At 41.6% G+C, this 125449-nt stretch overlaps 7 protein-coding genes and 1 non-coding gene across 14 annotated transcripts in view; 4 read left to right on the forward strand and 4 right to left on the reverse strand.

The window, feature by feature from the left end:
- The window catches only part of LOC128491267 (tetratricopeptide repeat protein 41-like), a 16665-nt gene extending 4971 nt beyond the window's left edge, over window positions 1–11694 (reverse strand). The window contains exons 1-11 of the mRNA XM_053463549.1: window positions 10856–11694; window positions 9474–9678; window positions 7899–8116; window positions 7493–7656; window positions 6739–7186; window positions 5746–5994; window positions 5037–5235; window positions 4313–4449; window positions 2522–2655; window positions 1949–2129; window positions 530–680 (exon numbers count right to left, since the gene is read on the reverse strand). Coding sequence (XP_053319524.1) covers window positions 530–680; window positions 1949–2129; window positions 2522–2655; window positions 4313–4449; window positions 5037–5235; window positions 5746–5994; window positions 6739–7186; window positions 7493–7656; window positions 7899–8116; window positions 9474–9678; window positions 10856–11663 — 2894 coding nt within the window. The 5' untranslated portion in view covers window positions 11664–11694. The remainder of the gene's footprint in view (window positions 1–529; window positions 681–1948; window positions 2130–2521; window positions 2656–4312; window positions 4450–5036; window positions 5236–5745; window positions 5995–6738; window positions 7187–7492; window positions 7657–7898; window positions 8117–9473; window positions 9679–10855) is intronic.
- Window positions 11695–17126: 5432 nt separating this feature from the next.
- HSP90B1 (heat shock protein 90 beta family member 1) lies at window positions 17127–24953 on the forward strand. Its single transcript, XM_053463550.1, has 18 exons — window positions 17127–17293; window positions 18643–18745; window positions 18877–19018; window positions 19108–19224; window positions 19674–20005; window positions 20222–20333; window positions 20871–20987; window positions 21130–21246; window positions 21434–21571; window positions 21662–21739; window positions 21981–22046; window positions 22240–22509; window positions 22590–22835; window positions 22940–23076; window positions 23259–23337; window positions 23453–23608; window positions 23837–23965; window positions 24392–24953. The coding sequence occupies exons 1-18, from the start codon at window positions 17245–17247 to the stop codon at window positions 24419–24421; spliced, it is 2418 nt and encodes an 805-aa protein (XP_053319525.1). The 5' UTR covers window positions 17127–17244; the 3' UTR covers window positions 24422–24953.
- A 1084-nt stretch (window positions 24954–26037) lies between these two features.
- LOC128491274 (protein brawnin) lies at window positions 26038–29047 on the reverse strand. 2 transcript variants are annotated; one of them, XM_053463564.1, is made up of 3 exons: window positions 28934–29047; window positions 26651–26769; window positions 26038–26190 (listed from the first exon to the last, which is right to left on the reverse strand). In XM_053463564.1, exons 2-3 carry the CDS (start codon window positions 26756–26758, stop codon window positions 26101–26103), a joined length of 198 nt encoding a protein of 65 aa, XP_053319539.1. In that variant the 5' UTR covers window positions 26759–26769; window positions 28934–29047; the 3' UTR covers window positions 26038–26100. The 2 variants fall into 2 exon arrangements, with proteins under 2 accessions (XP_053319539.1, XP_053319538.1); XM_053463563.1 differs by having other exon boundaries at window positions 28850–29008.
- Window positions 29048–29887: 840 nt separating this feature from the next.
- Window positions 29888–30002, forward strand: LOC128492938 (U5 spliceosomal RNA). Its single transcript, XR_008354149.1, has one exon. It is a non-coding gene; the product is annotated as a U5 spliceosomal RNA (small nuclear RNA).
- Window positions 30003–32092: 2090 nt separating this feature from the next.
- On the forward strand, window positions 32093–38451 carry TDG (thymine DNA glycosylase). 3 transcript variants are annotated; one of them, XM_053463556.1, is made up of 10 exons: window positions 32093–32171; window positions 34280–34545; window positions 35663–35892; window positions 35979–36048; window positions 36294–36429; window positions 36536–36618; window positions 36709–36803; window positions 37096–37267; window positions 37443–37571; window positions 38112–38451. In XM_053463556.1, the coding sequence occupies exons 2-10, from the start codon at window positions 34332–34334 to the stop codon at window positions 38234–38236; spliced, it is 1254 nt and encodes a 417-aa protein (XP_053319531.1). In that variant the 5' UTR covers window positions 32093–32171; window positions 34280–34331; the 3' UTR covers window positions 38237–38451. The 3 variants fall into 3 exon arrangements, with proteins under 3 accessions (XP_053319531.1, XP_053319529.1, XP_053319530.1); XM_053463554.1 differs by lacking the exon at window positions 32093–32171 and adding an exon at window positions 32942–33086; XM_053463555.1 differs by lacking the exon at window positions 32093–32171 and adding an exon at window positions 32942–33086 and having other exon boundaries at window positions 37443–37565.
- GLT8D2 (glycosyltransferase 8 domain containing 2) lies at window positions 34438–54108 on the reverse strand. 3 transcript variants are annotated; one of them, XM_053463560.1, is made up of 13 exons: window positions 53919–54108; window positions 50908–50997; window positions 49920–50115; window positions 48610–48651; window positions 48095–48187; window positions 47374–47542; window positions 46809–46926; window positions 46122–46206; window positions 45068–45180; window positions 44150–44316; window positions 43815–43927; window positions 42280–42458; window positions 34438–34577 (listed from the first exon to the last, which is right to left on the reverse strand). In XM_053463560.1, exons 4-12 carry the CDS (start codon window positions 48626–48628, stop codon window positions 42292–42294), a joined length of 1044 nt encoding a protein of 347 aa, XP_053319535.1. In that variant the 5' UTR covers window positions 48629–48651; window positions 49920–50115; window positions 50908–50997; window positions 53919–54108; the 3' UTR covers window positions 34438–34577; window positions 42280–42291. The 3 variants fall into 3 exon arrangements, with proteins under 3 accessions (XP_053319535.1, XP_053319533.1, XP_053319534.1); XM_053463558.1 differs by lacking the exon at window positions 34438–34577 and having other exon boundaries at window positions 41804–42458; XM_053463559.1 differs by lacking the exons at window positions 34438–34577; window positions 50908–50997; window positions 53919–54108 and having other exon boundaries at window positions 41804–42458; window positions 49920–50151.
- Window positions 54075–66215, forward strand: HCFC2 (host cell factor C2). Of its 2 annotated transcripts, XM_053463551.1 has the most exons (17): window positions 54075–54302; window positions 55963–56111; window positions 56838–56998; window positions 57366–57574; window positions 57920–58004; window positions 58913–59007; window positions 59314–59499; window positions 60083–60313; window positions 60581–60673; window positions 61166–61273; window positions 61705–61875; window positions 62684–62727; window positions 63378–63509; window positions 63909–64094; window positions 64524–64809; window positions 65210–65273; window positions 65681–66215. In XM_053463551.1, the coding sequence occupies exons 1-17, from the start codon at window positions 54134–54136 to the stop codon at window positions 65715–65717; spliced, it is 2406 nt and encodes an 801-aa protein (XP_053319526.1). In that variant the 5' UTR covers window positions 54075–54133; the 3' UTR covers window positions 65718–66215. The 2 variants fall into 2 exon arrangements, with proteins under 2 accessions (XP_053319526.1, XP_053319527.1); XM_053463552.1 differs by lacking the exon at window positions 61705–61875 and having other exon boundaries at window positions 54076–54302.
- Window positions 66216–74494: 8279 nt separating this feature from the next.
- NFYB (nuclear transcription factor Y subunit beta) lies at window positions 74495–81636 on the reverse strand. Its single transcript, XM_053464299.1, has 7 exons — window positions 81497–81636; window positions 77854–77947; window positions 77320–77453; window positions 76667–76864; window positions 76302–76383; window positions 75489–75568; window positions 74495–74913 (listed from the first exon to the last, which is right to left on the reverse strand). The coding sequence occupies exons 2-7, from the start codon at window positions 77945–77947 to the stop codon at window positions 74881–74883; spliced, it is 621 nt and encodes a 206-aa protein (XP_053320274.1). The 5' UTR covers window positions 81497–81636; the 3' UTR covers window positions 74495–74880.
- Window positions 81637–125449: the final 43813 nt, after the last annotated feature.

Below are 125449 nucleotides of genomic sequence, written 5' to 3' on the forward strand. Positions count from 1 at the left end.
CATTTGAATAATTACAGAACCTTCAGTGCTGGGTGAGGTCTATTATTCCTGTTATTCATGGCTTTTTTTAAGCTTATTATAGTTTGTTTCCAAGGTGCTAGTGACGTGACATCTCTTGGTAGCATAATGGATGACAGTCACAAAAAAAGAGAGATAAGTAGTATTAATTCTTAAAGGGTCCATCATGCAAAATTGCTTTTATTGCAGGGATCAGAGAAGCAAACGGAATATTCCGGCCTTATCCCTGTTTCAGTGAGACCCATCCCTTTCAGAAAAAACTACCTTTCTACTATCGCTAACAGATATCATCCGTGCGTATGCACACACATATTTACCCTATCCCCATATTTTCACCCCATAGCTGCTGGGTCCACATAGAAACACTCTACAGAGCACAGGGCAAAACAAGGAACAGACCTTGATAAGTTCCTTTTATAGATCTCCATAGCTAATTTTGATTATCATATGTGTTGTACGGAAATTTCACATTAAAACAGGCATCTATTTCAAATTAACACAGAAAACCTACTTGTAGAGACCTTGGCAGAGTTGCAGTACCGCTTGCTCATAAGGATCAGGAGAAAACAGTTGGAAATGGCTGATGGCATCTTCAAGAGCTTGCCGGAGTTGCCCTGAGAACTGTATGGCATTTGAAAGAGCTAAATGACACTTCAACCTACCTGTTGATAAATACATGAGCTGCATGAGTTAATTTTTTTTAATTTATTTTATTCCAATAAGATCTTTGATTTGTTGGAGTATTCCTAATTCACGGGCATTAAATAAGGACCATCTGGTGATAGCTTTCTACTACTCCTAGGCACTGAGTAAGAACAGGCTGTGCAGAAGGGTCAGAGATAGACTGCTATAATAAAATCTACATTTCAAGTCACTACTGATTATTCTATTCCCAGGCCAAGAACAATATTCTATTGTATCACAGTAAAAAAATGAACTATATAACAAGCACTCATGTTGGAGATTGGATAGCGTTTACACAATGAAATATATTAGGGCGTAACTTAAGTTAATGCACACAAGACAAGCCAACAGTTTTAATTCAGTTACTTCTTTATTATGTGCAAGTTGGAGAATGAATAACCTACCTTCATTGGTGGGGCGTATGCATATGACTGAAGTGATATGACAGAAATTGTTGACAGATTTATGTGTAGCCAATAGAAGATGTGATCTGTGCCCTTTATAGTTCCCATTTGCTGCTTACGGTGTTTAAATTTAGAACTCTGACACACAGATCTATGATGTGGGATATATAAACCTACCGACTGCCTCCGGGTTATGATAGATCACACAAATGTCACTGGCTTACACGTGGCTGTCGGTTCAGGAAACTGCTCAGCGCAGTTTCCTCTATTCCTGTTGTGTGTTTATTAAGGTTCTCGGCATTTTGCTTAATTCTTATTATTATTTATTGTTTTATATAGGGCCATCATATTCCACAGTCTGTACAATGGGTAAACAGGACATAACAAGTAGTTTGTAACATAACAATTTGACTTACAGAAACAAGAGGTAGGGAGGACAGTGCGCACACGATCGTAAAATCTAGGATGCTTTAAAAGTAAAGTGTACAGTGGCCATGAGAGGTGACCATAGATCCAAATACTAGAGATACTCTACTTACTTACTGGCCTGTGGGGTTTAATTAAGTCTTTGTATACATTATGCATTAAACAAATATTTAACAGATAATATCTATGCAAAAGCCCTGGTCCATAGTAGCCATGAAATGTTTATGTCTACAAAGCAAGGGCTTTGTTTATGGGGAGTTGTTTCCCTCAGAAAGGCAGGGAATTCTTGTGGTATTCACACCTAGGGATACCTTGGATGTAAAGCCGCCTTGAAGTTATCCCTTTGATCTCATCTTCTTTAATGTTTTTATGACCAGAACGTATTAATTGCATTAGATGCATATGATATTGAATACCTTGCAGTTTTAGTAGCTGCTCATTATTTTCTAAGTCCTCCGGAGTGAAACCTTGAAATCCCTGCAAAGCCTTCTGATAGTACATAGATGCTTTTGGCCATGATCCACTGTCTCGATATAGGTCTGCAATAGACTTCTGTGTCCGCATGAGAACCTCTGTACTTTTCTTATCCAATGTACACTAAAGAAATGTGATAATACATAGGAAAACACATTCTGAGCATTTTACTGAAAACATGGTAAACGCAAACCCAAGAATATTTACAGTGTTTTCTCTTATTCTGATTATAGCATTATAATATATATCAATGCTTTAATGCTGTCTGTGCAGACACAGGTTACATGCTCTACTTAATGATGTCTTTGTGTGTTTCACTGCCGGAATTGTAATATTTTAATCTGGCAGATTCCTGTGGGACATAATTATTCAATTACATGTTCTTCTGATGTAACTGTTACACGATGCTGATGTCACTGTTTCATTATGGATATTGGCAGGTGGCAAAGAAGCATGTTATTTGACAAACTTACAATCAAAATGTTTTTGCGGACACATTCCACGGTTTAACTTACTTTTTCCAGGTGACTTTCAAGAAATGACAGTATTTCCTCTGCTTGATTAGTCTTTCCAATATCCTTAAGGCACTGGGCAGCAAAGCAGATGACACTACCATATTCCGCCATCTCACTAATATCTTCATTCATAGCTGCTGGAAAATGGGGTTGGGAAAAAAAAATAGGTTAACATAGGCAACAGAAATAAATAAAGATTTGCTAATTTTGGAGAACAGACTAAATGCTATTTTTTAATCATTTAAATATATGTGTTAAATACTTTATAAATGTTTTGTACAAGGTGTGTGGCCTGAGAAATGCATTGAATGAGTAAAACCCAACAGACTGCACATTGATTACTATTACATAGGAAATAACGGATGAATTCCATGAAACATCACTACACACGCATAATGATATGTATGGTATGTAAAGAACCTGTGTCTATTATAGAGTATCCCTGTTTTCTTTTTACTTGAGGCATTCATGGAAGGTATACTGGAGGTCTACATTAAGAGTGCCTCTGCTCGGCAAGATGCTTTTTTTGTAAGCGTTACCATTTCTTGTCAAAGTTGGAGCCTTGCGACAAGTTACACCTGTCAGAGCCGCCTAAACTTTTTAGTTCACTTGCAACATAATGCCATCTGCTGGATTTTCACTTCTACTGCACTTCTTCTTTAAAGTGTTGGAGGTTACTTGGTAATTATTTTACCTGACGGTTACTAGACCACATTGTCTAAAGCCATATAAAGTTTTAAACATAACTGATTCTTTGAATAAGGACCTATGGGTGCAGATTAATAGAAACTGATTCAATATGCGCCTCTTAGAAATGAGTCTAGTGTAATGTTAGTGATATTTTGGCACACACTGAAAACTAATAATAATGGTCATTCCCAGACACTAACATAAATATGTGGTATACCTTCATTTTATTATGTAGTGACCCTTTCTGAGATGTGAGTGGGGCATAGGGACCGGTACAAAGCAACAGCAAAAGAACTGACAATCAAAAGATTGGAAAATGGGGTAGGGAACTGCTGGGTAGTTAAAACTAGGCCTTAGCATGCATTTACGAATGGTGTAGGATGTTGCACCATGGGAAAGTCATGGTCTCATTCTTAGGACCCATGTCTGGATTGCAAGAATAAAATATAGACTATGGAATAGAATAGAATATGGGATAGAAGTGCGCTAATGAAACAGAAAAGCCAGATCTGTGCAACTAGAGCCATGTGAAGTACGGCATCACATGCTAGACCTACAGACTAACCCATGGATCCACCATCCTTATATACAATAGTACTTGAAGGTGAGGAAGGTAGTGAATATACATAAGATGGTGTGGGACTAATCTCAAGTAACTCCAGTGATGATGGTCAGCAATCAGAGGAATTGCTTTGTTCCCGTTTTAATGCCACCTTGTATTACCACAAACCTCTTTGGAAGATAGTTCAGCCACAATCAATTTCTAGAGTTGGTCCAACTTTCCAACAATATGCTCTGGGTTCAACTTAATGGTTTTGTACTTTTAACCAGGGCCGAGTTTATGTTTAATAAAGCAGCCTATATCATCCTAGAAACCACTCTAAGCTCTAATCGTTCATGGAAATATCTTACATGTGAAAATGCATTGATATGTCTAGCTAAAGCCTGAAAAGTCCATTTCAATGTAATCCTCGTGTCATATCAAGACAAAAAACATAGCATAGCATCATATATTCAGTCCTCTGAATTACAGTCATTAATCCTCACCTTTATCCCAATCCCCGGAGAAAACAGTAATTAACAACCACTAACCGATCTTACCTCTCCTGCTGTCCATCATCTTTTCACATTCCACAGCTGGGTCATTCCCAGATGCAAGGAGAAACTTCCAGGAACGAATAAGGTCCATCTTCATCTCGTAACCAACCCTTGTGCTTCTGTACACTAAATCTAAAGTTCTGTAATGGAAAATGATCAGCTGGGTTTGGTCTTATGTGTCCTTAGAATTGGCACACTGTTCTAGTTATGAAATCTGTACGTGGTCAAAGATCTCACATGAAATAGAGCTGTGGCGTTATATTTTACATTTTATTGAAATGCACATGTGATTTAAAACAAAGTTCTTGAAATCATGGTTCTTAGAAATATAGAATTTCATGCCAGAACCACCGTTTTTTAACATAACCGTAGGAGAGGCAGGTAGAAGTCCCAGACCATGGGTAATTTATGGAGCAGAGACTTGCTTCAGCTAATGTACACTGAAGTGTTGTAGAAATTTCATTTATTTGAAGAATAGAACTAAGGCAGTTCCTGTTAAAACCTCGAGTGAGCCCCAAAGTACCTCCTGAAAAGCATTTATTAATTAAAAAAGTAGATTTTGGTATTTCTATCATTAAAGTATTACTATACATAATGTAAAGAAACATATGGATGAAAACAATAATATTGAATATGAAATAAAAGCTATAAGTTTCTATATTTAGCCTCCACGGCTTCAAAACATATATAAATCATGTTGGTGTGCATTTAAACAATGATGGAATACCTTGCGTTTGTAAGAAATCTATACATCTCACTTAGGTTGCCAATCATCTTTAGGTGCCAAGAAACTTCTTCAAAAACCCGTCTTGATAAATCCATCTGCTGGAAGTACTTAATAAGAAGTTGGTGATAACGTTTTCTCTTATGGTTCATGGTATTCTGGAAATAATTATCCAGGCTATAGCTAACTGGCATAGTTATACCTATAAAAAGACATGATATTAAAATACACATCCTTTGCAACATAAGTATAAATTCCGGTACTTGAACTTTTAAGATGAAGGCGTAGGATAGTGTTTTAAACGTGCATGGGGTTGGCATTCAGCTACTTTGAACATATGACAAGACTAATGACTAATGACCGACCAAATGGGACCAAAGGTTCTAATCTGCCATCAAAACTCTGTGTAGGACAACTAGACAGCACAACTTTCCATTAACCCCTTAATGACAAAGCCTGTACATGTACGGGCTCAAAATGCATTGTTTTCAATGGGTTTAGGGACCACCCAGGGGTTAAGAGGTTACGCAGTATTTTGGACAGGATCTTGTGTTAGATAGATCTTGCTGACATGAACATAACCCCCTTAGGATTTTTTTTTGTTTCTGTATTATTATTGTTTTATATAACGCCATCGTAGTCCGCAGCGCTGTACAATGGATGCATAGATTTATATGAAAAAACAAAGGGAACGTTTGTTCATGGTTCTTACCAAGAAATAAGTGATCAACAGCATAACGACAAGATTGATGACAGAAGTGCAGCAATCCATCGGGTTTCTCCTCGATCCATTTAGAAGCTGCTGAACGAAAGGCAGCCCAGTGTATTGAAGTGACTTCAAAATGATCTTGGTATCCCATGTTTTTCAAAAGCTGAAGGATATCGTCATCACCCAGACCACACCGTGAGATACTCAGCAAACACAAGACATCTACCACCCAGCCTTTCATTTCTGCCAATGCTGCAAGATGTAGAGAAAGGTCTGTCATTAAAATACCTTTACATTAGCTGGTATTAATGTGTTAATTATGGCTTAATTTTATATACAATATGCATGATTACAACATATTTCTTGTTATACTGTCACTAAAAGTCATTTAACAACCATATGTAAAATACTATCTAGGAACGAGTGCCCAGCAGCACATGTGATGTGCTACATGGTTTTTGACAATCATATGCATGGGGATACTTCCCCTACTTAAAACTGTTGTAAACATTTGATCATATGTGATTATTTTTATCATAGACCTGAAAGGTTTTGTGAAAAGGATCTTAAATCCCAAATCAGAATCCATGCATACTTGCCAGAGAGAACTACTTAGGAAAAGCTAGTCAAGCTGAACTCATTGTACCTTTAGTTAATCAATGGCCAATGTGGGAATTACCAGCAAAATCTCTCTTTTTCTCTTACTAGATCATTGTGGTTTTGCAAGCATCATTGTTCACAACTCGGTAACACTTCTGCCTGCCTATAACTTCACGTTGACAATCAACTCAAGCATGTGAGACTTTGCTTGCCTATCACCGCATGGACCCTGATTTGTGTGAAATTGCCTGCTTATGAATATACCTTTAATTATTTCCCACATATTGGAAACTGAACATTCCTCAATTTATTTCATGTCTGCTCTAGTCCTTTTACTTTTCTTGTTGGATTCTCTGGGCTCCTGAAGACACTCTAAGTAACATCAATGTTAGTTACCTGTATTCGCTAAAATTTGATTAGCTTTTTTCTTCTTTTTGGGTTTTTCATATGTCCAGCTGTAGTCTTTGACCCACCGCTCTATCAGAAAAGACCACATCTGTTCTGTGGTGAGAGCATCGAGGTAATCATCAACCGAACTGGATTCAAACATGTATTGCGAGTACAGGCAAAGCTCACTTGCCAGGACTGCAAGTTGGAGAGGAGTTATTTTTCCTTTCTTGTTAACAATGCTTTCCAGCTGATCCGGGGCAATTTGTTTATCTGATATCGCTAACTGCTTCTTAATGATCTCTAGTCCAACGTCACCGCTCAGTGCCTCCAGCTCAATCATCTGCACATCTATACGTTCCTTCATATATTTGTAGGACAGGTGGGATTTGTTGGTAGTCATAATGATTTTGCAATGTCGAGGAAGGTTCACTGGTAGCCATGTGAAACCTTTTGCCTATTTATGAAAAAGACAGGGCCTGAGCTTCCACCTCGTCCTGAAAAGCCATGTTCACCATATACAATATCAACAAGAACTCTGGTAGCCATAATATTTAGTATTCATACGTTTAAAACGCTACAGAGAACAAATTTTTCCTAAATTAATATTCAGATTTTGGGGGGTCGTCTTATAATCGGGGTCGTCTTATAATCAAGCAAATACGGTAATAGTAATGCATACTAACAGCGACAACTGAAATGTAGAAACCATCAAACTAAGGTACACTGCGTTTCTGCGTTACATTTTGTGAACGTTTTTTACTTGCTCTGCCGCTAACCCACGAATTCCAGAAAGTTCATCGATTCCATCCAAAAGTAGCACACATGGTTTCAGCGCAATGGACGCCAGAAAAGCCTCTACAACCAGCGGGAACTCAAACCCATCAGTAATATTCTCGCCAGAACAAGCATCTTGACTGTCAGTACCTAGAACACAAAGCAAATACAATGCAAACTGCATTATTACCAGGCAACAAAGTATGTTAAAATGCATTCTTTGTGGGTTAGACTGCAAAGGACACTAAAATACTCCTCTTTAATGCAGTTACATACCCAGTATCTTGCCAGCAGGTTCCCTGCCACAGTTCCTTACACTACAGAATATTGTTGATGCTAATGCTCTATGAATGTTTTAGATCATCCAGCATAAACGTTTCCGATATACTTACCAAAGTATTCACCCTGAAGCTGTGTAATGCAATGCCGCATAAAAGAGATGATGTCATTCCTCCTTCCATTACTTCCAGCAAAGTAAGGGATTACCGTTACGTCCGGATCATACTTCCTAAACAAGCAGAGCCATTTAGCAACCAGAGTCGACTTTCCGCAGCCTCGAACGCCTTGAAGCAAAAGAATGGACTTCTTCAGTTCTGCTGCTGATGGTGATCTGTCAGCAAGAAAAGCACATGTTACAAAGTTCTGCACGTTCTTGCTATAGTGCATTTCAATTATAGTGAGTTATTTAATATCAGGGGCACCTATATTTTACAAGGGCAGGTTCTGGGCCTCATATGGATTCTATTATACCTGCTAATGACTACTGTTGAATTATTTGAAATTATGTGCCCACACATAAATGTTTTATTCTATACAGTGTGCAAAATTAGCATCTTGCTATTATTACATAATATGTATGTGCATAAGCAAGTGCACAATGACATGTTCCGCAAGGCATTTGCATTAACATCTGTTAGGGTACAAAAAAATGGACATTATACAACTGGACTGTGCAGTGGTTGACCTGCGATACGGTTCCTGCCCCACCTTCCCTGGACTTATTCCACAAAAGTTTCTAGTATTTGTCCACGTTCATTTTGAAAAAGAGCCCCTGTAGCTTGTTGCCAAATTGGCCTTAAAGACAGGCCAATGTTATATTAAGACCTACATATCTAGCTTGCACTTTGGAAAAATACTGATTGTGTTTAAGACACACTCTTACTCCAGGGAAATGGGAAAAGTGGGGACAATAGGATACCATTATAGGGACCCACACTGGTTTGTTCTTCTGCCCTGATTGTTGTATGTGACATGTTTTCTGTATACATACATTATATATATATATATATATATATATATATATACATACATACACACAAAAATAATATTAGTACCATAACTGCAACCTGCATAGCAGCATTAACAGTCCATAAAAGAATCTTCAATTCATTAGTTATGCAATGGAAAAATCTGTTGCAGACCGTGGTTGCCTATTCAGTCCTCGCCAAATCTGCTACATGTTGTCAACTAAGTAGAGCAACCCCGTATCCACCAATATTTTTAATGTGTCCTTAGGGGGCGTGGTTGGAGGCGGGGCTGGGACCTACCTTGCGTTACATTGAGGCAGAAGACTGAGACATGACATCATAGCTTGGTGCACAACTTCAATGTGCTCCAAGGAGGCCATATGGGGGCTGTGAAGCTACATGCATTCCTCTAGTGACAACCACAAGGTTAAATCTGCATTAAATCTGGATTAACAATCTTTGCTTTTCCTATCATTCACGTAAAAAAATCCCTTCATCCTATCCTATCCTATGTCCTGTTTTTACGGGGGAAAGCTCTGCAGGGCTGCTTGAACCCTTCCTTGCCCATTGTCTAACTATCTAGTCTGTTCAGTAGGGTTCAGTCCTAAAAATCAGCTGTTTTAAGCATGCAAAAATAATAACACTAAAAAATGTAGCAGGCATGGGAACCAATTACGGTATATTACAGGAACATTTATTCTTCGAAGTGGCATCCTGTACCTTGATGAAGCACCGTTGAAAAAGCGAACATCAGAGATATCCTCAGATGTGATCAAATAAGGAGACTGTTCCTTTCTCAGAGCACTGAAAGCAAACGTATCCAGAATTGTAAGCAGTTTTGTCAGTTGTTCATTGGACACAAAACCTTTACAAAGACCTTCGGCAAAAGCTTCGTGGTAAGCTTGAGCAAGACTGTATTCATGACCTTTACAAAAAGAAACAAGAGTAAGTGGTTTTTATCACAGGCGAAGACAAACAGCCACAATCAAAAATGGAAGGTGCTATATGCCAGTATACACATTAGGAATTTCACTTACTTGCGCATATATTTGCTTTAAATGAAAGATAAACTGTGTGGAGCAGTATGAAACTTTTATGTATGTTAATGGAAATTTACTGTCACAAAAGAAGAGAGTGTTGTATTGTGTAGTTCCTCCTAACATCAAAGTCTAAGTCATTACAACAAACAGCCAGGCCTATTAACACTGAATTCCAGCAGAGAAACAGGCAATAACACCCCATTTCAAACATGTTTAGCACAGACAAATATAGTACAAAATGTTCTATTTTGTTCCGTTTTATATAAATGCAGAAATATGGATGCTGATAATCCTTTGGTATTTTCCCAGTAAATCAAACCATGCCACCCAATTTGTTGGATTGCTACACACAATAAAAATATTTATCTTCGATGTTGCCCTAGGCCTGACCCAGGGCAGCTCCCCCAGCTCCCACCTCTGGGGCCACCATCCTTACTGCTGTGATATCCCAGCGCTTGGTCTATCGGGGAGATACAGTGCATGGGAACAGCGTGCTATACATGGTGCATCAGGTATGCACTGCCCTCCATAGCGTAAATGGGCCGGTTGGGTTGATCAGACATATCCCTTATAACTAGCCCATTGGACAAGGGTGTATCAGGCAACCTGATCTCATTAGGCCAACCAAACATCATCTCACTAACTGGTCTGTGCAATAAGCAGGGTCGGCTCAGCCCTTCTCATAGAACAACATGCCAGGGTTGGCCTTAATGCAAGATGAAGTCAGTGTGTTAAAACTGAAACACTCCTGTAAATTCATGGGTTAATAAATAAAACCTTTTTTTGCTCACTGTCCCTTGAATAAGTGGCACACGAGAATATAAAGAGACAAGCACGAAGTGCAGTAAAGCCATACCTTTTACAAGGTTCATAGCATTCTAGACCAAATGTGAATGGAAAATTAAATTATAAGTGAACAACAACTGAATTTTGTTAAAGAGATATGTATTTTGAAATATATTCAAATATATTCACATATACCATCCTGAGGGTCCGTCCATCGCGGAAATCTGTTCAGATATGTCATGTATCATTTTTGTCTCTCTAAAGAATATAACTCACCTAGGTTAGCAGGAACGGCACTGAGAGGATACACTTTTTCTATTACATCACACCAATCTTTAAGCACCAATTGCCCCAGTTCCTCTTTTGTTTTAAAGAACTTTACAGGTAACCCTCTGTCCACAATTCTTGTTTTCAGTTCCCATATTTTTGTTTCTTCGTGCTCATTTGCAGCTGTGCATGTAGACATGGAGGCTTTCTTCTCATTCCCATTGGCTTTTTGTAGTTCTTGGTCAATAAAATTATAATCTCTGAAGTAGAAGTAATGAAATTTTGTATCTTGTAAGAATACAGCTTGGATGATTTCCAACTCTGTCAAACTACGGTGACTGTGATCTTCTTCTAGAACCCAGCGGTAACCATTCTTTGCTGCCACAATGAGATTTTGCTCTACTCTTGATAACGATCTAAAATCTGGGACATCAGAAACAACAGCTAGACGGCCATTTTCAGTCTCTGGAACATATTCCCCATAGGTATGGCCAAGTAGGCATATAAAGAAAGGCGATGAACTGTTAATGTAATCAAGACGAAGTTTCAGCTGCATAGAAGACACTAAGTGAGACTGCTCGAGGACAGCAGACTTAACATCTGTGCTTTCTTCTAATGTCCACCTCATGTCAATTGGTTTGAAGGACGTCCCTCGAGATACAGAGAAATTATTGAGCTGAGGGAATACATGATGTGCCAAATAGTTTCTTTCTTCTTGGAAATCTTTTACTGTTGAACATACATAAGGTCGAATATGTGGCCTATGGGTAAAATAATAATAGCTGTCTTTTTGCTCCTCAATGAACACCTGCGTCATGATGAGAGTATGAGTCCTTCTAGAGTTGCAAGCCTAATTCTCCAGCATTCTAAACAAGGTTTATTGGTTCATTTCAAATTACCACAGTGTGTTAACACCATAAATCCAAGCTGATTCCATTATATCTGCAACACAAATAAAACAAAATAAATATACCAACAACGCCTGAACCTTCTACTGATTGTATAATGCTTGTTTTTCTAGATTTCACCAAAAATCCCAGGTTCCCTGAGGTGATCTAGTCTCCAAAATAATTACACTGATTACAACACACAACTCAAGCTATTGGCGGTTTAGATAAACACATTTACTTCTGCTGTGATATACTAATAATGCGAATCCTCTCTACATCTGGCTAAAGTAGCTGGGAAAAAATTATCGAATACCCAGTGTGCATTCTGTAAGTCACCATAATATCCTCTTTGCACATAGAGATAGGTTTTATTGTATATGCAGACACGTTTCTAGAGTGAAACAACTTCTAGACTTTTTAAATCAGTATCTGAAAGTAACAGCTGCCAAGGCAATTAGGTCGACTCACAAGGGCAGGTTTATGAAGCAGTGAATCAACCACTCCGAATTCTGCATTATTTTTAATGGAGAATTCAGTCCATACCCAGTGAATACCAATAAAAAAACACCTATGTGTTTTCTTACTTTGTTTTGTGTACTTATTGGTCATTATTATTCTAGTAGCAACCCAGGAATCTGAATGTTTATGCTTTTTTTGCTTTTTAGGTTGTGTGCTCCCCTTTCTGTATATTATTTTTAATGGCCAATTTACCAAACAGCTCATTTAAATAAACAAATAGCTGAAACCACTAAATCTTACATCCATACATTCAAATAGCCTTTTTTTAAGTCAATTGCAGCCTTGATTTCCCAGTTTGAGTTTTCAATATGTTCCCTTAGAAAGGGTTCCGCTACCTTTGGGGGTAAACCAGAAGTAATTCCTACTTGTAGATGATATTCTTTTGACATTCACCAACCCCCTTGTACCCCCCTTCTTAATCTACTCAATTTTTTAAACAATGACATCCAAGATTCCCACCATAACATTAACTTTTCCTAAATCCTAAATTATGAATCTAGGTTAAAAAAATTACTCGCTCTCCATACAAATAGAGAAAAGGGATAATAGACTCCTTACTAGCTGAGAATATAAGAAGAATTTGGATGGTGATTAAGAAAGATTTAGAGCGATGGAACTCCTATAAAATGTCATGCATTGGCAGAAGAGTTTTGATAGAAATGAATGCACTACCCAGGCTACTCTATATATTCCATACAATTCCTCTACCCCCTGCCTTTGAAAATGTCCAGGATATAAGCACACAAGAATGTAAATGGAGACATAAATGAGCAAGGGTTCCTAGGAAAATTCTCCAACTGCAAAAGCCTATAGGACGTCTGAGAGTGGCAGACATTTCCCTGTATAATGAGGCCTCCACTGCATCACATTTGGATGGCTCATGCAAACCCAGGGAACCTGACAGGGTGAGATCAAGAGTAGACTTTCAAGTAGCCCTTCTCTTCCTACGGGTTTACCTACTACAGAAGCTCTGATAAGAATGTTGGATAAATGCAGGAAGTCTATATTATAATTCCTAAGTATGCCTATAGTGACACCTATGTGTGTGCTGCTGGTCATCATGCCCGATATAAGACATACCGCATGGATAAAGAAATGGATTCTTACACTGAGTAATTTCCCCCAGGGAGAAGAAAAATGAAGACCTAAAGGAGTTTGATCTACAAGATGTTTATTATGTGTACCTCCAAGTTGTTTGCATTATTAGGTTGTAGTAGGCTAAATATCATATTTGGATACCATATCTCAATAATGTCAGATGGCATCTAAACTAAAGGTCCCTGATGCCATTCTACAAGAATGTGACCATTCAGGACAGGGGGTTTTCATATCCAATACTAGAGCGTTTTTTCATAATTCTTACCATTTGTTAAACCCTGATTTGCTTTTTCCATATCTGATGTACCCACACACATTAGATATTATTTTGTTCAGAAGAAGGGCCTTCTTTTACAATAATAGAAGTACATAAAACATAATAACTATTAGTGCTAATATGTAAAACAAACTATACTCAAACACATTTCTTGCAATTCCACATATGGTTTCTTCTACACAGTAGGTGCTGCTACTGAACAATCACCCAATTTATGTTCAGCAACATTACTTGGTTACAGTAATACCCTACATACACCACTTTTTATGTTCTAGAGGGCCACGTCCATTCCTTACACATTACCGTTTATTTTATTTTTTTATTACTACTGCATTAAGGGGTTTGGGAGCAGTGAAGGTTTTTTATTTTTTCATTTATTGTTTATTTATTATGTTTTTTCTCCTTCTTTTCCCTCTGACCTCTCCTGTGCTGATCACACTCCATAGCCCTACATTGCTGATCTCGATGGCTGTGATCAGACAGCAGGGGGTGCAGTCATAGATCCCAGCAGGGTCTTGACAGATCCTTCCAGTAAGTGTCAGCACATACAAATACCAGAAGGGGGGATGTACCTGTAAAGCTCATAATTGACACAGAAGAAGCTGCCCTTCTCCTCTGTGGTCTGGCTTTTCCTGTGACCCTTTTGTCTGAATGAATCACTCCGTGGCAGGACAGTGCACCCATTAAAAGCCTGCAGGTTTCACTGAGAAAGCACTGCAAAGGACTAGAGCTGAGTGTATCGCGTGCAGGGAGACATGTTCAGCGATCACATCTCCTGCATGGCATTTAGCTGGGGGGGGGGGTGAAAGTGGCAAATGCATTTGGGCGATTCTGCAGAATGTCTCATGCATTTGCAAAATGGGCCACACTAAAATTTCAAGGGACCTCACAGTTATCATATGCATTTATGTGCATTTGACGGCTGGAGTGTGCCTTTAATACCAGGCCAACGTGCTGTGGGAGAAGGGCGGTGATGTTTTGTCACAAAAGTAGCAGAGCAGTTTGCCCCACATGCAAGCAGGAGGCAAGTCAGGCCTCAGACAAGGTAAGCGTATATGTAAGTTTTTGGTGTGTTAACGGGGAGGGGGCAAGAAGGGGCACTGCAACTGCCATGATGTTAAGCAGCAGCATTGCTAGTTGATTATTATGGGGAAAGTAGCCGGTAACTGTAGATTGGGCTTTGGGACGGGGAGGCACACTGTAAGTCTTTTCTGCATCTACTATAATATTCAGCAGTCATTTTGCTGGCCGAAATTCATGGAAATTATACTTATAGACTACACACTAAGTTTCTTTGTTAACTGCAGCTCCCATGATATATCCTCTACCCAACTATTGTAAACTAAAGTTCTCGTGTTGCACAGGTACATGCTGGTATGTAGCTACTACTACCGTGATCATATAATTTTGCTTCCCACCAGGAAACCCATCACCTGAGCCAATAAAGGTAGGCAATGGGCAGGAGGTAAGACGCATTGGGGTAGGAGAGGGGAAAAGTGGGACGAATATTTTGCCCCCTGGAAAAAAAATCCAGGACACCTATGGCCCAGTATTTACATTAATCCATCACGGGCCCTGCTGACACCACAAAATTAGAATGTAAAATGGAGAAATTGGAAAGATGGAGGAAAAAAAAGAAAATCATCAGAATTAACCCTTTAATTACAAAAGGATAATGTTGCACTGTTCTCTGATAGCAGTGCAAAAATGTTGGGGGGGAAAAGGGAACATTCCCAAAGACAATGTACAACTCCCACTAGCAATGTAAAATAAACGTGACTAACTTTAAAGGATATAACCATGAAACAAGTGCTGGTGCAGCAGGATCACACTATGGGTTGCTATGGTAATGACACCACATTTACCACTATGCATCATTGTTTTCTTTATAAATAACCCACATTCCCTCTCCTACCCTGATGTGGTCATTTTGTAAAGTAACACTGTAAGAGCTACATTGTGTAAATCACTGAACTTTCTTTTATTCCAGGTAACATGTTGGCCCCGTCAGCGGGAGCTGGTGACTGGAAATTTTACAACGCCACATTGTATGCACCGTAACAATAAAAATAAACCTGGGCCGTCAAGGAAATCCTAGTTACTTGTTTATCTTTACACCTCCCGTCTGTTAACCTCTCCAGTACAGGATTTTACTAGGATATCCCATTGATTCTACAAAGCAGAGAGCTGTAAGCGCTTGATTGCTCCCCAATTCAACTTTTATTATTATATCATATTCCGCAGACATGGAAAGAAATGTAAATACTTATATGAAAGCAGTATGCCATATACTTTTTCAAATAATTAAACAATTTTTAGTGTAACTAAATTCACTGTAGATTTTTTGTTCTCAGATGATGTCACTGAAGCCCATGGCATTTGCCTCTGCTGCAGGTCCATAGGTGACATGGATCCAAATCTATCCAAAATTATGTTTTTAGTCTAATTAAGTAATAATATAAGGTGGGGGAGGGCAAAGGAATGGTTCTTTTGAAGCAGGTTGTCATGCGCCATCACTATGAAAATGTATGGAAATTTCCCACCATTCTAGAATGCAGTTCCATTTATGTGTAACTTTGATGTAACTATATAATGACCAGTTGCTAATTGCATTAAAACATTTCTCAAACCTGCACAGGTTTACTTCATTGTATTGTGACTTGGTGCATAGATAAAACACACAGCAGTCTACATCCCTTCAGGTGCTGATTCCTCTGTTCCCCTTAGGAACATGTCATGTAAATTATTAATCAGGAATCATACAGGCCCTGCTTTTGTGTGTGGTGTGCACCACTTTATAGGAAGCGGACTTCCGGTGTAAGCATCACAGTATCCTTGCTAAAGTCAAATACAATATTGAGACACCTGACTTAAATAAACACCTGATAGAGCTCACGTTACTCTGACAGAATAATTACCATTTACTGTCACTTCTTAATGGACTCTCGTGTTCTTGCCCGCTACATTTAAGTGCATTTCGAAGAGATTCCCGCATTTATCCATCGCGGTTGTGCCCCCTCTAGGTCCTGAGGTACAAAAGCTAGCACTATGTCCTCTGTACAAGTTGTTCCAGTCTTCAAGTTCCCATAACAACATACACAGTTTTGTGTTGCCAAGGAAGACACCCCGGATACCTCACCCGGAAGCATTTTCTTCTACTGACCCCACATATTTTATTTTCTCTGTTCATAATAATAATATTTATCAGTGCGAATTCCGTGTCCTCGCGGTCTGGATCTCCTCTCCTCATCCCATCATGATGAAAAATGTTAAAATATGTGACGCCGGGTGACAGGGCATCCCGATTCCATGCCCACTAAGAAACAGCCAATCAGAGCGAGCCACGCTCCTACCGCTAGAAACTGTACATGGAAGGCAGTTATTGGCCTTCGGCAACAGAGCAGAGAGATCGAGGAAAGCATTGATTGGATAGATGGTTTGCGTGGTGCGCTACAATTGGCGGTTGTTAAATGTCCGCCCACCGGCTGGTGCAGGGAGATATTAAAGGTTTTGTGGTAGTGCAGGCGGGCACATTAGTTGGATTGGGGTAACGGGGCCAGTGCTGTGTTTCCGAGTGTAAAGCGGTGTCCGGCCACGTTTGTGGACATTTCACCATGAGGAAGCTGTGGGCTGTCGGCCTGTGCTGCCTTATACTGGCGTTTGGTGAGTGTGCTGGGGACTGAAGGGAAAACAGTGGCTGAGCGGCTGTGGTGCGGGCTTCTAGAAGCTTCCTGCCCACTCCCTCCCTACATAGAAAGAGAGGGGGGGATTGTTTCCTCAGAAAGCTCTAGAAACTAATGACTCTCAGTACTTACCATCACGGACAGTAATAATACCGAGCTGTAAGCGCCTTCATAGAGACGCGTCACACGGCTTGTGCTGCTCTCCGGTGTTTGACGTATTTTTTGCACAATGTCCCTGACATATGACACTGACACCTAGCTTGCGCTGGCTGTGTTCTAAGGAAACCCTCCTGTGTTTTGTCTACAATGAGTGCTCGTTTTCTTCTGTATAAATAAAGCTTAAACTGTGGTAGAACATTTGATTTCCAGATCTGACGCTTCTTGGCTAATCTCAGGCCCTTTTTTGCTCGTTATGTGTTTGCCAGACAGGCTTCCTCTTAGTTGTTCAGTGTAGCGCCTGGTAAAGATGTCTTACAGCATCCTTGTCCATGCCGTTTAGGGGTTTAGCTTGTATCTGTTTGTGCTGCATGCTTCTGGCCCCTTTTACGTCCAGCTTTTCTACTATTCTAGAATAGTTATCTAGCGTTGTATGGATGCAGGTAGAAGTGCATTTAATATGCTCATTTCCCCACAGGTTAGCAGATTTTTTTTAATTTTTTTTTTATAATTGCCAATAGAGTACCCAGTGCTTTTTACAGTACATTGAAACTGATTGAAAGAATAAACTGAACCTATGCAAGCTTATGATCTAGAGGGTATGAGGTGTAGGTAAGTGGTATGGTGAAGAGAGGATACTTTCTGTTAGACTACAGGAATGTGAGAGTTGTGGACTGAAACAATGGCTCCTGTTTTAATAGTACAGTGAAAATATTCTGTAAGCAAATTATTTCAAGAACAGGTCGCGCTGGCAATATAGGGGCCAATAGATGGGGTCTGCTGATCTTGGATTTACAGAGGATGCTCTTGGTGGCTATTTCTTTGGTAGCCTTCACCATGTATTGTACTAGAGCAGGCTGTTTCGAATATGGGAAATTCATGCTTTCTGTCATCTGAAACCACACCTGTGCAGGGTTAATTATTGGATTAATCCAAAATGCAGCAAAGAAAACATGTCATGTTCGATTATTTAAATCATTAGTGATGCCATCTAACTTAAAGCAAATCTCTAGAAAAGTTATTGATTAATAACTTTAACTGTTACTGATTTCTAACTTGTCATGAAATACAAGCTTGAGACATTCCAGATGTATAGAATTATTTCCTATGCTGTAGACAAATAGTACTCTACATGAAATTTTTCAAATTAGCTAACACATTCATCTCGTGTAGCGTCGGTGAGAGCGGAAGATGAAGTTGATGTGGACGCGACAGTTGAGGATGATCTTGGAAAGAGCAGGGAAGGATCTCGGACGGACGATGAAGTCATAAGCAGGTCAGTAACCGTCTTCTGAAATGTTTGTGATCAAGGTGTAGTTGTACTAATTGTCAGACATGGCAATTGTTTCCTTTAATTCTGTGTTTCTCCATCTGTTCATCTGCTTATATATGTTGTACATTGTATAGGGAGGAGGAGGCAATTCAGATTGATGGACTCAACACTGCTCAGATTAAGGAACTACGTGACAAATCGGAGAAGTTTGCCTTCCAGGCTGAGGTTAACAGAATGATGAAGCTGATTATCAACTCGCTTTATAAAAACAAAGAAGTGAGTAACTCTACTTTCCTGTTAATCCATCATGCTGTCATGTATCTGTACACATTTTGATAATTAATGCACTTTTACTTTTCTTTCAGATATTCCTTAGGGAACTGATTTCAAATGCTTCTGATGCTCTTGACAAGATCAGGTTAACTTCTTTGACGGATGAAACTGCCCTTGCTGCAAACGAGGAACTAACAATAAAAATCAAGGTGAGCTTTGCAATGGAGTAATCATGTTAAAACTTAAAGGACACTCCAGTGTCCTGTGCAGTCTCTCAAACAAAATACATATTAAAGTACTCTAAGGCATACTTCAGGCTGTAATCTGCAGTGCACTACCCCCTCCTTGTCCTATTGGCTGCTTGCTGTTAGGCCCTGTCTCTCTCTTGTGGGAGAAGGTACTGGAGCTGACTGGCAGTGAATATAGTACACGTGTGCTTTAGCTGGTAGGAAAGGTGTTTAGCTCCATGGATTTTCAATATGGTCTTAGTGAGACCATTGAGCTATCATGTGCATGAACGTGCATATGATGGCTGGTGTGTCCCTTTAACCTGTGAACATGATATAATTTAGGCACGTTATTGCCATTACGTGCAAGCCTTACTTTCTGCTGGATGCGGTGAAGCTCCAATTTTTTTCATTGCGTTTTTTTAATATAGTGTGACAAGGAAAAGAACATGCTTCATATAACAGACACTGGCATTGGCATGACCAAGGATGAACTAGTGAAGAACTTGGGAACCATTGCCAAATCTGGGACGAGTGAATTTCTGAACAAGCTTACAGATGCCCAGGAAGATGGCCAGTCTACCTCTGAGCTAATCGGCCAGTTTGGCGTTGGTTTCTATTCTGCCTTCCTTGTTGCCGACAGGGTGATCGTGACCTCAAAGCACAACAATGACACTCAGCATATTTGGGAATCAGATTCTAATGAATTCTTTGTGACAGATGATCCCCGTGGTGACACTCTTGGCCGTGGAACAACCATAACGTAAGTTTGTCAAGTTAAATGAGCAACTAAAATTATCTTTCTGCACCACATCCCCTTGTTTGTGGGGAAAGCTGTTATAAAAGTTGCGTGTTTTGTTGTTTTTCCTCCTTTTGAGGTTTGAATCTTATTCCTAAATGCATCTGATACCAGTGTTGGTGTTACAGTAATATGTGAAACTGATATTGCAATTAACGAACATTACTGACTTTTTCACAGCCTGGTACTTAAAGAAGAAGCAACAGATTATCTTGAGCTGGACACTATCAAAAACCTTGTAAGGAAATACTCGCAGTTCATAAACTTTCCCATCTACGTTTGGAGCAGCAAGGCAAGTAAATTATTTGAAGTGCTTATTTTATTACATTCTACACAAGAAATGTCTGTTTGTCATCTTAAAATGTATCACAATCAGAAGTGTTCAGGCTCTGCATAAAAAGCACTGGGTAACTCACCCTGTCACAGCCAATTGTGTTAATCCTCCAAGGTTCCCTACAGCCTCTTCTCCAGAGTTTCCCTTTCTTTACAAAATAGCCCACCTATCGCACCAATGTTTCAAGTCCCTCTAAGGTAGGTTTATGGTGTAAGCAGACTCTTGCTGAATTGTGGGGGCTGCCAAACTCCCCCCACCCACCCCCATGGCAGCCTAGAGTGTATCTTTTGAGCCTTAAGGAAAGTGCAAAACCTTTAGCAGTGTAAGGTATAGTATATTAGGTCTTGTGATGTGGTCATATGACCACTTATCAAACCTTGTCCCCAAGAAATGCCTTGCATAGTAAATCATTGCTTCCATTACTTCTGTATATAGTGTTTGGCATATCTCATTTGAGACAATAGCTAACTAATGTTATCAAATGGCTTTTCATAGACTGAAACCGTAGAGGAGCCTCTTGATGAAGATGAAGCTAAAGAGAAAGACGAGGAGACTGATGAAGAAGCTGCTGTAGAGGAGGAAGATGAAGAAAAGAAGCCCAAAACTAAAAAGGTAATGATTGAGAGCCAACGTTATACTTGAGCTCTTGGCTAGATACATGTTGAAGCTATTTAACTAAGTGAAACTTTCAATAGCAACATAAAAGAAAATTCCGATTGGTACATATTGTACTAACTTAAAACACTTTACATAGGTAGAGAAGACTGTCTGGGATTGGGAGCTCATGAATGACATCAAGCCCATCTGGCAGAGACCATCCAAAGAAGTTGAAGAAGACGAATATAAAGCTTTCTACAAATCTTTCTCGAAGGTAAATTTACAGTTCTAGTTTTGAATCTATGTATTGTAAGAGCTGTGTGAACTGCTGGTGTTATATAAAAATAAGTACACAATTTCTGAAATGACAAACTGCATTAACACATTTTGAAATGTTTGATACACGGCTGGTCCCGGTCACAACTGGCTGTTTAATCCATTGCATTTTTTTTCCTTTTCAGGAAAGTGACGACCCCTTGGCCTACATCCATTTTACTGCTGAAGGGGAGGTCACCTTCAAGTCAATCTTATTTATCCCAACCTCTGCTCCAAGAGGTCTGTTTGATGAATATGGTTCCAAGAAGAGTGACTTTATCAAGGTATGCATTAGGGTTTTGTCTGTAAATGAGTATTTTGTAATACTCTGTAATGAGTATTTCCTGTATTTACTTAATTTATTTTTTTTACAGCTCTTTGTACGCAGAGTATTTATTACTGATGACTTCCATGACATGATGCCTAAATACTTGAACTTTGTTAAGGGAGTGGTAAGTAGATTAGTTTACATATACTAATGCATGGGTTTTTGTTTCCATTTTTAATAATGGGTGTGGAAGGAAGGGGCCACAATGTTATAAAGGAGTAATTAGACCACTTGCAATGGGTGATGGCAAAGAGCTAAACTCTTAGAATACTTCTAAAAAAAAAAAATCACCTCCATTGTGTATTAAATGCTTTGTAGTATCCTGAGTTTTATGATGTTTTTGTCCTTTCTTTTGTAACTTGTAGGTTGACTCAGATGATCTACCCCTTAATGTTTCCAGAGAAACACTACAGCAGCACAAATTATTAAAGGTAAGTCTCTACTTGGCTGAACAAGATAGAAACCAGCCACAAGGTGGTGTACTTGTGAAGAACAAGCACTCTTCCAAAATGAGCTATGTCAGTCATGTCATGTTAGATACAACTGAGGATGTAGTGTTTAAGTGAGCAGGTGCGGTTTCTGCCATGTACAATTAACACGATTCCTTTTTGTTTTCTGTTTCAGGTTATCAGAAAAAAACTTGTCCGCAAGACCCTGGATATGATTAAGAAAATTGCAGAAGACCAATACAATGACAAATTCTGGAAGGAGTTTGGCACTAATGTAAAACTTGGTGTGATTGAAGACCACTCAAACCGCACTCGCTTGGCCAAGCTGCTTCGATTCCAGTCTTCTAATCACAAGACTGAATTGACGAGCTTGGAGCAGTATGTGGAAAGAATGAAGGAAAAACAGGACAAGATCTATTTCATGGCTGGATCTAGCAGAAAGGAAGTATGTATCTCTTTATTTGGGGGGGGGCCCTGCAATTTTCACTCTTTACATGAGCTAAAATCTGTCGCTTACTTTTAAAGGTTGATTCGTCTCCATTTGTTGAGCGGCTACTAAAGAAGGGCTATGAAGTACTGTTCTTAATTGAGCCTGTGGATGAGTACTGCGTTCAGGCTTTGCCAGAATTTGATGGCAAGAGGTTCCAGAATGTTGCCAAGGAAGGACTCAAGTTTGATGAAAGTGAGAAGGCAAAGGAGGCACGTGAGGCCATGGAGAAGGATTATGAACCACTGCTAACTTGGATGAAAGAGAAGGCACTGAAAGAACAGGTATGCATTGTATGGTTTCCCCACTGTCCACCTCAGTACCTTCTCTCTTTATGGCGTTATTTTTTTATTCATATATACAATATATATATTTTTTTTTTATATAGATTGAAAAAGCAATATTATCTCAGCGTTTAACTCAGTCACCTTGTGCACTTGTGGCCAGTCAGTATGGATGGTCTGGCAATATGGAGAGAATCATGAAGGCTCAGGCATACCAGACAGGGAAGGATATTTCCACAAAGTAAGTACCAATATTTTAAAGTTTTTGTAGCTTAAAAATCATAACTATAGTTTTGTGTAACATTAAGTCTTGTAACCCTGTCATAGACTCTTGGGTTGGTATTCCTAAGGCTTGTGGTCAGGTATGCTTTTAAAGGACCTGAGCATTCTTGTTCGTTTACCTAATCTATTCATTTATTTCAGTTACTATTCAAGCCAAAAGAAGACCCTTGAAATTAACCCAAGACATCCATTGATCAAGGATATGTTAAGACGAGTAAAGGTAAGAACAGTGTTTGGCGTGCAGAATGCCTGCATGTTACTCTTACTATTTTTCCAGACAAGTAGAATAAGCAGGATGCAAACGTCTTTCTAAACCTCACCCCATTTTCAACCAGGAAAACGAAGATGATCAGACCGTGGCAGACCTCGCAGTTGTGCTGTTAGAGACTGCGACATTACGGTCAGGCTATCAGCTGCCAGATACAAAAGGCTACAGCGAGAGAATAGAAAGAATGCTTCGCTTAAGCTTGGACATTGACCTTAACGCAAAGGTAAAAAAATATATGTATATAATTATAAACCTGTATAGATAATACACTTTTTTTCAGGTCTGAATTAGTATCAGATTAGTTACCTGAAGTAAATGCATGCAAACATTCTTGTATTCTGCACACTACTGCAGTCAACTCAGTACTGTAGAAGCAAATGTTTAAATACAGAAGCCTGAAATGTTACTCTCCCTGCTTGCTACAGAAAGTTAAATTGTTTTTGTCCCATAGGTGGAGGAAGAGCCGGAAGAGGAAGAAGTTGCTGCAGAAGAAGCTGAGCAGGACGATTCTGAAGATGTTGAGGAAGTTGATGCAGAAGATGAGGAAAAACCCACAACAGAAGAGCAAGTCGACACACAGGTCAGTGATTTAAAAACGAGCACACTGGTCCAGTTAGGATTTTCACCTCTCTTGCGGCACCTACATAAATACTCCAACGATGCTGTTGGTTTGCAGTGTGTGTGAAGTAATTTGGTGGATGGGGGGGCACGGGGATCACACCCATCTTCGGAAGCCTCTAGCGGCCCTTGTATGTGCAAATGCCTCAAGCTGGCTATCCAGCCACATATAACCAGTCTGGTGCCTTGCTGCATTGTACAGTTGATATATTTGGGATTTCCGACGCGTTTATACAGTTGGATATTGCATGTGCTCTGCAGTATTGGTGTCATGCTGGCTGTGAGGGGGGGTAAAAGTTGTTTGAATATGCTTTTTAGTTAAACAAATAATGCTAATAGTTGTGTGACGGTTCACCATGTAAACTAAAACTGACTTTTTGTTTTGCAGGAATCCACAGATGTAAAAGATGAATTGTAATCGGCACTTCAACCTGGTTAATCGGCAGGGGGGAGGGATTGAGGTTTATTTTTGTGTTGGGGTGGGTTTTTTAGTTATTTTTTTTTTTTTAATAAAACATTCCTCACAAATGTAAATTTGTACTATTTATGAGTATATTGATGTAAAACCTGTTCCACTGAGTATGAATGTTCCAAAATGCCATACCACCTTCACCGTCCGGCTGCACGGCCCCCTGCAGGATGTATCGCAGCACTGCAAGCTAACCAACATTACTGCAACAAGTACAACTGTACAAAGCTGTGTCTAGAAGGAAGATCCCCTGCAGACGTCACTAATCCACCATCATGTTAGCTGTCAAACTAGCACTTCAACAATCTATCTTCTGAAATGTGAAGTTGAAAAGTTATTTTGTAAATAACTAATATTTGTGGAAAACATGCACTGTTATGGAACCGATTACATTGTGGCATTTTGTAACATTTCCCTGTTACTGTTGTCAACTTCCACAACAATCCTTTCAACAATAAAGTTGTGGTGACTTTGTATCAAAGCTGAAGATATTGTGCTATTTTGTTGTGGCAGTGTTATAGTATGACACACAAGATACCTTTTCTTTAATAACTGAACTGCCAAGAACCCAACACCCTTTACGGCTGTATGCCAACCTGTATAAAGCCTAGTAATTCCTCTTATATGCTTTAGGCATTGTGCCTGTTGTGGTACCTCTTTGTAAAATCCCCTCATCCTTACTGATTTATGCACATCTGCTCCATGTGCGATCAGCCGAGGCGTTCTGTAAGGAGGAGCTCTGTAATGCACTGTTTGGGATATCTAAGGTTAGATATTAACAAGATCTTGTGTGTATATTTTCCTTACTGCAAATCAAAATCTGTATGTCTTCATTTCATCTGTTATAGGATGTAATGTAGAAGTGGAGTGTACTAAAAAGGGGGTGTTTACAGGAGTGCTGAATATACTTGACAGTTTAACGTGTACAGAACGGCTGTAGGTGACGCATCCCGGTCTAGGCCGGCTCTGGGAAGGTTAGAGATCTCCACCAACCAGCTCGTTTACACTATGAATGCGGTGTGATGCAGAGTGTTGGGCTATGATGTCATACAGCTAATCGATGTTGAATCATTGATGTGCACATTTGTTTTAATAAGTACAAAGTTCGATAAGCATTCCTTTTAACAGGTAATTTGTTGTATAATGCCTTTGACGTTCTTGTAGTTCAAGAACATTCTTGTGTTAACCCCTTAAATGCATATTCACTGAAACCCAGAGCTTTTACATCTTTTTCTCTATTCTATTTAAGTTTCACCCTGACATTTTTAGTGTACCCCCCCAAAGATTATACAAATTATTTTTTATAGGACCAACAAACCATGCATTACCTGAGGAACAAATAAGAAAAACAGTCAACCTATAAGACTGCACATGAAATCCTCATCTGTGGTAGTACACAACACACCGCTGGTGTGCTGGTCAGGCATAAATCAGGGTTAAACTACACTGAGAATGATTGTGCGATATTAAGGTCTTCAGTTTCTTTAATGACGATGGGATCCATCCACCCTCCTGACGTAATAGCACTATGGAATCTGCTGCCGCTATAAATAAGCTGTAACGTCATTTTATGAAATTTTATTAGTCAAAAATAGGCATATGTAACATAAATAATGCAGTTTCAGGCGCTAGCTTCTTTCACGTTCGTTCTCTCGTGATTTCAGTCCAAGCAGTTCTGTTTTAAGTTCACCTGGCTTGGGGGGGACTTCCGGCACACTCTGAATAAAAAAAAAAAAAAGAAATGGAACGTCATTTTATTTTCTGGAAACGCATTGGAAGATCCCCCCCCCATCTATTCTGAAGCCCTAGTGATGTTTTCTATATATTTCCTGATGACGGAGGACAGATCTCGGTTATAACAATACATAGCAGTAGCGGGTATTTATATTATGTTCTACTGCTTAGATGTTAGCTTGAATTTTGCCTGATTTAAGGTAAAAGCAGCTTCAATTTCTTCTCAATAGTAATTTCACAATCTTCATTAAATCTTCCTCCTCCGTCACCCTTGTAATCACTGGATTTCATGTATAAACAGATCATTCCAGATTAATCATGCGGTCTCAGCAACAGGTGATGTGAAATATGGTGCTACATCTACCTGGCTGACTGATTTTATTCCTATGTTGTTTTTATATATACAAATATCTCACTTATATATACAGTAACAGTAATTCTTACAAGGTCCGGTCTGTAATATCTGTGCACGAGCTCTGCACCCGCAAACATGGAGAGAGCGCTCGCTCCAAGCATCTTCAGATAGCGAGACCACGACACGCCAGCAGGCATCGCAGCGACAGCTGGGCAGCAGGGGAGAAAAAAAGAACACTAAGTTTACAATACAGTTTTGGGATTCATTTTGGAACATAAATAGTTGAAGTGTGACAATTCATTATTATTTACTGTTTTATATAGCACCATCAAATTCTGTAGCGCTGTACAATGGGTAGACAGGACAAAACAAGTAGTATGTAACATAAATTGACTTACAGAAACCACAGGTGATGAGGGCCCGGCTCAAACTTACATAATAGAAGCCAAGCTTTGCTATGAATTCAGTTTCACCGGACCGCTGGCTTGCAGCCTCTACAGTTTATCTACTAAAGGGAAAGATTTCAAGAGAGCTTGGCTTCAACTCCCTCACTTGGCTATTCCTTTAGAAGGGTCAACACTGGCAAGTTTCCCTGGCAAGAAGGGCTGGCCCTTCATAATGAACACCGAAGAATGTTAAAAGCACAACAATCCTGCCAACTATCCCTTTTTGTGAGCTCCCAGCCGAAGAAAGTTACAGGAAGCCCAGTAATGATGTGCGGTATCTGTATATAAACATAGCATTTGGTGTGGAGAAAGAAGCCAAATGTCATATTCCTGACACTTAGAGGGGTTTTTTTTAACCTTAGCGGCAGCGGCAGCAGCATTTCCAAATCCCCCGTGTGTTGCCTTGCATCATTTTCATACTATGCTTTGCAATAACAAGACACGTCTAATGCAATCACAGCAACCCTGCAACATAAAGCATAGAGACGAGGCACGCGTAGCGGGGACGTGGATCCCGTGGATACCGTTACCATGCACGGCCACACACGAGGGACAAAGGTAAAAAGGCTGAAACCATCCAACTTGCGAAAGCTGCACCGAATCAAGCAGTAAGCTGCAGTCACCACCTCATTCTTACTGTGAAAATAATGCTTCTTTGGTGTGAACCGTCACTCCTCTAATCCTAACAAGCGGCCTCCTGTTTTCTGCGCCGTCCATCATGTCAAGGTTCCCCGTTCAAGGGAATCATATGGACTTTCAGGCTAGGTGCGCGGGAAGTTTTATCACAACAGTATTTTTTGTATTGACATAATCGTGATCAGGAGACAGACACGGACAGAAATAGTTTTATCTGAACTTTTGAAACACCAAAAAGGCCATGGTGGAACTGGGTCCCCTAGGGGTCCCAGTTTTTCAGGGGGGGAAGTTAGGTAGCCCTTATGGGTCGCACCTCACTCTATTGATGGTCCCTCGATGTGGGGGGAAGGACCAAGAAGATCCAGCCTTTCCAAGGCCGCCTGGCCAAAGCGGGAGGGAAGGGACACATATACCTTCGGGGAATGCAGCTCCCAAAGAAAAGAAGAAGGGGGATCTGGTTCCACTGTGGCCCTTAAACAGGACATGCTTTGGATGCTTGGGCACTTTCTTCACGGCAGAGCACCTCCACCTCTGGACTTCCAAAAACCTGTATATTAATAGCTTGATGTGTTCTAGCTGTTACCGTAGCCCAGTCTACTAGATAAACACGGCGACCGCTTATCATAGCGCCTTATGGCAGATGACTTTACCGGTGATTAAATGATCATTATGTAATGATTGATATAGCGCCATCATATCCCGCAGCGCTGTAAATCGGAAAGGTTACCGGTGCTATTGTGAGATTATTAAACCCTATGCCAACGGCATAACTAATGAGTCAGAATTAAAATCCTACTTTTTTCCCCAGACCCAAATCTGTACCTACTCAACAAATCGCAGGATTCAGGCAGCAGGGGACTCGTGTGTTAAACACCCTTTGCCAGGTTTCAGGGCTTAAGCCATACTGATATTGGGGTTTATTTATTAAGGGAGAGCTGTGTTTCAACTCCTTGACTGCACCTTCTTAATGTATCATTAAGTCCCCTCACCGATTGATTTATGCATTATACAGGGCTACCTACACGTTTCATGTTAGAGAAAATTGTCAGCGTTCACCCTTCACAATAAATCTAGGAGCGAGGGAGTTCAAACCACGACTCTGCCTTTAGGGAATAAAGCCGATGGTGGGTGCCATAACGAAATAAACACTCCCCTCCGAATCTCCTTCAAGGAAAGCACCGAGCCAACTACCGATTCGCCTCTCACCTTGTCAGGAAAAATGAAGCAAAGCAACCGCAGGGTAAGGGCAAGTGACGTCATGAGCCTTGTAAAGCTTGCTTCCGCCCTTACCCCACAAATGCAGTTTTAAGCAAATGTCCTCTAAACGTAAATCTACAATAACCCGACTCCGCGAGCGAGTAAAATGAAATTCTAATGCTTTAGCACAGCCCCGATAACAGCACGATAGTGAATGTAAAACTCACTCTTCAGCCACTATAAGGACCATAGGTACAGGAAGTACGTCACCGAGCTCTAGGCGATAGAGTACTGTGCATGTGCTGTGTTTTGAACTATGCTTTTTTTTAACCAACTTTAATAAGTGTTAATACGTTTTCGAGACAGTTCGTTTTTTGTTTAGGTATATATTTGCATTACAGATGCATTTTTTAGTTAATGATTAATATATGTTTCACTAGTACATTTGCTTCGTATATAGAACTAAAATACCTTCCATTACTCGTCGCTTACAAATGAACAATGGGCATGGGACATATATAGTTAAAAAATGATGTTGGCGCCAAAATAAGCTTTTGCACTTTATGGTTAACAGAACTCTAGCTAGCTCGGAAGCAGGTCTGGACACTAGTGGATCAGTACTGAAAATACATACTAAATAAAAATCAGTATAGAGCTCATACAGAACGCACTAAAGTATGAACACTGTCCTAGCGAAGATGCATGTTGCGCAAACAAAGCGTGTATAAAGACAATGGACGATACACAACAGCGCCCCCTGGTGACTGTAATCTGTATGCTTGCTACCAGCTCCAATGCATGAAGGTTTTAAACGGTTAGCAGCCTGCTTCATTTGAATACCCACGATGCCTTGCGATCACGTTCTGCTCGATGTTTAATTGCCTATAAAGTAAGAAAAAAAAACATTTTTAATGGAGAATTGATTATATTCTTACATAATTATGATTATATTTATAAAAGTGAAATAATAACTGGGTTTAGTTTACTCACCATATTATTAACAAGTATTGCCTTCCGTCCGGTTGTTAGGGAACGGCGTTACAAGGCATACTCTGGTTTCTCTTCAGATCGAATAAATCTTTCGCCTTTTACTAAAGATTTCCGTGGAGAGGAACAACCATGAGTTTCACTCAATTTTTTGAGGCCCAGCTTCGGCTGGGCTACCTTTATGTGTATTAAAAATAGAACTTGTGCTATGCTGCTGTTGCAAAAGATAGCTTGTAATGTTAATGCTTAATTACTATAGTATCGTTTACCTTGTTCTTTAATAAAGAGATACCTGGTGGGTGGAAGTAAGGCAGGATTCTAAAGTTGTAAGAACAGATCCCTTTTCTCATGCCGAGATTGCAGTTTTTTTTGTGAGTTCTGAGATTCCATGCTTGGCTATAAAGAAAGAAAGTAGTTGCCATGTTTTTGTCTTCACCGGTCGAGTTCTCCGATTAGATATGTGACAACTTCCTTCACCCTCGGCCGGAAGGCCTGACCACTGGAATCAATGTATGAGAGAGGGGTAGCCCTGAGGCTACCGCAGCTCCCTCACAATGCGGCAATTACAAATTCAAATAGAAACATGCCCAGAATACATTGTTGCTAATCAAGACCCCAGCCTTCTTAGGCTAGGTGTCATAAACATTCCTATACCTACATAGCCCAAGAACGCTGGGGCTAGTAATACCCCATGTGCACAATGTTTTATGTTTGGTCACTCACTTACATAGAACCCTATTTTGAATTTTTTATATTTCAGGGTTTGGAGGCGACAAAGGGATGGTTCTTGTAATTTTCTACTTCTTGTACTTTATTTGATAGAGATACACAGTATAGGGGCACATTTTTTATATATCTTTATTTTATTTATCAGGACAAGTAGAAAGCATTTTTTTGCAATTTTACTTCGTATTGAAAATGCATATTTTTTGGGGGGAATTTTTACTTAGAATTGAAAAACAGCAAAAGTATTTCTAAAAGTTTCTATGGAGGGGTACAAGGGGTTTTTAAAACCTCTTTGGGTCTTTATAAACCTCAGGGATGAGTCTTGTAACCAACACGATGACATCACATATAATAAAAAAAAACTTTTTAATGGAAGAGAGAAACACTTGTGTGTGCTATCAGCCAGCTGGGTCTGGACTCTACACCTCTCCTGTTTTCGGCGATATCAGCACTCATACTGCCTGAGAAAGTCCAGGCAGAGTGCATTCACTCAAGCAGGGTGCAATATTGGTTCCTGTACATGATGATCTGCCTTTTGGCTGAGATCAAGTGAGTACTCGTGAGAGAGGGGAAAGCTTGGCCTTCTCGCCTTAAGGCCAAGTGGGCTTCCTAAAGCCTAGGGTATGATTTCCAGAGCCCCCTGTTTTTTTTTCAGAATTTACATGGTTTTCATAAAACATTAAGTGGTAGAAATCGCTAACAGTGCAGGATGTAGAAAGTGCCACCCGCTTTCATATCAGTGTCTGATCAAATCTGCATGGTGTAATTCCATGTCAATTCTTCCCTTCTGCTGTCACAGAGGTGGAACCTCTTCTCACAGCATATCACTGGCAGCAACATAATGACCACTGGGCATATGGCCACCATGGGCCAGGGGGTCACCCATAGAGGCTTTACTGAAGAAACACAAGGTCAGATCCAGGTCTGCAGTCCATCGCTGAACCGATTGATGCTTTTAAGGCGTTGACATCAGTGTTACAGATACAGAGCCCTGGCACAGCTTTTATATAAATAAATATAAAAATATATGTTAAATAGTAACATGGTCATTTAGGTTGAACAATTACACAAGTCTATGAAGTCCGACCTTGCTCTTGATCCAGATGAGGGCAAAAACTCCACAACGAAACAATTTCCACCTGTGATGGGGACAAATTCCTTCTTGACTCCAAAATGGCTTTCTCACTGGATCAGTAAGATGTAACTACCAATTGTAGCCCATATATAAAGGTATATATTTATTGAATTTGATAGTACAATGTCTGTGGGTAGTGAATTCCATATGTATTTATTGTTCTTACTGTAAGGAACCCTTTTGTTGCTGTAGATTCAAATTCATTTCAATCTACATCTTGTTCTTTGTACAGTCCTATTCATGAACAGCCCACCAGAAAGTGGTTTGTATTGTCCTCGTATATTACTTTAAAACGTGTCTGGTTAGTAAAAGCAGCAAACACAGACAAGTTAATATCTAAAATGGATCCACCCTCATTAAAAAGAAGTGCTCCCCACCCACAGCCATTCTTCTTCTGTGACAACCGACAAGTACAGGCAGAAGCCTTCTCTCTTCTACACAACAGAGCGGCTGACATAAGTAGCGTCCTGCTGGAGTGTTAAAGTAAGGATTGCATGGATAGTCTGGTTTCAAATGTCATTTAGCGGATTTTATCTAGGAAGATCTATGTCAACTTTGTAAAAGCGGTGTTCATTTTATTAAATGTTCTAATGTTTGAATTATACAGTGCTTTTTGGATAGTTGCATATTAGTCATTTAATGACTCATTCTTGGGTGTTATTCCTGCTTCAAAGCTCCTATTTCTGTACCCCTGGAACTGTTACATATTGGTTTTTTATTGTATGATGTGATTTCTGTCACTTCTCTGAATTTTGCATGGCTTTTGCTTTCAGGTGTGCTGCTGGTTTTTGACAGCGTACGGATGTTAAGCTGTTGATGTTTGTGTTCTGCGTTGTGTTGCAGTATGTAATGTTTGCTCAGTTCAGTGACTGGCTGTCGGTAGGCTGTGTGTTTTCCATAATCAGTAACATGCTGCCATTACCAATGATCAGTGGGATCCTCCTCACGTTTGCTTTTTGTAAGTCCATTGTGTGTATATATATATATATATATCTCTCATCCTGGAACAATGCCTTTGTATTCCATTGTAAGAACATTTATGTTACGGGTAGACACGTTATTCAGCCGGTCCCCAAACCCAGAAAGACTTTACTAACAAGTTACACTACTACCACTCTCTTCCGCCCACGTATGTCCCCTCAAAACCCCCACGCTAGTGGTATAGTCCCCACTGGCACCAAAACAGTTAAATGGTGTCGCCGGCATGCAGTCACGTGCTCTGCGAACCCTCGTGTGATTGGTCGATGGGACTGGTGACGTGTGTGCTTCTGCTGTTCGATTGCTGGCTGGAGAGCTGATCGGTCCCGGGGCTTCAGTGTTATTACGGTTTGCGAGCTCGGTGGGTCTAGACTCTCCGCTGATTACCTGATTGGAAATGGAGGCGCAGGACCCCGGAAGGTGAGGCCGTAGTTGTTTCCCGAGGGCCCGCTTGCTAGTGTTCTTTGTGTTTAAAGGGAAAGGCCCAAGCTTTGCGCAAGGGGTCAGAACGCATGCGCAGAATGGAGGGCAACTCCGGCCATTGTGTAGAATGGAGGGAAGAGTGGACTTGAAATACACATTTCCTGCCGGTTGCCATGAGTGGCTATAAATAAAACCCGAGCTCCCACACAGGCATCCCTGCAGTTCCGCGTTATTAATGGCTGTTTGTCGCGGTGGAAATGCATCTTTTATTATGTATACTGTCCCTGCTTTGTGTCTGATGCAAATAAGGGCTAATGGTAACCACGAAAAGAGGCTTTTCATTATAATTGCTAATTAAGGGCCTGCTTAAGCTTTATGTACCTTAATAATAATTAATGATAATGGAAGCATCTATATTGGTCTGCTTCCAGTGATTTAGTTGTGGGGTCTTATTTTGAAACTTGTTAATAAATATATATATTATTTCAGCATGATTTAGTCTGTCCCTAGAGGAAAACTCCCTCCATTCAATGAGAATGTCACTACACCAGTTAACTGCAAATACATTGTAATGGAGCGCATGTTAGTATTATGTATATTTTGAAAGGCTGTATCCCCACGTGTGACCTATAAAAACCCCACAATGCCACGATACAGACGCCATACAATATGTATAAAGCAGACATGAGGTATCATTTAAACATTCACGCCCTTTCCTGTTCTAGTTTTGATGCCTTATGGAGGGCAAACCCCAGTCTCTTCTCCTTCAAGAATAATGTATAATACTCCACTAAATCAGTGGGGAAAGCACATTACCTATGCATTGTGCAGGGTTCACTAAGACCATCTTGCTCACTTGGGTTCGCCCTTGCTAACGTATAATGATATTGACTGGGATTTTCATCTCAAATGAGGTTCTTTTAATGAAGCAAATGCTTAAATTTGTGCAGACTGTTCAAAAACACACACGATAAATTGTGGCCACCTGAGAATTCTAGTTTAATAATTCTGTTCCTTGCAGTTATTTTTAAGATGCCAGGTGTTTTTTTTTTTTTTTTTTTTTTTTTATTACACTAACCAACCCGATGTGGCTTAAAGAAAATACTTCTAAAAATATAAATATAAAGGTATAGCCGTTTGTTTTTTTTCTGGTGTTACATTGTATATAATTTTATTCTTCTTCTTTACAGCTATTATAACCTTCAGCAGGCCCAGGCGTTTTACGCTTATCCCTTTCATCAAATGATGAACGGGCCTCCGAACATGGATCTGGGGAATGAGCAAAGGACTCTGCATACTCTAACGGGGGTCCCGGCCCATGAGCTCCAGGCCTTCTCGGGGATGCCTGCAAATGAGCCCCAGATGTTCCACAGTCTGAACGGAGTGCCGCCACAAGAGCCGGTTCACATGCAGATGCCAACCGAGGCCCCAGACGCTGCTCAGGATGCCATGCAAGGTAATTTCAGAGTATGCTTGGGATATATGCATCTGTTAAAAATAAAAACATGGATTTAATGTTATAGAATAACGGAAAGAATCATCTAATAGCTATTGGGTTGATCTATGATTTCAGTATGGTGGTTATCCAATGTCTATAATAACTAAGAATAAAAGTGAAATGATCAAATCTGGGAACAATTACAATCTTGTAATGATGATTTTGGTTTAGAGAGCACGTCACTCCGTTTACATCCCATCAAACTAATTCAGTTCTCAGCTATCTCAACATATTACCAGCGTAACATGGAATGATCATTGAGGGTTGAATTTTATTTTGTAGGCATATTATTTAAGTGTTTTTCAGTGTTATATTTGTTTTTTTCCCCTCATATGAAAAGGAAGAATGCCAGGTAGGTGAAGTCTCTAGATTGTGGGCTTGCTTGAGCAGGGTCCTCATCACCTGTTTCTGTAAGTTAGATTGTAATATACTACTTATATCCTGTCTACCAGTCGTACAGCGCTATGGAATATGATGGCACTATATAAAACAATCAATAATAGTCATCTTTTGTGCTTGCAGTGGGTCAAAGGAGCCAGCTCCCAGTGCATTGTTCCATGTTTGATTTATTGGCTTTTTTTTTTGTTTTGTTTTTTTTTTTATTATTATTATTGATCATGGACGCACCATTTTTTGTTTTGTTTTTCTTCAGGTAATTTGATGGTCTTGTATTAATAAGTAACTGTCGGCTAAATAATATCACTTTTACATTAGTTTATTAAAATCTACTGGCTCTTCAAATGTCCTCATGGATGCAGGGATTAGATGAAAAAGTGTCATTGCTAATTTCTTGCCCTGAACTATTCTCCCTCCATCTCAATACATACATACATACATACAAAAAAAAATCCACTCCCAAATATTGGGTGAATATATTATAATGTGTTCTATAAAATAGAGCGCTTGTGGAGTAACTATAACCAGTCGCAAAGTGCTTATTTTTATACATTTGAAATACTCTCAACGTCCCTTTTGGTATGACGTCCATATACCCATCATCTATAAAAATAAGCGATGTTCAGATGCAACTAAATTAGACTTTGAGAGAAATGACATATTCTGCCCTCTCCTGTAGAACCTACCAAGGGCAAGAGGAAGAGAGGAAAAGCAGCTACTCCTGCAGAGCCAAAGCCAAAGAAACCGTCTGCCAAGAGCGCAAAAGCCAAATCAACGGGAAAGCAAGAAAAGATCACCGATACCTTTAAGGTGAAAAGAAAAGTTGATCGATTTAATGGAGTATCCGAGGCGGAGCTCATGACCAAGACCTTGCCGGACATTCTGACTTTCAATCTGGACATAGTAATTGTAAGTATACAGCTTCCCAAAAAGGGCATTTTGGTGCCACAGCTTCAGTTTGTGTCAGCAAATTCAAAATATTTTTAAACTTACAGATTGGAATCAACCCAGGACTTATGGCGGCGTATAAAGGCCATCATTACCCAGGACCAGGAAATCACTTTTGTAAGTTCTGTTGACACAAGCAGTGCTTTAAAATGACCTTTTTTGATGGGAAAAAAAGTGTATGTCATATGGGAGGAGTAATTCTTTTCCATTTAGTTGGCCTATTAACCTAAAATAACTTGGCACACATCTTAGTATGGTGGGGACTATGAGTTTGTGGATTGCATAAGCAGTAGGACACTTTATTTTGCGATACAACATATATTTTAAAATGGCTTTACTTTTTTTTGTCTTTGCGTATTCAGGGAAGTGCCTCTTCCTATCAGGATTGAGTGATAAACAGCTCAACCACTTGGATGACCATGACCTACCAGAGAAATATGGGATAGGCTTTACCAACATGGTGGAGAGGACTACTCCAGGCAGTAAAGACCTGTCAAGGTGCTGAAGCTTTGTTCTGTTACAGGATTTTTGTATGCCTGTTTCTCTCGCTGATGTAGATATTTGCCTTGCTCTGCTGTTGATGTTCCATATTGTCTTCCTCCAGCAAAGAATTCCGGGAAGGAGGTAGAATCCTTCTACAGAAGCTGCAAAAATACAAGCCTCGCATTGCAGCTTTTAATGGCAAATGTAAGCAGCCTCTCAGTCTCCTGGTGTTGATAGTTTCAAGGGCTAAAATGGCGTGGTGTGAATAAAGTATTATTTTGTACTACTTTGCAGGTATCTATGAAATTTTTAGTAAAGAAGTGTTTGGAGTGAAGATTAAAAAGTTTGAATTTGGAATCCAGCCACACAGGATCCCAGAAGCAGACACAGTAAGTTGAATTGCTTGTTTTTAGTAGGTATTGAAGCTGACACGTTAATAAAAGATTCTTGAACAGGGGGGCTAAAAAGTATACAACCAGGCTGTTCGCTTTTAAGCACGAATATTCTGGAGAATAAAGATTAAAAAAAAGTGACATGAAGACTAGCAAGTCTATGTAGGCCATTGTGCCGCAACCCAAAAAAATTAGAGCTGCTTTGTTACACCCTTGAACCCGATGTTTTGTCGATTTACCATTGTCTTCCTTTTTCTCTTTTCTTTTTGTCCTGCCTCCTCTTAATTAGTTGTGCTACGTCATGCCTTCATCCAGCGCCCGATGTGCACAGTTTCCCAGAGCTCAGGACAAAGTCCATCATTATATCAAGCTAAAGGATTTACGAGACCATCTGAAGGGCATAGAAAGCACCAGGGAAGTGCAGGAAGTACAGTACACGTTCGACTTGCAGTTAGCACAAAGTAAGATTTCTTGTTACCACATTTATTGTCTCTGCATACCGTTCAGAAACGTTTTCTGTGACGGGTATTCCCTGAATAAGCTGTGTTTGGCCCTCGTTCTAATAACTTGACATTAGCTAGTATTAACAGGATTTCGCCACCACTTTTGATTTGTGCACTTCACTCTGTTTTTCAGTCGATGCAAAGAAGCAGGCGGTTAAGGAAGAAAAGTACGATCCTGGTTACGATGCCGCAGCTGGAGCTGATGTAAATGGGCAGACTTCTGCTGAAAGTGGATCATGCAACATGTCATCGGAAGGTGCTGGTTAGTGGATTCTTTTCATTTCGGTATAACCTTGCAGCATGTCTAGTACTGCCAAAGTACTTCAACCAAATCATTTTAAGCCTCAGTCCTGCATAACTAAAAGGTCAGCTTAATTCCCTGTGCCCCACCAATGAAAAATGTATGAGGAAGTACATTAATGTGTGTAGGACTTCCTCAAAAAGTGTTAGGCGACATGTTAATTAGTAGCCACTGTGTCTGTGGATGTTTTACTATATGCATACATACATACATACATATCTGAGGGAAGAACAGGTATCTGTAGACGTGGAGGTCACCATGGCGCCTACATGTGCGTTCCACGTACATTAATCCAGTTGGGAAAACTATCTGTTTTGAAACCGTAAATGCTTATTTTTTAGCTATTTAAGTGATTTAGTGGTAAATCACACAAAGTATTCTTCATTAGGGAATGTGGGAAGTAGTGTAAAATGTGAGTGAAATGCTCACACTGGCTAAATTGAAATCATTGAAATACAATGGTCTGTGGATGGCTTGCTGATTTGTTCGTTTTTGTTTTAGCACCCTGTAATCCAGAGTTCGGTGACCAAACTCAAAATGGACAGTGGATGTCTCCACCGTTTGTTGAGCAGATGTCTACTTACAACCACAGTGACGACCAACAGCCGGAAGAAGGACGTGCCTGAGACTGCTCTCCATTCCCAGCTATGCAATCAGACTGCAGTTTTATTGCAGTCACAAGGAACCGTACCTCAGTTACACAACTGACGCTTTTTTATTTAGCATTTTACCTCTTTTTATTATAGTGCATTTTATTGTAGTGCTAGATTACCTTACATTAGGTAGTTTTAATGAAATATTTAAACTTTTTAGAAAAAAAAAAGTTGTCTTTGCTTTTGTTTTTATTGGGTTTTTTTTTTTTTTTATATATATAATTAGCTGTATGATGCAGCTGTTCAAACTGCATGCCCCATTCATTTTGGGAAATTGTTACCCGTGATTCCACTCAAACATTCATGTTCACAATATTGATTAAAGTGTGGCATTTTCATCACATGGGAACGTACAATTGGCATACGTTGTTTAGAATTTTTGTAATTTTATTTTACATTTTTTGGGGGGTTAGCAAAGCCAATTCAGCCACTGGCAGTTCCCTGACATGCGTAATGAATTCTGCATGGGAGGGAATAAGCTGCTTTAGTACAATGCATACTTTGTTACATCTGGAATACTTGAGTTGTTTTATAAACAGGACCTACTTACAGTGCGTGTCTGTGTAATTTAAAACAAATACTTGTATTTATGTCTATCCGGTGTCGGCTTTTATTTATTTCTGGCTGTGTGTTTTTATGTTATATCATTGCACTGTGTGATGGATGACTGCAGTGTGTATGTAAGATTTTTTTTGTTTTTGTGCAAAGGATTATGGGAGTGGTAGTTCAGAGCCCCATTACCTTTCCCAGGCATGAAAATGTCACTGTTGCTCTATGAAATAACTTGTCTTTCTGTTTTGTTGCTGTACTACTAAACATATGCCATTTTTAGCAATTCACTTCAGTGTCTATTGTCTTTGAACACATTAATCGTGTAAATAGAAGCCCGGTGGAAACTGGGACATGAAATATTTTCTGTATTGACTGTATAGCATGAAGAACTGTCACATTCAACACTATCCTTAATCCCAGTTACAATCCCTTCAGAAAATATTACTTATCTTTTTTATTTCAAGTGGTTTTTTTCTCTGTTATGTTTTAAACTGCTGCTCTGCACTCAGGTACTAGGTCTAGTGGTAGAGGTGCAAGTGGTAAAACATCTATGTGGTATAGGATTTATACACTGATTCCAATAGAAAAAGGTAACACACACACACACACAATAGATGGCTTTTGGTGTTACAATCTAGACTATGACAGTTTCCCTACAAGGGTATTTTCCTATACTAAAGTAGTGAAGCCCAAGAGTTTTTGTACAACTGTTCGTTGACTAAATCATGGTGTACTTGTTTCACGCTTAAACAGCCCTTACTTAATGTAAATAGAACCACACTTTATGGCAAACATGTTTCTTTGTATATTTAAAACGGCAATGTCTGTATAATCTGTTGGCCAATGACTTTAACATGGAGAGATTAACTGTAGGTGAATCCTTTATTTTCAATTATATTTCTGTAATTGTCTGGTGTGATATGACAAGATACATTATGGTTTCCAGTCTTGAATTTTACTAGGGAATAAAGTGTTTACACATGAAAACTTCTGCCTGTAGCTATCAAAAGCCTATGTTTGCAATAATATTCACATTTAGGTATTTTCTCCGATTTCTACATGTCAGTCATATTCTAGTCTCAATAAGAGCTCAACAGGTTATTCTGAAGCACTGCCTGACTGCTTCCTGATGGGGTTAATTGGAAATGATGTGAGCGTTTAACACAAGTACTGTAGCATATATGTTGTTTATCATGGATGTTTCCACCATTTACTTAGAAAGTACCTCCAGATTCCTCTGTATATTTGTATTTTGAAAAACACTTTGTTTTAACTATTTGCAATATGGCTTTAAATGGAGCCCGTTGACCAACATATGTAAAAGGTGAATAAAACATTGTATTGTTTAAATTGTGTCACTAGTTTTGATTTAAAAAAAAAAAAAAAAAAATAATCTTAGACTTGCTTAGCAAAGACTGTGTGTTTGGAATAAGGAGTATACAACAAGAGTTTAATACATCAGCTGTGTAACACAAGTCTAGGTTGAAGGAGGAAAGATTTACATCTTTTAGCCTAACTGAAATACTATAAATCTGTTTTTTTGTTGTTTTTTTTTAAACTGACATACTGTATTTAGTTACATCAAGGCTAGACTATCTTAACCTAATTCATTTTTTTTTAGTTCTCATTCTTTTTGCCCCCTCTTTACAGCAAATCTAATGACCAGAAAGAGAGAACTTTCTGTTCTCAGGCTCTCCTCGTTTAAGTTATATTTCTTAATGTTTAAATGCCGTTATATTTTAGTGTATGGAATTGTAAACGTGACAGACCTGCTTTAATACCTTTTTTATACTTACTGGGGACGCTGTAATGAGCATGGCAGTCTATATAGTACAGTGCACACTTTAAACAGTATCATTTAACAAAGCACCAGCAATAAATTGGATAGAAAAGAGTTTGTATTAGCAGCCCCACTATGCTACAGAAAAAAAAATTGGTTAGAGTGCTGCTGTGCATGAGATCCAAGATCTATTATGTAGCTGGCACTCGAGCAGTTGTTAAGACAATCTGATATAATGGTAACAATGCACAAAAATGTGAAATGCTGTTGCCCCCTTAGTAAATTAATCCAATGTCTGTAGTGATATATATATCTATATATAGTGATCAGCCACAACACTATGACCACCTGCCTAATATTTTATAGGTCCTCCTTTTGAGCCAAAACAGCCCTGACCCGTTGAGACGTCTGAAGGTGTGCTGTGGTATCTGGCACCAAGCAGCAGATCCCTTAAGTCCTGTTAGTTGCAAGGTGGGGCATCCATGGGTGCATCCTGGTTGCATGTGTTCTCCAGGTAAGTGATGCACCTGCACCCAGCCACCCACGTGATGTAAAAGAAAATGTGATTCATCAGACCAGGCCACCTTCTTCCATTGCTCTGTGGTCAAGTTCTTATGCTCACGTCCATTGCAGGGGCTTTCGGCAGTGGACAGGGGTCAGCATGGGCACCCTGACTGCGGCTATGCAACAAACTGATGCACTGTGTGTTCTGACACCTTTCTACCAGAACCAGCATTAACTTTCTCAGCAATTTGAGCTACAGTAGCTTGTCTTTTGGATTTGACCACACGAGCCAGCCTTTGTCGACATATGCATCGATAAGCCTTGACAGCCAATTACCCTGTTGCCGGTTTACTGCTTTTTCCCTTCCTTGGACGACATTCGATAGGTGCTGACCCGGAACATCCCGCAAGAGCCCCCGATCGTCTAGCCATCACAATTTGCTCCTTGTTAAAGTCTCTCAAATCCTTACGCTTGCACATTTTTCCTGCTTCTAACACATCAACTTTGAGCGCAAAATGTTCACTCGCTGCTCAATATATCCCATCCAGTGACCGGTGCCATGATAACAAGAATATCAGTGTTATTCAGGTCACCTGTCGGCGGTCAAAATGTTATGGCTGATCAAATCAATGTATCATTTCTGTTTTAACAAGCGAGGCATGGCACCTCAAAAAAGGACATCTAAGAACGACCAATTGTCACAATGCAGTCACTCTCATTTACTTTTTGAAGTGATAATCATTGAAAGCACCAGCAAAAGATAAGAAGAGAACCACTTATGAGATAGATGATTGCAATCCTGGGTGTACTTTAAACACATTTGGAGTGATTTACAAAGGTAGGTGAATAAGAACGTACATATCTGTGGAAGCACAAGGTGCATAATCATGTCATAATGTGTTGGTAAAGTGGCACTATCATATCTGCAATAGAGATATGCATAAAGAAATTCAGTTCTTACAAACTATACACTTGTGGCACCTTTATGAATCACAAACAGTACTCCATGTAAAACGTAATTCTGCTGTGTTATCAAAGTATGTTTGCATGTTACATCTGTTTACTTATTTGCCATGGGCAGTTAAGGTAGGGATATGGAAGGATAAGGTAGTGTGGGGGGCCCATAAAGCTGTACTGGCCCCCTGGTTGGCAGCTCTAATTCAAGAACGTAATTACATACTTTGGAGCGGTGTTAGCGATTGTGTAGCTGGAATCTGCCAGTGGGGTCCGGAATATACCATTTCTCCCACAGCTTCTTGTGTGCACTTGTGGCCTGCCAAGGTTTATATCTTCCGTTCCAGTGAAGAAGCTTTGCATCCTGAAGAACGCTTTCCAAAAGCTGCTCATCCGGGCTCCATCCTTTGAAATTAAATTTCAGCATCAAATGATTACAATTTCTGATGCATAACATAGCAAACCGCTGTGCCCAACCAGTGTTTATAATAGTAGTGAACCAGCTCATAACATAGGTTTCCTTGAAAAGCAACCCAAATTTATTTTTCATGAGGTTTACACATTTCATCCCAATAAACACACATAGGTGTTTATTCAGTAGAATATATCGATATATACGATATATATTATGGTGGGCCAACCCCCTTACTGCTAGAAGAGCTGAGTTGCCCCTACATAAAGCATTGTTCACAAATGACTAAAGAAATCTCACAGATTTATTGATGCATTATGAAAGATCAACCCCAATGGGTTTCTCCTGACATCAAGTCTAACCTTCAATCATTCAAATCTCCAAGTCTTCCTTAAATACCAATATGATTTATACATTAAAGATGAAATAGCTAATATATAAAAAACTTGTCAGTCACACTGGGCGGGGCTTAAAGTAAGGTCCAGTCAGAGTGCACATGCTGTACTCGGGTTAGTCGCTGTCCTACCCAGCGTTTTAATTCTCACAAGTGTCCTTTGTTGCCCTACCGGTCTGTCTGCTGCCCACTGCTCCCTGAAGCCTCTCCTCAGTCCCTCCAGCTTCCTTCTGCTCTAACCTGCCCCCTCTGCTTTGGCCCACCCCCTCCCCCCTGCTCCTTTTCAGCACCCTCTTCTGTGACCCATCTCCTCCTTCATCTGCTCTGGCCTGCCCCTTCCCGCCACCTCTGCTCTGAAGCACCACCTCTTGCCCCTATAGTTCCTCTCTGCTCCTCCCAGATCCTTCCTGGCCCCTCTACTCTGACCTGCACTCTCCAGCTCCCCTGTGCTCTGATTTCCCCCTCCAGCTCTCCTTTTCTATGACCGAATACCCAACAGGGTCAGTAGTAGGACAGCAGACATGTGGCAGTGTGTATGTATATGTAAGTATATGGTTTTAGAGTGTGTGTTACTGCGTGGCGTCAGAGAGCATTTGTAAGTGTACAGTGTTAGCATGAGTGTGTGTGTCACTGTATGGCAGTATAGTGTGTGTGTGTGGTGTTAGTATGTCTGTGTATGTGTAAGTGTACGATGTAAGCATGCGTGGGTGCTAGAACGAGTTTGCATATTAGTATGTGTGTTTGTGTATTTTAGTTGCGGGGGACAAAAATATCAATCATAGTTTTTATTAAATATGAAAAAATTGTTTACATGTGAATTAATATTTACTAGTAAAACTTTTTTCCTATAGGGTAGTCTTATATTCAGGCTTTTTCTTTTTTCCTAAATTAATATTCAAATATTGGGGGGTTGTCTTATAGTCGAGCAAATAGGTTAGATTTAGGTCATACTCACCAAGATGTCGAATGTGCCAGTAAGGTGTGATTGGGGAGTATTTTTCATGAAACACTATAAGCATGGGAGGGGTGGCCACACCACCCCCAACGGTGCTGCTGTACAGATTCTCCCTGCAGAAAAGACAAGACATCACATATATTTCAATGAATTATACAGAGCATGTTCATTCTCAACTCATCTTCTACTTGGCCAATTGCTTATTAACAGTTATTGAGTATACTTAATTGAGTGATATAACTATCCTTATTTATTAATATTGCCATCATGTGAGTCCTATAATTTACTGGGTAGGATATGAGTTACATATTTACTATCCATGAAATCATACATACTCAACATTTTTCTTCATCCATTTTTCCAATTTCTTGGTAATGTGCTGTTGTCTCCACTCAGTCATATTAGCTACAAAGACTCCCGGGTTAAAGGAACAAGTACTTGGGCTGATTCCAAGTTTTTGAATGGTTTTCTTTCGGTAGTCGAGAAAACCCATGTAGGTGTTCTACAAAAGAAGAATGCATCATGTGCCATTTTGAGCAGCTACATGTTAAAAGGCAAATGTAAATTAAAAAAAAACTTTATTTGAAGTAACCATGTACCAAACAATCTATGATCTCACATCATATATAGCAATGGTTAAAAAAAAAGTAACGCTGTCTTGTGACACCTTAATGTCCCAGGCAGATGTTTTGTTTTAGTGGAAATCATGTGCAAATCTTGTGTATGGGTCCCTGGGGTGGGGCATTTGGAGAGCTAGGTGGGCCAATGCTCCATCCCACCTCACAGTGAAAAGCCCCTGCCAGATTCTGCAAGAGACTGGATGGTTGCAGGATCTAGTCTGAGATTCTAATGTATCAGGTGCTGGACATTTAAAACCTCTGAAGCCTCACAATCAGGGAGACTGTGGATGGGGAGGCTGAGAAGTCCCCCTGTGCTCCAAGTGAGGCCCTGAAGATCCCTGACCCAAGGGTGCCTGGACCTGAGTTTTTTGTCTGGGGAAGTTTTCCAGAGCCTGGCTTGGTCGGGTCTGTCAGGGTGGTTGAAGGTATTGGGTGTTTAGGATGGTCAGTCTGGACAAGCAAAGTATAGCCAGAGACAATTTGGTACCTAAGTTTTATTTTTAAGATTTTGTTTTGGGTGTTTTTCATGTCTCAAAAAGTGACATTTACAACCCTCAGCTGAAAGGGTTTTGTTACAGTCTAATTTTCCTTCCAACACAGAAATAAACGGTTCTTACATCTTAAGATTCTCACCTGTATTCCTACTTTATTGACTACTTCTTGTATTGATGGCAAATCACAGTCTTCAGAAAAAGCAGCAACGTGTCCCTTTGATATCTTTGTGTCATATAATTCCTGAATATCACCTGAGAGACAATCAATAGTGCAAAAAGTTAATTCAAAAAAGAGCTGAAATGTAGCATTGAAACTTCATGAAGATGGGTGATAGAAATATCAATAAATGCGGGTGTTTGCCACTGGAGGTAAAGGGAACAATAAGCTTAGGCTGAGTATATTCTGCAGATTTTTTTTACGAAGAAAGTTTACATGCAACAATAGATTCGATCACTTTTGAAAAGTACCTTAATACATTTATGTAATTACTTTGTTAAGAAACTGTGTAGAAACATATGAAGAGTGATTTATGTAGGGAAATATAAAGACTTTCTGGCATTCAATGGTCATTCGGCTTCCCCTGGCACCTAGTTCACTTTCTTTAATCCAAGGAAATTTTGTATTTCATAAAGAGGCATTTCATATTCTATCCCTCACCCTCTCTCACAGGCAACACTTATGAAGCTAGATTTGGTGTAGGCAAAAGGCTGAATTTAATCACTTGAAGTGATACTTTTATATAGGACTCCTAATAGAGTCCTAGAGAATGGCCCTCTTCTCCTTCATTACCGGTAGTGTGTGTGTACATATATATTTATATATATATATATATATATATATATATATATATATATATATATATATGTCATGTTATTGTTAATTTTAGTTGTCCCCTATTTTAATAGCTCTATGGAATCCTGCATGATAAATAAATGTAATATAATAGGTCATTTTTTCAGCACTTTTTCACTGAATCTCAGGATGGAAGAGTTTACTGCATAGCTGATTCAGTTTACAATTTAGCATCGCTTGAACGTTATTAGATTCTTTTATAATTGCCAGGGCCGAACTGAGGATGACTAAATGACACACATGCAGCCACCAGCTGTTTTTATACTCACACAAAAGAAGATGGGGAGCTATTGGTCAGTGGCCCACTGGGGCTAAAAATAAAGTAGAAGTAAAAACCTACCTAAAACAATAATGTCGTCGTCCAAATAAATTACTTTTTCATGTTCCATAGTAAGCAGTGGAAGGTAAAAACGAACAAAGTTTAGCTTAAAAAAAGAAAGACACAAATAAGGTAACATACAGAATGACTGTATTGCATGCTCATAAATTTTTATTTATAACTTACTAGTATATATATAGTAAGTCAGGCTTACTGAGAATGTAATTATCAACTCCAATCAACTGCTGGTCTACTGAATTGTCCAAATTCACTGCTACTAGGGCAGTGGTGAGTCTTTCCATAGAACCACAACTATAAATTAGATTGTAGCCTGCTCAAAGTAAACCATGAGATATTAGACACATTTCAAATTCTGGTATTTTTTTACACCATTTCACTAAAAGGACAGAGAGCAAATTGAGAATTGGTGGACCAGGGCACTTGTCCCTTTTTCTTTGTGGGCAAGCATGACTCTGGCTCATTGAGGCGAGTATCAGCCTGAGTTGGACTAGCTATGCTTTCCTCTTGTAATTGCATGAGTAGGATTCAAATGGGTCAATTCTTTTTTTTTTAGCATACAATTAAAGTTATGGAAAATAACCTGATTTTTATGATAAGATCATACATTTCTCATGAATGATAGCTTATGGAAAAACGACTTGATGTATATGTCACAAAGCAGATTTACTTTGTGCAATTGTTACTTACTGGTTGCAGAAGCTCAGGAAAGGCTACACCAGGATGAATTTTCCCTTTAAGTACCATTGGATTAAATTCCACAATCTTAAAATTTATGTCTGCCAGCTGAGTGCCTTCAATCCATTTTCTAAAATTGAAGCAAAATCTTACTTATGCAATACGGACACATATATTGCAGTGCCACGTATGGCTGTAAGGTCATTATTTGCCCTCTAGATTGTAAGCTCATTTGAGCAGGGCTCTCCTCACCTGTTGTCTCTGTAAGTCAATTTGTTATGTTACATGCTACTTGTTATGTCCTGTCTACCCATTGTACAGCGCTACGGAATTTGATGGCGCTATATAAAACAATAAATAATGATAATACACTTCCTTTTCTTAATCCTAAAATTTGAAAATGTGTATATCTACCCACCATGCAGGGTTGCATCTAAATGTCAAATATGTTAGTGAAAGACAGTTGAATGCTACAAAGAATTATGTGTGGTTTGTGCCTAATAAACTAGCATTTAGAAAACATCTTCTGATGGGAAACAGGAGATATTTAGTACACATTGTGGAAAAGATTAATCACCTTATATGATTTAAAGTGTTCCTCAGTCCAACTATATAAAACAGAACATTGGCATTGGTGTGCCTATAGATGCTGTTGATTGCAGCCATAGTACCTCCCATTCTTCCTGAGGGGGCACAGATGACAACAGGAATGACATCTTCATCCATTTCATCAACTGGATCCATGTCTAGGGGGAGCACATGACATGTTGTGTGTTTAAAATATGCATTATATGTAAAAGTGTTGTAAGAGTCTGATAATAATTTATGATGCTATGCTTCCCCTAAAGGTCACTGGGTGTCCCAGTCAGCTGGAATTAGCACTGTAAGCCATACCCCCAACATTTTAGGTGTCCAAACCAGGACCCCTATTGCTGGAGTTATGGTTGGAAGTAGAGATGGACAAAGCTATCACTGCTCACCTACCTTATCAGAAGAGCCACATCAGCTTCACAAGGTCATGTGGTGGCCAAGTAGCTCGGCGGGAGAGTGCCGAAAATTGCAGAGAACAGGACAATTGGGGTTATACTGAAAGCTATCTATCTCTTGTATTATTATTATTATTTGTTCCATTTTACATTTTCACATTTATATTCCCCAACTCAGGTATCACATGTGCCTCTACCAAAAGCACAGGAAACGTGCCACAAGCAAATCCTCCTTAATTTGCCATGAAACCTCCCGAAGACAGCAAATCTTTTAGCTGTTAAAACCATTTTAACTTTTAGTCTTTTTCTTACCTTCATCTTCTTTGGGTGTGGGTGCCTTGTAGAAATTACTATACCATATCACACAAAAGGTCAGGACAAGCAAAAACAGTAGAATATGGTTCACTGTAATGAAAGAATAAAAAAAGAATATTACTTACAAATGGAAGCTGGATGCTGGAACGTCTGCAGTATACTTTAAAATGGCATATCAACCCACAGGGAATGAAGTAACCTGCTGTATTGCACATGTTTTAAACACATGGTAGGTTTACTAAGAGGTGAAACTGCATCATTGTTCGATGGAGCCTGACATCCAGGGTTGAATTCCCCATAAGGCAGTTGTGAAGACTGTCCTTTATGGGATAACCTGTAGCTCAGTGCAAACTAGCTGAGAAATAATGCTCAGAGACTGACCCAAATTACGTTGTAATCAGTATACTGTATAGAATATGTAGTCCAGACAGAGCTGCACAGGAAAAGTAGAATAATTACTGCAAAAACAAATCGTAAAAGAGACCTTTTTTATACGTTTTCTCTGTACTTACGTTTCCTCAAAATAGCCATAAGGTAGTTTTCAATATTATTACCTGTAAACAGAAACAGACTTCAATGTTTCTTATGGATAAAAGGCCAACTCTTAAAATCCCTTTTTTAAACATCAGGGCACAAAGATGTCCTTTCAACTTTTACGTTCCCTGCCAAGCGAGAGTTAACAACTATAATATATATATTTGTCAGACAATATGTTCCATGCGCTAAATGCAACTGCATTGTGCAAATGCCACCAATATCCCCAGTTACTCTACTCACACCTGTGGCTCTGTGAAGAAGTTCAATATAAAATACACAAAAAAAAGATTTTAGTATCTGCCAAAATTCAGCAAACCAGAGCAACCCAATGAGCTGCCCCATTGCCAAGCCTCCCCTGCTCTCCTCCCTCCTCACAACTAAGTCTCCTATAACTATGACTTTGTTAGGGATGAAATACTAAGCTTTCTCCCTTGAAATATGTTTTCTTGTATCATTTATGGTTCATTGCTAATGCTTTGCTCCAGAGGGTTAACCATTTATAATCTCTCTCTATATATATATATATCTCGACAAAGATCAGGTGGGACGACAGAAACGTTGATGGTTCTGTGAATAAACTACCTATTTATTTGCAAAGTCATGTGAGTGCATGAATACTTTGGACTGATATATATATATATATATATATATATATATATATATATATATACAGACACTAAAATCTTGTAGAAGTTATGTAGGAAAGAGAGTATTCACCATTGTATGAATTTTATGCAACCCTTTCCATGTTAAATGTATCTTGTTTCCTAGTTCCAAGAGTGATTGAAACTAAAATAATTCATGTTTTTTTTAAATAAAAACAATGGGAGACAAGCAAATACAACAATGTAATATTAAGAGAGCATATATTAACTGATTTACTACATTTCTCAAGATACATCTTCTGAGTAACGTGTGCTGTGTAGGCCTTTGTGGAAAAGCAAGATTAAATGAGCTCGGATGGGGAGCCAAAAAAATGAGTATAATTATTTCCTGTCTGACGAAAATCAGACTTATATACAATATATTTCCTGGACTGAGTCAATGTTTTTACTGAAAATTCTTACTGTGAACGCTTACTTTTTTTTTGGTTAAATGTGGAAAAATGTGCTTACATCTGCAAAATAAAAAATACATAAACGAGACATGGCTAAGCTATTAAAACTTGCAATTTAGAGTTCTGGGTGTGAATAATAGAAGGCAGATTTTCTAGTGTCGTTATTGCATGGTTTCTGAAAAAGCCTTGTTTTGTTTCTCAGCGTTTAGCTGTTTTATTTATACATACCAGGAATGTGGTAGCTCAGGCCAAGCTATCTTTTATCGGACATTTCTTGCAGGGTAGTGTAGAGTTAACGTCCACGCCAGCCTCTTCTTTTACCTTTGGAGGTTTATCGGTATTGAGCCAGGTTTATTTCTAATTAATTTGTCTTCGTCTTTTTGCAGGTTGACGGGCAGCGCTGTAATGCGATATGTTGCATTTGCTAACAAAGACAGAGAAAGAAATGAATTCCAGATGCAAAACGTTCCAACATCTGCAACTCTGAATAATGATCTGCATACAGATTTCAGTCTTCCTGATGGGGGGGGGGGGGTTAAAATAAAACTGCTGTTTAGGTGAAACTACCAAACTTTGGGTAAACTTTGTTTAAACAAGAAAACCAGATTTTCAATGAACAATAATAAGTAAACTATTCTAGATTTTTAATGCATTCTTATCGGGAATGACAGGTTCCCATTGCAAGTCTTATATCCCTAGGCAGTTAAATATTGAGACGTGTCAGATTTCTTTTAAAATTCTTATCCTACTGGGGATGTGTATCATGTCCTGATTTGCACAATTATTCCTAATCCATTAATTTACTCCCGCCAAGTGATAAAAGATGATATTCTTCAAAAGATTAGAAGGCGAAAGAAGAGCTCATGATACGTGCATGAATACATGTGAAAAAACATTGAGAGGTACAGGAACAAAAAGCAAAACTCGACTAGATAGGTAAAATAATCCTTTAATAGTAGCTCTGATATCTTCAAAACTATTACAATGACAGAGACATAAACATTTTAAAATATATAAAAATTACAAACTAATTAAAATCTTTGAAAGTAGTTTTGTTATATGCATCTCATGTGTGAGTTCAGAGTTAATCATCAAGGAACAACTGAAAAACGTCCTTAAATACATATAGACGATGTGCAGGGGAGAGAAAGTGTCCAAGACATTGATGCATAAGAAGTATTTTGTCACGGTCATCACAAAGCCTGTTAATGTTTACCTCTGTGGCAGCTCTCTACTGCCAGCCAGCTGCTTCTAAAGACCTGCTTTGCCATGTGGGCTCCTCGTTTTCGCTCTGCGCATCTTCTTTCTGCAGGGTGACAAGATATGAAGTCACATCCTAGTGCTCTGCCTGAGAGGACTGCACTATATGACTGATACTGTGGAGGACTGTGCCTACTTCATAAGAGAGATGTCGTGCCCCTGGACCCAGCGATGTATTTACCGTCCGCGGCCCAGCAGTGGTCGGCGTGTTCACTGCATTAAAGGGTATTCCGTGACCTCATATCCTGGCAGTCTGTAGCTTAAACACTCGGAGCACCTTCTAATGCAGTCTATGGCAGCTGTCCCTTACAACTGACCCGCTAAGCAGAGAGAACTGGGCGATCTGCCCCCTGGTTTTGCAGCAGGGGGACTGCCTTGGCCAGGATATATCACTGCCTGGACTTGTTTTATTAACATTTAGCTTTTTGCACTTTTGTGCCATAATGCATTGCAATAATTTAGTCAATTCCTTGCGCAACTGCAGAAAGCCACAATTTTTTCAACAACATGCCCTGAATAAAACCAGTGTATGTCCCACATGCATAAGTTATGTCTTTTCGTGAGGTTACAGGGTTGAATTAGGATCTTGCGCACTTCGGTTTTCAAACTTGGAAAAAAATCACAGTAAGTCAATGACCTGTTAGAAGTAGTGTGTCAGTCCTGTATATTAAATTAATCCTAAAAAAAATCTATATATTTTCATAAAATAGATAACCCAGGGTATTTTCCCAGCGTTTACTTATTTCCTCACCTGGTAAATAGAAAAGGTTGTGGTGGCATTCTGCCAACGCTGAGCTGGTGGCACTACTGGACATCTTCCAATTGCGAAGGGAAGCATGATGTGTCTTTCAGCTGCTGCACTCCTTGGCCGATCACCGTCTATGGTCCACAACATTGTCCGTTTCTTTGTGCTTCTTTAAAAGGACGCCTAAAAAACCCTATCTGCTATGAAATGTCTGTGTGGGTGAGACTTTGCTGATGCAGGATAACTACCCTGTGTCTTGTTGCTGTGCTCAATCTTGTCATGGTGTAAGCCTTTTGACATTAAACTGTCTTCTGCCACCTCGCCCAGTTTTATTCCTCCTACATAGGTTTTTGTGTTTCAGTTAATGATTTATGTGAAGTTAATGCACTTTAATCTACGTACTAAATTGATGATCATTGGCACCTGTTTGGTATAATTGTTTTATCTTACACCGAACTATATGCCAACAAAATGTCTGACTTTGTGGAAGTCTACCTAGAAGAATTGATGCTGTTTTGATGGCAAAGGGTGGTAACACCAAATAATGATTTGATTTAGATTTTCCTTCTGTTCACTCACTGTGCATTTTGTTAAACGATAAAATTAAACTATTAACATATTTTTAAAAGCATTGCTACTTTGCAGAATGCCTGCCTAAAACAGAACAGTACTGCCAATATAAATATATGCATTTTTTTTGCATACACTGCAATGCTCTTTTACAGTAGGGCCATCCAAACTTATTCACAAACGGTGGTCCAATCTGGAATGGGCCGGTCCGGGCTAGACAGGCTCAGAGGCTGGAATTCAACGCAATGCTACATGACCCCGCATTAAAAGCAAGGCTGCCTGCACTTCGTGCGAGTGGCCATAAAACAAAGTGCGAGTCAGGTAAGGGGGTGAGTCAGAAGGTAATGTATGCATGTTAGATTGAGAGAGTGTATAAGTTTGTATTAGCATGAATGCCTATGTGTGTGTTAGTATGAATGTGTGTGTTACTGTAAGTATGTGTTTTAGGGTGAGAGTGTGTATGTAAATCTGTGCATATGTGAGTTAACAGGGGTGGCAAGTGGTCAATGGTGCCACTTGTCTTCAACCTTGCACCAGGCAGAAGATGCCAGCCCTCCCAAGTTGCAGCATTGCAACGGTTATCTTAAATATACCCAATGGAGACAGGAAAGACCAGACAAGTTGTATCATCATTAGTGGGAAAACTCTCTCCTTTTAAGTTTGTTTCAAAGCTCCAAACTGTGTAATAACATGATTCTGTGAAAAAAGTCCATTCAATATATTTTAACAGTGCACGATTAAAACGGAATGCCACGCTTTTACTATTAAAACCGGAACCTATTAAGGTTGTTTGCCGGCATGGTAACTGATGAATCGCTGGTAAATTATGCAAACTATCGTTATGTGATGCACGGTGTACTCTAAACTTGGTATCTATGAATAGTATGTCCTAAAGAAAAAAAAAATATATATATATATATATATATATATATGAGACACTGTACAGAATATAGTGATTTAAAGTTTAACCCTTGTACTGCTGGTGATTATTAAATCTAACCAAGGGGCTAAATTGTCTGTGTGAGCATGTGATCTCTCTTTGTTTTACCTGTTCACAATCCTTAACTTAGTTTAGACCTGTCTAAAAATTTGTAGACCTAGTTTTTTTGTCTAGAAAATCTGACTAAATACTATTAACTTCTTCTTATATAAGTTCTTAGATTTTGCATACAACATTGTATCTGCCAGGTGAGGTTTTAATTTTTTTGTCAATTGATCTCTGTGTAACTTTTTTTAACCCTCACAGTGTTACTTTTTACCTATTGTATAATAACTCCCTCAATATTGTAAGCTCGTTTGAGCCGGGCCCTCCTCACCCGTTGTTTCTGTAAGTCAATTTGTTATGTTACACACTACTTGTTGTGTCCTGTCTACCCATTGTACAGCTCTACAGAATATTGATGGCGCTATATAAAATAATAATAATAATAACCTGAATTGAGACATGTAAATTAATTAAAAACCCTACATTTTACCATCCTTAACATTAATGAATTGAATCTGGCCCTGTGTTCTCATGTAGCAGAGGTTTCCGGCCATCTGGTTGCTCGGCAACCTGTTTCGCGCGGTTTTTCTCCCCGCCCTAGTCCAGAAGGTATTTGTAGGAGTGATATCGCGCTGTTTCGCAGTCCAGTGGCATAATAATAAACCACTTTTGTATGCATTGACGGTGAATGGCTTTTTATTCCGCGTCAATTAGGTGCTATCCTAGTCCCGGTACAGTGTCAGCGTCCGGCTGTTGGGAAGGCTCAGCAGCCGCTGCTCGTGACAGGCCTGTCCCCGCCTCCCCCGCCGCTGCTCGCCCTGGCGTTGACCCTGCCGCCCCGCTGCATTGTGGGATGGCACATCGGAGGCGGCGGGGGATCTGATGGCTACGGCGGCTCCCGTACAGTTGAATTGGAGGCGGGTGTCTTCCTATACGGGCCCGGTGCCTCGCTCCCGCCACGGGCACCGCGCGGTGGCCATTAGGGAGCTTATGATCATTTTTGGGGGCGGTAACGAGGGGATCGCGGAGGAGCTTCACGTTTATAACACGGGTGAGATGAGGCGCTGGGTTTGCCGGGGAGACTTGTCCCCGGGGTAGGCAGTATGGACCGCTGGGCCATCTGTGTACAGGCAACCGGGAGGGGGACATACAGACAGGCAGAGAGGGTTGGCGTCTCTGAGTATGTGCCTGTTGATTAATATGTATGTGTTGATATGTACGTGTTTATAGTTTAGACTGTATACCCGTATGGAAAGGCGTGTAAACGTGTGAGAGAATGCGGTGCACCTGCGCGGTGAGCGTTCAGTCAGCGCCGTTTCTGCACGGTTTACACCCGGTGCAGCTGCTAAGTCCGCAGGAAATGACAGAGCAGAGTTTGACAGCCTCCATCACTGTGTACAATGTATCAGCACACCCAGCTGCCACTCAGCCCACACTATCCCTAGTGTTCCCTTGAAATAGTATTTGCATTTTAGCCTAAATTGCTGTCAGGTTCACATACTTTGCTGAGAGGGTGGTAGATTCATGGAACAGCCTCCCAGCAGAAGTGCTAGACAGCGAGGGAATTTAAACATATATGGGATAGGCATATGGCTATTCTGAAACCAACGAGTTGTAAGTTTCTGTACTACTTGAACAACCGGTAGTGCTTTTAGCGCACGCTGTCTGTCGGAATGAACCGAATTGGCAGCTGAATAATACATGTTTTCCGTGGTATCGTTTCTTTGTTATTCATGTGTCTGGTGTTTGATGAAAATGTTTACTTCTTCGTGGAATACATTGTATTCTAGAATCTGGAGCGTTCGCAGTGCTGAGCTGTCTGCTGCCGAGAAGCAACAAAAGTATGATAGCTTTATATTAAACGTTTGTAGGAAAGGTATTTAGAAAACTGCACATATAAGTGTCAAAGGATTTAGTAGCGTGTGTACATATATATATATATATATATATATATATATATATATATATATAACAATTATAATAATGATCAGGCGCTAAATATCATACAATATAGATAATGCTGCAAACACTTGAAGTATAGCCCCAAAATACCACCAATAATCATAAAAGATTGAAAAGTGTTGCGCCGAAGAAAATAATAATAATAATAATATTTTCTTCGGTGCAACACTTTTCTATCTTTTACACATATATACAATACAGGCCTTGGAAACAAAGTCTGAAACAAATATACTCAATTACAAAACACACAATCTTGTAATCAAGCAACACTAAGTCTATTCACTAAAAAAAAAATCGAGTTAAGGGTATACCCAAATGACAGGGTTCACCTGAGGTTGCGTTTGAAAAACAGCTTGCAGAAGCACTAATTTGTGAGGCAACTTAAGTTTTGCCTTTACATTTTGCGAGTTACAGGTAAGGGCATGCGGATTCCACGAGACGATGGGCCTGGTTCCTAACAGTACAGAACAATCATGCTTATTCAGGCCCAGATTGGCCATCTGACATGCAGGGTAAATGCCCAGTTTGCCGCTGACCATTGGTCCCATACAGATAGATTTTCCTTTTCCTATTTTCTGTCGCTTTATAAATTATAGAAAGCAAAAAAATATATTGTGAAAACCACTAATCAGTGAAATAATGGTATAATAGATGGGACATGTTACTGCCTTTAGTACATGTGCCCTTAAAATTCGAGATGTTATTCTAATGTCAAGTGTATTCATGAATGAAAATGTCTTCTCTTACAGTAACAAACCAGTGGTTTCTCCCGGCTGTAAGAGGAGATATTCCCCCGGGTTGTGCTGCTCATGGATTCGTGTGTGACGGGACAAGGATCTTAGTCTTTGGAGGAATGGTAGAATATGGCAGGTACAGCAATGAGCTGTATGAGTTACAGGTAGAGTGCGCTGTGAAGTTGATACATTTTGTTTTTCATATTTGTATTGGTAACTTAATGTATGCAAACTGGATACTTTATAGATTCTACTAACCACACACTAGTGTGCGTCTCGGAATCAATGTATAATTGTAATAATGCCAAAACAGTTTAAGATATTATATAGACAAACCAGCATAGCTTAATCTTCAATTTACTAGAAGTACATTAAATCCTGAGTCCACAAACAGATAACCACTGGGTGAAATCCATATAAATCATAACCACTGGCTGCTACTGTCCTAGACTCCAGATCTCCCGACAGCCCCATCCTTTCTGTGTACAATAAACAGTGAGATTGTGACTATGGGTAAGTTTGGTAGGGTTAGCGTGTGTGTTGGTGTTATCTATGAGGTTATGAACTCTTACTAAGTGTATCGCAAAGCTTTGGTCAGTATGGGCTCTGCTAGGCTGCACTTCCTACAGCCTTTGTGTATTTGCTGAGCTGTTACTGCTCAATTTTGTTTCAGACCAACATAAAATTGGTTTCTGGAAACTATCTTGGGCCTTAACAAATAGACACTCAGACTGCTAACTTATTAGATCATATTTAGTATTAAGAACATTCACTGTTAGGTGTTTAGAGAATGTACAGGAGTTTTTAACATTGTTGATGCTGAGCCTATATGGCAATTTATATTGAAAAGCATTAAAATGTGCTAAGACGGGTATGACTTCCCTATCCAGGCAAGCCGCTGGTTATGGAAGAAACTGAAGCCTCAGGCGCCATCCAATGGATCCCCACCTTGTCCTCGGCTTGGCCACAGCTTTTCTCTCCACGGCAATAAATGTTATTTATTTGGTGGACTGGCCAATGAAAGTGAAGACACCAACAATAATATTCCCAGGTATAACATCAAACATCTGGTGAAAAGAAGACATTTGAAATATGTTTTAGATCATAGTACATTATATCTCTAAAAATGTGTTTTTTTTTTTAATCTGTTAACTACGCTAAAGTGCAATATACATTTAGTAGCTTGATCACTTGTATAACAATAGATACAATAGGCAGAGGAGCAGATTCCCATGCAAACAATACACATATACAGAATTTGGTAGAAGCACACAATTATGACATAAGGACACGGGCATGCAGTAAATAAAACTTTGGTGGGATTTTAAAGACAAGGTTAGCTAACTTAAATACCTTGTTTTGTTTATTTCACCAATAGCATTGCTTGTTTCTGATATACATTATGTTTAATACGGCAGGTATCTAAATGATTTTTATGAGCTTGAGTTACGACCAGGAACTGGAGTTGTTGGCTGGAATGTCCCATTTATGAAGGGGACCCCTCCGTCTCCAAGGGAGTCTCATTCTGCAGTTGTATACAACAGAAAAGATATTGGGAAGTCAAAGCTTTACATTTTTGGTGGGATGTCTGGGTGTAGGCTTTGCGATCTTTGGGAACTTGACATCGGTGAGTTCTTCTTGTCATCATAAAATTCTTGTCATCCTGTGATTTTTAATAAGGAACTTCAGATATTTTCTACGATTATATAAAGTTTCTATCTGACTGCTTTGAAATTCATTGATTAGGAAATTTGTTGGATCTGGATTTGTTGCATTTGGTGCATCTACACGGTCTGTTTGAGTAGACTGAATTTTGAAAAGGTTTAATACTAGATTAAGCTATTTTGTCTTCCACCCTTTTAATATTTAGTATTTCGATTTCTTACAGCTGAGCTCTTTATTAGCTGTGTTAATTTTCATATATTTATTTAGTGTTTTTTCATCATTTTGATGTATGTCCATTTATTTCTAGAAACAATGACATGGATGAGTCCAGAAACAAAGGGTCCAGTGCCTTTGCCCAGAAGCCTTCACACAGCAAATATTATAGGAAACAGGTAGGGTTTTTGTACTTAAGGTGAGGTCCCAGGAAAAAAAAATCCTTAAGCAGAAGATACAGTGCTATACACAGCAATGTAGATTAATATGAGCTTCTATATCATAAATGACTTTTATCTGCAGACTTGGAGGATGTCATTGTTGTCAGTCGTGATATTTTGGATGATCTTCTCTCCTGAAACACCACACTGAAATGATTGTTTCCGACAATGTCTGTTCTTCCATAGATTTTCATTAGTTGGAGTGTCCATCTGGGTAATCGACCATTGTAATGTTTACCACGGATAGCATGATAAGGAGTCAAGGTGTCTGTCTAGTAGATTGGGCTAAGGTAGCAGAGCTAGAACACATATGGATGACAGATTTACAGCTGCCTGAACACATTACCGTATTTACCCATGTATTGTCAGTGTGACTGCAGGGAGGGACTGGGAAGTAGTAACTGCAATCTACAACCACTGTATAAGATCTAGTTTTTAGATCCCAAATTTTTTCGAAAAAAAGGTGCGTCTTATACATGGGGAAATACGGTATGCAAAAACAAAACTCTTTTTTTATTAAAAAAAAAAACTAATTTTTGAAAACCCATTTTTAATCTGATGTCCAAAATTAAAAAATGGGGGTTCTCTTTTAGAGAGTAATCTAGTGGATCTCACATACGTTTAGCTCTGCCCAAGTTAAAGATTGGTAGCTTTAAATGAAGGGTTTCTTTTCAGTGAATGTAAAGAGGCTGCATCATTGTGTTTGTGTTTTGAGTATATGATGTCTGCATCTTGAGGTACAATGCAGATAAATATACGTTCATTTGTTAGTAGAAGCAGTAAAGCAATAATAAAATATTTAAAAATATTAAGATTAGAAAAGCTTGTAATCAAATATTTACAACATGTTACTGGTTATCTAATAGGATGTATGTTTTTGGTGGCTGGATTCCACAAGATGATACGTCTCCTCAAGATAGCCAATGGAAGTGCACAAACTCCTTCTCATACCTGGATCTGGGTTTGTGATATTCTTTTTTGGGCGCTTTTATTACTATAAATTCTGCTGTAAATGAACTGGGAACAGGATAACATTTTTGTATGGTTCTAGGTCCCTGGGAATAGGTTTAACGTTACTAAGTATATCTGCCGTACATATGGAACAATCTGCATGTCATTCTTCCACATCAAAGCACCTATTTGTTTTTTCCTATTTGTAAGCACATTACTAAAAGTTTTATTACTTTATTAAATTACTTTAGATGTTCTATTGGAATTAGCATATAGGTTTCCACATAACTTTGAAATTTTAATATTTATTCAACAGACACCAGGGAGTGGACAATTTTAATGTCAGACTGTCTAGAAGACAAGAAGAATTGGCCAAGGCCAAGAGCTGGCCACTGTGCTGTGACAATTGGGAAACGCCTGTATATCTGGAGTGGGAGAGATGGTTACAGGAAAGCATGGAATTATCAAGTTTGCTGTAAAGACCTGTGGTATATTGACCTGGGTATGTTTGCTGATATGTTGTACATGTTACTTTTCCAATATATACTTTTTCTTACCGTTAATATTCACTATTTATTGAAATTGCGTCTGGCTCAGTCACCGTCTGGCTCATAGAGTTTAACAGAGTTTCAGCGTCAACAGCTTGACCTTAGTAAATATCCAAGTTACACGCCTTCAGTAAATCAACCCCAAGGAATCTGAAAAATACGTTTCTTTGAGCAATTATTATCTCAATCTCAAAGTGTCATTTACTAAGGTTGAGGATGACACAGTGATTATTTACATGTAGAAATTCAAGATCATAAATGATATCGGCAAAAACAACCAAATTCTGCCATTAAAAATATATTATTTTTCTGACTTTAGATGTTTCAGGGTAATGTGTGTAGATACACAGTCCAGATTGCATGTTTCCTTTGGATGGCCGGCTCACACCTTTCCCAAAAATGTCTAGGGTTATTTTCACTATATAGTAGAACTAAATGTAAAGCGGCTTTGATGCCTTCTCTTTATTCTATTATATTAGTTTCTGGAAACTTACTTAAATCTACATATTACTCAAATTTGAACACTTATTTTATCAGAAAAGCCGCCAGCGCCTTCCCAAGTCCAGCTGATCCGTGCCACCACCAACTCATTTCATCTGAAATGGAATGAAATCCCAACTGTTGAAGGTTATCTACTGCAGTTAAATCCAGAGTCTTCATCTTTATCAAATCCAGGAACACCTGCTCCTATCAGTGAAATTTCAGCACTGAACTCTCAAGGCAACATCGCTCCTGTTGTACATACCTCTCCCCTTCATGTGCTTCAGAGTAAGCTTTACTTTGCATGGATTATAAAAGAAGAGAAAACCAGAGTGTTTAAAAATGTTTCTTTACACTGATACAGATTCATCCCTCAGTGTTATTAAAACATTACAAATGAATCTATGCAGTCACTCTATATTCAGAAATGTTTTTTAACTGGTATTTTTAATTCGAATATGTAGCATGTATATAAAAATGAGATTGAAATCAAATCAAATGCTGTGATAACCATTGTGTTCGAGTAACTTCTGATTTTTGTTATCTGTGAATCAGACAATGACAGTCGTGACTCTCCTGGTTTCGGAGTGGATCATTCTGATCTAAAGAGCAACAGTGGTCAAGCTAATCAAGTAAGAATTTATTCTCGTTACAAATATATTATATACACATACATATTTGGGTCACAGAAGGTATTAGCCTAGAAGCAACGTACTGTTTTTTGGGTTACAATCGTAAAACTAGATAGATGAGTACAGAGTTAACAGCCGCAATCAAGGTGTCAGGAATGTTTGTGATGAGAACCTTGTTTGAGCAATGAGACCAGGAACGTTTTGGATGTGTGGATAGCTGAGTGTGAAGTATTAAGGTCTGAGTCTTTAAATCAGGAAAAAAAAGGGCAGACTAAATGGGCAGAACGGATCTCATCTGCCTTAAAATTCTGTGTTTCTATCAGTCCAAAATGCATGTTCATCTCACATTTTATACAAAGTGCTGGTCTACGTGGATTATGTTACACTTATGCTATAGGTAATGAAAGATTTTTCTTCTAGGGGATGCAGTAATTACTTTTCTAATTAGTTCTGGTTTGCCAGGTAGAGAACCCAACAGCTAGTTGTATATTACAACATGCGACCACAGATCAAGAAGTAGATACGAAGATTACGGTGTCAGAGAATCATGCTCTCTCAGGGGCAACAGAGGAGATACATGGCAAATCACAAACTTCACCGGAGACTAAACTCATTGGTAAGGGAGACGGCAAATCAAAGCAAATGTATGAAGCACCACACAGAAATAATGATGAATCTTGCACTGTTTGATTTCTAGGTTGAAATAAATTGTCAAAAGAACTGTGAGTTCAAAGATGGGCTTGGGGAAGACACATATGCAACCATTGCAGAATGTGTGCTGGCAAATTGTTTAATTGCTAAACGCAGGAAATGTACAAATTACAAGCAGACATCTCTGTGTACCCAACTGCATCGAACCTGTGCACTGCTTCTTTACTGCTGTCTTTGAATTAACATTATAAAAAATATGCAGAAATACAAAAAAAGAATTAGATGTGGTAAATGAGATGATGCATTTATTTAATGAAGAATGCCCTTTAGTTGCTATTTAATATATTCAGAGTAGACAAAGGAATGTAATGGGCTGTTATTTACTTTGTACCATAGGTCCTCATACATCATCAAATTTGAATGATGTGGATGACATGGATATAGGAAATGTAACTCCTGCCGTTTCTGCTTCCGGCATTGTCTCCAGTGCACACACTATGGTAACCCAGCAGACCAATCTTATTAAAGATGGCACCTCAATAACAACATGCAGTACAAAATACGAAGGTTTGAAATACGTTTCACATACTGTATTTTGAGCCGTTTGTTTGTACTACAATGTTTTATAGGCTGGATGTGACCTGTAGATATTTTTATTGAGTATGTTGAAAATAAATGTATAGTGCAAAACTAATGCATTTTTCATGGAAACTTGTCATATTTTCAAATCCAGCAATCCATCTGCAGAGACTGTAACTGTAAACACATTTACTGCTTTTTACTGAATCTGTACAGTTATCCATCTCAATTTTGGGGTCATGAAAGTATTGGGTACAAAGGATTTTCAATATATGTCAGAGGTCTAGGCTCTGCTGTCACATAAGAGTCCAAGTTTCATTATATTTCAATAAATTATGGTTTTTTTCCCCATCCCCTCCACCTCAGAAAACCTTAATCCAGAACCTATCATATGACTCTGTTCTGCCAGGTTTATGCACACGCACAAGGAGCAAAACTATGTAGCTTTAAAAGGGGGTAATAGGGATCTAACCCTAAGTTATATTGAGTACTAACAAGATGTTTGCATCGTGTGTTCCGTGGACATTGGTGGAAATTTAAATTAGCAGAAGTCTGGGAAAGTCAATGTACCTCGCTCTTTTCCTGAACTTAATCCCAAACTTGGTCCTAAATCATTATGGTCCTTTCAGCAAAGCTGGGTTTACATATGCCTCTGGAGTCTAGTACACATTTGTTTGTTTTTTGTTGCGTCTCTCTGGTATATAAACTGCTTATTTTTTCTATAGTAGCTTTTCAACCAAGTTTGCTAGAATTTATATTTTTTTTTTTCATTATACGTTTGTTTTTACCTTTCTAGAAAAATGCACACCTCCGTCAAAGCCTCCACTTCCTCTTTCCACAGTAAGTCAATAGATATTATAACATTGAAAATGTCTGCTGCTCTCCTATGAGTGATTCAGTTCTGACAGCTAGCTAAGGACTAAACTAGTTGGTATTTACCTAATCACCATAACTTGCACCGTTTGTTTACTAGTCGGTCTTGTTTGTGATTTATAAATAATAACCAAGAACACTTGGGGATCCAGTAAACAAACTCCCACAGCAGTCAAGTTACACGCTTACACCCTAAACGGCAGCAAACGGGTTACTAATAAACACATACCCTGAACAATAAAATCTACACGTGGGTATTTAATGCATAGCCCCTACATTACATTTATTTATGGATCATCAGCAGGTTCTGTAGCACAGTATATAATAGGGGGCAGTGAAGATTAGCAATAGCATTATAGCATGACCACCTGCTCCTTGTCATTGAAGCTATGTAACATTAAGAAACGTTGCCTGCTTCTGGGATTGTTTCACTGGATTTTCTTTATGATTGAGACATAATGGCGCCGAGGCAGGAGAAGGCCCTGCTCATGTGAGCTTACACAAACCCAAGAGCTTTCATCATCTAGTGACATTAGCTTAGAATGTGTTGCAGCTGTTAGCAGACTCGTACATGTCATCCTAACACGAGGCACAAAACGTTTTCTTTTTCCTCGCAGACTAGTCACCTAAAAGCTACGGCTAAAAATGGGAACAAACTGTGGTGCGATGTTGGGATTTTTCAGACAAACACTGCGGCCGTGACTCATTTCTTCTTGCTTTCTGAGGGCAAACAGGCCACATCTAATAAGGTATACCTTCATGGGCTCTTTATACCTACCTGAACAGATAAATGCATTGCATGTGGGTTTTTTGTATGGTGAGGAAGAAATATACTTAGGGATGCAAGGTGTCCACATTTTCAGTGAAGGTAAGTAGAGTACCTCCTGGGGCTACTGACTTTTGCACTGGCTGCTATGGGACGAGGAATACTTTTCAGACTTTTTATACATACAAGTTCTAAATTAGAATGCTTTGTACAGCCATAGGTTTGATTTCCTACTGATAGCACATGTTCTCCTATACTCATTTCTCTTGTGTGCATTTGGAAGTTTATTGATTTCTGAATATGTAATGCATATTAAGGTAGTATCGAATACATACTTTTTGCAGACTGTAATATTTATATACGTTTCCTGATGCGTTTTTAGGACTGCGACCAAGATATCTCCGATGTTACGTTATTGAAAAAGCATGATTTATTGCCCGGAAGTGCCTATAGATTCAGAGTAGCAGCAATTAATGGCCTTGGAATAGGGCCTTTCAGTAAAATCAGTGAGTTTAAGACATGCATTCCTGGCTTTCCTGGAGCACCTTCATCTGTAAAAGTAACAAAGGTAAGGTTATCTTGGAACAGGCTAAATATACAGCAGTAGGAGACAAGTCCAATTTATAGAGGAAACAGGGCTTCTTGGCGGGAAAAGTTCTACTGATTTGGAAGATTACTGTTACTGAAATAAAGTTATTTGCATTGTATAGGATAATGCTACTTGTTCCTTACTACTTATAATTGTAGCTTACTTTGCATGGACCCCATTGCGTTTTTTTTATTTTTATTTTTTTCTGGAGCTAGACAATTAGATGTAAGTCCTGTTTTCTTCCTTCCTTCCTTTCTGATTCAAAGTATACTTAAGAATGCTGCCCGTGCATGTGTAGATGTATGGTTTGAAATGATTTGGTTTGAAAAGTATGGTTTGAAATGATTGAAAGTTCAATTTAGTCTTGCTAGCGACTGATTCATGTCATTACCCTTCATTTCTCCACAGACAGCAGATTGTATCCACCTTTCCTGGGAGACGCCTTCCTCACCCACTGGCAATATTTTAGAATACTCTGCCTACTTAGCCATACGCACCACACAGCTGCCAGAGGCCCTGAATCAGCTTGTGTTCATGAAGATCTACTGCGGCCTCCAGACAGCCTGCACTGTGACAGCCGCCCAGCTGGCAAATGCCCACGTTGACTGCACCTCCAGGCCTGCTGTCGTGTTTAGGATCTCTGCAAAGAATGAAAAAGGTTATGGACCAGCTACACAAGTTAGATGGCTTCAAGGTATGCCATACACTACCCAAAGCTCAGTTACTTTTAATTTCTGTGCGCTTGTTGTCTCTAACCTGGCTGCTGTAGCAGTGGTTGGACACCAGATAAAAATCATGCAGCTATACATTTTAATTGAGCATAGGAGTCCAGGCATTGACTCTTTACAGAAGAGTCTCCCAAACTGGTACAGTTTGTCTACCACTTTTAGTTATACTGTAGCTATAGACCCTTAGAGGTAGATATTTCTGAAAAATGTAGATGTTCTGCAATGTTTTATCTGTCTTTGTCTCCCCAGAATGTACTAGACTCAAATGTATAAGGCCCAATCCAGAACATATGCATTTTCCCATAAAATCTTAGGCAAATTTGGTATTGTAAATAATATGTAATGTCATTTTACTTCAAATTTTAGATTCCTCCAAAAATAAAAAAGAAACGAAGAATACAGAGAAACAAAGTGTGACAACATCACAAAGGTAATGTCTCATACGCAATGAGTGTTTTATTAATATCACATACACAGCCTTAATGAGGCTGGCCAATATATTAACTGAGATCACATTCACAAGCAGTAGAAGCAATCAGAACATAACCACTAGGCTTCTAAAATACATAGCAGGACAGTGTATGCACAGTTATAACAATTAAACAAAGATTTCATAAAGCGTTCATCCAGGGTTAAAAAAAAACGGGTTGGAAGAGGCTTTCTTTAAACATTAGGGAATAAATAAAGTGCAGTAATGGTAATTTAGTAGACAGAAGAATCAGTGGAACAATACATTTAACAGTAAGCTGGCTGTCACTTGATATATGGTAACAATTTGTTTAATATAGATTTGTGGAACGTAGATATATTTTCTTATAAAAATGTCATGTTTTGCAGCAGAGAAAACATGAGGTTGAAAATGGAGAATCCCTAACTGGATCCAAAAGCAAAGTCGTGTAGATGTTTAACATCACAACTGCAAAGAATATGTCTATTTTAAATGTTGCCCCCTTTGGCAATAGAGCTATATGTTTCACTTTTGTTTTTTTTGTAATATTTTGTAAATCTAAAAAAAAAATGTTTTTATTTTTTACATTATGCTTCTTATATGTCTTATTGTATAGGTATATAAGTATATACATTTTTTGTTGACAATTAAGTGTTAGTTAAATGTACTCAGGTGGGATTACATGGTTCAGTTTCTGTTTAGGAGAAACGGACTTTTGCTTCCATATTTTTTACCACTTTCCTATACTTGTGGGTATCTGTTATAAAGCAATAAAATGGTGCAAAGGGACAGGAGGAATGTGAAACTAGTGCAATACACAAGGCACGCTGCACTTCCTAGTATTAGGGTCTTGTGCCAGTCATTCACGATATGATTACAGGGGTAAATTATGATAGAAAGTAAATTAAATATTTTCAATGTGTACTTTTGTAGAAGAGATTGATCTAACGTGTAGAGGTTTTAAAATGACTTTTTTTGTTTTTAGAATAATAGCGAAACTATTCCTTTTAAGTCGATATGCAATAGAGGCAGCAGGAAGGGGTGTCTTCTGTAATTGTCTGGGCACAAGCAGTTTACAGAAACTTGGCAAAATGCTTCAAAACATGCACCACCTTTTGTCTTGCATGTGCAATATGATGGCACTCGGTTGGTTTACTTGTAAGAAGCGTCATTTGCAGGCATTTGCTTCTCCAGCTGTATTGTGATAATGTCACATAAGTACCTTGTAGAGTGATTGTTGGGTTGCTACTTTTACCTAGCCATATTACTTATGTATTGTGTGACTGAGTGTTATTCTGCATGCGTATTTATTATTGGGGGGGGGACCGTAATATATATATATATATATATTTTTAATCATAGTAAAGGTTAAAAAGTGATTCATATGAGAATCCAAATGTTTGGCATTCCGTAAGTGTAGTAGTTTTGACCTAAATCCCCCTTTATGCCGAAAGCTTTTATTTTTGTTTCTTTGTACAATCCCGGTGTATAAATTCCTGCATATGTGTAATAATATGTATCCTGATCGTGACCTGAGGCCTGAAATGTTATTTCGGTAGCAACCATGCTTCCTCTTGGTAAAAAAAAAAAAAAAAAGCACAATTTATGCGTGTTTGTCTCCTGAGAACTCTTGCATAAAATTATTGGAGGATAACTTAATTTTGGGTTAGTTCCGTGCATCTCTGCTAATAACTGGTTGTCTTAAGCTGCACCAATACACTAATGATAGCAAATTACTGTATGAATAAGACAAAGGTGTGTTGCCCATGGTCTGGACTGTTAAAGTCAAGGACCACAGACATACCCTCTTGCTAGGATCTGCAGACAGTGGCGTCTCTTGGTTATACAGGGGCCCTAAGCAGTAGCTTAATCTTTTTATATGGTAGCAGCACCCCATCTGCAGAGCAGAGCTGCCCATAAAGTATTATTGCTTGCATAGAGTGTGTAAGATGCAATTGGAAGACAACAGGGCTCTAAAATCATGTCAGTAAGTGGTGATTGAAGAGAAACAAAACCATTGTGTTCCATAATTCTGCACCTTTATATGAATCACAGATGTCGTCTTTGACCTTTTTAAGGCTGATGTAGTGTAACCTCTGTTCAGACAATTCTTTTCATTGTAAGCAGCTGTACACTACTGTACACACTACTGGTAACCATTAACTATATGACTAAAGTAAAAGCCAGCACTCCATTCCTCATGATGCTCAGATTAGCAATTCTCAATGGCAGCTGGATACATTGGCTTTGTATATTTATTTATGTCCAATCGTTGTCTCACTAACTCTGTGATGGAGCTATATGTAAGATCAAAGAAACCTAGTGTGATGTCGATTAGGGTATCAAACATTAATTATGTTAAAGCTGCTATTTGGTGGCTGCATAGCACTATGCGATAACACATACCGGTAATTGCTTCCCTTTGGCTTTGGCTTCCAAGATCCAAAACATTCCTAACGGGGAGCCCAAGGAATGGAATATAATCTTTATAGAATCACAGAGAGCCGTCATATTAGTCTGACTAATAGATTTGTCTTCCTGGTATCTCTTGGGTGTTTTTCATTTAGGTGTTAAGGGGATTTCCATTCTATATTTCTTCTTAATATTGGGAATATTCTATAAATCTATGTTTTCCATAAATTCTTATATATAGTGTACATTTAGTGCAAATTATTTTAATACTGAATAATATCTGCCTTTTTAAAGAGAGATGGGAATCTTCAAGGAGTTATTTTTGCAGCAATTTGTTCAGAAGATTTAAATATATTTAAAAGCACGAACGCCTCCTTTGTAGAACAACCTGCTTCTGCTTGGTGGCTTATATTTATAGATGTGTGCTTCAACATTGATAGAATAGATTTTTGGCATTTCGTGTTTTTTTTAAATAGGAAAATAGCAACATTATGCAATAACCATCTAGAATTGGTTCTCGGTGGCAGCTGTATACAAAAAAAGTATACAAAATTGACATAAGGGAGAGTTACCATATGAAAGAGGAGCCCTAGGCCTCTGCTGGCAATGTCTTTGGTAATTGTCTTGTACATGCTTGGTAATGATGTTTGTCAACACATGCCCTGGCTTACATTGGGTAAGTTTGCTAAACTGACAACTTTCACTTAAAAGGTACAGTAATTGTTAAATGTACATATACACAGAAACATGTTCCAGTGAGCAGCCGAGAGGCCGTCGACAAGGTTTGTTGGGGAAACAAATGGCTTTCTGTGTAGTTTGCTACTGTTCAATATTGACATTTGATGGTGAATTTAAAATCAAGAGACCTGTTTCAATAGTGCTACCCATTGATTTACAATATTGTAAGAGTAAAATGCTTTTGATAGATTGAGCTGATGTTTTCTCCTTAACTGGACCGGGGTTTTATGTCTGCGTCATCTTAGTGGCTGCTCTGGTAACTCAGTCACCAGTTTTGAAGCAGCTGCACCTTTAGAAAGCTGCTTGATTTATTGCGGTTAGGAATTTTGACATTAGCTCTTAAAATGAGTCATTATTGGAATATTCAAGGCAGAGTATATGCACAGGAAATGTTTTTTTATTATTATTATTCATTTTGTACCAGAGCACTGGGTGCATTGCCAAGAGGTGTTGTTTTTTTGGCTACTAAAAGACAATTTTCATTTGTTATGCATTGTTAATATTTGCAGCATTTATACAAAATGTGCTGTGCAGAATGTCTGTTGGTCCATAGCTATAGAAGTTCTCTTATAGAGATTTCTAATTCCGGAGTGCAGGCAACAGGCGTAATTTAGGATTCCCATCAAAGTGCCCAGTTTGGGAAGTCCTAAGCCTCTAGCAGGATTGCTGCTGTTGGTGACAGATTTGGATACCAGCTAATTCGTTGGATGGAAATATCCATGTTGCTGCACTACCACCAGTGCTCCAGCAATAATAACTTTTTTTTTTTTTTTTTAGATTATCTTGATGTTGTAGCTTCTGCGTAAGAATGCATTTTGGCCTCTTCTTGGCAGGACTAGAGAGTTTGACTAAGCTCATCTTGTGCAAGGAAGGCAAAAATCTTTGTTGTGCCTCTATGACTGTGCGGTTCTGTCTAATCTTTCCTATTTTATATATAGAAATCTTTGTGTTTGTAAGCTGTACCCTTTTGGTGTTTACACTAGCCTTAATCACTTGTGCAGTGAATATACCCCTTTACTTTTTTTGTTCATGCTTGCTTTGCACTACTATCAATGTAAATGACTTCATGCATGCGGAGTTTATGATGCAGCACCTTACAAACCAGATACCATGCTTCTGCGTTATAACCGGTATAACTGGCGGACTGACCTATACAGAGGACCGTATGTCAAATATATGTAAAGAAAATAAGTATTTTAGTGTCGAAATGTTTATTTTTGTTGTTGTAGCATTTTATGTGCCAGGAGAATGAGCATTTTTGCCAAAATCTATTTGATGGTCCACATCTTAATTGTAAATTTATTTTAAAAAAACTTGTGCATTGTTTTTTTTAAAAAAAATAAGCTCTTTGCATGTATGATATTACAACTTATATGTCAATTGTATATACTGCCCAGGCGGTTATCTTACACCAGAGCTGGACAAATCAATAGTATTTAGGACGAAGGCAGAGATTGTTAAGAGAAGCAGATGTATGTGTGGAAATATAAAATAGGACAAAACTGATTTGTCTAGCCCTGTGTCTTACAGCTTCTTAACGGGGATCTCCCACTTTTTGTCCCCCTCTGTCATTATATTGTCAGCATTGTTGTGCTAAGTAGGTTTTAGTTACTTGAACCAGAAGAGCGAAAAAACTTCCATAAGATTTTGCATCTGTGTTTTTTAGTTTCTGTTTTTCAAGCGTGTATTACAGGCAGTAAATCCATATCTGTGTGTCGCCTTTCCTAGCCGGACTTCGAACACTAAGGTGCAGCACCAGCCTGAGCTGACGTCAGACGCACCAAAGGTGAAGACAGATTACTGTCACAAATACAGACACTATATATATATATATGTGTGTGTATATATATATAAACTTTCTATTTCCTCTGCTTTTTGTGACAAATATTATGTATATTCCTTATAACCATAATAACAAAATGATATAAAGGTATGGTGAGAGTTCCCCTTTAACATGATTCATAATATTTTTTGCTTCTTACATACTCCCTTCGCACGGCTGCATTTCAGTCACTTAGTATTGATTCGTGGAGGTGTACAATTCTTCCAAACACACACAGCCGCTATTCACAACAAAGGTAAACATTTCATTGACAACAGCCATTCTGAATAAAGTTTTTTGTTTTCAGAGAAGGCACTTTTGAAGATCCATACCTTTTTTAATAAAAAAAAACAAAACAACATTTTTTTTCCCCCTAGAATATATCAGCAGCATATCTCTAAAATATTGTATATTGTCGTATTTGGTTTACAGTCTGTACAACATTGTCTATATGACCAAATTGCATTATTTTGTCTTGGTTCTTTTATTTGCAATGTTGTGACAATAATGCATTAAATGTGTTTCAGGTGACTATTTGAATTGCTTTCAGATAAATTTTGCACATCTTTTGTAATACCTTTGACATATTAAATGTGATTTTTTTTTTAATTTAAAAAAAAAAAACAGGACTGTTTGTACAAGCATTTATGCCAAATCTAAAACCATTGTTGAGCTCTTTATTTCTTAAAAAACAGATTAGTAATCGATACATTTGTATTAGTTAAGCTAAAGCCCTGTGACTTGCATGAGATACAGTGAGACTCATTGTGTTGGTTTTAATGGTGTCTTGCAGGGTACCAGATATATATATTATATATTATAATATACAATATATATATTAGTATCAGATACCAGAAATGCTCTACTATGTAATGATTTGTGGCTGAGTACATAAAAAGGGTAGCGATGAAAAGAAATGAAACATATTTACTCACATGTTGCCAACAAGTTAAAATAATGAATAGTTGGCCTATTATCCAGGTATTCCTTTGTATAGGGAATAGGTTTAGGTTTGATGAGAGAGCCAGCAAGCTTCAGGGGTCAATTTTTTAAGTTCTAGAGAGAGATAGTGCAGGAGAGGATATGCCACTGATTGTTATATAAAGTAGACACCTCCATTGATACAGCATACAAGATTCTTAAGATATTTTCTGATAATAAGACTTATTTTGCTCACTAATGCGGACTACACACTGAGGCGGTTACATATAATCACGTGAAAAAGAAAGTACACCCACTTTGAATTCAATGGTTTTACATATCTTGACAGAATAACAATCATCTGTTCCTAAACAGGTCTAAAAATTAGGCAAATATAACCTCAGGTGAACAATAACATATTACACCGTGATTTAAAATAAAGCCAACAGGGAGAAGCCAATGTGTGAAAAACTAAGTACACCCTTACTGCTAAGCAGCATCTTGCCCTTGATTATTATTTAGCAGCTCACTGGGCTGAAGGGAAGACTTCAACAATGATCTTAGAGATAATCTGGAAGGGGTTATAAGGCCATTTCCAAACAATTTAAAGTCCATCATTCAACAGTGAGTGGACGTCCCAGCAAATTCACCACAAGCTCAGAAAAATTGCAAAAAATCCAGTAGTTACATTTCAGACTCTACACGCCTCAGCATGATAAATGTTAAAGTTCATGACAGTACAATTAGAAAAAGACTGAACAAGTTTGGTTTGTTTGGAAGGGTTGCCAGAAAAAAGCCTCTTCTTACAAAAAAAAAAAAGGCAGCGTGGCTTAGGTTTGCAAATTTGCATCTGAACAAACCACAAGACTTCTGGAACAATCTCCTTTGGACAGAATAGACCAAAGTGGAGATGTTTGGCCATAAAACACAGCATATCAGCACAAACACCTCATACCAACTGCCAAGCACAATTGTGGAGGGCTGATTATTTGGGCTTGTTTTGAAGCCACAGGAGCTTGGAACCTTGCAGCCATTGAGTCGACCATGAACTCATCTGTATACAAAAGTATTCTAGAGTCCATCTGCCCAACAGCTAAAGCTTTTCCGAAATTGGGTTACTCAACAGGACAAAGATCTCAACACACCAGCAAATCTACAACAGAATGGCTGAAAAAGAAAAGAATCAAGGTGTTGCAATGGCCACAGCCCATACCGCAACCCGATTGAAATGCTGTGACGGGACCTAAAGAGAGCTGTGCATAAACAAATGCCTGCAAACTCCAAGGAACTAAAGCAACTTTGTTAAGACGAGTGGGCCAAAATTCCTCCACAGTGATTTCAGAGACTGATAAAGCTATACAGAAAACGATTATTGCTGCTTAAGGTGGTTTTACAAGCTATTGAATCAAAAGGTGTACTTAGTTTTTCACATACGACTTCTCCATTTTGGCCTTATTGAATAAATCATGACAAAGTGTAATATGTGATGTGTTGTTGTTCATCTGAGATTCTAATCACCTAATGTTTTAGCTCTGCTAAGGAACAGATGATTGTTATTATGTCCTGATATGTAAACCCATAGAATTCAAAGAGTGTGCTTTCCTTTTCATAGGACTGTATGTGCGAAAAAATTAACAAAAACACATAATGGACTCAATTCAGTGATCAGTCTTAAACGTAGACTCCCAGAGCACATATGTAACAAGCAATAACTGCTTAAGTCCATGTTTAAATCTTGGGCTCTGTCTGGGCCAGTCAATAGTTCTTCCACACCAAACTCACCCATTTTAAATGGACCTTGCTTTGAGCAGTGGGAAACAGTCATGCTGGAATAGAAAAGGGAATTCCCAAAACTGTTCCCACAAAGTTGTAAGCATAGCATTGTCAAAAAAAGTCTTGGTATGCTGAAGATTTCCCTTGACTGGAAGGAAGGGGCCTAGCCCAACCCCCATCCACCAAACTTTACAGTTGGCACACGCCAGTGGTGATGTGCTTTACACCACGTGATCCGATGCTTGGCGTTATACGCTCGAGGCTTGCAAGCAGCTGCTCAGCCATGGAAACCCATTCCGTGAAGCTCCTGTCGCAGAGTGTTTGTGCTGATGTTGGTGCCAGTGGAAATGTGGAACTCTTTAGCTATAAATTCAGCTCAGTCCTTAAGGAGTTAATAGATTTTAGAATGAGGAGACTACAGAAGACACCTGACTCTTACTGCCATTGGCTTAAACATACTGAAATATCCAAAACCTCCAATAAAGAAAAAGAAAAACTCAGCGCCTCATAACTAAAGGAGTCGTTTCACCTGGTGATATTCCACTTCTTGATATTTTACTACATGATGCAGCACTTATCTATGATTTTATTTTACTCTTTTAATGGCCCATCACTTCAAAACTGTGTTAAAGTTTATTGAATAGCCACAGTTGCCTTGAAACAGTCATGCCCTCCTTTATAAATTATGTCACAGCACTGACTGCCTGTATCCACCCCCTGCCATTTCATGCTCATGAAACAGCAAAGCTCTTTTTGTCTACCACTAGGAAGACGTGCGAAACGGGCACCAGGCCTGCACTGATGTTAATGTGTGCTAATGGCAGACTTACTTTACCTGGTTACAAGCAGCACACACGCAGACAGGGAGCCATCAGTAAGGGGGCAGGGCACACGTTAACTTCTTTGGTGTGGGGGCTGCTGTCTGCCCCCCACTTCTCCTGCTGCAGACCTGGCATCTATTGGGATTTATCATTACTAAGCATTACAACAAACCACACAAAATAGTTGTTAAGTAGAGTTGGACAGGGGTTCTGTAATTAGTAAAAACAGAGATGGGCAGATTAAACCGATTAACCTTATTGGAGCTGTGTTCCTCTACACCAAGGGTGCACGACTCCAGTCCTAGAGGGACTTAAACAAGCCACAATCTATTGGATAACCAAGCTTGAGAGCAGACATCTAAACTAGAAACTAGACTATTTGTGATCTGGCAAGGACACAGAATTCCTGTCTTGCTTGCTGCACTGGAGTACTGGAGGTGTGCAGCCCTGCTTTACACTGACTTGAACTCGCACAGAAACTAGAAGACATTCGAGTATATGCCCCTTCTGCGATGTCAGCCAGAGCAATGCAGAGAGAAGTAGCCTAGCCAAAGCATTTGACAAAAAGACAAAACAGTACATTATTTTAAAACAGGAACAAGTTAACTTACGATATATACAGCAGTAGTACGTATTTAGGAAAGTTGGGAAATAAAACGTAATTGGAACAGCACCTTTAAGACTTTTGGTTTTAATTGCAAGAAATAAAAAACATCACAACTCAAGTCCTTTTTTATTTGATTTACAAAAGAAGGTACATGATTCAATATGAAAATAAGAAACTGTCTACAAATTTCAGACAGCAATAAACAATTAATTTACAATGCATACAGGAGTCAGAAGAATAACTCTTGTACAAAAAACAGAACTAAGGTTTTTAAAATCCAATTCTTAAAAACACATGGGGAAAAATGAGGGGTTCCGCCCTTGTGACACGCCAGAGGAAGCTACGTTACAGCAACTTAATATACAAAAAAAAAAAAAAAACATTAAATAGAACGTAGAAGAAAAACATTCACGCAACTGCAATCAAATATTGCCATCAAATATGTATAAGCTCTCTTCCTGACTCTTGTTTGCAGACATTACATTCTCTTCTAGATCAGGAGAACTGGATTTGTTGAACTCCAGATATCTGTGGATAGAGATCACAAATGTAAGAGATGATGATATGTTAAGTCTGGTTAAAAATAACACTGGATTTATTTTCTTTACAGCTCCAGCGCTTACATAATTATTTCTTTCCGGCCGCTGCATAGCCTTTTGTATGTGTTCTAGCTCTATTATCTTAGACCAATCTACTTAACAAAGACTTCTTATCATACTGCCTTGTGGTAAACAATAGCATTGCTCTGTCTTAATCACTCATCTGGACACTGACTAATGTAAGTCTGTGGAGGAACTAGAAAGAATGAGCTCAGTGTGGTGATTAAGCAGGAAAAGTCACCAAAAATATTACGAGTGACATTGACAGTCTCCAGACCTGCAGGTAAACAAAGTTTATTGGAACAAAAAAGGAGGTAAAGCCAGGATTTAGCCAACGTTAAACAGCATACCTTATACAGTATTCAAGACATTACAATTAAGTCAATACAGAAAGAAAATAAATAATGCCATGGCTGCTTTCCAGTATATACAAACACACTATACATACACAGTTCTGCAGAACTGGCCAGCTCTGCCAATCCGCAACTAGTGAGTTATTTTTACCTGTTGATAAGATGTTGTATAAACCATAACATTTTGCTGTTGGCCATCTGTAGTTATTAATCCCGCTGGTAATTGGCTGGCTGTAAATATAAAACACAAAAAGCATCTTGGATTAAGACAATGTGTCTGAATCATGCAGAAAAGGACCATAAATCTAGGCTGATAATTCGATTGTGGACTTTGGATTCTAGCACACAAACAGCAGTTAAACAAAAAACCGTTCATCCCGTTTAATCCGCCCACTTTTTTTTTTTTTTATCTACAGTAAAAGCATCAAACCCATGTTTACATCCCCTCCCTATATTAACCTTTACCACTCCTTCTGGGAGGCTCTTCCCCTTTATCTACCAGCCACTCAGGAAAATGAAACTTCCCTACATCACATGTATGCTTTTGACCCCTTAGTTTTAAACTATGACGTTCTCTCCTCTTTTGTACATTATTGATTCCCATTGTTTTTGTGATTCTGTAACATTCCTGTGCTCTCCTCTATACTCTGCTTATTGAGATACCTTAGTCTCTCCTGCTTTTTGTATCGTGCAAACCATTCACAATTTAGTTGTTTTTCCTCCGAGCTCTTTGTAGAATACCTGTAGCTACACTCTTTCAGACGATTCCAACAACTGACTCATTTTATAGTGATCTGAAACGAACAGTTCTCAGCTTCTTCTCTCTGGTGTTTTATCAGTAATGCACCAGTTATTTTGTATTCCATCTCTGGATCATCATGAATCCTGATGCAATGCTATATATTCCCACGGCTCTGTTTAGCGTATGGAACCATGTATATGTCCCCGCTGTAAATATACTTACTGAATGCTTCCTCTGTGAGCTCCTCACCAAGGCCATCTCCTGCTGTAACAGCACCACCAATCCCCTTCTCACCTTTCATTGCCTTTAATAGAGAAACAGAAAACAGATTGGCATGGCACAGGCATAAAGCTATCCTGAACATAGCACCTGTAGTAAAATTATTTTCTATGAAAACCCTGCACCAAGAACCCCAAAAAGATGGATGGGTTTTTGACTCCATAATTATAGTCTCATATAAAACGTATTCTTAATCTGAAAAAATTCCTTCCCAAGTAAGACACAATTTTTTCAAAAAATTTAAGGATTATGTACAGAATTGAAAATGATAGAGGAAGCAGCAAAATAGCGATGAGAGCAATACCAACCTCTCTGAATTTCTGGAGATAGAGTTTCAGCGGCTCCACGTAGCTATCAAACCCTAAAGTGGACATGGCAAATAAGATGTCTTCTCCGTTGATAGTCTTTCGCTTCTCTTGATGACACCTCTCGCTAGCTTCGGATGTTATAAAGCTTATAAATTCACTTACACATTCCTGAACACATTCCTTGGCATCTTTAGCGATCTGTAACAAATATGTAAATCAAGCCGATTAGGGAGGCTAACATTTGGTATTGTTCATAACATCAAAAACGTCTTTAAACAAAATCCCACCTAGACATTTGCATAGGCATGTCATGGAGGTCACATTTTGACATATAATGAAAGTGAAGTCTTGTAGGCTCCTCGCTTACACAGTAAACACTGGTCAACTATCTCGTATCAATGGAACGGATGGATGTATTTTACTTTATTCTCACTGCGTTATCACAGAATTTAGCATTTAAACACAAACATACAGGGATGGGGGAATTTGTGCAGATAAACAGATGCATGACTAGAATAATTGGTGAGTGGGTTCTGGCTGACTTCTAGGTTCCGTTCACAAATATGACAGGCTAAATCTCCGCACCTCCTCCTATGACGTATTGGCTGAAGGGGCAAAATGAAGCTAAGAAAAGTGCAATCTGTAGACATTACTTTTCCTGTCTGCGGTATGGCATTTTTCATTATCCTGGCCACATTGGCGATGGGAAGGTAAATATCTTGCTCTCTGAAACTCTCCTTCGATCCGTTTGTCTCATCTGGATCATTTAAACTGTCTTCTGTGTCTCCTGAAACACAATTACAGTTGCACAGAAAAGTTAAATCAGTATTACACAGTATAAATAAGCGTACAGATATCTCAGTGCCCAAGATTCGAGATTGGTATATGAAATTCTCAGGCTACGCCATGGATTGGCACTTTAAATATAAGCATTTGTGCGGTATATCCCTCTACTATATTTCAAAATCAAAACATTGTTAACGAGCTCTTCCGTTTGTAAACAATGAGACGACATATCGAGTTACTCAGTTACCCAAATCCGTCATTAGAGAGACAACACACGGCTTCAAATGAGCCGCACGCAACCAAGAACATCAAATATTCCTGGCATTTACAAGCCTGGCTTTAACCGGGCAGCCAGTCTAAAAATAAGCGTCACGCCATACTTTGTTTAGCGCTGCACTTACCATCGTGGGGTTGTATTACGTAATGGCTGCCGCTAATGTAGTCCCCGGAGATGCCTAACTGGGAAGGATCTGTGGTTGCGTTATCCCCGTCCATCTAGAAATACAAAGTGAAAAGATATGGGGCAACTATTTTCAAGAGCGATAAAATACCTACCACTTCACTTTCTACACAAGGCACCTTATCGTGTGTTATCAGGGGTTAATCCCGCAGACCACACTTTTCTCTCTGAAGACAATCTCTAGAATACTATGCAAACAGGTAGTCAAAAGAATGTCGCTGCACCAATGGAGGCTGAATTTAAACATAAAAGTGTGAATTAACTAAAACGATCATAGAACAGCCTCACAGCAGAAGTGGTAGAGGCAAATCTAGTGAGGGAATTTAAGCATACATGGGATATTCAGAAAGCTTATTTGGTAAAAATAATACAACCAGAATCCTAGACCAGTGCAGTATATATCACAAATAAGTAAAGGGAATCTACTTTGAACTTGGGTTGAACTTGATGGACTTTCAACCTTATGAACTATGTAACTATGTACTTCATTCTCCATCTGCTTTTGCCCCTTTCCACCCCTCAGCTCCTGGGCATGGGTACACATGGTAAACTCACCACCAAGCTCCAATGCTGGCTTGGCAAGGGTTCTAGGGGGTCTTCTAATGACAGAAGGCACTTCTATTAATTGTCCGGGGAGTGCTTAGCTGCCACCGATTGGCTAGTTTAAACAGCCAATTAGTGGTGTAAAAACCACTAGAGGGGACCATAGAGGGTGGGGGGTGTGGTACTCCAGCTCAGGAGCTGCAGCTTCTTCTTCTAAAAAAAAAATGTGTTCTTTATTTTTTTAATATGCATTTAGCTTTGGCTAGAGTGCATGGGTCACCAAGGTATGTTTTTAGGCAAATAGATCTCCCTAGATCTGTCATTTTATTTTTAAAGCTAAAGGTTTAATCACATAAACTGTTTGAATTCTTATGGCACCAACATATGATGTTTCACACGAAACATGAAGACAAGGACATTTTAAACGATTATAGCATTATTTTTGGAAGGGACTTGGCATTCGAGTGCCAGGGATTGTTTCTAATGAAGGTGGAACAGCATCTTCACACAACTGCGGGAAACAAACATTTCACATTGACAATATGTGTGGACGACTATGGTGAGCACTGGCCAAATACTGCCGCTTCAACACAAGGAAATACATATCATTAATATATTATACATGGAACAAGCCGGCTGTGGGGAACGCTTGTAAGCGATGCAGGATATTGCTTATTCGCAGTAATATACCAGGGAGCTACGTCCATGCAGATACATAACAGAACATTTATTCAGCTTCCTTGTGTAGAATGCGTGAACTGTATTCCTTACGGCGAAATCGTAAAAGCTGCTAAATCAAACACTAATTCAAGGGAGAATATAGGGTTAAGTAACTCAGCATCTATATTTTGTTATGATTGTGTTCATTCACAAGTGACTTTGCTGGAGAGTTGCGTTTCGGCTTGTTTAATTCACTATACGTTATGAAGCTCCATGTCCAGTGGGCTTCTGCTCCAGGAAGAGCTTGGTTGGCCCGGTATAATGTATAGTTAAATCACCCATTGAATTATATGCATGGCCAGCTCGGCCCTTCTTGCCGGGGAAACCTGCCACTTTTGGCCCTTCATAATGAATAGGTGACCGAGGAAGTTGAATTTGTAACGCTCCTTTTTGTGAATAAGTCAATATAACATCAGCGCATTAGAGTGTTTTCCATACAGCAGGTAGGTGCATTATGCCGTGATACATGCTATAGTGTAAGAAACAGTGAAACTCTGCGCACCAAATATTGCTCTGTTTAACAAGCTCTTTGTTTAAAGGATGCCAGTAGCGAGCAGTGGTCCTTACGATGCCGTCTTTATGTGCGGGGATCGGCACAATCCTAGTGCTCCAGGGCTGGATGTTAAAGCTGCAGTCAGTGCCCACACGTCAAAACAAGCAAACGTTAAGAAGCAGAAATACCGATGAGCTGACATAGCAGTCAGCGACGATACAGTCTACATCCACCAACACACAACATGTTATCAACCAGACACCATCGAGGCTCTACACTGGTAAAAACAAACGTCAGGGACGATATTTTTGCACGACATAAATGCGTGATTATTATACATGCGGGCTTTTATAGTGAGACAGGACTACTTTTATTGAAGGGCTCTGGGATTGCTATAGCACCTTTCAGGTCCAAGTATTGACAACATAAACACCACTTTAAAATCCCACGGATTTCCAGGTATGCAAAGAGAAATGGAAAGTAAAGTAGAACGCGTGATCGTGAACTGCTACAGGGCCAGACATATTGCTTCCTCTTTAAAGTGAGAAATCTAAAACGTATCCTTCCTACGAAAATATTTTCCAAATAAACAGTGTCCCGCGGTGATAAATGCGTGTGAACGCAACAGCTGTAGCCGACAAGCTCGTAGAGATTAAGGGTTTGGAGAAGAGAGCCACTAAGTCCCAGTATAGTTATTCTCTCTGACATTTCTTAACACTAGAAGAAGCTGCCCTGCAAAAGCTAAGAACATTATAAAAACCGGACAACCAGTGCCACGAATATGATTTCTCTGCGCATTATTTATCGCCAAGCCACGAATCATTCTGCAATTAAAGTTTATTCTTGGCAAATATAAAAATGTATACACAAGGATCACGTGACCAGCGAGCCCTATTACTGCACAGCCCAGTGTGTATATTAGTGTAGTTTTACTATGCGGGGAGGCATTCCCTGACACACAAAGGGCAGCAGATGGCTGGGAATTCAGCTCTGGGGCCTGGGGGGTTGGGGTGTGTGAAAGCGGGTTCCTGGCTTGCCATCAGAATCTAAGGCACCAACATAATCCGCAGCGCAGTACGTGAAAGAACACAATAACACACATTTATTTCACAGCAGGACACGAAAGCAATGGAGATCAGACACAATCCTGCACATACTCCTACACACACAAGCGCTATTAACCCTTACACTGCTGAAGGGGGCTCAGTAAGAGTAACCCACCCGTTATACAATACACGTCTGTCTTAAATCATCCCCAGGAGTGGAAATTTCCAGCGATCACACCGCACCAAATCCCACCCCACGTGAACACATGTCTGTAACAAAGCAGGTCCCCCCAATCCAAACCTACGCCCCGAACGAGTGAGCACCCCCCTCCCATTACACAGCCCCCGCCAGCTATTGCATACAAGGCCGGGGGGAAACACAGTACTGCCACAGCCAGGCCGCACACAGTCCCCGGGCTCTCCTCAACCCATAAACCGACTAAGAGGAACAAACGCCAGATATAACACCCTCCTCGGACATGGCTGAAACCCGGGAAGAAAACACCCGCTAACACCGGCAATGCCTATAGCAGCCGAAGATAGCGGAGACTGGGAAGGAGCACACGGTAACCACCATCAGCCCGGGCTCGCCGCGCTAACAAAAGGAATAGCTAAATGCAGGGTGCCCCGGGAATGGCGGGTGTCCGAGAGGCCTTTGGAAAGCCCTCTCCGGTCTCTCCGTACTGTTTGGCGGGCGGCGCACATACTGCCGGGTCCGGACATTTCATTCGAGCTAAAGGGAGGAATCGGTTAGCGATCATTGGCCGAAGCCAGGCACAAACCTCCAGTGCGGCCCTGGTTGGTTCCCTGCACGAATCGGCTGTTTGGTTGGACAGAAAATGGCTGCGAAGGAGCCAGTCCCAGCGCGGAGCGGCGCTTCCGGGATCCTGGCTACCCTCCCTCTGCTCGCCCGCCAGAATTGCAGTTCCAGGGAGAGGATTTCGCCCCCTCCGCTTCTCACAGTGCGCAAGCTCCAAACTCACGGCCCGCCTGCCCAACTCACAAGCCAATCCCTGCAAACCCTTCCGGTAATCGCGTTATTCACCCTCCAGCGCACAAGGCTGTTTCGAACCTGAAGCCACTTCCCCCTCTGCTGTCTGTAGGCGTTTTAAAAACCCATTTTTTTATCTGAAGGCGCGCTCTTCTCACAGCCTTCTTACTCTCCCCATGGGCGCGGGATAGCTAAGAAACTGTATAATTAACCCATTAAACTACGTATATTAAAAGCTTGGAACATTAATTTGCATTTTTGACGGGACATACTAAAACGAATGACAAAATGGAATGCCCATAGACTATAATGGGGAGGAATGCCCATAGACTATAATGGGGAGGAATGCCCATAGACTATAATGGGGAGGAATGCCCATAGACTATAATGGGGAGGAATGCCCATAGACTATAATGGGGAGGAATGTCCATAGACTATAATGGGGAGGAATGCCCATAGACTATAATGGGGAGGAATGCCCATAGACCAGGGGTGTCCAAGTTTTTTCTGCAGTGGGCCACTTCATCAGAATTGTATACGTGTGCGGGCCGCACTCATTTTTCACTGTGACAAAAAATATGGCCTTTAATAAAATATGCAGATTAAAATAAAGTAAATGACACAAAAACCTTTACTCTTCCTCTCACTGATTTCTGGGCCTAGAAAGTTTTGCGACTACAAATTCAGGATTCCCTAGATTTATTCTAGGGATGAACTAAAATGAAAATTCTGGACCAAAACATTCAGGGTTCACTTAGCCAAAACGGAAAATGACCCCCACCTTTAAAAATAATAATAAAAACTCACATTTTTAATAAAAGTAGGTAACACACAATTGGACAAAATTAGCAATATGACTTGGCAACCAGTAAATGCTGGCAACCCAGGCAACCAGTAAATGCTGTTACCTAGGCATGATGGGACTGTGCTCGCTGTGATTGCTGTTAGCAATCACACTCCTATCATGCCAAGTCAGCCAGTACATGCTGGTACAGGGTGGCTGTAAGTGATGTGCAGACCCCATACTGCTGGCAGCATCACTACACAAGGGGGGCAGCTAGCTAGGTTTCAGCATGTACTGGCTGACTTGGCATGATAGGAGTGTGATTGCTAACAGTAGTCACAGTCCCATCATGGCTAGGTTCCAGCACTTACACATCCATCCAGTAAATACTGGAACCTAGGCATTATGGGACTGTGATTGCTGTTAGCAATCACACTCCTATCATGCCAAGTCAGCCAGTACATGCTGGTACAGGGTGGCTGTAAGTGCAGACCCCATACTGCTGGCAGCATCAATACACAAGGGGGGCAGCTGGCCAGGTTTCAGCATGTACTGGCTGACTTGGCATGATAGGAGTGTGATTGCTAACAGCAATCACAGTCCCATAATGCCTAGGTTCCAGCACTTACACATCCATGCTATCACACACACACACACTCATTTATTCATATACTCATTCATTCACAGATTCATTCCCTCAATCACACACACTCATTCAAACACCCTCCCCACCTCCTTACCTGCAAGGCAGCTCCTCGATGCCGCTTACAGACTTCAGCAGGGGGCGCGGCCTCCCTCTGCCTTCTCTGCTAAAGCACAGAGGAAGTAGGATGTCACGTGAACTCCGCTTCCTCTGTGTGCAGTCCAGAAGACCCTCCCACAAGTAAGTAGCAGGGCTTGAGGTGCGGCTCGCGTAAGATCGGTTGCCCTGACTGCCGATCTTACGCGGGCCGCACCTCGAGGTCTCGGCCCGCGGGCCGCATGTTGGACGCCCCTGCCATAGACTATAATGGGGAGGAATGCCCATAGACTATAATAGAGGGGAAAAGAATAATTGATTTTTAAATAAAAGTTTAAGACATATCTAGATCTTTGGCACACATTCTCCCCTAGCACAGACACAGGATCTAAAACTCAGGTTATGTGGGATTATAGCGGTTTTCTATGGAATGACAGGTGAATGACAGTTTTGAGTGAATGCCCATAGGATAGAATGGGAGAAAATCAAACCTGTTTTTCAGACAAAACCCTCTGAAATATCATATAGAACTTTGGCACATATACTCCCCTAGTACACACACAGGATCTAATACTCATACTTTGTGGAATTATAGCTGTTTTCTATGGAATGACAGGTGAATGACAGTTTTGAGTGAATGCCCATAGGATAGAATGGGAGAAAAATTAAACTTGTTTTTTAGAGAAAACCCTCTGAAATATCATATAGAACGTTGGCACATATACTCCCCTAGTACACACACGGGATCTAGAACTCATACTATGTGGGATTATAGCTGTTGTCTATGGAATGACAGGTGAATGACAGTTTTGAGTGAATGCCCATAGGATATAATGGGAGACAAATTAAACTTGTTTTTTTAGAGCAAACCATCTGACATATCCTATAGATCTTTGGCACACATGCTCCCCTAGTACACACACAGGATCCCAAACTCAGATTTTGAGGGATTATAGCTGTTTTCTATGGAATGACAGGTGAATGACAGTATTGAGTGAATGCCCGTAGGATAGAATGGGAGAAAAATGTAACTTGTTTTGCAGAGAAAACCATCAGACATATGATGTAGATCTTTGGAACACATACTCCCCTGTTACAGACACATGATCTAAGTGTCAGATTAGGTGGAATTATGGCTGTGAATTATGACAGTTGAATGACAGTGTTGAGGGAATGCCCATAGGATATAATGGGAGAAAAAACAAACCTGTTTTTCAGAGAAATAGATAGATTTTTGTCATGTATACTCCCCTAGTACAGTTATAGGTTCTAAAACTCAGGTTATGTGAGATTATAGCGGTTTTCTATGGAATGACAGGTGAATGACAGAATTGACTGAATGCCCATAGGATATAATGGGAGAAAAATCAAACAGTTTTTTCTGCAATAAAACCATCTGACATATCATATAGATCTTTGTCATTTTGAACACTGGTGACACTTGTATTATGTTGGCAGTTTTAAGGTGCTTTCTAAAAGGCATGCTGCATGATACCATTGGCAACAGAGGCAGCATAAAACCATGCAATCAGAGGGAGAAAATGTTCCTGGGCATGCATCCTCTGCACATGTGGACCATCTGCTACTCTCGTTTTGGAGAAGAGATGACAGAAATGTAACCAATGGTCTTTCAAAGACAGCGACATTCATGTTCATTTTCAGAAGTGCTTTGTGCTTCTTACTATATGAACCACTGCTCCATTTTTTCCTGTTCTGCGTTTTCCATTTGCACTCTTTGTGTTGTGCTATGTTAACAGTAGGGCTGAAACAACTAATCGATAAAATCGATAATAATCGATAATGAAAATCGTCAGAGTGGAGTATGGGAGGGGAGGACTCAGAGTGGTGTATAGGAGGGGAGGAGCCAGAGTGCTGTATGGGAGGGGGAGGAGCCAGAGTGGTGTATGGGATGGGGGAGGGGCCAGAGTGGTGTATGGGAGGGGGAGGGGCCAGCGTGGTGTATGGGAGGGGGAGGAGGCAGAGTTGAGTACGGGAAGGGGGAGGAGGCAGAGTGGAGTATGGGAGGGGGAGGAGGCAGAGTGGAGTATGGGAGGGGGAGGAGGCAGAGTGGTGTATGGGTGAGTTATAGTGGTGTATGGGGGTATAATGAATTTCAGGGTAGCAGAGTGGTGTATGGGGGTGTAATGAATTTCAGGGAGGCAGAATGGCATATCTGGGGGAGTTAGAGTGGTGTATAGGGGGAGGTAGAGTGGTGTATGGGGGGTATAATGAATTTCAGAGTGGCATATCTGGGGGAGGCAGAGTGGTGAATCAGGGAGTATAATGAATTTCAGGGTGGTGCAGGACATTTATGGGGAGCGGAGTGGCATATCAGGGTGCACAGTGGCATATAGGGAGGTATAAGCATTTGCTCTGGAAAAAACCTTGTTTTATAATCTGGTAAATACGGTATATGTGATATTGACACACCTGGAAATTTCTAAGCTTGTCACCCAAACATTTTTGGCCCTCTCATACATTCTCACACATTCTTATTCAATCGAGATCCCCATAATTAATTCCTGTATATCTTAGACCACGGTTCGCATAACATAAAATACATAAGCCATTTCCCATAGTGTAACACAGTGGATACATCCCAACCACATGTATCGATAAAATGGGCCTCTCACCCTTAGACAAGTGATCCAAGTGCACTGTGCACTGCTTTAAACCCCAAATACTCCAGGCTGGGAATCCTGAACAATAATAAAAGAACGAAATTACAACATGTCCTGGGGGCGGTTGCAAGGAATTGAGATTGTATTATTGAATTATTGTATATGTGCAAAGTTTGCGTGCAGATCACGGATACAGGCTTATTTTATTCCCACAGGATACATACGTTTTGATTGCTGTAAGTTTTCAATACCAAATGATTGTAATCACTTATGTCTACAATAACAGATTTAAACACCAGGGAAATAAAAAGAAAAGCGGCCACCTATCTATGGCAACAGCCTATCAATGTCTGCGTTTGTGTCCCATGGCAATTAAGAGTTTGTGGCAAAAATTATAAATGACACAAATGTTGTAATGATATTTCTAATACTACATTTAGTTACAAAATTGTTAACTTAATAAATAAAACCTTTGAACAGTATAGTATATATACTGGGTGTGTGTATATATATATATATATATATATATACATATATATATATATATTGTATATTTTTTTCTTAGCTCTCTGCCAACATAAACCTTCTGGTCCAGGGCAGGAGAACGTTGACTCCAATCCAGCTTCAGTCCCCTCTAGGTGGAGATCTAATCTCTGTTAATTAGCCGCTGGCATTTTTACAATGGAATTTATACTAGAAAAAATGTAAGAGGGGGGAAAAAAAGGAGCGTTAAGAATGATTCAAGGAGCTAACTCTATACCATAAACCACCCAAGATAAAAGAGGCCAGAAACAAAATCAGAGTCCTGTGGGCTATAGAGGCAGAATCATCTCTTTCCCAGGTAAATACACTCTGTGATTTACGTTCATTACATACAAGATTTACTAATACACATATGTTGTTCAGGACCTGCCATTTTAGTCGTATACATGGGAAAAAAAAGTATAGGGGTCATACAGAGCCGGCCTTAGGTGTTCTGGCGCCCTGTGCGGACTACTCCTCTGGCGCCCCCCCATCCCAAAAAAAGAAAGGAATAAAAACTTGTAACAAAACTTGTAACAAAACCCCAATCACTATATACTACGCCAAACATTGATGTGGTGTAGGCCTACCACTTCACTGTCTGGCTTAGTAGTAGGGATGCACCGAAACGAATTCTGGACTGAAACCGAAAGTGCAGCATTTACCTGGCCAAAACCGAATATGACCCCCCACACCATAAAAAAATCTAACACTTTTATTTAAAGTAAGTAACACACCAAAATAGGACAAAACAATTAAATAACAATATATATATATATATATATATATATATGATTAACAGCAATCACATTCCTATCATGCCCAGGCATACCCAGATTCCTGGATGTACTCGCAGACTTGGCATGATAGGAGGATGATTGCCCTATCTACCCCTTCTCACTCCCTTCTGCCCTATCTACCCCTTCTCACTCCCTTCTCCCTATCTACCCCCTTTCCCCTGTCTCACTCCCTTCTCCCTATCTACCCCCTCCTAACTATCTACCCTTTCCCTCTTTGAAGTTCACTTACCTTTCAGGAGTCCTGCGGTGGGGGTGCAAGGCCTCTGTCTCCCAGCTCTGCCACTGTATGGAACAGTATAGAGTGATGGGAGTTATGATGTACTTTTAGAGCATGAAAAAGACATTGGAAATGGTACAGCATAACACCCATCACTCTCACACACTTACCAATCCACACGTATACACCAATCCACACGCATACACCAATCCACACGCATACACCAATCCACACGCATACACCAATCCACACGTATACACCAATCCACACGTATACACCAATCCACACATATATATATACCAATCCACACATATATATACCAATCCACACATATATATATACCAATCCACACATATATATACCAATCCACACATATATATATACACTAATCCACACTTACCAATCCACACACATATCATTCCACAAACATACCAATCCACACACATACCAATCCACACACATACCAATCCACACACATACACTAATCCACACACATACCAATCCACACACATACCAATCCACACATATATACCAATCCACACATACACCAATCCACACACATATATACCAATCCACACACATATATACCAATCCACTCTCAATGAATGTTTTCCTACCTTTCCTCTTTTCTCCTTACAGCTCCTCTTCCTTCTCTTCACTCCTCTTCTTCAGTTCTTCTGTCTTATTCCGGGTCAGAGGGCACGGACAGCGGTGGGCGCGGCTTCAGTGTTGTGCGCCGGGATCTGACAACAAACCCTGGCGCACAGCAGCTGTTGCCGCGCAGATCACAAGGGAGCGGTATCGGAGGTCTTTAACAGACCTCCGGCTCCCTTGAGTGATTTTAAGCCGGGTTCAAGGGAGATCCTTGAACCAGCTTAAAATCACTCAAGGGAGCCGGAGGTCTGTTAAAGACCTCCGACACCGCTCCCTTGCGAGCCTGCTCCTCCAGCGGCGGACATTACTGTCCGTCTCTGGAGGGGTGCCGGGTGCCCTCCTGATGAGCGGCACCCGGTGCGGACCGCCCCCCCCCCGCTAGGTACGCTACTGGCGGCAGTGTACCCCGCGGTGGCGTCGGACCGCGCGGCTGCGCCCCCTGGAGTGTGGCGCCCTGTGCGGTCGCACAGGTCGCACACCCCTAAGGCCGGCCCTGGGGTCATAGCTTTCTTATTAGAGTAACGTTTTTATTTTAGGATATTCTCTAATCCACCACCCATTCCCATGGTATGGGTATTGCTTTGATGTTGATATTCTAGAACGCTCGTCTTATCTTATTTTAATTTTTTTTAACAAACACACATTTTCCTCTAATTCAATTAGCAATACAAATAAAAATGCTATTTTTTATATATTTTAAGGAAATATTGTTTAATAAAATAATGTCACTTATTTTGTTTGGTTACGGCAAAAAAATAGTGTAAAGGTGACTAAACTATCCTTCTTACATCCTTGCTAAACTATCCTCCCTAAACTATCCTTGCTTTTTGATGCTATTGTAGCGCAATATTTTGTCTTATAAATATCTTAAGAAAGTAATTACCGTATTTGCTCGATTATAAGACGACCCTGATTATAAGACGACCCCCCAAAATCTGAATATTAACTTAGGAAAAAAAGAAAAAGCCTGAATATAAGACGACCCCAAAGGAAAAAAGTTTTACCAGTAAATGTTAATTCATGTAAACTATTTTTTTTAATAAAAGCTATGATTGAGAAAAAGATTTTTTTTGTTTTTATTTCTTGTATTTTCCAACCTGTCCCCCAGTTACGCACATCTGCCCCCAGGCTTGCCACTCCAATATGGCACTGTGGCCCATGATATGCCTTTTAACCCTCTATATGCCACTGTGCCCCATGGTATGCCTTTTGACCCCCTATGTGCCACTCTGCCTCCAGAAATGCCTTATACCCCTATATCCCATTCTGGCATTTAGGGGGTTAAAATGCATATTATGGGGCAGAGTGGCATATAGGGAGGTATAAGGCATTTCAGGAGGCAGAGTGACATTATGGGAGTTAAAAGGCATTGTATAGAGCACTCTGCCTCCAGAAATGCCTTATACCCCTATATGCCACTCTGCCATTTAGGGGGTTAAAAGGCATATTATGGGGCAGAGTGGCATATAGGGAGGTATAAGGCATTTCAGGAGGCAGAGTGCGCTATTAAATCCCCCCTTAACGCCACTCCAGAAATGGCCTATGCCCCCATTTAACACACACACACACCCTATACCCCCATTTAACTAACTAACACACACACACACACACACACACACACACACACACACACACACTCTCTCTCTCTCTCTCTCTCTCCCCCCCTCTCTCACCCCCCTTCCCCCGCTCTCCCCCCTCTCTTACCGGTGCTTCCAGCCGGGGCAGCGGGTTGACGTCGCCTTCTGCTGCAGCCGGAAGGAGGTGTGGCTAGCAGCGGGGGTTTGTATGCGTCCGTCGCGTATACTTTCCCCGGCTGTCAGAGATCAAAGTTCCCCGCACCGGTGCGGCACCGGTGCGGGGAACTCTAATCTCTGACAGTCGGGGAAGGTCTATGCGACGGACGCAGACAACCCCCGCTGCTAGCCACACCTCCTTCCGGCTGCAGCGGACGTTGTCTACGCGGATCGCGTAGACGTCAACCCGCTGCCCCGGCAACGCAGTAGGAAGCAAGGAAGCACCGGTAAGTGTGTGTATGATGGGGGGGGGTGAGACAGGAGGATCCAGGTCCCCTGCAGCAGTGCGGGGGATCTGGATCTTAGTCTCCTAATCAGACCTTTATTTGAGGTCTGATTAGAAGACGACCCCGATTAGAAGACGAGGGGTATTTTTCAGAGCATTTGCTCTGAAAAAAACCTCGTCTTATAATCGAGCAAATACGGTATATATCGATAATACACAATTATTGAATTTCATTTTTAATAATAATAATATTTATTATTATAATTATCTTATATGGCACCATCATATTCCACAGTGATGTTCTATGGGATATATATATATATATATATATATATATATACCTTTTCTACTATGTTTTATATTATGTTTTAGTTGCTGTTTTACAGAATGGCTCTGGATAACTCTGGAAGCGAGATGGTTGCAGACACAAACTCTGAAAAAGGAGTTTTTTCTTTGTGGGCTGAAATATGAAATGCTTAAGAGAGAGAGAGAACCACAATTTGGGCAACATTCTAGAAAGCTGTTACAAAACATGACACAACAAAAGTTTTACTGAGAGGGTGGTTGATGCATGGCACAGCCTCCCAGATGAAGTAGTAGAGGCTTAACCAAGGATTGATTAATTTTAATATTAAGTTATACATATACTTGGGAACTAGCTTGGCACTCAAATACAACACTTCTGAATTAAGTCACCCGTACTCAAGCAGGGGTATGTTTCAATAATGTTCGTGAGCTCAGCTGTTCTGAGAAAAGTTAAAAGGAGCGCTAATTCACATACAATAACACTTTCTATAAATGTGTAAAATAATGGACTTTAATGGTTTCTGACTATGCTTGGCCTGCTGTGTGATTTTTAACTCAGGCGTGCAGGGACTTCGATATTCTCTTTCTTTGTAAAAGGTCATGTTATTACTCTTGAGTGGCAGTACGGGAAGAGGAAAATGACTACATTTTTATGCCCTTTCTATAGCAGACTATACAAACAGGACCTATGAGATCATCATGGTGTCTATTGCAGGAAGTATAATGCTGGTATTTGCCGTTATCTTATTGCTGGCAATCATAAAAAAGGTACGTCATGTGGCATTGATAAAGATTCTGCAGAAGACCCAGACAGATAAGGGTGATTTTAAGGATGGGGGATTATATACTTGTAATTTACTTGTAATTATATGTATGCCCTCAAGCGGTATTTATGCTTAAATGTAGCTATGTCTTTAGTTTTGCCCTGGTCTTATACATATTTGGGAGGCAAAGCAAGCCTTAGGTGTTCTGGTGCCCTGTGCGGACTACTCCTCTGGCGCCCCCCCATCCCAAAAAAAGAAAGGATAAAAAATCTTGTCACAAAACTCCCCTTTCTCACTATCTATCCCCTCTCCCCCTTTATCACTATCTATCACATCTGCCCCTTCTCACTGCCTTCCCCCCTCTGCCCCTTCTCACTATCTACCACCTCTGCCCCTTCTCACTGCCTTCCCCCCCTCTGCTCCATCTTACTGCCTTCGCCCCCGCCCCTCTCCCTACTTCTCATTATCCTTACTTACCTTGTTGAGGCTCCGGAATATGACACCATATTTCGGTGCTCAGCATGAAACGCCGGCACCGCCACGGAGAGTGAGGGGTGCCGAGCGGTTGCTGAAAACTTCACGAGCGACTGCTCTGCGCCCCTGCCTGGGACTTAAATTAAACCATTGTTTTTTTTTTGTTGTTTTAACTTTATTTAACATCCTCCATGTAAAATAAAGTAAAAAAAAAACTTTATTTAACATGGAGGATGTTAAATAAAGTTAAAACAAAACAAAAAAAACCCTGATGTTTTAATTTAAGTCCCGGGCAGGCGCCCCTGTTGCCATGGCACCCTGTGCGGCCGCACAGGTCGCACACCCCTTAGGCCAGCCCTGTTGGGAGGGACACATAACCTACCTCCTCATCCTTTTACTGAGCGTAATCTTGGAGTACCAGGACATGACTTCACATAATAACATCTCCAGAGGTCACACAGGTTGGCCAAAGGGGTATTAGGGAGGTCTGTGCCTGCTGTGATGTCAAATACACAGGAAAGCCTAGATCTAGATTTTACTTTGCAGTCTTATTTAGTGAGTGCTGATGTTGGTGTGATAAGGCTGTCAAGCGAGCATCGAGATTGTTCTTAATGTGTTTTTACTCAGCTCAACAGTTGAAAGGGTGATAGTAGGGTATTACGTCAAAGTTGATACTTTATTGGACCAAGATACAAAACGATGTAAAGTTACAAAGGTTTTCAGAAAGTCATGGGTCTCTCCTTCAGATGGAACATTTTCTGTGAATATCACTTGTCTAAATGGTTCTTTGTCCTTCGCACAGGCGTTGGGGTGGCTGTGACTCCTCTTACAAAGAGTACGCAGAAGAAACAGAAGTCTCAAGTGTCAACGTGAATCGGAACACACATGGCAACATCTCCACAACTGACTTCAAAGGCCCGGTGCATGTAACTTATGTTACAGAGAAGGAGAAACCACGCTCGGAGATTCCCATCAGTAAGGTGAAGCTATCCAGAGATGCTCTTCTCTATATTTCTCTGATAACCTGTATGAACCTTCCCGATGACAGTGATTCAGAAGAAACTCTTTAAAGATGACAATGCATCAACATGATTCTAAGAATCATTCCTAGAGTCCTGACTTGATATGGCCACTTTCACGTTCCCATGAAACCACCAAACTGTTTAAACATAATGAATTATATCATTAATTAGAGAGAGAAAAAACAATTGAAAAAAGTGAAATAAGTGCATTGATATTCAATAAATGAATAAGAAAGAGTTGAATTAAGAGTTCACACTAGAAAACTTGTTCAAGGCTCCACAATATAATAATATCTCCATTTGTCGGGCTTTTGTATTGGACCCACTTGCCAGATAAAATTGAAGATCTGTAACCGATGTGATGAAAACCAGGAATACATCGCTCACAACGGGATTCAGATTGAATTAATTAATTTTTATTTATGTATATTTCGAAGAAGCCAGGTGTTGTATCTTTAAAACAATATCAACATGTTGTCAGTTCCATTGTACAGTTGTGTCAATGTTAAGTATCCATCGTGTATTTAAAATATTTAAAATAAAATTAAAAGTGTAGCAAAGTCTTGGTTCATTCTCACTGAGCTCCACAAGCAAAATGGACACTTAACTGCATACGTTGTATGGGGGGGGGGATTGTATCATACGTTGTATGATTTCTATTGAAAGGTGTATGTTTGGACATCAGAGGTCTCTCCTACAGAAGAAATGGTGACGAAAAGACCTCTGAGGTCTAGAAAGCTTATGTGCTTATAGCATGGACCAGGTTAAAAAAGTATAAAGATCAGTGGGTGCAGGGTTATGTAGCAAGAAGGAAAAATAGGAAACTAGAAATGTATGTACCTTTGGTATCCAGGTAGATAATTCCGATACCAGCCTGGAGTTAATTTTTAATTTTTTTTATATATATGACACCCCAGCCTAAAAAGCTTCCATCCACCAATTGGTGTACCCAAAACAAAAGTGCTCTGTGAAGACATGTAGAGTATGTTCTCTCCTCCATACACAATGAAAGTTTGGTGCTGGTACATGTACATTATTATCAATAACAATAAAACGTGGTGGGGTATACCTTTCTGATCAAAGTCAACAGCCCTACCTAGTGTTAGGCAAAACCACAACATGGTATACAAAAGTTGTGATCTACCTGACCCAAGTTTCCGTGTTTAATACATAGGTACTTTAAGATAAATTTGGAACTGGAAAGAATTACACTTTTCTACAGTTCCAGCTAAAGATTTTGAGAAACATCCTCTGATCCAAAGACAAAAATGGCATTTTCTTTGTACAATCCCCCCACCAAACGCACAAAAAGTCTGCTATAAAAAGGGTATTAGGACAGACTCCTTAGGTACCACTGCCCTCCCTGTCCCTCTCTACCAGGTCTCTGTATCATACAAAAATAGGGAATTGGAAATGTTTTCAATAATATATATATATATCGTTCTGCTTTTGCTTTAACAGTAGGATTGCAATGACATCCTGGAGTGTTTTGATTCTGTTTTAGTTATGTTTATTTTTTATTAATACTGCTGTATTTTTGTAATACTATATTTTCTGACACGATCACAGTATGTTGATCTCCTCTCCGTATCTGGTCTTGTTCACTGTTCATTCTAGAGTCTTTCGGACCCTGGTATGCTTACCGATTTGTTTTAGCGGACCGTTGTTTTACTGTGCAAACGCGGGAGGTGTCTCTCATTCCTCTAATGTACACACTATAACTTGTCTTTTACGCATACCTTGAATAAATGGAGATTTGAATTGAGATAAAAAAAACAAAAAACCGTAGGATTGCTGCAACTTAATAAAACAAGATGAAAATGTAGGGTATTTTGATGGCACATGACCTACATAAAAACTCTACGCAGCTATCAAAAAGTTTGTTCCAGGCAAGTTTAAAAAAAAAATAATGTAAAAAAACCTATGCATGTAGGGTATTTCCATAATCTAAAAAACACATACTGGATTTCTCTGCCATAACTCATAACATGTGCCAAAAAAATTCTAAAAAACACAGAAGGGTTGGTGAAAAAAAATTCAACAAAGTATTTCTATAGCTAATTTCGGCAGTGATTGGTGGCCAAATGTCTGCTTGGACTGTGTCCTGAAACCACTAGTGACATATCCTAGATTGGGTGGTGTTCATGGCTTCGTTTAAAATTTCCAGTTACAAACCCAAAATACTAAATGTAAAAAAAAACAGTTCCAAAACAGCAATATACACCTTATAAGCCCAATTAAAATTCTCGAAATGCATATACAATCTGGACACCTGAATTGTTGTTGGGGGTATGTTCTGTCAATTTAACTGATTAAGTGAGGGTTTAGATATATATGAAAAATATGGGGTTTTAGTATTTTGTATAACATTACTCATTCTAAATGTTTAACTATGATGTGTGTGAAGATGTAAGTGACGTCTAAACATGAGACGCACGGATGCAAATTTGTAACCTTTTAAATGTATACATTGTCCTTTTTGTACACCTGTGCATTGGTGTTTTTTAATAAAGCATGAAATACCTGGCAAAGGGCCCTGAGGAAGCCAGCCCTTCAGCTCTTTAGCATACACACTGGTTGGGCCCGAACCATTGGTCTGGATAAACTCCATTCATTTTTGTTATTACATATGGTTACAGCTACTTTTAGTCAATAGTATAAAAAACACAACAGAAACTGATGGTCATTTAATTTGTTTATTATTAATTACAAAATTAATAGTCCAATTAATTAGGCCTGAAAGCAATGATCATGGTGACAGCTACCTCGAGACTCACGAAGAGTCACCTTTCAGCGCGCAGGAGAGAAAAAACCACCCTAAGGGTGGAAACCTCTGGGGACCATGGCTTGAAAGATTGTCCTTCCCTCTGGACACTAAGAGGTTAACTGTGTATTTATACCTGTAGAAAAGAAAAGGCAAAACGTAATTGACAACACGGAAGCACAAAGCTTCTGTGGATGATTATGCCTCCTCCGCAAGCTCTTTCCCTTTAATAGACTGCGTAACATCAGTTCAATATAAACGGACATCGCATTAAAAATAGACATCGCATTAAAAGTAGACATTGCATTACACATGGAGATAGCATTAAACATGGATGTAGACCTACTCACAGACATAGCATTAAACATGGACATAGCATTAAACATGGACATAGCATTAAACATGGACAGAGCATTACACATGGAGATAATGATACACATGGACATAGCATTACACATAGAGTTAACATTAAACATGGACATTGCATTACACAATGACATAGCATTAAACATGGACATAGCATTTGTCACGGAGCTGGCTAGTCCGACCGACTACCTCCGCTGTCTTGTGCTCCCTTAGCCTGGGACAACACACTTTCCCCGGTTCCCCAGTCACTAGCCGAGACTCAGTGTAGGGTAAAACCAAACGAAGACTGATTTATTTTGGACACACAGGGCTGGATATATCCATCAAAACACACATTTACATAAAATAAGATATTGAGACACAAACTGCCCCCCTTAATCTGCCTCCCAGAGACAACAGGGGCACTAACTAGATTAACAATACAATGGGGGGGGCTGATTTATACAACATTAAACTGAAACAATGGCAGTCACTCCCTGGTTGCAGATCCTGGCTGTATGCTGGAGATAATCCCCTCAGATAGTGATGAGATGGTACTGCTGGGGGTAGCCACAAAAGTCTTTACAAACCCAGGGCCCATAGTCAATAGGGAGGAGGCAGATTCTGGTATTGTTCTGTAGGCAGAGTAGTGGTGTAGCAAGAGAGGATGACCCACAGCAGCCCCTGGAATTCTGATACCACATCCATGTCCTCGTCAAGGCGACCGAACTCTGCCGTCCTGTTGGTTAATCCCGGTAGAAAGTGAGTGTCCCTCAGACTAAGAAGCAATCCCACTGCTTGCCACCAATGTCACGGAGCTGGCTAGTCCGACCGACTACCTCCGCTGTCTTGTGCTCCCTTAGCCTGGGACAACACACTTCCCCCGGTTCCCCAGGCACTAGCCGAGACTCGGTGTAGGGTAAAACCAAACGAAGACTGATTTATTTTGGACACACAGGGCTGGATATATCCATCAAAACACCCATTTGACTGAAGGGCAGGGCAGGTTCATAAAGGCAGGGTAATCACAGGTAACAAGGCCCAGCTGGATGTATTGGCTAGGGCTCAACCCAGGTAACAAGGCACACCTGAGTTCTGAGTGCTCCAGAGGGCGGAGGGCAGCCACTAGTGGTAGCAGATTTAAACACCACAGGTATAAAAAAAAAAGCCATGGTTCAGGCAGCGAAAACTGGTTCCTGACAGTACCCCCTCCCCAAGGAGCGGTCACTGAATGCGAACAGTCTGAACAAAATCTGTACACCTTTAATAAACTGAGCAGAAGGGTGTACTTAACGTGATTTCTTCTTTTTCTTTTTCGGTAAAGCTTGTTCACAGATCTCCAGGTCTTCATTTCTGATTATATTGCCATTAGAGGTAATAACACAATCAAAGGAAAGGTTATCTGTGGTGCAATCATAGGTCAAATTGGGACTGGATGCTGAAGAAGTTGATGAGAAGGTATGATTCAGTGCTTTCTCTTTCCATGTTCCAGGGGTCACATAGCTGCCCTGTACCCAGGGCACTACTGGGGGCAGGGGGGTAGTACCAGAACTGCACTGGTTCAAAACAGGAGAAGCAGACTTGGTATGGGAAGCACTGATGGAAGGTCCCTTCCTCCTCAGAGATGGAATAGGGTCATGTATCTTTGCTATCAGTCCAGAGGAGATATTAGGGGCTATGGTAGTCTCTGGTGTATCACACTTTGCTGAGGTAAGAGTGATAGGAGTTGCAATCATGGCTGAACAGAAAGCAATAGGAAGTTCATCCATATGGGAGCAACCCACACTGCCACAGACTGTAGAATCACAGAAGCTGCATTCCATCACAGAACAGTCATCAGGCTTCAGCTGGACATCCACTGGAGTTTGAGAAGCATTAGGAATCACCAGGGGTGGTATATACTCCATGGGTTCACTGTCCTGGGGAATAAAGCTACTTCACCTTTTAGGAGAGCTCTGTGCTTGTGACGTAGACTGTTCAATCAGTACAGAGGGTTTGGGAGGTTTCAGAGGACATTGGGTGATCCAGTGTCCCTTTTTGCCACAGTAAAAGCAAGCCTCATCATCACGCCTTTGTTGCAATTCGGTTGTGGTAAGGGGTTCACGTTTCCTAGAAGATTCCTTTTTCATACTGGTAACAGGCTTGTTGGATTTCTCAGGTGTAGGTGAATGGTCTTCATGAGGACACAAAGCAGGGAGTCCGCTTGGAAGGACACAAAGCAGGGAGTCCGCTTGGAAGGACGCAAAGCAGGGAGTCCGTTTGGAAGGACGCATAGCAGGGAGTCCGCTTGGAAGGACGCAAAGCGGGGAGTCCGTTTGGAAGGACGCATAGCAGGGAGTCCGCTTGGAAGGACGCAAAGCAGGGAGTCCGCTTGGAAGGACGCATCGCAGGGAGTCCGCTTGGAAGGACGCAAAGCAGGGAGTCCGCTTGGAAGGACGCATAGCAGGGAGTCCGCTTGGAAGGACGCAAAGCAGCGAGTCCGCTTGATCAGGACGCAAAGCAGCGAGTCCGCTTGATCAGGACGCAAAGCAGCGAGTCCGCTTGATCAGGACGCAAAGCAACGAGTCCGCTTGATCAGGACGCAAAGCAGCGAGTCCGCTTGATCAGGACGCAAAGCAGCGAGTCCGCTTGATCAGGACGCAAAGCAGCGAGTCCGCTTGATCAGGACGCAAAGCAGCGAGTCCGCTTGATCAGGACGCAAAGCAGCGAGTCCGCTTGATCAGGACGCAAAGCAGCGAGTCCGCTTGATCAGGACGCAAAGCAGCGAGTCCGCTTGATCAGGACGCAAAGCAGCGAGTCCGCTTGATCAGGACGCAAAGCAGCGAGTCCGCTTGATCAGGACGCAAAGCAGCGAGTCCGCTTGATCAGGACGCAAAGCAGCGAGTCCGCTTGATCAGGACGCAAAGCAGCGAGTCCGCTTGATCAGGACGCAAAGCAGCGAGTCCGCTTGATCAGGACGCAAAGCAGCGGGTCCGCTTGATCAGGACGCAAAGCAGCGGGTCCGCTTGATCAGGACGCAAAGCAGCGGGTCCGCTTGATCAGGACGCAAAGCAGCGGGTCCGCTTGATCAGGACGCAAAGCAGCGGGTCCGCTTGATCAGGACGCAAAGCAGCGGGTCCGCTTGATCAGGACGCAAAGCAGCGAGTCCGATTGATCAGGACGCAAAGCAGCGAGTCCGCTTGATCAGGACACAAAGCAGCGAGTCCGCTTGATCAGGACGCAAAGCAGCGAGTCCGCTTGATCAGGACGCAAAGCAGCGAGTCCGCTTGATCAGGACGCAAAGCAGCGAGTCCGCTTGATCAGGACGCAAAGCAGCGGGTCCGCTTGATCAGGACGCAAAGCAGCGGGTCCGCTTGATCAGGACGCAAAGCAGCGGGTCCGCTTGATCAGGACGCAAAGCAGCGGGTCCGCTTGATCAGGACGCAAAGCAGCGGGTCCGCTTGATCAGGACGCAAAGCAGCGGGTCCGCTTGATCAGGACGCAAAGCAGCGAGTCCGCTTGATCAGGACGCAAAGCAGCGAGTCCGCTTGATCAGGACACAAAGCAGCGAGTCCGCTTGATCAGGACACAAAGCAGCGAGTCCGCTTGATCAGGACACAAAGCAGCGAGTCCGCTTGATCAGGACACAAAGCAGCGAGTCCGCTTGATCAGGACGCAAAGCAGCGAGTCCGCTTGATCAGGACGCAAAGCAGCGAGTCCGCTTGATCAGGACGCAAAGCAGCGAGTCCGCTTGATCAGGACGCAAAGCAGCGAGTCCGCTTGATCAGGACGCAAAGCAGCGAGTCCGCTTGATCAGGACGCAAAGCAGCGAGTCCGCTTGATCAGGACGCAAAGCAGCGAGTCCGCTTGATCAGGACGCAAAGCAGCGAGTCCGCTTGATCAGGACGCAAAGCAGCGAGTCCGCTTGATCAGGACGCAAAGCAGCGAGTCCGCTTGATCAGGACGCAAAGCAGCGAGTCCGCTTGATCAGGACGCAAAGCAGCGAGTCCGCTTGATCAGGACGCAAAGCAGCGAGTCCGCTTGATCAGGACGCAAAGCAGCGAGTCCGCTTGATCAGGACGCAAAGCAGCGAGTCCGCTTGATCAGGACGCAAAGCAGCGAGTCCGCTTGATCAGGACGCAAAGCAGCGAGTCCGCTTGATCAGGACGCAAAGCAGCGAGTCCGCTTGATCAGGACACAAAGCAGCGAGTCCGCTTGATCAGGACACAAAGCAGCGAGTCCGATTGATCAGGACACAAAGCAGCGAGTCCGATTGATCAGGACACAAAGCAGGGAACCAGGAACAGTACAGGTGCCGAGCCACAGCAGGAAGATCCATAGACTTCAATACAAAGGCCCTGACTGAAGGGCAGGGCAGGTTCATAAAGGCAGGGTAATCACAGGTAACAAGGGCCAGTTGGATGTATTGGCTAGGGCTCAACCCAGGTAACAAGGCACACCTGAGTTCTGAGTGCTCCAGAGGGCGGCCACTAGTGGTTGCAGATTTAAACACCACAGGTATAAAAAAAGCCATGGTTCAGGCAGCGAAAAAGTGGTTCCTGACAATAGCATTAAACATGGACATAGCATTGCACATAGAGATAACATTAAACATGGAGATAGCATTAAACACTGACACTGCCTTACACATGGATAAAGCATTAAACATGGACATAGCATTTGTGACAGTGTAAACCCCAGGGAGATGCTTAGTGTGGCATTTGGGTACAGGTGCTATCCAGATCGTAAATATGGGTCCCTGGGGTGGAGCAATTGGAGAGCAGGGTGGGCCAATGCTCCGTTTCCCCATGCTGTGGAAATTCCATGCCGAGTTTTCCAGGAGGCAAGAAATCTGCAGGATCCGGTCCGGGATTCCTATGGGGCCGGCATCAGGCACAGGTGCTGGACATTAAAAGCCCCTGGAGCTTGATACTCAGAGAGACTGTTGGGGGAAGAGGAAGTTCCCTGTGCTCCTAGGGCAAGGAGAGGCCCCGAAGAAGAGAATCCCTGAGCCAAGTGAGGCAATACCTACCTGGACGTTTTGTGTGTTGTCTGGGGGAGGTTTTCCAGAGCCTGGCATAGCTGGGTCTGGCTGGGAGGTTGAGGTAGTGGGTGATTAGGCTGGTCAGTCTGCACCAGCATAGTTCAGTTAGAGACATACCATGCAACAGTCAAACAGTGGTTTTTGGGGTTTAAGCGGTTAAAATAAAGTGAATTTTTTTTTTTTCTCTTTTTTTTTTTTGTTTTTCGTTTTTTTTTTTTGGTTCCTGCTTTCTGCCCACAGACCATAGCAGTGCTTTGCCCGCATCCTCCACCATATGTGACAAACCCTATAGCATGAGGGCCATACATGTCACTTTTAGGGGTCCTAAGCACCTAAGTCCTCTAGGGCAATTAGAGCCAGGAACAGCAGCTCATTTTTTTTTCGTTTTTTTTTTTTTGGTTCCTGCTTTCTGCCCACAGACCATAGCAGTGCTTTGCCCGCATCCTCCACCATATGTGACAAACCCTATAGCATGAGGGCCATACATGTCACTTTTAGGGGTCCTAAGCACCTAAGTCCTCTAGGGCAATTAGAGCCAGGAACAGCAGCTCATTTTTTTTTTGTTTTTTTTTCCTCTTTATTTTAACCGCTTAAACCCCAAAAACCACTGTTTGACTGTTGCATGGTATGTGCCCTTGTGTATTGCTGGCTGAAATACATATGCTTATGGAGGATGGCCTTGATGTGTTTGTGACGACTTATTGATGATCAGGACGTGAAGTTTCTTTTTGCTGGATAAAAGTATTGCATATCTGTGAAACCTGCAAAAGAAATGTCCAGGCAGGTATTGCCTCACTTGGCTCAGGGATTGTCTTCTTCGGGGCCTCTCCTTGCCCTGGGAGCACAGGGAACTTCCTCTTCCCCCAACAGTCTCTCTGAGTATCAAGCTCCAGGGGTTTTTAACGTCCAGCACCTGTGCCTGATGCCGGCCCCATAGGAATCCCGGACCGGATCCTGTGGACTTCTCGCGTCCTGGAAAACTCGGCATGGAATTTCCACAGCATGGGGAAAAGGAGCATTTCCCACCCTGCTCTCCAATTGCTCCACCCTAGGGACCCATATTTACGATCTGGATAGCACCTGTACCCAAATGCCACACTAAGCATCTCCCTGGGGTTTACACTGTCACACATTACACATAGAGATAACATTTAATATGGACATAGCATTAAACATGGACATAACACTACTCATTGAGATAGCATTAAACATGGAGTTAACATGCAACACATCGGAAGGATTTCATTTTGGAATGTATCGATTTTATTTTGAAATATAACTATTTCTTGTTTGAACACCAGTTTTACCGTCATCTATGTGGGACAGCCATGGGTGCCAGGTTCGCTTGATCAGGACGCAAAGCAGCGAGTCCGCTTGATCAGGACGCAAAGCAGCGAGTCCGCTTGATCAGGACGCAAAGCAGCGAGTCCGCTTGATCAGGACGCAAAGCAGCGAGTCCGCTTGATCAGGACGCAAAGCAGCGAGTCCGCTTGATCAGGACGCAAAGCAGCGAGTCCGCTTGATCAGGACGCAAAGCAGCGGGTCCGCTTGATCAGGACGCAAAGCAGCGAGTCCGCTTGATCAGGACACAAAGCAGCGAGTCCGCTTGATCAGGACGCAAAGCAGCGAGTCCGCTTGATCAGGACGCAAAGCAGCGAGTCCGCTTGATCAGGACGCAAAGCAGCGAGTCCGCTTGATCAGGACGCAAAGCAGCGAGTCCGCTTGATCAGGACGCAAAGCAGCGAGTCCGCTTGATCAGGACGCAAAGCAGCGAGTCCGCTTGATCAGGACGCAAAGCAGCGAGTCCGCTTGATCAGGACGCAAAGCAGCGGGTCCGCTTGATCAGGACGCAAAGCAGCGAGTCCGCTTGATCAGGACACAAAGCAGCGAGTCCGCTTGATCAGGACGCAAAGCAGCGAGTCCGCTTGATCAGGACGCAAAGCAGCGAGTCCGCTTGATCAGGACGCAAAGCAGCGAGTCCGCTTGATCAGGACGCAAAGCAGCGAGTCCGCTTGATCAGGACGCAAAGCAGCGAGTCCGCTTGATCAGGACGCAAAGCAGCGAGTCCGCTTGATCAGGACGCAAAGCAGCGAGTCCGCTTGATCAGGACGCAAAGCAGCGAGTCCGCTTGATCAGGACGCAAAGCAGCGAGTCCGCTTGATCAGGACGCAAAGCAGCGAGTCCGCTTGATCAGGACGCAAAGCAGCGAGTCCGCTTGATCAGGACGCAAAGCAGCGAGTCCGCTTGATCAGGACGCAAAGCAGCGAGTCCGCTTGATCAGGACGCAAAGCAGCGAGTCCGCTTGATCAGGACGCAAAGCAGCGAGTCCGCTTGATCAGGAAGCAGAGCAGCGAGTCCGCTTGATCAGGACGCAAAGCAGCGAGTCCGCTTGATCAGGACGCAAAGCAGCGAGTCCGCTTGATCAGGACGCAAAGCAGCGAGTCCGCTTGATCAGGACGCAAAGCAGCGAGTCCGCTTGATCAGGACACAAAGCAGCGAGTCCGCTTGATCAGGACACAAAGCAGCGAGTCCGATTGATCAGGACACAAAGCAGCGAGTCCGATTGATCAGGACACAAAGCAGGGAACCAGGAACAGTACAGGTGCCGAGCCACAGCAGGAAGATCCATAGACCTCAATACAAAGGCCCTGACTGAAGGGCAGGGCAGGTTCATAAAGGCAGGGTAATCACAGGTAACAAGGGCCAGCTGGATGTATTGGCTAGGGCTCAACCCAGGTAACAAGGCACACCTGAGTTCTGAGTGCTCCAGAGGTGGTTGCAGATTTAAACACCACAGGTATAAAAAAAGCCATGGTTCAGGCAGCGAAAAAGTGGTTCCTGACAATAGCATTAAACATGGACATAGCATTGCACATAGAGATAACATTAAACATGGAGATAGCATTAAACACTGACACTGCCTTACACATGGATAAAGCATTAAACCTGGACATAGCATTTGTGACAGTGTAAACCCCAGGGAGATGCTTAGTGTGGCATTTGGGTACAGGTGCTATCCAGATCGTAAATATGGGTCCCTGGGGTGGAGCAATTGGAGAGCAGGGTGGGCCAATGCTCCGTTTCCCCATGCTGTGGAAATTCCATGCCGAGTTTTCCAGGAGGCAAGAAATCTGCAGGATCCGGTCCGGGATTCCTATGGGGCCGGCATCAGGCACAGGTGCTGGACATTAAAAGCCCCTGGAGCTTGATACTCAGAGAGACTGTTGGGGGAAGAGGAAGTTCCCTGTGCTCCTAGGGCAAGGAGAGGCCCCGAAGAAGAGAATCCCTGAGCCAAGTGAGGCAATACCTGCCTGGACGTTTTGTGTGTTGTCTGGGGGAGGTTTTCCAGAGCCTGGCGTAGCTGGGTCTGGCTGGGAGGTTGAGGTAGTGGGTGATTAGGCTGGTCAGTCTGCACCAGCATAGTTCAGTTAGAGACATACCATGCAACAGTCAAACAGTGGTTTTTGGGGTTTAAGCGGTTAAAATAAAGTGAATTTTTTTTTTCTCTCTTTTTTTTTTTTTGTTTTTCGTTTTTTTTTTTGGTTCCTGCTTTCTGCCCACAGACCATAGCAGTGCTTTGCCCGCATCCTCCACCATATGTGACAAACCCTATAGCATGAGGGCCATACATGTCACTTTTAGGGGTCCTAAGCACCTAAGTCCTCTAGGGCAATTAGAGCCAGGAACAGCAGCTCATTTTTTTTTCGTTTTTTTTTTTTTGGTTCCTGCTTTCTGCCCACAGACCATAGCAGTGCTTTGCCCGCATCCTCCACCATATGTGACAAACCCTATAGCATGAGGGCCATACATGTCACTTTTAGGGGTCCTAAGCACCTAAGTCCTCTAGGGCAATTAGAGCCAGGAACAGCAGCTCATTTTTTTTTTGTTTTTTTTTCCTCCTTATTTTAACCGCTTAAACCCCAAAAACCACTGTTTGACTGTTGCATGGTATGTGCCCTTGTGTATTGCTGGCTGAAATACATATGCTTATGGAGGATGGCCTTGATGTGTTTGTGACGACTTATCGATGATCAGGACGTGAAGTTTCTTTTTGCTGGATAAAAGTATTGCATATCTGTGAAACCTGCAAAAGAAATGTCCAGGCAGGTATTGCCTCACTTGGGTCAGGGATTGTCTTCTTCGGGGCCTCTCCTTGCCCTGGGAGCACAGGGAACTTCCTCTTCCCCCAACAGTCTCTCTGAGTATCAAGCTCCAGGGGTTTTTAATGTCCAGCACCTGTGCCTGATGCCGGCCCCATAGGAATCCCGGACCGGATCCTGTGGACTTCTCGCGTCCTGGAAAACTCGGCATGGAATTTCCACAGCATGGGGAAACGGAGCATTTCCCACCCTGCTCTCCAATTGCTCCACCCTAGGGACCCATATTTACGATCTGGATAGCACCTGTACCCAAATGCCACACTAAGCATCTCCCTGGGGTTTACACTGTCACACATTACACATAGAGATAACATTTAATATGGACATAGCATTAAACATGGACATAACACTACTCATTGAGATAGCATTAAACATGGAGTTAACATGCAACACATCGGAAGGATTTCATTTTGGAATGTATCGATTTTATTTTGAAATATAACTATTTCTTGTTTGAACACCAGTTTTACCGTCATCTATGTGGGACAGCCATGGGTGCCAGGTCCGCTTGATCAGGACGCAAAGCAGCGAGTCCGCTTGATCAGGACGCAAAGCAGCGAGTCCGCTTGATCAGGACGCAAAGCAGCGAGTCCGCTTGATCAGGACGCAAAGCAGCGAGTCCGCTTGATCAGGACGCAAAGCAGCGAGTCCGCTTGATCAGGACGCAAAACAGCGAGTCCGCTTGATCAGGACGCAAAGCAGCGAGTCCGCTTGATCAGGACGCAAAGCAGCGAGTCCGCTTGATCAGGAAGCAGAGCAGCGAGTCCGCTTGATCAGGACGCAAAGCAGCGAGTCCGCTTGATCAGGACGCAAAGCAGCGAGTCCGCTTGATCAGGACGCAAAGCAGCGAGTCCGCTTGATCAGGACGCAAAGCAGCGAGTCCGCTTGATCAGGACACAAAGCAGCGAGTCCGCTTGATCAGGACACAAAGCAGCGAGTCCGCTTGATCAGGACACAAAGCAGCGAGTCCGATTGATCAGGACACAAAGCAGGGAACCAGGAACAGTACAGGTGCCGAGCCACAGCAGGAAGATCCATAGACTTCAATACAAAGGCCCTGACTGAAGGGCAGGGCAGGTTCATAAAGGCAGGGTAATCACAGGTAACAAGGGCCAGTTGGATGTATTGGCTAGGGCTCAACCCAGGTAACAAGGCACACCTGAGTTCTGAGTGCTCCAGAGGGCGGCCACTAGTGGTTGCAGATTTAAACACCACAGGTATAAAAAAAGCCATGGTTCAGGCAGCGAAAAAGTGGTTCCTGACAATAGCATTAAACATGGACATAGCATTGCACATAGAGATAACATTAAACATGGAGATAGCATTAAACACTGACACTGCCTTACACATGGATAAAGCATTAAACATGGACATAGCATTTGTGACAGTGTAAACCCCAGGGAGATGCTTAGTGTGGCATTTGGGTACAGGTGCTATCCAGATCGTAAATATGGGTCCCTGGGGTGGAGCAATTGGAGAGCAGGGTGGGCCAATGCTCCGTTTCCCCATGCTGTGGAAATTCCATGCCGAGTTTTCCAGGAGGCAAGAAATCTGCAGGATCCGGTCCGGGATTCCTATGGGGCCGGCATCAGGCACAGGTGCTGGACATTAAAAGCCCCTGGAGCTTGATACTCAGAGAGACTGTTGGGGGAAGAGGAAGTTCCCTGTGCTCCTAGGGCAAGGAGAGGCCCCGAAGAAGAGAATCCCTGAGCCAAGTGAGGCAATACCTACCTGGACGTTTTGTGTGTTGTCTGGGGGAGGTTTTCCAGAGCCTGGCATAGCTGGGTCTGGCTGGGAGGTTGAGGTAGTGGGTGATTAGGCTGGTCAGTCTGCACCAGCATAGTTCAGTTAGAGACATACCATGCAACAGTCAAACAGTGGTTTTTGGGGTTTAAGCGGTTAAAATAAAGTGAATTTTTTTTTTTTCTCTTTTTTTTTTTTGTTTTTCGTTTTTTTTTTTTGGTTCCTGCTTTCTGCCCACAGACCATAGCAGTGCTTTGCCCGCATCCTCCACCATATGTGACAAACCCTATAGCATGAGGGCCATACATGTCACTTTTAGGGGTCCTAAGCACCTAAGTCCTCTAGGGCAATTAGAGCCAGGAACAGCAGCTCATTTTTTTTTTGTTTTTTTTTCCTCTTTATTTTAACCGCTTAAACCCCAAAAACCACTGTTTGACTGTTGCATGGTATGTGCCCTTGTGTATTGCTGGCTGAAATACATATGCTTATGGAGGATGGCCTTGATGTGTTTGTGACGACTTATTGATGATCAGGACGTGAAGTTTCTTTTTGCTGGATAAAAGTATTGCATATCTGTGAAACCTGCAAAAGAAATGTCCAGGCAGGTATTGCCTCACTTGGCTCAGGGATTGTCTTCTTCGGGGCCTCTCCTTGCCCTGGGAGCACAGGGAACTTCCTCTTCCCCCAACAGTCTCTCTGAGTATCAAGCTCCAGGGGTTTTTAATGTCCAGCACCTGTGCCTGATGCCGGCCCCATAGGAATCCCGGACCGGATCCTGTGGACTTCTCGCGTCCTGGAAAACTCGGCATGGAATTTCCACAGCATGGGGAAAAGGAGCATTTCCCACCCTGCTCTCCAATTGCTCCACCCTAGGGACCCATATTTACGATCTGGATAGCACCTGTACCCAAATGCCACACTAAGCATCACCCTGGGGTTTACACTGTCACACATTACACATAGAGATAACATTTAATATGGACATAGCATTAAACATGGACATAACACTACTCATTGAGATAGCATTAAACATGGAGTTAACATGCAACACATCGGAAGGATTTCATTTTGGAATGTATCGATTTTATTTTGAAATATAACTATTTCTTGTTTGAACACCAGTTTTACCGTCATCTATGTGGGACAGCCATGGGTGCCAGGTTCGCTTGATCAGGACGCAAAGCAGCGAGTCCGCTTGATCAGGACGCAAAGCAGCGAGTCCGCTTGATCAGGACGCAAAGCAGCGAGTCCGCTTGATCAGGACGCAAAGCAGCGAGTCCGCTTGATCAGGACGCAAAGCAGCGGGTCCGCTTGATCAGGACGCAAAGCAGCGAGTCCGCTTGATCAGGACGCAAAGCAGCGAGTCCGCTTGATCAGGACGCAAAGCAGCGAGTCCGCTTGATCAGGACGCAAAGCAGCGAGTCCGCTTGATCAGGACGCAAAGCAGCGAGTCCGCTTGATCAGGACGCAAAGCAGCGAGTCCGCTTGATCAGGACGCAAAGCAGCGAGTCCGCTTGATCAGGACGCAAAGCAGCGAGTCCGCTTGATCAGGACGCAAAGCAGCGAGTCCGCTTGATCAGGACGCAAAGCAGCGAGTCCGCTTGATCAGGACGCAAAGCAGCGAGTCCGCTTGATCAGGACGCAAAGCAGCGAGTCCGCTTGATCAGGACGCAAAGCAGCGAGTCCGCTTGATCAGGACGCAAAGCAGCGAGTCCGCTTGATCAGGACGCAAAGCAGCGAGTCCGCTTGATCAGGACGCAAAGCAGCGAGTCCGCTTGATCAGGAAGCAGAGCAGCGAGTCCGCTTGATCAGGACGCAAAGCAGCGAGTCCGCTTGATCAGGACGCAAAGCAGCGAGTCCGCTTGATCAGGACGCAAAGCAGCGAGTCCGATTGATCAGGACACAAAGCAGGGAACCAGGAACAGTACAGGTGCCGAGCCACAGCAGGAAGATCCATAGACCTCAATACAAAGGCCCTGACTGAAGGGCAGGGCAGGTTCATAAAGGCAGGGTAATCACAGGTAACAAGGGCCAGCTGGATGTATTGGCTAGGGCTCAACCCAGGTAACAAGGCACACCTGAGTTCTGAGTGCTCCAGAGGTGGTTGCAGATTTAAACACCACAGGTATAAAAAAAGCCATGGTTCAGGCAGCGAAAAAGTGGTTCCTGACAATAGCATTAAACATGGACATAGCATTGCACATAGAGATAACATTAAACATGGAGATAGCATTAAACACTGACACTGCCTTACACATGGATAAAGCATTAAACCTGGACATAGCATTTGTGACAGTGTAAACCCCAGGGAGATGCTTAGTGTGGCATTTGGGTACAGGTGCTATCCAGATCGTAAATATGGGTCCCTGGGGTGGAGCAATTGGAGAGCAGGGTGGGCCAATGCTCCGTTTCCCCATGCTGTGGAAATTCCATGCCGAGTTTTCCAGGAGGCAAGAAATCTGCAGGATCCGGTCCGGGATTCCTATGGGGCCGGCATCAGGCACAGGTGCTGGACATTAAAAGCCCCTGGAGCTTGATACTCAGAGAGACTGTTGGGGGAAGAGGAAGTTCCCTGTGCTCCTAGGGCAAGGAGAGGCCCCGAAGAAGAGAATCCCTGAGCCAAGTGAGGCAATACCTGCCTGGACGTTTTGTGTGTTGTCTGGGGGAGGTTTTCCAGAGCCTGGCGTAGCTGGGTCTGGCTGGGAGGTTGAGGTAGTGGGTGATTAGGCTGGTCAGTCTGCACCAGCATAGTTCAGTTAGAGACATACCATGCAACAGTCAAACAGTGGTTTTTGGGGTTTAAGCGGTTAAAATAAAGTGAATTTTTTTTTTTCTCTCTTTTTTTTTTTTTGTTTTTCGTTTTTTTTTTTGGTTCCTGCTTTCTGCCCACAGACCATAGCAGTGCTTTGCCCGCATCCTCCACCATATGTGACAAACCCTATAGCATGAGGGCCATACATGTCACTTTTAGGGGTCCTAAGCACCTAAGTCCTCTAGGGCAATTAGAGCCAGGAACAGCAGCTCATTTTTTTTTCGTTTTTTTTTTTTTGGTTCCTGCTTTCTGCCCACAGACCATAGCAGTGCTTTGCCCGCATCCTCCACCATATGTGACAAACCCTATAGCATGAGGGCCATACATGTCACTTTTAGGGGTCCTAAGCACCTAAGTCCTCTAGGGCAATTAGAGCCAGGAACAGCAGCTCATTTTTTTTTTGTTTTTTTTTCCTCCTTATTTTAACCGCTTAAACCCCAAAAACCACTGTTTGACTGTTGCATGGTATGTGCCCTTGTGTATTGCTGGCTGAAATACATATGCTTATGGAGGATGGCCTTGATGTGTTTGTGACGACTTATCGATGATCAGGACGTGAAGTTTCTTTTTGCTGGATAAAAGTATTGCATATCTGTGAAACCTGCAAAAGAAATGTCCAGGCAGGTATTGCCTCACTTGGGTCAGGGATTGTCTTCTTCGGGGCCTCTCCTTGCCCTGGGAGCACAGGGAACTTCCTCTTCCCCCAACAGTCTCTCTGAGTATCAAGCTCCAGGGGTTTTTAATGTCCAGCACCTGTGCCTGATGCCGGCCCCATAGGAATCCCGGACCGGATCCTGTGGACTTCTCGCGTCCTGGAAAACTCGGCATGGAATTTCCACAGCATGGGGAAACGGAGCATTTCCCACCCTGCTCTCCAATTGCTCCACCCTAGGGACCCATATTTACGATCTGGATAGCACCTGTACCCAAATGCCACACTAAGCATCTCCCTGGGGTTTACACTGTCACACATTACACATAGAGATAACATTTAATATGGACATAGCATTAAACATGGACATAACACTACTCATTGAGATAGCATTAAACATGGAGTTAACATGCAACACATCGGAAGGATTTCATTTTGGAATGTATCGATTTTATTTTGAAATATAACTATTTCTTGTTTGAACACCAGTTTTACCGTCATCTATGTGGGACAGCCATGGGTGCCAGGTCCGCTTGATCAGGACGCAAAGCAGCGAGTCCGCTTGATCAGGACGCAAAGCAGCGAGTCCGCTTGATCAGGACGCAAAGCAGCGAGTCCGCTTGATCAGGACGCAAAGCAGCGAGTCCGCTTGATCAGGACGCAAAGCAGCGAGTCCGCTTGATCAGGACGCAAAACAGCGAGTCCGCTTGATCAGGACGCAAAGCAGCGAGTCCGCTTGATCAGGAAGCAGAGCAGCGAGTCCGCTTGATCAGGACGCAAAGCAGCGAGTCCGCTTGATCAGGACGCAAAGCAGCGAGTCCGCTTGATCAGGACGCAAAGCAGCGAGTCCGCTTGATCAGGACGCAAAGCAGCGAGTCCGCTTGATCAGGACGCAAAGCAGCGAGTCCGCTTGATCAGGACACAAAGCAGCGAGTCCGCTTGATCAGGACACAAAGCAGCGAGTCCGCTTGATCAGGACACAAAGCAGCGAGTCCGATTGATCAGGACACAAAGCAGGGAACCAGGAACAGTACAGGTGCCGAGCCACAGCAGGAAGATCCATAGACTTCAATACAAAGGCCCTGACTGAAGGGCAGGGCAGGTTCATAAAGGCAGGGTAATCACAGGTAACAAGGGCCAGTTGGATGTATTGGCTAGGGCTCAACCCAGGTAACAAGGCACACCTGAGTTCTGAGTGCTCCAGAGGGCGGCCACTAGTGGTTGCAGATTTAAACACCACAGGTATAAAAAAAGCCATGGTTCAGGCAGCGAAAAAGTGGTTCCTGACAATAGCATTAAACATGGACATAGCATTGCACATAGAGATAACATTAAACATGGAGATAGCATTAAACACTGACACTGCCTTACACATGGATAAAGCATTAAACATGGACATAGCATTTGTGACAGTGTAAACCCCAGGGAGATGCTTAGTGTGGCATTTGGGTACAGGTGCTATCCAGATCGTAAATATGGGTCCCTGGGGTGGAGCAATTGGAGAGCAGGGTGGGCCAATGCTCCGTTTCCCCATGCTGTGGAAATTCCATGCCGAGTTTTCCAGGAGGCAAGAAATCTGCAGGATCCGGTCCGGGATTCCTATGGGGCCGGCATCAGGCACAGGTGCTGGACATTAAAAGCCCCTGGAGCTTGATACTCAGAGAGACTGTTGGGGGAAGAGGAAGTTCCCTGTGCTCCTAGGGCAAGGAGAGGCCCCGAAGAAGAGAATCCCTGAGCCAAGTGAGGCAATACCTACCTGGACGTTTTGTGTGTTGTCTGGGGGAGGTTTTCCAGAGCCTGGCATAGCTGGGTCTGGCTGGGAGGTTGAGGTAGTGGGTGATTAGGCTGGTCAGTCTGCACCAGCATAGTTCAGTTAGAGACATACCATGCAACAGTCAAACAGTGGTTTTTGGGGTTTAAGCGGTTAAAATAAAGTGAATTTTTTTTTTTTCTCTTTTTTTTTTTGTTTTTCGTTTTTTTTTTTTGGTTCCTGCTTTCTGCCCACAGACCATAGCAGTGCTTTGCCCGCATCCTCCACCATATGTGACAAACCCTATAGCATGAGGGCCATACATGTCACTTTTAGGGGTCCTAAGCACCTAAGTCCTCTAGGGCAATTAGAGCCAGGAACAGCAGCTCATTTTTTTTTCGTTTTTTTTTTTTTGGTTCCTGCTTTCTGCCCACAGACCATAGCAGTGCTTTGCCCGCATCCTCCACCATATGTGACAAACCCTATAGCATGAGGGCCATACATGTCACTTTTAGGGGTCCTAAGCACCTAAGTCCTCTAGGGCAATTAGAGCCAGGAACAGCAGCTCATTTTTTTTTTGTTTTTTTTTCCTCTTTATTTTAACCGCTTAAACCCCAAAAACCACTGTTTGACTGTTGCATGGTATGTGCCCTTGTGTATTGCTGGCTGAAATACATATGCTTATGGAGGATGGCCTTGATGTGTTTGTGACGACTTATTGATGATCAGGACGTGAAGTTTCTTTTTGCTGGATAAAAGTATTGCATATCTGTGAAACCTGCAAAAGAAATGTCCAGGCAGGTATTGCCTCACTTGGCTCAGGGATTGTCTTCTTCGGGGCCTCTCCTTGCCCTGGGAGCACAGGGAACTTCCTCTTCCCCCAACAGTCTCTCTGAGTATCAAGCTCCAGGGGTTTTTAATGTCCAGCACCTGTGCCTGATGCCGGCCCCATAGGAATCCCGGACCGGATCCTGTGGACTTCTCGCGTCCTGGAAAACTCGGCATGGAATTTCCACAGCATGGGGAAAAGGAGCATTTCCCACCCTGCTCTCCAATTGCTCCACCCTAGGGACCCATATTTACGATCTGGATAGCACCTGTACCCAAATGCCACACTAAGCATCACCCTGGGGTTTACACTGTCACACATTACACATAGAGATAACATTTAATATGGACATAGCATTAAACATGGACATAACACTACTCATTGAGATAGCATTAAACATGGAGTTAACATGCAACACATCGGAAGGATTTCATTTTGGAATGTATCGATTTTATTTTGAAATATAACTATTTCTTGTTTGAACACCAGTTTTACCGTCATCTATGTGGGACAGCCATGGGTGCCAGGTTCGCTTGATCAGGACGCAAAGCAGCGAGTCCGCTTGATCAGGACGCAAAGCAGCGAGTCCGCTTGATCAGGACGCAAAGCAGCGAGTCCGCTTGATCAGGACGCAAAGCAGCGAGTCCGCTTGATCAGGACGCAAAGCAGCGAGTCCGCTTGATCAGGACGCAAAGCAGCGAGTCCGCTTGATCAGGACGCAAAGCAGCGGGTCCGCTTGATCAGGACGCAAAGCAGCGGGTCCGCTTGATCAGGACGCAAAGCAGCGAGTCCGCTTGATCAGGACGCAAAGCAGCGAGTCCGCTTGATCAGGACGCAAAGCAGCGAGTCCGCTTGATCAGGACGCAAAGCAGCGAGTCCGCTTGATCAGGACGCAAAGCAGCGAGTCCGCTTGATCAGGACGCAAAGCAGCGAGTCCGCTTGATCAGGACGCAAAGCAGCGAGTCCGCTTGATCAGGACGCAAAGCAGCGAGTCCGCTTGATCAGGACGCAAAGCAGCGAGTCCGCTTGATCAGGACGCAAAGCAGCGAGTCCGCTTGATCAGGACGCAAAGCAGCGAGTCCGCTTGATCAGGACGCAAAGCAGCGAGTCCGCTTGATCAGGACGCAAAGCAGCGAGTCCGCTTGATCAGGACGCAAAGCAGCGAGTCCGCTTGATCAGGACGCAAAGCAGCGAGTCCGCTTGATCAGGACGCAAAGCAGCGAGTCCGCTTGATCAGGACGCAAAGCAGCGAGTCCGCTTGATCAGGAAGCAGAGCAGCGAGTCCGCTTGATCAGGACGCAAAGCAGCGAGTCCGCTTGATCAGGACGCAAAGCAGCGAGTCCGCTTGATCAGGACGCAAAGCAGCGAGTCCGCTTGATCAGGACACAAAGCAGCGAGTCCGCTTGATCAGGACACAAAGCAGCGAGTCCGATTGATCAGGACACAAAGCAGCGAGTCCGATTGATCAGGACACAAAGCAGGGAACCAGGAACAGTACAGGTGCCGAGCCACAGCAGGAAGATCCATAGACCTCAATACAAAGGCCCTGACTGAAGGGCAGGGCAGGTTCATAAAGGCAGGGTAATCACAGGTAACAAGGGCCAGCTGGATGTATTGGCTAGGGCTCAACCCAGGTAACAAGGCACACCTGAGTTCTGAGTGCTCCAGAGGTGGTTGCAGATTTAAACACCACAGGTATAAAAAAAGCCATGGTTCAGGCAGCGAAAAAGTGGTTCCTGACAATAGCATTAAACATGGACATAGCATTGCACATAGAGATAACATTAAACATGGAGATAGCATTAAACACTGACACTGCCTTACACATGGATAAAGCATTAAACCTGGACATAGCATTTGTGACAGTGTAAACCCCAGGGAGATGCTTAGTGTGGCATTTGGGTACAGGTGCTATCCAGATCGTAAATATGGGTCCCTGGGGTGGAGCAATTGGAGAGCAGGGTGGGCCAATGCTCCGTTTCCCCATGCTGTGGAAATTCCATGCCGAGTTTTCCAGGAGGCAAGAAATCTGCAGGATCCGGTCCGGGATTCCTATGGGGCCGGCATCAGGCACAGGTGCTGGACATTAAAAGCCCCTGGAGCTTGATACTCAGAGAGACTGTTGGGGGAAGAGGAAGTTCCCTGTGCTCCTAGGGCAAGGAGAGGCCCCGAAGAAGAGAATCCCTGAGCCAAGTGAGGCAATACCTGCCTGGACGTTTTGTGTGTTGTCTGGGGGAGGTTTTCCAGAGCCTGGCGTAGCTGGGTCTGGCTGGGAGGTTGAGGTAGTGGGTGATTAGGCTGGTCAGTCTGCACCAGCATAGTTCAGTTAGAGACATACCATGCAACAGTCAAACAGTGGTTTTTGGGGTTTAAGCGGTTAAAATAAAGTGAATTTTTTTTTTTCTCTCTTTTTTTTTTTTTGTTTTTCGTTTTTTTTTTTTGGTTCCTGCTTTCTGCCCACAGACCATAGCAGTGCTTTGCCCGCATCCTCCACCATATGTGACAAACCCTATAGCATGAGGGCCATACATGTCACTTTTAGGGGTCCTAAGCACCTAAGTCCTCTAGGGCAATTAGAGCCAGGAACAGCAGCTCATTTTTTTTTCGTTTTTTTTTTTTTGGTTCCTGCTTTCTGCCCACAGACCATAGCAGTGCTTTGCCCGCATCCTCCACCATATGTGACAAACCCTATAGCATGAGGGCCATACATGTCACTTTTAGGGGTCCTAAGCACCTAAGTCCTCTAGGGCAATTAGAGCCAGGAACAGCAGCTCATTTTTTTTTTGTTTTTTTTTCCTCCTTATTTTAACCGCTTAAACCCCAAAAACCACTGTTTGACTGTTGCATGGTATGTGCCCTTGTGTATTGCTGGCTGAAATACATATGCTTATGGAGGATGGCCTTGATGTGTTTGTGACGACTTATCGATGATCAGGACGTGAAGTTTCTTTTTGCTGGATAAAAGTATTGCATATCTGTGAAACCTGCAAAAGAAATGTCCAGGCAGGTATTGCCTCACTTGGGTCAGGGATTGTCTTCTTCGGGGCCTCTCCTTGCCCTGGGAGCACAGGGAACTTCCTCTTCCCCCAACAGTCTCTCTGAGTATCAAGCTCCAGGGGTTTTTAATGTCCAGCACCTGTGCCTGATGCCGGCCCCATAGGAATCCCGGACCGGATCCTGTGGACTTCTCGCGTCCTGGAAAACTCGGCATGGAATTTCCACAGCATGGGGAAACGGAGCATTTCCCACCCTGCTCTCCAATTGCTCCACCCTAGGGACCCATATTTACGATCTGGATAGCACCTGTACCCAAATGCCACACTAAGCATCTCCCTGGGGTTTACACTGTCACACATTACACATAGAGATAACATTTAATATGGACATAGCATTAAACATGGACATAACACTACTCATTGAGATAGCATTAAACATGGAGTTAACATGCAACACATCGGAAGGATTTCATTTTGGAATGTATCGATTTTATTTTGAAATATAACTATTTCTTGTTTGAACACCAGTTTTACCGTCATCTATGTGGGACAGCCATGGGTGCCAGGTCCGCTTGATCAGGACGCAAAGCAGCGAGTCCGCTTGATCAGGACGCAAAGCAGCGAGTCCGCTTGATCAGGACGCAAAGCAGCGAGTCCGCTTGATCAGGACGCAAAGCAGCGAGTCCGCTTGATCAGGACGCAAAGCAGCGAGTCCGCTTGATCAGGACGCAAAGCAGCGAGTCCGCTTGATCAGGACGCAAAGCAGCGAGTCCGCTTGATCAGGAAGCAGAGCAGCGAGTCCGCTTGATCAGGACGCAAAGCAGCGAGTCCGCTTGATCAGGACGCAAAGCAGCGAGTCCGCTTGATCAGGACGCAAAGCAGCGAGTCCGCTTGATCAGGACGCAAAGCAGCGAGTCCGCTTGATCAGGACGCAAAGCAGCGAGTCCGCTTGATCAGGACACAAAGCAGCGAGTCCGCTTGATCAGGACACAAAGCAGCGAGTCCGCTTGATCAGGACACAAAGCAGCGAGTCCGCTTGATCAGGACACAAAGCAGCGAGTCCGATTGATCAGGACACAAAGCAGGGAACCAGGAACAGTACAGGTGCCGAGCCACAGCAGGAAGATCCATAGACTTCAATACAAAGGCCCTGACTGAAGGGCAGGGCAGGTTCATAAAGGCAGGGTAATCACAGGTAACAAGGGCCAGCTGGATGTATTGGCTAGGGCTCAACCCAGGTAACAAGGCACACCTGAGTTCTGAGTGCTCCAGAGGGCGGCCACTAGTGGTTGCAGATTTAAACACCACAGGTATAAAAAAAGCCATGGTTCAGGCAGCGAAAAAGTGGTTCCTGACAATAGCATTAAACATGGACATAGCATTGCACATAGAGATAACATTAAACATGGAGATAGCATTAAACACTGACACTGCCTTACACATGGATAAAGCATTAAACATGGACATAGCATTTGTGACAGTGTAAACCCCAGGGAGATGCTTAGTGTGGCATTTGGGTACAGGTGCTATCCAGATCGTAAATATGGGTCCCTGGGGTGGAGCAATTGGAGAGCAGGGTGGGCCAATGCTCCGTTTCCCCATGCTGTGGAAATTCCATGCCGAGTTTTCCAGGAGGCAAGAAATCTGCAGGATCCGGTCCGGGATTCCTATGGGGCCGGCATCAGGCACAGGTGCTGGACATTAAAAGCCCCTGGAGCTTGATACTCAGAGAGACTGTTGGGGGAAGAGGAAGTTCCCTGTGCTCCTAGGGCAAGGAGAGGCCCCGAAGAAGAGAATCCCTGAGCCAAGTGAGGCAATACCTGCCTGGACGTTTTGTGTGTTGTCTGGGGGAGGTTTTCCAGAGCCTGGCGTAGCTGGGTCTGGCTGGGAGGTTGAGGTAGTGGGTGATTAGGCTGGTCAGTCTGCACCAGCATAGTTCAGTTAGAGACATACCATGCAACAGTCAAACAGTGGTTTTTGGGGTTTAAGCGGTTAAAATAAAGTGAATTTTTTTTTTTCTCTTTTTTTTTTTTTTGTTTTTCGTTTTTTTTTTTTGGTTCCTGCTTTCTGCCCACAGACCATAGCAGTGCTTTGCCCGCATCCTCCACCATATGTGACAAACCCTATAGCATGAGGGCCATACATGTCACTTTTAGGGGTCCTAAGCACCTAAGTCCTCTAGGGCAATTAGAGCCAGGAACAGCAGCTCATTTTTTTTTGGTTTTTTTTTTTTTGGTTCCTGCTTTCTGCCCACAGACCATAGCAGTGCTTTGCCCGCATCCTCCACCATATGTGACAAACCCTATAGCATGAGGGCCATACATGTCACTTTTAGGGGTCCTAAGCACCTAAGTCCTCTAGGGCAATTAGAGCCAGGAACAGCAGCTCATTTTTTTTTTGTTTTTTTTTCCTCCTTATTTTAACCGCTTAAACCCCAAAAACCACTGTTTGACTGTTGCATGGTATGTGCCCTTGTGTATTGCTGGCTGAAATACATATGCTTATGGAGGATGGCCTTGATGTGTTTGTGACGACTTATCGATGATCAGGACGTGAAGTTTCTTTTTGCTGGATAAAAGTATTGCATATCTGTGAAACCTGCAAAAGAAATGTCCAGGCAGGTATTGCCTCACTTGGCTCAGGGATTGTCTTCTTCGGGGCCTCTCCTTGCCCTGGGAGCACAGGGAACTTCCTCTTCCCCCAACAGTCTCTCTGAGTATCAAGCTCCAGGGGTTTTTAATGTCCAGCACCTGTGCCTGATGCCGGCCCCATAGGAATCCCGGACCGGATCCTGTGGACTTCTCGCGTCCTGGAAAACTCGGCATGGAATTTCCACAGCATGGGGAAACGGAGCATTTCCCACCCTGCTCTCCAATTGCTCCACCCTAGGGACCCATATTTACGATCTGGATAGCACCTGTACCCAAATGCCACACTAAGCATCTCCCTGGGGTTTACACTGTCACACATTACACATAGAGATAACATTTAATATGGACATAGCATTAAACATGGACATAACACTACTCATTGAGATAGTATTAAACATGGAGTTAACATGCAACACATCGGAAGGATTTCATTTTGGAATGTATCGATTTTATTTTGAAATATAACTATTTCTTGTTTGAACACCAGTTTTACCGTCATCTATGTGGGACAGCCATGGGTGCCAGGTTCGTGCCGAGTTACGCCAACCTTTTCGTAGCCGAATGGGAAGCAGAACAGATATGGCACAACAATCCATTTGAAGCAGACCTGGTGCAGTGGAAGAGATATATCGATGACGTGTTAATTATATGGAGGGGAACACTGGATAAATTACATCAATTTATAGAATACATCAACCAGAACCAATACAACCTAAAATTTACTTTCAACATACTAAAGCAAAGTGTTGAATTCTTGGATGTGGAACTATTCACAGAAGGCAATGCTCCAGAAATTATAAAAATGCTACCGATGCCAATGGTTTCATTGATTACACAAGCTGTCATCACCCAGCATGGTTAGATAACATCCCCACGGGGCAGATGATGAGAATAAGGAGGAACTGTACACGGGACCAGGACTTTATTAAACACACCACAGATATTAAAAGTAAATTTAGGGAGAAACACTATCCAATAGAGTTATTAGCGAGAAGTCAACAGAAAGTGGAACAAATGGACAGATCTCATCTACTAAAAGGAAAGCCCGAACATAATATGAACAAGAAAGATTTCAGTTTTTCATTCATTAAGGAATATAATACTAAGGCTTACCACATTAAAAAGATATTGCGGAAATACTAGCATGTCCTGAAGAGCGATGACATTTTAGGTCCCCTCTTACCGGAAAAACCTCAAATCGTATACAAAAAAAAACAAATAATTTGAAAAACATTTTCCTCCCAACAAAGAAAACAGAAATTAATTTTAATACCTTTCTGGGCAAGAAACCCATTGTTTTTTGCCCATGCGGTAGGTGCAAGATGTGCACCTACCTACCAAGGAAAACAAACAGTTTTATCAGTAATAGGACAGGGACTACATACGAAATTAAGAAATTCATCACCTGCACCACCAAATCTGTAATTTATTTATTACAATGTCCATGTGGTGCACAGTATGGGGGAAGAACAACCAGACCACTTAAAGGAAGAATTTAGGAACATCTTGGGAACATTATGAATTCAAGCATTAAACACGGTGTCCCGCGATACTGTAATTCATGTCCCGTTTTCTCAATTAATCAATTTTGAATCATGGGAATAGACACTGTACCCCCAAATTGGAGAGGAGGGAATAGTGCAGAAAACATTTCAAGAAAGGAAACTAAGTGGATCTTTAAATTAGGAACATATAAAAAAAGGAGGCTTGAACATAAACTTGGATATTCACGCTTTCACCTAAGGGATCCTAACCCCCATTTGAAATAAATAGACACAGACTACTTATTCATTCATGGGTTCTTCAATATTACTTTTTACTATACACAATTCCAATATTTCATATTTTGTATTATTGTTTGGCATATTGCTCTCTTTTCTGTGGATTCATATAGACATTTATGTATAAACAAAACCCATAGTATGTTTAGTTATAGTTCATATATCCACGTTTAATGCAATCACATCCTTAAACGTTTACATCCTATAGCGTTTATACTTAGCGTTCATGTTAATCCGTCTTCAAATGTCATTTCTTAACATCTGCACTGCACAGCACAGCAGGACACTAGGACATGATGCAACACCAAGAAAAGAGACAGCCCTACGGAGAAGGAGAAGCCGTTTCTATGGGGACGCGTATAAACAGAATGACGCCAGTACGCACATCCAGCCTCCAATACGTCCTCACGTATTGTGGAATGACGTAACAGCGCCACCTAGTGTACATGTGCGTACAACACGTCCTCATGTTCTGGGAAACAACGTTACACCGCCATCTAGCGTATATAGAAGAAAATACAACGAATTAACACACATAAAAAGAGTGGAAGAAGCGATCAAATACTTTTTTCCTGAGGAAGCCATTAAAGCCGAAACGCGTTGAGGAAAGACTTTTTATTTCACTGAATCGTTTGACGTTTACATATTTATATTTTATATATCTTAAAGTACTTTTTTTTAAAATTTAAATAAAATTATTTTAAAGGCATATTCCCGTAATAAACCTATATCTTTAAATATAAGCAGCAGTTGATTATTCTTTGGGGATGGTTTTCCCGTTTCACTGTATCACAGCGTTCGGGGGATTGGACCTGAAATTCCATGACATTTGGAGAAGAGATCCTGGACACAGTGGGCTTCCCCTACCCCCCTCCCTGAGCGCACCTTGCACATAATTTTACGTGCATTGGATCCCGTGATTGCAACCATTTACTACCTTTTTCACAAGCTGCTATGAGAGGGGAATGAGAAACAGACACAAATCTTCAGCACTATTGTGAGTGCAACTAACGCAATATAATTAACACCGTATTGACTGAACAGTCTACACTATTGTTGTTTCGTTTGTTTTTCTTACATGAGCGCCCCCTATTGAAATTGAACCTATACTTTACAACACCTGGAGAGAGTTGTTTTTAAGGAGGCAGCTGTGAGAAAACAAAAGGGAAGTATTTTTAAGATATTTACTTATTTAGCACACACTATTTTTGGGGCACACCGGTTCTCCTCACAATCTTTTTACTAAAGCACACACACCCAGGCACTCACACTAACACAACCAGACAATCACCACTAATACACACACACCCAGACATTCACACTAACACCACCAGACCCATACATTAACACACACCCAGACACTAACACAACCAGACAATCAGCACTAATACACACACCCAGACATTCACACTAACACAACCAGACCCATACATTAACACACACCCTGACACTAACACAACCAATCAGCACTAATACACACACAGACACTAACACTAACACAACCAGACCCATACATTAACACACACCCTGACACTAACACAACCAGACAATCAGCACTAATACACACACCCAGACATTCACACTAACACAACCAGACCTATCCATTAACACACACCCAGACACTAACACAACCAGACAATCAGCACTAATACACACACCCAGACATTCACACTAAAACAACCAGACCCATACATTAACACACACCCAGACACTAACACACCCAGACACTAACACACCCAGACATTCACACTAACACAACCAGACCCATACATTAACACACACCCTGACACTAACACAACCAGACAATCAGCACTAATACACACACAGACACTCACACTAACACAACAAGGCCCATACATTAACACACATGCACAGACACTTAAACTAGCACAAATGCATGCTATCATACCCAGAGAAACACACATAGACAATATCATACCCATACACACACAGTAATAACATGCCTGCACACACAGTCATAACATGCCTGCACACACACTAACATAAAACAATAGAAGAATTCCGCGCATATTCAGCGAATATCAATCACTGATCTGAGGAGTAAGTATTGGGGGTTGCAAAAAAACAACCCCCCCCCCGATGTTTTAATTTAAACCCTGTGCGGACGCACACCTGTAAGGCCGGCCCTGGCGGGGGCTTCCCGGTCCCTTTGAGTGGCGGACCCGGTCGCAGTTGCGGCGGGCTTAAGGGGCAGGTGCATTTTTCGGTGCACAAGTTTATAGCAAGATGCACAAAACATTTCATAAAAGCCAAAATACACCTACATTTCCATTCCGACATGTCATGTTTGGGACAGTCTATTTTAGTAGTATTAATTTTAATTCCAACTATGTACCACATGAGAGATACAAAAATAAAATACCTGTATTAACACCAATATAGGCTATGCAATGTTATACTTCAAGTGTAAAAAAGGAACTATTATTTATTAACTCTAGTTACCTGGGGAAAGAAATATATTTTTGCGAGCAGTTGATAGGAAAGCTACAGGTTGCAGGTGCAACTTATAACCGTTACAAAAATAAAAATGCCCTGGTCCCCAAACCTTAATAGAACTTAAGATACTGGAAACGGCATGTGATGTAATTCTCTGCACTAAGGGAATGACATCCGTAGTTCCCGCTGGTCTCTAATCTTTTGTTCGGAGCTTGGAAGACACTGACCCCGGCATATAACAGCCCTCTGCCATAGTGACCGTCGAACCAGTTGCCTCAGATTCTGGTATTGTTCTGTAGGCAGAGTAGTGGTGTAGCAGGAGAGGATGACCCGCAGCAGCCCCTGGAATTCTGATACCACATCCATGTCCTCGTCAAGGCGACCGAAGTCTGTCGTCCTGTCGGTTAATCCCGGTAGAAAGTAAGTGTCCCTCAGACTAAGAAGCAATCCCGCCGCTTGCCACCAATGTCACGGGGCTGGCTAGTCCGACCGACTACCTCCGCTGTCTTGTGCTCCCTTAGCCTGGGACAACATTTTCCCCAGTTCCCCAGTCACTCGCCGAGACTCAGTGTAGGGTAAAACCAAACGAAGACTGATTTATTTTGGACACAGAGGGCTGGATATATCCATCAAAACACACATTTACATAAAATAAGATATTGGGACACAAACCGCCCCCCTTAATCTGCCTCCCAGAGACAACAGGGGCAGTAACGAGATTAACAATACAATGGGGGGGGGGACTGATTTATACAACATTAAACTGAAACAATGGCAGTCACTCCCTGGTTGCAGATCCTGGCTGTCTGCTGGAGATAATCCCCTCAGCAAGTGATGAGATGATACTGCTGGGGGTAGCCACAGAAGTCTTTACAAACCCAGGGCCCATAGTCAATAGGGAGGAGGCTGGCAGTCAGGCTTCTCCAGTGGTCCCAGTGATGGAGGGTTCTGTCACAGCATTAAACATAGAGATAACATTATCCTATGGGCATTCCATCAATACTGTCATTCACCTGTCATTCCATAGAACACAGCTATAATTCCACTTAATATGAGGTTTAGAACCTATAACTGTACTAGGGGAGTATACATGACACAGTTCTATATGATATTTAAGATGGTTTTCTCTAAAAAACAAGTTTAATTTTTCTCCCATTATATCCTATGGGCATTCACTCAATTCACATTCACTCAATCACTATAATCCCACATAATCTGAGTTTTAGATCCTGTGTCTGTGCTAGGGGAGAATGTGTGCCAAAGATCTAAATGATATGTTTTAAATTCAAAATCAATTATTCTTTTACCTTCCATTATAGTCAATGGGCATTTCTCCCCATTAAAGTCTATGGGCATTCCTCCCCATTAAAGTCTATGGGCATTCCTCCCCATTATAGTCTATGGGCATTCCTCCCCATTATAGTCTATGGGCATTCCTCCCCATTATAGTCTATGGGCATTCCTCCCCATTATAGTCTATGGGCATTCCTCCCCATTATAGTCTATGGGCATTCCTCCCCATTATAGTCTATGGGCATTCCTCCCCATTATAGTCTATGGGCATTCCTCCCCATTAAAGTCTATGGGCATTCCTCCCCATTATAGTCTATGGGCATTCCTCCCCATTATAGTCTATGGGCATTCCTCCCCATTATAGTCTATGGGCATTCCTCCCCATTAAAGTCTATGGGCATTCCTCCCCATTAAAGTCTATGGGCATTCCTCCCCATTAAAGTCTATGGGCATTCCTCCCCATTAAAGTCTATGGGCATTCCTCCCCATTAAAGTCTATGGGCATTCCTCCCCATTAAAGTCTATGGGCATTCCTCCTCATTAAAGTCTATGGGCATTCCATTTTGTCATTCGTTTTAGTATGTCCCATTTTTGACACATGCTTGTTCAACCGTGATTTCCGTCTTATATTTTTAGTATACCCGCAATAATTATATATTGTTATTTCCCCCAATGACATATAGTGCCATATTTAGATATCCTTAACCCCTTAAGAACCAGGATGTTTTTTTCTTTTTGTACCCTTTGGGACCGAGGGTTATAACACTTTTGCGGTTCTCGTGTTTAGCTGTAATTGTCTTCTCGCTCATTTAGTGAACCCACACAAGTTATGTATTGTTTTTTTTCAGGACAAGAATGGCTTTCTTTAGAGACCATTTTTTGATCATATCATCTAATTTCCTATAATAAAAACATTGTGAAAAATTGCAAAAAAAAGGACTTAACCTCAATTTTATTTGAAAAATATTTTTCTTATCTACAAAAGCTAATGATAAAACCTGCTGAATAGATTCTACTATTTGTCCTGAGTTTAGAAATTCTAAATGTTTTTTTTGCTTTTTTTCTGCAAGTTCTTGGGTAATAAGAATCGTTTTGCTATTTTTTCTAAATTTAGTCATTCTACCCCATGTTCTATTTGGCACATCTTTGAAGCCAACCGATTATATTTACCCCATCAAACCATATATTTTTGAAAACTAGACACCCCATGGTGTTTCAGATGCTGGTATTTTAATCCTTTCCGTGCAATAATTCTACCACCAGTCTTTTGCCGAAGTTTGTGGTAGTAATTATTGTAAAACATTTTTTCACACAAATTCTACTTCAGATATGAATTCACCGCTCCTGGTATACGTCACTATCAAACAACACCCCAATATGTGTTCAGCAACATCTCCTGAGTACAGTTTGCTGGATTGTTTGGGAGGTAAAAACCCATGTTCCCATGTTCTATTTGGGACATCTTTGAAGCTGGCTAATTCAACCCTATCAAACCATTTTTTTTGACAACTAGACATCCCAGGGTATTTCAAATGGTGCTATTTTAACTCTTTACATGCACTAATT

This window comes from Spea bombifrons, chromosome 4 (genome assembly GCF_027358695.1).
Source record: "Spea bombifrons isolate aSpeBom1 chromosome 4, aSpeBom1.2.pri, whole genome shotgun sequence".
In the NCBI taxonomy this organism is placed as follows: Eukaryota; Metazoa; Chordata; class Amphibia; order Anura; family Pelobatidae; genus Spea; species Spea bombifrons.

Coding starts and splice junctions, on each gene's coding strand:
- HSP90B1 (XM_053463550.1), top strand. CDS start 17,245: ATGAGGAAGCTGTGGGCTGTCGGCCTGTGCTGCCTTATACTGGCGTTT. Junction 20,334..20,870: donor TCTACGTTTGGAGCAGCAAG/GCAAGTAAATTA, acceptor GGCTTTTCATAG/ACTGAAACCGTAGAGGAGCC. Junction 21,247..21,433: donor TCTACAAATCTTTCTCGAAG/GTAAATTTACAG, acceptor TTTCCTTTTCAG/GAAAGTGACGACCCCTTGGC.
- LOC128491274 (XM_053463564.1), bottom strand. CDS start 26,758: ATGCCTGCTGGCGTGTCGTGGTCTCGCTATCTGAAGATGCTTGGAGCG. Junction 26,191..26,650: donor GATATTACAGACCGGACCTT/GTAAGAATTACT, acceptor TTTTTTATTCAG/AGTGTGCCGGAAGTCCCCCC.
- TDG (XM_053463554.1), top strand. CDS start 33,064: ATGGAGGCGCAGGACCCCGGAAG. Junction 33,087..34,279: donor GAGGCGCAGGACCCCGGAAG/GTGAGGCCGTAG, acceptor TCTTCTTTACAG/CTATTATAACCTTCAGCAGG. Junction 35,893..35,978: donor TCAATCTGGACATAGTAATT/GTAAGTATACAG, acceptor TTAAACTTACAG/ATTGGAATCAACCCAGGACT.
- GLT8D2 (XM_053463560.1), bottom strand. Junction 46,927..47,373: donor AACACTTTAAATCATATAAG/GTGATTAATCTT, acceptor CTTCAATTTTAG/AAAATGGATTGAAGGCACTC. Junction 44,317..45,067: donor TCAATAAAGTAGGAATACAG/GTGAGAATCTTA, acceptor CTTCTTTTGTAG/AACACCTACATGGGTTTTCT.
- HCFC2 (XM_053463551.1), top strand. CDS start 54,134: ATGGCTACGGCGGCTCCCGTACAGTTGAATTGGAGGCGGGTGTCTTCC. Junction 56,112..56,837: donor ATGAGCTGTATGAGTTACAG/GTAGAGTGCGCT, acceptor TTCCCTATCCAG/GCAAGCCGCTGGTTATGGAA. Junction 56,999..57,365: donor ACCAACAATAATATTCCCAG/GTATAACATCAA, acceptor TTAATACGGCAG/GTATCTAAATGATTTTTATG.
- NFYB (XM_053464299.1), bottom strand. CDS start 77,947: ATGGACGGGGATAACGCAACCACAGATCCTTCCCAGTTAGGCATCTCC. Junction 76,865..77,319: donor CCATACCGCAGACAGGAAAA/GTAATGTCTACA, acceptor TATTTGTTACAG/ATCGCTAAAGATGCCAAGGA. Junction 74,914..75,488: donor ATACAACATCTTATCAACAG/GTAAAAATAACT, acceptor CTCTATCCACAG/ATATCTGGAGTTCAACAAAT.